General features: G+C 44.5%; 2 protein-coding genes across 2 annotated transcripts; both read right to left on the bottom strand.

Moving 5' to 3' along the window:
• Window positions 1–2,705: 2,705 nt before the first annotated feature.
• Window positions 2,706–90,297, bottom strand: KCNK3 (potassium two pore domain channel subfamily K member 3). Its single transcript, XM_066589142.1, has 2 exons — window positions 89,663–90,297; window positions 2,706–3,734 (listed from the first exon to the last, which is right to left on the bottom strand). Exons 1-2 carry the CDS (start codon window positions 89,943–89,945, stop codon window positions 2,881–2,883), a joined length of 1,137 nt encoding a protein of 378 aa, XP_066445239.1. The 5' UTR covers window positions 89,946–90,297; the 3' UTR covers window positions 2,706–2,880.
• An 18,676-nt stretch (window positions 90,298–108,973) lies between these two features.
• On the bottom strand, window positions 108,974–109,612 carry LOC136596229 (uncharacterized). Its single transcript, XM_066588713.1, has one exon. The coding sequence runs from the start codon at window positions 109,610–109,612 to the stop codon at window positions 108,974–108,976; it is 639 nt and encodes a 212-aa protein (XP_066444810.1).
• Window positions 109,613–144,179: the final 34,567 nt, after the last annotated feature.

Below are 144,179 nucleotides of genomic sequence, written 5' to 3' on the forward strand. Positions count from 1 at the left end.
TTGCCGGAGTCAATGACAATACAAAGGAATTTCAAAGGGTATTGAGATGGCAAACCTACCATCGGTGATAGTGATGCTTCTCAGCATGGCCATCGTTTTGAGATTAGTACCCTTGAAGTTTAAATCTGTCTCATGAGTGCAGTTACACCAGATCCCCCTCCATAGAATTCCACAAAATGTTTTTGAAAACGATTACTTTTGGGGTTTTGTTTGCCTCGGCTTTTCTTGCACATTCTGTCATTTCTCCCTGAGCATCTCTTCCTATTCCTTAAGATTGACAAGTTTCAGTTTTTGGGTTAATAACGTTGTGCGTACGGTTCGACCTTTGGGTTAACATTTAGATTCAAAAATGTACAAATTTGTATTGTGTACAACGATACAGCATTTGGTATGAAGACTTCATAGGTGTGAGACTTGGAGGACAAGTAAAAATAAATTAGCCCCTGGATTCTGATGATCATTCTAGAAAAATATACATGCTGCCTCTAGGGTGGACTTACCTACCACCAACAAAAAGACACATGAGATGCATTGCTCAGTCAAAGGGTTGGAATATTTTGTTTTTGTACCATGAAAGTTGAGTGACGTGGCTCAAATTAGACATAAAGGCAATTAAAATGTGCATTCATACCACCTATACTTGACCCAAAATGGCCATCTTAAAGGGGTTTTCGAAAAAATACTATTAATGATAGTCATCAATAATTGATCACCAGGGACCGGTCATGAAGATCCCCAGGGCTGGATGTTTTCAGGGTCGGGGGCGGAACGGTCACTTCCACTGAAATCAATGTAAGGGCTTCCCTCTATTGTACGTCCGTGTCTGACCCCGATGTCGGAAGTGTCAGTAGGGTAATAGGATACAATTGCCTTTGAGCCCAATGACAACACTCGGCCCTGTGCACTGATAGTGGGCTGAGCGATCAGCCTCGGGTCCCCCATGCTCAACCACGGAAGACCTATCCTGGTGATAGGTCAATAGTACTTTCCTGGAAACCCTTTTTAATGCTAACAGACAAAAATGCTGGTCAGCTCAAGGATCTTCTTTCCACATGCACATGGATGGACCAGCCCACTACATTCATCAAGGAGAAAAAAGTTCAATTTCTTGGTCCAACGTTCCAATAAAATATCTTGTCTTCATTAGAAATGGATACAACTATCAGTGCAAGTAACATCAACCCCAGTGGCTACATGTTACGGTGGTTTCTCTTATAGCCAATAGCCTTACTAAACTAAAATACCAAAACGCGTACGCCGCCGGAGTTCATTTTTCAGTTTTTATCCATTTCTAATATAGATTAGACATTTTATTGAGTCTCTGCTGTAACGATGGTCGTTTTTCTCATTGATGAAAATGGCCATCTTGGTTTAATTCATGGTTGACCTTGAACCTTTGAAATGTTAACTCTCGGGTCTGAATTATGAAAAGTGGTATAGCGGGCCTAAAATTGCATAATCAATGTACAGGGTGTCTCAAAAGTGGAGAAACACCCATATAGAATGAAAATATTTTAATTTTTCATACAAGTTGCAGGGAAAGAGGACACTTGTTGGACCATGTCACCAACATGACGGCCATTTTGAACGCTGCCACCTTGGATTCAATTCTGTTTTTTCCAATTGGAAGCCAGGTATGCGATATATCAAATTGGCAGAGAATTTCACTAGAAAGACAATAGCGTGCTACACTTCAACGTAACTTTATTTGTTCTTATATTAACAGTGATTTTTCTTCATTACAAGCAAAGTGAATGATGGCGTTATCTCTAGCAGAAGGGGGGGAGATTGTCCTCTGTAATTTGGAAAGATGCTATTAATGCGCAGACAAATTTGCCATATGGAGGCTAACCCCACATTCTTGAGACAGACGATTAGGGCTACATTGTGGCTCTTGCTGAATGAGGCTAGAACATTGGTAGCTGGTGCTTCATTAGTAACAGTTTTTGGTCAGCCAGATTTTGTTAATCAATGACAGGATCTATTTCTCAGAATTTCGATATACGTTTTGCCACGGCACCCATGTGCTTCATTCACATGAAAAAAGGACGATCCCAACATGTTCTGCTTGAGTTAACACCATCATTCATATTGCTTACAATAGAGAAAAATCACTGTGTTAACATGAAAACGAATAAAGTTATGTTAAAATGAAGCAGACGGTTGTTTTCCAGGTGAAATTCTCTGCCATTTTGATATATTACACACCTACCTGCCCAATGGAAAAAAATTGTGTTGAATCTAAGATGACGGCATTCAAAATGGCCGTCATGTTGGAGACATAGTCTAAGAGGTTCTCCCCTTAAAATTGGATCACCAACATTCTATATGGGTGTTTCCACACTTTTGAGACATCCTGCATTTAAACGGGCAGAGAAGGGCATGGATCCTGGGTGAGCAGACTCGTCAACAACACTTAGTTTGTGACTAAACATTCCCCAACCTGTTGGCATCAACCTGATGTCGGGATGCTGGAGGGGAAAGTCATGTATCAATAGTATTTTTGGACATTTTATGTGTCTTCTTTTAAGACGTTTTGCTTCTTTTTTTAAAGAGATTTTGCTACAATTTGAACAGACGTGAAAAATTATCCAACCTTGAGGATTGTGATGCCATTTTTAAAAGTTTTGGCACACAGAATTGGCACGAGGAGATGATCTATATGTAGAAATATGCCATGAAACCATAACATGCTAAACTTTTTGATTTTTTTCTCAAGCACTTTTTGATACATGATTACCCCCCCAATGCCATAACTTTCCATTCACCTATAGAATCTACACGTCATGGGTCCGGTTTTACGAAAATAAAGAGCGCTGTACGATGGTGTGAGTATTCTGATTTCAGTAGGCAATTTGTAATAAAAGTCTAGATTGTGGACTATACAGAACTTCTCCGCTTCATGAGTCCTCGAAATGCGGAGAGACTGTGCAGTCCTGTAGATACAGAGCTGATAGCTGAATGTTGGGTGTTACACATACATCCATTGGATGACGAGCCCATGCATCGACCAGGGGAGTGGTGGTTCTGTTCTACACAAGTGTCCGAAGTGGACAGGTCCCGAGGGATGATCATGGGAATGGAATATTGTAGTTTTTCCCTACTTTTGTACCACAAACAAGAACACATGGACTGGAAGTGAAGAACTTCAGCATACACGTTTCGAAAGCCACCTGTCGAAGAACTTGTATCGGTGGTATGAATGCTGGAGGGGCCGTTTCTGTTCAGTAAGGCCCGGTGTTCGGCATCCCGTTTTTCATCCTCCGCGTTCATGGTCATGAATCGAAGAACCACCAAATTGAGGAAAGCTCCTATGACGGTCAGTCCCATCAAGATGTACACAAAGCTAAAGGCAACATACTGGGGCTTGTTTTGGAGAGCAGCGTCTTTCTGTAGGGCCACATAGTCACCAAATCCAATAGTAGTAAGGGTTATGAAGCAGTAATAATAGGCATGGAAAAAGCTCCACTGCTCATAGTATGAGAAAGCTGCGGCTCCGATGCACAGGGTACTTAAGCAGGAGAAGAAGCCGATGATGACCATGTTGGCCATAGATACGTCGGGCCGTCTCATTCCAAGGCACTTCTTGATACGGTAGAGTAGATACCTGACGAAGGTGTTAATCCTCTCACCCAGGCTCTGGAACATGACCAAAGTGAGCGGGATTCCCAGAAGAGCGTAGAACATACAGAAGACTTTACCTCCATCTGTGCTGGGAGCAGCATGTCCGTAACCTACAAGAAATCAAAAACATCCAGTTATAGATTGCAGCTTCCAAGATCTTAAGGGCATTTTACATGAACTGAGAATTGGAGAAGAACATCCCTAGGAAAGTTCACTTGTCTGATCATTGGGTTGTGAAGGTGCAGCTGAACACCCAGCAAATGATCAAACACCTACTTATTGGGTGGTCACATTTTTCATGGAGCACAAAAAATGTATTGTTCTTGGTGGCCCAGATACCCCTGTAAATGGGATGCTGCCAACAGGGATCAAACTCTATGGGGGGTGAAAGATTGCAGGAATGATCATTCGTTCCCCGAGGAGTCTGAATCAGCTGTGTAGTGGTCTAGTAGATGAATACTGAACTTGTCATTTGGAGTGAAATTATGAGGAAGAGCAGTAAGAGAAAGAGGTGGAAGAACAGGAGGAAGAAGAAGAGGAGGTAGAAGAGCAAGAGGAAGAAGAGAAAGGAAGAAGAGGAGGAGGAGGAGGTGGAAGAACAGGAGGAAGAAGAAGAGGAGGAGGTGGAAGAGCAAGAGGAAGAAGAGAAAGATGAAGAAGAGGAGGAGAACTTTAATAGAAGTGACCCAGTTGTTAGCACTGTTGCCTTGCAGTCCTGGCGTCCTAGGTTCAAATCTCATCAAGGCTAACGTCTGCAAGGACTTTGAAAAGCTCCTTACAGATGTTGTCCGCTGACAGATTTGTACCTAGAACCCCAGCACTGCAAATTAACAGTTCTAACAACTAAGCCACCATGCTGGGTCTTTCTTCACCAGAGGAGAAGAAACACAATGAGAACATAAAAATTCCATGCAGAAGTCCTTAATCAGATGTGAACCTAGAACCCTGGTGCTACAAGGTAACAGTGCTGGCCACTCAACCACCACTCTCTTCCCTCTTCCACCCTCTGCTTCTTCTGGAGGAAGAAGGGAAGAAGATCTTCTCAATCTCATTCTTCTTTTCCTCCTCCTATTTCTTTTTCCTTTCCTTCCTTCTACCTTGGAGTAGGGAGGAGGAAGAGAAGTAAGAACTAAGGAATGCTTCCAGTCACCGGGACCACAGCTGTGGTCAGGATGAAGCTAACTTAGCACTACTTTGGGGTTCTTTTAAAGCCACGCAGGTTGTCAGAGTAAATCCTAACGGCCGCCATAACCCTGGTCAGGTTGGAAGCATCTGCACGAGGTTAACATCTCTGCCACCGATAGATACTGGCCAAGGTTCTTCCCCTGTTCTTAGTCCGGCAGGCACCGTTACATCCTGAGATGGAATACCGCGGCACTTATCCCAGCTTTACGGAGGAGGGGGTCTGCACCCCAAAATGTGTTTTCTTGCTGATTGTGTTAAATAAAGAGAAGTTGGGATTCCTTCTTCTTATTTGGGAAAGTTGCGCCATCTTACCAGTTTTTTACTTTCTTGCTTTGCATCCCATTACACCGGCTTCGGTGAGCGTCTAACCGGTCGGCAGCACTTCTAGCCCATCTAGCAAGCATTTGTTCTTATCACTCACAGCCTTCAGAATATTTCAGGCCCCGTCTTACCATAAGATTGCTCAACCATTCTTCTCTCCCCCATCTACACACTGCAATCATGTACTGTACACTGCAATCATATACTGTACACTGCAATCATATACTGTACACTACCGCAGACTATAAATATTTTTGTCTGTGGTGTTACATAGGACTGCAGGTCACATCCTCACTGACGGACATGGAGGTCCTGTGATTTCTTTTACCCCCGCTCTGCTCTGGTGTGGTTATACTTTGGATTGTGTCATGGAACGTAGCAGTAGCCCAGGGTGCAGCGGCGCTCCCAGCTGGCCACGCTCCTGTCTTATCTCGTCTTTGCTCTCGTTTTCTACACTCGGCATTCATCTACGGGAAAATGTCAGTAAGACGTTTACAGCGCAGTCTGTGTCCGTGAGGTGGTCTGCGGGCGCAAGATGTAGCAGAGCTGGGAAAGTCAGATGCGGAAGGGCTGAGATCGTCAGATACGGGAGAACAAAAATTGTTGAATGGAGCTGAACTAAAATTGTCAGGTACAGCAGAGCTGAGAAAGTCAGGTACAGCAGAGCTGAGATTGTCAGATACAGCAGAGCTGAGATTGTCAGGTACAGCAGAGCTGAGATTGTCAGATACAGCAGAGCTGAGATTGTCAGGTACAGCAGAGCTGAGAAAGTCAGGTACAGCAGAGCTGAGATTGTCAGATACAGCAGAGCTGAGATTGTCAGGTACAGCAGAGCTGAGATTGTCAGATACAGCACAGCTGAGATTGTCAGATACAGCAGAGCTGAGATTGTCAGGTGCAGCAGAGCTGAGAATGTCAGATACAGCAGAGCTGAGATTGTCAGGTGCAGCGGAACTAAAATTATTGAATGGAGTTGAGCTGAAATTGTCAGGTACAGCAGAGCTGAGACTGTCAGGTGCAGCAGAGCTGCAATTGTCAGGTGCAGCAGCGCTGGGATTGTCAGATGCAGCAGAGCTGAGATTGTCAGATACAGCAAAGCTGAGATTGTCAGGTACAGCAGAGCTGAGATTGTCAGGTACAGCAGAGCTGAGATTGTCAGGTGCAGCAGAGCTGCAATTGTCAGGTGCAGCAGCACTGGGATTGTCAGATGCAGCAGAGCTGAGATTGTCAGATACAGTAAAGCTGAGATTGTCAGGTACAGCAGAGCTGAGATTGTCAGGTACAGCAGAGCTGAGATTGTCAGATACAGCAGAGCTGAGATTGTCAGATACAGCAGAGCTGAGATTGTCAGGTACAGCAGAGCTGAGATTGTCAGGTACAGCAGAGCTGAGATTGTCAGGTACAGCAGAGCTGAGATTGTCAGATACAGCAGAGCTGAGATTGTCAGGTGCAGCGGAACTAAAATTATTGAATGGAGTTGAGCTGAAATTGTCAGGTACAGCAGAGCTGAGACTGTCAGGTGCAGCAGAGCTGCAATTGTCAGGTGCAGCAGCGCTGGGATTGTCAGATGCAGCAGAGCTGAGATTGTCAGATACAGCAAAGCTGAGATTGTCAGGTACAGCAGAGCTGAGATTGTCAGGTACAGCAGAGCTGAGATTGTCAGGTACAGCAGAGCTGAGATTGTCAGGTGCAGCAGAGCTGCAATTGTCAGGTGCAGCAGCGCTGGGATTGTCAGATGCAGCAGAGCTGAGATTGTCAGATACAGCAAAGCTGAGATTGTCAGGTACAGCAGAGCTGAGATTGTCAGGTACAGCAGAGCTGAGATTGTCAGATACAGCAGAGCTGAGATTGTCAGATACAGCAGAGCTGAGATTGTCAGGTACAGCAGAGCTGAGATTGTCAGATACAGCAGAGCTGAGATTGTCAGGTACAGCAGAGCTGAGATTGTCAGGTACAGCAGAGCTGAGATTGTCAGGTGCAGCGGAACTAAAATTATTGAATGGAGCTGAGCTGAGAAAGTCAGATGCAGCAGAGCTGAGACTGTCCAATACAGCAGAGCTGAGAAAGTCAGATACAGCAGAGCTGAGATTGTCAGGTACAGCAGAGCTGAGATTGTCAGGTGCAGCAGAGCTGAGATTGTCAGGTGCAGCAGCGCTGGGATTGTCAGATGCAGCAGAGCTGAGATTGTCAGGTGCAGCAGAGCTGAGATTGTCAGGTGCAGCAGTGCTGGGATTGTCAGATGCAACAGAGCTGAGAAAGTCAGATACAGCAGAGCCGAGATTGTCAGGTACAGCAGAGCTGAGATTGTCAGGTGCAGCAGAGCTGCGATTGTCAGGTGCAGCAGCGCTGGGATTGTCAGGTGCAGCAGAGCTGGGATTGTCAGGTGCAGCAGAGCTGGGATTGTCAGATGCAGCAGAGCTGGGATTGTCAGGTGCAGCAGAGCTGAGATTGTCAGATGCAGCAGAGCTGAGATTGTCAGGTGCAGCAGCGCTGAGATTGTCAGATGCAGCAGCGCTGAGATTGTCAGATGCAGCAGAGCTGGGATTGTCAGATGCAGCAGAGCTGGGATTGTCAGATGCAGCACAGCTGAGATTCTCAGGTGCAGCAGAGCTAAGATTCTCAGGTGCAGCAGAGCTGAGATTGTCAGATGCAGCAGAGCTGAGATTGTCAGATGCAGCAGAGCTGAGATTGTCAGATGCAGCAGAGCTGGGATTGTCAGATGCAGCAGAGCTGGGATTGTCAGATGCAGCAGACCTGAGATCATAGAATCATAGAATGGTAGAGTTGGAAGGGACCTCCAGGGTCATCGGGTACAACCCCCCGCTCAGTGCAGGATCACTAAATCATCCCAGACAGATGTCTGTCCAGCCTTTGTTTGAAGATACAGCATAGCTGAGATTGTCAGATGCAGCAGAGCTGAAATTATCAGATGCAGCAGAGCTGAGATTGTCAGATACAGCAGAGCTGAGATCATAGGATGGCAGAGTTAGAAGGGACCTCCCGGGTCATCGGGTCCGACCCCCTGCTCAGTGCAGGATCACTAAATCATCCCAGACAGATATTTGTCCAGCCTCTGTTTGAAGGTACAGCAGAGCTGAGATTGTCAGATGCAGCAGAGCTGACATGAAACAACTCAGCTCTGAATGCAATAACTGTACCAAGCCATGTGCCATGTATACTGGCGTCTTCTCTTGGGTCCTCCATACACCAGTGGGTGTGCCACTATCTGTGTGCCCTGGATCTAACAAATGAAACGACAAACTCAGCTCTGCTACTTCCCTTTGGATTTCATTATAAGGCTGAAATAAGTAGAGTGAGACGAGGCAGTGGCGCTCCGCGTATCAGGCCCCATCTAGCATGCCACCTGGCCGTCCTGGGTCTAGAGGGGCAGTCCTGGATTTGGGGGCAGGAGACAACGTGCCCCAATTTGTAATAGTGAAGCATGGAGTTGTCAGCCTCCTGCCCCTACTTACAATAAGCTGCACACAGAGGCCATAAGAGACTGTTGGGGCATCATATTAGGGCTTCACTTGCAGTACTAAAGAGGCATCACTAGGGGCGCTAATGAGTATTAGAGGCAGGGGCGCCCCTACTATTAGGTGCCTTAAAACTGCTGCCTCAGGCGGTTGCCTGCAGGGCTTCAGGGGACGGCAACGGGTTGGTAAAAAGTAATTGCCACCTGTGAGCCAGTCGGGCAGCAACCCAACAAGCATTAAACTGACTTGCCTTGTAGCTCCGGTTCGGCGGGGGAGTCCGTCACCGCTGTAATCAGACGCCAGTCCAGTTCTTGGCAGAGAAGTCACCGGTCAGAGAGCAGCGGTGACTACAGCTGGCGGTCCGGGGCTACGGGGCAACTAAGTCAAATTACTATTAGGGCCACTAACATGGTCAGTATTACTACTGGGGCCACTAATAGGATCACTATTACTACTGGGGCCACTAATAGGATCACTCTTACTACTGGGGCCACTAATAGGATCACTATTACTACTAGGGGCCACTAATAGGACCACTATTACTACGGGGCCACTAATAGGACCACTGTTACCACTGGGGCCACTAATAGGACCACTGTTATGACTGGGGCCACTAATAGGATCACTGTTACCACTGGGGCTACTAATAGGATCACTATTACTACTGGGGCCACTAATATGACCACTATTACCACTGGGGCCACTAATAGGATCACTATTACCACTGGGGCCACTAATAGGATCACTATTACCACTGGGGCCACTAATAGGATCACTATCACCACTGGGGCCACTAAAAGGAACACTATTACCACTGGGGCCACTAATAGGATCACTATTACCACTGGGGCCACTAAAAGGAACACTATTACCACTGGGACCACTAAAAGGAACACTATTACCACTGGGACCACTAAAAGGAACACTATTACCACTGGGGCCACTAATAGGATCACTATCACCACTGGGGCCACTAAAAGGAACACTATTACCACTGGGGCCACTAATAGGATCACTATCACCACTGGGACCACTAAAAGGAACACTATTACCACTGGGACCACTAAAAGAATCACTATTACTGCTGGGGCCACTAATTGGATCACTATTATTACCGGGACCACTAATAGGATCACTATTACCACTGGGGCCACTAATAGGACCACTATTACTACTGTGGACGGTGTTACTTTTGGAGCCACTAAGGGGGACACTTACTATTGGGGCCACTACTAGGGTCACTATTACTACTGTGGCCACTACTAGGATCACTATTACTACTGGGGCCACTAATAGGGTCACTATTACTACTGTGGCCACTACTAGGATCACTATTACTACTGGGGCCACTAATAGGGTCACTATTACTACTGTGGCCACTAATAGGATCACTATTACTACTGGAGCCACTAATAGGGTCACTATTACTACTGGGGCCACTACTAGGATCACTATTACTACTGGGGCAACTAATAGGATCACTATTACTACCAGGGCCACTATTATGACCCCTATTACCACTGGGGCCACTAATAGGATCACTGTTACCACTGGGGCCACTAATAGGATCAATATTACCACTAGGGCCACTAATAGGATCACTATTACCACTGGGGCCACTAATAGGATCACTATTACCACTGGGGCCACTAATAGGATCACTATTACCACTGGGACCACTAAAAGGGTCACTATTGCTACTGGGACCACTAATAGGACCACTATTACTACTGGGGCCGGTGTTACTTTTGGAGCCACCAAGGGGGATACTTACTATTCGGGCACTATTACTCTTTGCCTTAGGCAGCATAAAAGCTTGTGGCACCCCTAATTGTAGGGGGCATCTCTGGGGATGTTAAGGAGGCATTTGTGCATGGGGCACCCCTTTAAGAACCGTTGATGTGTTAGGGCACTTAGAAGTGATCTTTGGTATGTGGGGGCAGTGCCAGGGGCACTAAGGGGTAATCTGTACTGCATGGGGGAATCACTATCGTGGACGGGCATTGAGGGGGTATACTTTGTATGGTGAGGACACAAGATGCATCCTTACTGTGAAAAGGCGACTAAGGGGACATTATTACTGTGAGGGGCTCTAGTACTGTCTGCTAAAGAGGGCATTATGAAAGTGTGTGTGGCACAAAGGGGCACTATTACTATGTAGGGTGCTACAAGGGCGCTATTACAATATGGCGACAAAAAGGCAACTTGGGGGATCGGGCTGGAAGCAATACTATGCATCTAGTTATATGTTCAGGGAATGAAAAGTTCTGGAACTTTGTAATCTATTTTGTGTTTCAAGATCTCTGCTTGCTGCCATTAAAGAGAACGGGATGAAAATCAAATAAAATAGAGCCTTAACAGTCAGCTGAAGGTTTGCTGCAGTGTGTCAGCGCAGTGTCTCCTCTGTGAGCTAAAATCAATAGAAGTAAAACTCTCCTGCCCTGGGCTTCAAGCTCATACATGATGGGGATGCTGGGGGTTGTAGTCCTGTGGCTGCCGGAGAGTCGCAGGTCAGTAACTGGCACAGGTGACATCACTGATGAGCGGTCAGATATATCAGCGTGACGCTCTGTTATCCGGTTATTATATTACCGAGCTGCACAATTACCCCAAACAGTAATGTCCCTCAATGTCGTCGTCCGGGCGATCCTACATCACCGGGAGATATCCGCATGTCTGCGCCATACTTGTGAATATCCGCTCTGAGTCGTCCAGCAAGGACTTCTAATATTCCTGCCTAGATGAGAGCTTCCCCTCCGTTCCGGGCAGACGCTCCACTACAGACGTCGGCCCTAATAACGTAACATAGCCATGTAGTGCTGAATATTCACCGGACGCCACAGATATCATTGTATCATCAAATAATAAAGCAGAAGCGCCACCATGTGCCCATATAATACAAGTATACAGTGCCCACATAATACAACCATATGGTGCCCACATAATACAACTATATGGTACCCACATAATACAAGTATATGGTGCCCACATAATACAACTATATGGTGCCCACATAATACAACTATATGGTGCCCACATAATACAAGTGTATGGTGCCCACATAATACATCTATACGGTACCCACATAATACAAGTATACAGTGCCCACATAATACAACTATATGGTGCCCACATAATACAACCATACGGTACCCACATAATACAAGTATATGGTACAAACATAATACAAGTATATGGTACCCACATAATACAACTATATGGTACCCACATAATACAACCATATGGTGCCCACATAGTACAACCATATGGTGCCCACATAATACAACTATACAGTGCCCACATAATACAACCATATGGTACCCACATAATACAACTGTATGATGCCCACATAATACAACTATATGATACCCACATAATACAACTATATGGTTCCCACATAATACAACTATATGATACCCACATAATACAAGTATACAGTGCCCACATAATACAACCATATGGTGTCCACATAATACAACTATATGGTTCCCACATAATACAACTATATGGTGCCCATATAATACAACTATACGGTACCCACATAATACAACTATATGGTGCCCACATAATACAACTATATGGTACCCACAGAATACAACTATATGGTACCCACAGAATACAACTATATGGTACCCATATAATACAACTATATGGTGTCCACATAATACAACTATATGGTACCCACATAATACAACTATATGGTACCCATATAATACAACTATATGGTGCCCATATAATACAAGTATATGGTGCCTCCATAATACAACTATATGGTGCTCATATAATACAAGTATATGGTGCGCACATAATACAACTATATGGTACCCACATAATACAACTATATGGTACCCATATACTACAAATAAATGGCACCCACATAATACAACTATATGGTACCCGTATAATACAACTATATGGTACCCATATAATACAACTATATGGTGCCAACATAATACAACTATATGGTACCCACATACTACTAGTATACAGTGCCCACATAATACAACCATATGGTGCTCACGTAATACATGTATATAATACAAACAAAATATAACTATGCGGTGCCCAAATAATAAAAACATATAGTACCCACACAGAACAACTATATAGTGCACACATAATGCAAGCATATAGTGCCACCAAAAGACAAGTATAATGTGCCCAAATAATATGACCACATAACACAACTATACAGTGCCTACATATAATAACTATATAGTGTCAATATAAAATAAGGATATAATACTGACATAATAGAGCCATACAGTGTCTAAATAATACAACTATACAGTGTTTACATAATGCAACGTACAGTATTCATATAATAGGACCACACAGTGCTTACATAATACTACTATATAGTGCTTACATCATACATGTATAACCATGTACTGCCTACATAATACAGCTATATAGTGCTTACATCATACATGTATAACCATGTACTGCTTACATAATACAGCTATATAGTGCTTACATCATACATGTATAACCATGTACTGCCTACATAATACTACTATATAGTGCTTACACCATATATGTATAACCATGTACTGCCTACATAATACTACTATATAGTGCTTACATCATACATGTATAACCATGTACTGCCTACATAATACTACTATATAGTGCTTACATCATACATGTATAACCATGTACTGCCTACATAATACTACTATATAGTGCTTATATAATACATGTATAACCATGTACTGCTAACATAATACTACTATATAGTGCTTATATAATACATGTATAACCATGTACTGCCTACATAATACTACTATATAGTGCTTACATCATACATGTATAACCATGTACTGCCTACATAACACTACCATATAGTACTTATATAATACATGTATAACCATGTACTGCTTACATAATACAACTATATAGTGCTTACATCATACATGTATAACCATGTACTGCCTACATAATACTACTATATAGTGCTTACATCATACATGTATAACCATGTACTGCCTACATAATACTACTATATAGTGCTTACATCATACATGTATAACCATGTACTGCCTACATAATACTACCATATAGTGCTTACATCATACATGTATAACCATGTACTGCCTACATAATACTACTATATAGTGCTTACATCATACATGTATAACCATGTACTGCCTACATAATACTACTATATAGTGCTTACATCATACATGTATAACCATGTACTGCCTACATAATACAACTATATAGTGCTTACATCATACATGTATAACCATGTACTGCCTACATAATACAACTATATAGTGCTTACATCATACATGTATAACCATGTACTGCCTACATAATACAGCAGTATAGTGCTTACATCATACATGTATAACCGTGTACTGCCTACATAATACTACTATATAGTGCTTATATCATACATGTATAACCATGTACTGCTTACATAATACTACTATATGGTGCTTACATCATACATGTATAACCATGTACTGCTTACATAATACAACTATATAGTGCTTACATCATACATGTATAACCATGTACTGCTTACATAATACTACTATATAGTGCTTACATCATACATGTATAGCCATGTACTGCTTACATAATACAGCTATATAGTGCTTACATCATACATGTATAACCATGTACTGCTTACATAATACTACTATATAGTGCTTACATCATACATGTATAACCATGTACTGCTTACATAATACTACTATATAGTGCTTATATCATACATGTATAACCATGTACTGCCTACATAATACAGCTATATAGTGCTTACATCATACATGTATAACCATGTACTGCTTACATAATACAACTATATAGTGCTTACATCATACATGTATAACCATGTACTGCTTACATAATACAACTATATAGTGCTTACATCATACATGTATAACCGTGTACTGCTTACATAATACTACTATATGGTGCTTATATCATACATGTATAACCATGTACTGCTTACATAATACTACTATATGGTGCTTACATCATACATGTATAACCATGTACTGCCTACATAATACTACTATATAGTGCTTACATCATACATGTAAAACCATGTACTGCTTACATAATACTACTATATAGTGCTTATATCATACATGTATAACCATGTACTGCCTACATAATACAGCTATATAGTGCTTACATCATACATGTATAACCATGTACTGCTTACATAACACTACTATATAGTGCTTACATCATACATGTATAACCGTGTACTGCTTACATAATACTACTATATGGTGCTTATATCATACATGTATAACCATGTACTGCTTACATAATACTACTATATGGTGCTTACATCATACATGTATAACCATGTACTGCCTACATAATACTACTATATAGTGCTTACATCATACATGTATAACCATGTACTGCCTACATAATACAGCTACATAGTGCTTACATCATACATGTATAACCATGTACTGCCTACATAATACAGCTATATAGTGCTTACATCATACATGTATAACCGTGTACTGCTTACATAATACTACTATATAGTGCTTACATCATACATGTATAACCATGTACTGCTTACATAATACTACTATATGGTGCTTACATCATACATGTATAACCATGTACTGCCTACATAATACTACTATATAGTGCTTACATCATAGATGTATAACCATGTACTGCTTACATAATACAACTATATAGTGCTTACATCATACATGTATAACCATGTACTGCCTACATAATACAACTATATAGTGCTTATATCATACATGTATAACCATGTACTGCTTACATAATTCTACTATATAGTGCTTACATCATACATGTATAACCATGTACTGCCTACATAATACTACTATATAGTGCTTACATCATACATGTATAACCGTGTACTGCCTACATAATACTACTATATAGTGCTTACATCATACATGTATAACCATGTACTGCCTACATAATACTACCATATAGTGCTTACATCATACATGTATAACCATGTACTGCCTACATAATACTACTATATAGTGCTTACATCATACATGTATAACCATGTACTGCTTACATAATACAACTATATAGTGCTTACATCATACATGTATAACCATGTACTGCTTACATAATACTACTATATAGTGCTTACATCATACATGTATAACCATGTACTGCCTACATAATACAGCTATATAGTACTTATATCATACATGTATAACCATGTACTGCTTACATAATACTACGATATGGTGCTTACATCATACATGTATAACCATGTACTGCTTACATAATACTACTATATAGTGCTTACATCATACATGTATAACCATGTACTGCCTACATAATACTACTATATAGTGCTTACATCATACATGTATAACCATGTACTGCCTACATAATACTACTGTATAGTGCTAACATCATACATGTATAACCATGTACTGCTTACATAATACTACTATATAGTGCTTACATTATACATGTATAACCATGTACTGCTTACAAAATACTACTATATATTGCTTACATCATACATGTATAACCATGTACTGCCTACATAATACTACTATATAGTGCTTACATCATACATGTATAACCATGTACTGCCTACGTAATACTACTATATAGTGCTTACATCATACATGTATAACCATATACTGCCTACATAATACTACTATATAGTGCTTACATCATACATGTATAACCATGTACTGCCTACATAATACTACTATATAGTGCTTACATCATACATGTATAACCATGTACTGCCTACATAATACAACTATATAGTGCTTACATCATACATGTATAACCATGTACTGCCTACATAATACTACTATATAGTGCTTACATCATACATGTATAACCATGTACTGCTTACATAATACAACTATATAGTGCTTACATCATACATGTATAACCATGTACTGCCTACGTAATACTACTATATAGTGCTTACATCATACATGTATAACCATATACTGCCTACATAATACTACTATATAGTGCTTACATCATACATGTATAACCATGTACTGCCTACATAATACTACTATATGGTGCTTATATCATACATGTATAACCGTGTACTGCTTACATAATACTTCTATATAGTGCTTACATCATACATGTATAACCATGTACTGCTTACATAATACAGCTATATAGTGCTTATATCATACATGTATAACCATGTACTGCCTACATAATACTACTATATAGTGCTTACATCATACATGTATAACCATGTACTGCCTACATAATACTACTATATAGTGCTTACATCATACATGTATAACCATGTACTGCCTACATAATACAGCTATATAGTGCTTACATCATACATGTATAACCATGTACTGCCTACATAATACAGCTATATAGTGCTTACATCATACATGTATAACCGTGTACTGCCTACATAATTCTACTATATAGTGCTTACATCATACATGTATAACCATGTACTGCTTACATAATACAGCTATATAGTGCTTACATCATACATGTATAACCATGTACTGCTTACATAATACAGCTATATAGTGCTTACATCATACATGTATAACCATGTACTGCTTACATAATACAGCTATATAGTGCTTACATCATACATGTATAACCGTGTACTGCCTACATAATACTACTATATAGTGCTTACATCATACATGTATAACCATGTACTGCCTACATAATACAACTATATAGTGCTTACATCATACATGTATAACCATGTACTGCCTATATAATACTACTATATAGTGCTTACATCATACATGTATAACCATGTACTGCCTACATAATACTACTATATAGTGCTTACATCATACATGTATAACCATGTACTGCTTACATAATACTACTATATGGTGCTTACACCATATATGTATAACCATGTACTGCCTACATAATACTACTATATAGTGCTTACATCATACATATATAACCATGTACTGCCTACATAATACAGCTATATAGTACTTATATAATACATGTATAACCATGTACTGCTTACATAATACAACTATATAGTGCTTACATCATACATGTATAACCATGTACTGCTTACATAATACAACTATATAGTGCTTACATCATACATGTATAACCATGTACTGCTTACATAATACTACTATATAGTGCTTACATCATACATGTATAACCGTGTACTGCTTACATAATACAGCTATATAGTGCTTATATAATACATGTATAACCATGTACTGCTTACATAATACTACTATATAGTGCTTACATCATACATGTATAACCATGTACTGCCTACATAATACTACTATATAGTGCTTACATCATACATGTATAACCATGTACTGCCTACATAATACAGCTATATAGTACTTATATCATACATGTATAACCATGTACTGCTTACATAATACTACTATATGGTGCTTACATCATACATGTATAACCATGTACTGCTTACATAATACTACTATATAGTGCTTACATCATACATGTATAACCATGTACTGCCTACATAATACTACTATATAGTGCTTACATCATACATGTATAACCATGTACTGCCTACATAATACTACTGTATAGTGCTTACATCATACATGTATAACCATGTACTGCTTACATAATACTACTATATAGTGCTTACATCATACATGTATAACCATGTACTGCTTATATAATACTACTATATAGTGCTTACATCATACATGTATAACCATGTACTGCTTACATAATACTACTATATAGTGCTTACATTATACATGTATAACCATGTACTGCTTACATAATACTACTATATATTGCTTACATCATACATGTATAACCATGTACTGCCTACATAATACTACTATATAGTGCTTACATCATACATGTATAACCATGTACTGCCTACGTAATACTACTATATAGTGCTTACATCATACATGTATAACCATATACTGCCTACATAATACTACTATATAGTGCTTACATCATACATGTATAACCATGTACTGGCTACGTAATACTACTATATAGTGCTTACATCATACATGTATAACCATGTACTGCCTACATAATACAACTATATAGTGCTTACATCATACATGTATAACCATGTACTGCCTACATAATACTACTATATAGTGCTTACATCATACATGTATAACCATGTACTGCTTACATAATACAACTATATAGTGCTTACATCATACATGTATAACCATGTACTGCCTACGTAATACTACTATATAGTGCTTACATCATACATGTATAACCATGTACTGCTTACATAACACTACTATATAGTGCTTACATCATACATGTATAACCGTGTACTGCCTACATAATACTACTATATGGTGCTTATATCATACATGTATAACCGTGTACTGCTTACATAATACTTCTATATAGTGCTTACATCATACATGTATAACCATGTACTGCTTACATAATACAGCTATATAGTGCTTATATCATACATGTATAACCATGTACTGCCTACATAATACTACTATATAGTGCTTACATCATACATGTATAACCATGTACTGCCTACATAATACTACTATATAGTGCTTACATCATACATGTATAACCATGTACTGCCTACATAATACAGCTATATAGTGCTTACATCATACATGTATAACCATGTACTGCCTACATAATACAGCTATATAGTGCTTACATCATACATGTATAACCGTGTACTGCCTACATAATTCTACTATATAGTGCTTACATCATACATGTATAACCATGTACTGCTTACATAATACAGCTATATAGTGCTTACATCATACATGTATAACCATGTACTGCTTACATAATACAGCTATATAGTGCTTACATCATACATGTATAACCATGTACTGCTTACATAATACAGCTATATAGTGCTTACATCATACATGTATAACCGTGTACTGCCTACATAATACTACTATATAGTGCTTACATCATACATGTATAACCATGTACTGCCTACATAATACAACTATATAGTGCTTACATCATACATGTATAACCATGTACTGCCTATATAATACTACTATATAGTGCTTACATCATACATGTATAACCATGTACTGCCTACATAATACTACTATATAGTGCTTACATCATACATGTATAACCATGTACTGCTTACATAATACTACTATATGGTGCTTACACCATATATGTATAACCATGTACTGCCTACATAATACTACTATATAGTGCTTACATCATACATGTATAACCATGTACTGCCTACATAATACAGCTATATAGTACTTATATAATACATGTATAACCATGTACTGCTTACATAATACAACTATATAGTGCTTACATCATACATGTATAACCATGTACTGCTTACATAATACTACTATATAGTGCTTACATCATACATGTATAACCATGTACTGCCTACATAATACAGCTATATAGTGCTTATATAATACATGTATAACCATGTACTGCTTACATAATACAACTATATAGTGCTTACATCATACATGTATAACCATGTACTGCCTACATAATACTACTATATAGTGCTTACATCATACATGTATAACCATGTACTGCTTACATAATACTACTATATAGTGCTTACATCATACATGTATAACCATGTACTGCCTACATAATACAGCTATATAGTGCTTATATAATACATGTATAACCATGTACTGCTTACATAATACAGCTATATAGTACTTATATAATACATGTATAACCATGTACTGCTTACATAATACAGCTATATAGTGCTTACATCATACATGTATAACCATGTACTGCTTACATAATACAACTATATAGTGCTTACATCATACATGTATAACCATGTACTGCCTACATAATACTACTATATAGTGCTTACACCATATATGTATAACCATGTACTGCCTACATAATACAGCAGTATAGTGCTTACATCATACATGTATAACCATGTACTGCCTACATAATACTACTATATAGTGCTTACATCATACATGTATAACCGTGTACTGCTTACATAATACTACTATATAGTGCTTACATCATACATGTATAACCATGTACTGCTTACATAATACTACTATATAGTGCTTACATCATACATGTATAACCATGTACTGCCTACATAATACAGCTATATAGTGCTTACATCATACATGTATAACCATGTACTGCTTACATAATACAGCTATATAGTGCTTACATCATACATGTATAACCATGTACTGCCTACATAATACTACTATATAGTGCTTACATCATACATGTATAACCATGTACTGCCTACATAATACTACTATATAGTGCTTACATCATACATGTATAACCATGTACTGCTTACATAATACAACTATATAGTGCTTACATCATACATGTATAACCATGTACTGCTTACATAATACTACTATATAGTGCTTACATCATACATGTATAACCATGTACTGCCTACATAATACTACTATATAGTGCTTACATCATACATGTATAACCGTGTACTGCCTACATAATACAGCTATATAGTGCTTACATCATACATGTATAACCATGTACTGCTTACATAATACTACTATATAGTGCTTACATCATACATGTATAACCATGTACTGCCTACATAATACAGCAGTATAGTGCTTACATCATACATGTATAACTGTGTACTGCTTACATAATACTACTATATTGTGCTTACATCATACATGTATAACCATGTACTGCCTACATAATACTACTATATAGTGCTTACATCATACATGTATAACCATGTACTGCTTACATAATACAACTATATAGTGCTTACATCATACATGTATAACCATGTACTGCCTACATAATACTACTATATAGTGCTTACATCATACATGTATAACCATGTACTGCCTACATAATACTACCATATAGTGCTTACATCATACATGTATAACCATGTACTGCCTACATAATACTACTATATGGTGCTTATATCATACATGTATAACCGTGTACTGCTTACATAATACTTCTATATAGTGCTTACATCATACATGTATAACCATGTACTGCTTACATAATACAGCTATATAGTGCTTATATCATACATGTATAACCATGTACTGCCTACATAATACTACTATATAGTGCTTACATCATACATGTATAACCATGTACTGCCTACATAATACTACTATATAGTGCTTACATCATACATGTATAACCATGTACTACCTACATAATACAGCTATATAGTGCTTACATCATACATGTATAACCATGTACTGCCTACATAATACAGCTATATAGTGCTTACATCATACATGTATAACCGTGTACTGCCTACATAATTCTACTATATAGTGCTTACATCATACATGTATAACCATGTACTGCTTACATAATACAGCTATATAGTGCTTACATCATACATGTATAACCATGTACTGCCTACATAATACAGCTATATAGTGCTTACATCATACATGTATAACCATGTACTGCTTACATAATACAGCTATATAGTGCTTACATCATACATGTATAACCATGTACTGCTTACATAATACTACTATATAGTGCTTACATCATACATGTATAACCATGTACTGCCTACATAATACAGCTATATAGTGCTTATATAATACATGTATAACCATGTACTGCTTACATAATACAGCTATATAGTACTTATATAATACATGTATAACCATGTACTGCTTACATAATACAGCTATATAGTGCTTACATCATACATGTATAACCATGTACTGCCTACATAATACTACTATATAGTGCTTACATCATACATGTATAACCATGTACTGCCTACATAATACTACTATATAGTGCTTACATCATACATGTATAACCATGTACTGCTTACATAATACAACTATATAGTGCTTACATCATACATGTATAACCATGTACTGCTTACATAATACTACTATATAGTGCTTACATCATACATGTATAACCATGTACTGCCTACATAATACTACTATATAGTGCTTACATCATACATGTATAACCGTGTACTGCCTACATAATACAGCTATATAGTGCTTACATCATACATGTATAACCATGTACTGCTTACATAATACTACTATATAGTGCTTACATCATACATGTATAACCATGTACTGCCTACATAATACTACTATATTGTGCTTACATCATACATGTATAACCATGTACTGCCTACATAATACAGCAGTATAGTGCTTACATCATACATGTATAACCATGTACTGCCTACATAATACAACTATATTGTGCTTACATCATACATGTATAACCATGTACTGCCTACATAATACTACTATATGGTGCTTACATCATACATGTATAACCATTAGAGATGAGCGAACGCGTTCGTCCGAGCTTGATATTCGTGCGAATATTAGGGTGTTCGGGATGTTCGTTATTCGTGACGAACACCATGCGGTGTTCGGGTTACTTTCACTTCCTTCCCTGAGACGTTAGCGCGCTTTTCTGGCCAATTGAAAGACAGGGAAGGCATTACAACTTCCCCCTGCAACGTTTAAGCCCTATACCACCCCCCTGCTGTGAGTGGCTGGCGAGATCAGGTGTTCGCCTAATATAAAAGTCGGCCCCTCCCGCGGCTCGCCTCAGATGCGGTGTGAGTTAGATGAGGGACAGTGCTGTTTATACCGGAGCTGCTGTAGGGAAAGAATTGGTAGTTAGTGTAGGCTTCAAGACCCCCCAAAGGTCCTTATTAGGGCCACTGATAGCTGTGTGTTGGCTGCTGTTAGCAGTGGGATTTTTTTTTTTTTCTCAAAATCGCCTCTGCAGACCGTTGCACCTGGCATTAGGGACAGAAGTGCTGCATAGGCAGGGAGAGTGTTAGGAGTGAGTGTAGCCTTCAAGAACCTCAACGGTCCTTTCTAGGGCCATATTTATCCGTGTGCAGTACTGTCCAGGCTGCTGTTGGCTGTGCTGCATTTTTTTTGGGCTTCTCAAAATCGCCTCTGCAGAGCATTGCACCCTCCATTGATACTGCAGGGAAAGAATTGTATAGGCAGGGCCACAACACAGTTATTATTCATAGAATATACGCAGTGCTGCCTGTTGGTGGGAAAAAACTGAAAACAAATCTATTTGTCCAGCCTGTGTCCGTCCTAAGGGCTGTGGACACGTGTGAGCTGCGTGAAAAACATTGCTAAATCAGACGCACCCAGCTACGCTTTACTGCTGGCTTCGCCATTTGCTTTCCTTAATTGGGAAAAAAAAATACCTGCTCTCCAAGAGTTATAATAACTCTGCTACCCTCACGTTCTGTGACACATAAGCAGGGACACAGCGCAGTTATTAAACTTCGCAGGTTCATTGAATATACGCAGTGCTGCCTGTTGGTGGGAAAAAACTGAAAACAAATCTATTTGTCCAGCCTGTGTCCGTCCTTACGCCTGTGTAGACGTGTGAGCTGCGTGAAAAACATTGCTAAATCATACGCACCCAGCTACGCTTTACTGCTGGGTTCGCCATTTGCTTTCCTTAATTGGGAAAAAAAATACCTGCTCTCCAAGAGTTATAATAACTCTGCTACCCTCACGTTCTGTGACACATAAGCAGGGACACAGCGCAGTTATTAAACTTCGCAGGTTCATTGAATATACGCAGTGCTGCCTGTTGGTGGGAAAAAACTGAAAACAAATCTATTTGTCCAGCCTGTGTCCGTCCTTACGCCTGTGTAGACGTGTGAGCTGCGTGAAAAACATTGCTAAATCATACGCAGCCAGCTACGCTTTACTGCTGGGTTCGCCATTTGCTTTCCTTAATTGGGAAAAAAAAATACCTGCTCTCCAAGAGTTATAATAACTCTGCTACCCTCACGTTCTGTGACACATAAGCAGGGACACAGCGCAGTTATTAAACTTCGCAGGTTCATTGAATATACGCAGTGCTGCCTGTTGGTGGGAAAAAACTGAAAACAAATCTATTTGTCCAGCCTGTGTCCGTCCTTACGCCTGTGTAGACGTGTGAGCTGCGTGAAAAACATTGCTAAATCATACGCACCCAGCTACGCTTTACTGCTGGGTTCGCCATTTGCTTTCCTTAATTGGGAAAAAAAATACCTGCTCTCCAAGAGTTATAATAACTCTGCTACCCTCACGTTCTGTGACACATAAGCAGGGACACAGCACAGTTATTAAACTTAGATAATTCATTCACTAGAGGCAGTGGGGCCTTTCGTTTTCCAAAAAGGGCAAAAATTATATTTGGCCTGCAGTCTTGCGCCAATTTATTTCCTGCCTGGGAAATCTAATCACTGGTAATACAGCATGCTGAGGGGTAGGGGTAAGCCTAGAGGACGTGGACGTGGACGTGGCCGAGGACGCGGAGGGCCAAGTGAGGGTGTGGGCACAGGCCAAGCTCCTGATCCAGGTGTGTCGCAGCTGTCTGCTGCGCGATTAGGAGAGAGGCACGTTTCTGGCGTCCCCACATTCATCGCCCAATTAATGGGTCCACGCGGGAGACGGTTATTAGAAAATGAGCAGTGTGAGCAGGTCCTGTCCTGGATGGCAGAAAGTGCTTCGAGCAACCTATCGTCTACCCGCAGTTCTGCGCCGTCCACTGCTGCCAATCCGAATCCTCTGTCTGCTGCTCCTCCTTCCTCCCAGCCTCCTCAGTCCACTACAATGACACCTGCTCAGGAGCGGGAACACTCCCAGGAACTGTTCTCGGGCCCCTGCTTAGATTGGGCAGCAGCGGTTCCTCTCCCACCAGAGGAGTTTATCGTCACTGATGCCCAACCATTCGAAAGTTCCCGGGGTCCGGGGGAAGAGGCTGGGGACTTCCGCCAACTGTCTCAACAACTTTCTGTGGGTGAGGAGGACGATGACGATCAGACACAGTTGTCTTGCAGTGAGGTAGTAGTAAGGGCAGTAAGTCCGAGGGAGCAGCGCACAGAGGATTCGGAGGAAGAGCAGCAGGACGATGAGGTGACTGACCCCACCTGGTGTGCAACGCTTACTCAGGAGGACAGGTCTTCAGAGGGGGAGTCAAGGGCATCAGCAGGGCAGGTTGCAAGAGGCAGTGCGGTGGCCAGGGGTAGAGGCAGGGCCAGACCGAATAATCCACCAAGTGTTTCCCAAAGCGCCCCCTCGCGCCATGCCACCCTGCGTAGGCCGAGGTGCTCTAAGGTCTGGCAGTTTTTCACAGAGACGCCTGACGACCGACGAACAGTGGTGTGCAACCTTTGTCGCGCAAAGCTCAGCCGGGGAGCCAACACCAACAGCCTCACCACCACCACCATGCGCAGACATATGATGGCCAAGCACCCCGCAAGGTGGGACAAAGGCCGTTCACCGTCTCCGGTTTGCACCCCTGCCTCTCCCCCTGTGCCCCAACCTGCCACTGAGATGCAACCCCCCTCTCAGGACACAGGCACTACCGCCTCATGGCCTGCACCCACACCCTCATCTCCGCTGTCCTCGGCCCCATCCAGCAGTGTAGTTCAGCGCACCGTTCAGCCGTCGCTTGCGCAAGTGTTCGAGCGCAAGCGCAAGTACGCCGCCACGCACCCGCACGCTCAAACGTTAACCGTCCGCATCGCAAAATTCATCAGCCTTGAGATGCTGCCGTATAGGGTTGTGGAAACGGAGTCCTTCAAAAGTATCATGGAGGCGGCGGCCCCGCGCTACTCAGTTCCCAGTCGCCACTACTTTTCCCGATGTGCCGTCCCAGCCCTGCACGACCACGTCTCCCGCAACATTGTGCGCGCCCTCACCAACGCGGTTACTGCCACGGTCCACTTAACTACGGACACGTGGACAAGCACAGGCGGGCAGGGCCACTACATCTCCCTGACGGCACATTGGGTGAATTTAGTGGAGGCTGGGACAGAGTCAGAGCCTGGGACCGCTCACGTCCTACCCACCCCCAGAATTGCGGGCCCCAGCTCGGTGCTGGTATCTGCGGAGGTGTATGCTTCCTCCACTAAAGCACCCTCCTCCTCCTCCTCCTCCTCTGTCTCACAATCAAGATGTGTTAGCAGCAGCATGTCGCCAGCAGTCGGTGTCGCGCGGTGTGGCAGCACAGCGGTGGGCAAGCGTCAGCAGGCCGTGCTGAAACTACTCAGCTTAGGCGATAAGAGGCACACGGCCCACGAACTGCTGCAGGGTCTGACACAGCAGACCGACCGCTGGCTTGCGCCGCTGAGCCTCCAACCGGGCATGGTCGTGTGTGACAACGGCCGTAACCTGGTGGCGGCTCTGCAGCTCGGCAGCCTCACGCACGTGCCATGCCTGGCCCACGTCTTTAATTTGGTGGCTCAGCGCTTTCTGAAAAGCTACCCACGCTTGTCAGACCTGCTCGTAAAGGCGCGCCGGCTCTGCGCACATTTCCGCAAGTCCCACACGGACGCTGCCACCCTGCGCACCCTGCAACATCACTTTAAGCTGCCAGTGCACCGACTGCTGTGCGACGTGCCCACACGGTGGAACTCTACGCTCCACATGTTGGCCAGGCTCTATGAACAACGGAGAGCTATAGTCGAATACCAACTCCAACATGGGCGGCGCAGTGGGAGTCAGCCTCCTCAATTCCTTTCAGAAGAGTGGGCCTGGTTGGCAGACATCTGCCATGTCCTTGGTAATTTTGAGGAGTCTACCCAGGTGGTGAGCGGCGATGCTACAATCATTAGCGTCACCATTCCTCTGCTATGCATCTTGAGAAATTCCCTGCAAACCATAAAGGCAGCTGCTTTGCGCTCGGAAACGGGGGCGGGGGAAGACAGTATGCCGCTGGATAGTCAGGGCACCCTCCTGTCTATTTCTCAGTGCGTACAGGAGGAGGAGGAGGAGCATGAGGAGGATGAGGAGGAGGGGGAAGAGACAGCTTGGCCCGCTGCTGACGGTACACCGGCTGATTGCCTGTCATCCTTTCAGCGTGTATGGCCTGAGGAGGAGGAGGAGGAGGAGGAGGATCCTGAAAGTGATCTTCCTAGTGAAGACAGCCATGTGTTGCGTACAGGTACCCTGGCACACATGGCTGACTTCATGTTAGGATGCCTTTCTCGTGACCCTCGCGTTGCACGCATTCTGGCCACGACGGATTACTGGGTGTACACACTGCTCGATCCACGGTATAAGGAGAACCTGCCCACTCTGATTCCCGAAGAGGAAAGGGGTTCGAGAGTGTTGCTATACCACAGGACCCTTGCGGACAAGCTGATGGTAAAATTCCCAGCCGACAGCGCTAGTGGCAGAAGGCGCAGTTCCGAGGGCCATGTTGCAGGGGATGTGCGTAGATCGAGCAGCATGTACATCCCAGGCAGTGCAACAGTCTTTAAGGGCCTGGCCAGCTTTATGGCTCCCCACCAAGACTGTGTCACCGCTCCCCAGTCACGGCTGAGTCGGCGGGAGCACTGCAAAAGGATGGTGAGGGAGTACGTAGCGGATCGCACGACCATCCTTGGTGACGCCTCTGCCCCCTACAACTACTGGGTGTCGAAGCTGGACACGTGGCCTGAACTAGCCCTGTATGCCCTTGAGGTGCTTGCTTGTCCTGCGGCTAGCGTGTTGTCGGAGAGGGTGTTTAGTGCGGCTGGGGGAATCATCACAGATAAGCGTAGCCGCTTGTCAACCGACAGTGCCGACAGGCTAACACTCATCAAGATGAACAAAGGCTGGATTTCCCCAGACTTCTGTTCTCCACCAGCGGACAGCAGCGATACGTAAGCAATACGTAGGCTGCACCCGCGGATGGAAGCTACGTTCTCTCTCACCATCCAAAACGGGGACATTTCTGCTTCATCAATCTGTGTCTAATATTCCTCCTCCTCCTCCTCCTGCTCCACCTCCTGAAACCTCACGTAATCACGCTGAACGGGCAATTTTTCTTAGGGCCACAAGGCTCACTCAAATAATTTTTCAGAACAATTTTTATAAGTTTCAATGCGCTTAAAAGCATTGGAACTTTAACTTGAACCAATTTTTCGTTACACTGGGCTGCCTCCAGGCCTAGTTACCACTTAAGCCACATTAACCAAAGCGATTAATGGGTTTCACCTGCCCTCTTGGCTGGCCATGGCCAATTTTTGGGATGTACATTAGTACTGTTGATACAGCAATTTGTGTGGGCCCTCGCCTACAGTGTAATCAAATTAATTTTTAGCCCACCTGCATTACAGCTGACGTTACCTCAGCTGTGTTGGGCAATGCAATGGGATATTTTTGTGTACCGCCGGTGGGTTCCAGGGAGCCACCCATGCTGTAGGTGCACACTGAGTTTTTAATACATCTGTACACTTCTAAAGAACCCGTCTGACCGGGGCATGCAGTGTGGGCCGAAGCCCACCTGTATTACGCACGACATTACTACCTCAGCTGTGTTGGGCAATGCAATGGGATATTTCTATGTACCGCCGGTGGCTTCCTGGCACCCACCCAGGCAGTGGGTCCACAGGGAGTTAAACCTACATGTGTCCACTTGTAAAGAATCCCAGTCTGACTGGGGCATGCAGTGTGGGCCGAAGCACACCTGTATTACGCACGACATTACTACCTCAGCTGTGTTGGGCAATGCAATGGGATATTTCTATGTACCGCCGGTGGCTTCCTGGCACCCACCCAGGCAGTGGGTCCACAGGGAGTTAAACCTACATGTGTCCACTTGTAAAGAATCCCAGTCTGACTGGGGCATGCAGTGTGGGCCGAAGCCCACCTGTATTACGCACGACATTACTACCTCAGCTGTGTTGGGCAATGCAATGGGATATTTTTGTGTACCGCCGGTGGGTTCCAGGGAGCCACCCATGCTGTGGGTCGACAGGGACTTCACAATAGGGAGTTGTACCTGCCTGTGTCTATGAATTAAAAAGCCCGGTCTGACTGGGGCATGCAGACACCTTGACAGAATGAATAGTGTGTGGCACATAGGTTCCCCATTGCTATGCCCACGTGTGCAGCTCCAGATGGCGGTGGCACAGGATTCTATTTCTCATTGCTTCTGTACAGCATTGTGGGCTATCGCTCCGCCACTTTTAAAGAGGGTCGCTGCCTAGCCGTGCCAACCTCTGCAGTGTATGCCTGCGGTCCCTCGTCATGGCAGACGCAATTCTAAATAGACATGAGCGTGGTGTGGCATGAGGGCAGCTGAAGGCTGCGCAGGGACACTTTGGTGTGCGCTGTGGGGGGGAGGGGGTGCGGTTGGGCAGCATGTAACTCAGGAGAAGTGGCAGTGGAGTGTCATGCAGGCAGTGATTGTGCTTTGTTGGAGGTAGTGTGGTGCTTAGCAAAGGTATGCCATGCTAATGAGCGCTTTTCAGAAGTAAAAGTTGTTGGGAGGGGGGGGGGGCCCACTCTTGCCGCTATTGTGGCTTAATAGTGGGACCTGTGAACTTAGGATGCAGCCCAACATGTAGCCCCTCGCCTGCCCTATCCGTCACTGTGTCATTCCCATCACTTTCCTGAATTGCCCAGATTTTCACACATGAAAACCTTAGCGAGCATCGGCAAAATACAAAAATGTTCTGGTCGCCCATTGACTTCAATGGGGTTCGTTGTTCGAAACGAACCCTCGAGCATCACGGGAAGTTCGTTACGAATAACGAACACCCGAACATTTTGGTGTTCGCTCATCTCTAATAACCATGTACTGCTTACATAATACAACTATATAGTGCTTACATCATACATGTATAACCATGTACTGCCTACATAATACTACTATATAGTGCTTACATCATACATGTATAACCATGTACTGCTTACATAATACTACTATATAGTGCTTACATCATACATGTATAACCATGTACTGCCTACATAATACTACTATATAGTGCTTACATCATACATGTATAACCATGTACTGCCTACATAATACTACTATATAGTGCTTACATCATACATGTATAACCATGTACTGCCTACATAATACAGCTATATAGTACTTATATAATACATGTATAACCATGTACTGCCTACATAATACAGCTATATAGTGCTTACATCATACATGTATAACCATGTACTGCCTACATAATACAACTAAATTGTACCTATGTAATACAACCAAATGCTTCCCACATAATACCGCCATGCAGTGCCCACATAGTGCAGCCTTACAGTGCACCACTAATGCATTGTCCACGCAGTGCTATTTTTCCCATCAAGATGACAGACCACGTGGTGTAACTGACGGACCCCGTTATAGGTCAGTAGAGAGCGCCGTCGTGCCGGCGGAGTCCATGAAGCGCTGCCACAAAAGAGTCGAAGCTCCCCAGGTCAGTCCTGAGCCGAGCCCCGCTACCCACGTCCACACGAGGTGCCGAAAGCTGCAAACACTAAATATAACAACTAAAGGCGCAGCCAAAACTATTTTCCATTGTTAATGATTAATGCCGAGAAGCGTTGGAAGTAAATACCGCCATGTAGTGCCATGAAAGTCCCACCAGACTCATTAATGACGCTTTTTATTATGACTGTGACCTGACAAATACAAGGCGGCGAGCAGCGGGGCCCGCGGCGTGCCGAACGCCCAGCACTTTATAAATGTTTGCTTTGGTCCGGCTTTTAAAGAGCATTAATGCTGCTCTAAGTGATAACGTGACAATGGCGGCTGATAAATCGCTCGATCCCGGCAGACAGAATGAGATGTTGTTTGCTTTAATGACGCCCTCCTCCCCGTCTAACGCTGATTCATTGGGCTGATAATAACTCTGAGTACATTAAACATCAACACCGCCGATTCCGTATATCTATCAGTGTCACGGCGGGGAACGCTCTCGCTTTTACTTCGCCAGCACTAATTCTTCTCGTGCGTCAAGGAGTTTGCAATTGTTACATCTTGGGTCTTTTCTCTGAGCTTTTTGAAATTTTTGTGTCACATTGAAATATCTCCGAAAAAAACGATTTGGATTATGCAAATATGTGAATGGGACTCCGCCTCCCGCCTCCAGGTGCAGGCTGAATAGATCTGCTCCCATCGGGCTTATACAATGTGAGTTCCGGGCTACATTTGTTGGGAATCTCTCTGAGGTAACAGCTTTATCTTCCAAAAGGTAGAAGAGAAGACAAGCGGATCTGCTGTCTTGGACCTAATTCTTACTAACAGCAACCAATGGTTGAGGAAGTGAGGGTGGCTGGGACCTTAGGAGGCAGTGATCATGATATCCTTGGATGTTGGATAACAAGGGGAGGAAGACCTAAGAAGACTCAGACCTCAAGGTTGGATTTCAGAAAGAGGGTAGGAAGAATCCAATGGCTGGATGTTCTTAAGGACAGAAATGTCCAAGAAGGTTGGGAAATATTGTGAAATGAGATTCTCAAAGCACAATCGTTACCAATCCCTAAAAGAAGGAAGAGTGGGAAGCATTTAAAGAGACCCGGAGGGATGAACTCAGAACTTGTACACATGTTAAATATGTTTATCAAATGGAAAGTGGGGGGAAATATCTAAAGAAGAATATAATGCGGTCTGCAGGAACTGTAGGGCAAGTGTCAGAAAAGCTAAAGCTGATAATGGATTGAGGCTTGCAACAGAGGCCAAAAGCAATAAAAAAGGATTTGGGGATATGTCAAAAGCAAAGAAAAAAAAAAATCACAGATGCTATTGGATACTACAAGATGAACATGGTGAATTGGTTAAACAGGTTATTAAGGCCGAACTTTTAAATTCCTATTTTGTATCTGTTTTCTCTCAGAAAGTAGATGGGACATTAACTGATCTTCCCTGTGCTATTGGGGGAATAAAAGAATGCAGGCTATCTATAAGACGAGAGATGGTGAGGGAACACTTAGCTAACTTAAATTAATTCAAGTCTCAAGGTCCAGATGAAATACATCCTAGGATACGAAAGGAAGCAGCGGAGGTTATTGCTGAACCACTTGCTATAATATGTGAAAATTCCTATCGAAAATGAGAAGTCCCAACGGGCAAATGGTGTCCCCATCTTCAAAAAAGGGAAGAAGGTGGATCCAGGAAACTACAGACCTGTGAGCCTGACTTCTATACCAGGAAAGATCTTTGAACAAATTATTAAACAGCATGTACACATCCAAGTGGAAGAATGTATCAAGTGGGGACCACAAGGCTCTGTCCTAGGCCCAGTGTTGGTCAACATTGTTATAAATGATCTGGAGGAGGGAATTCATGGGAAACTGATCAAATTTGCAGATGACACAAAGCTAGGAGGGATAGCTAACACTAGGGAAGAGAGAGAAAGTATTCAAAAAGATCTAGAAAAGCTTGCACAGTGGGCAGCGACTAACAGAATGGTATTTAACAAGGAGAAATGCAAAGTCCTATATCGGGGCAAGAAAAATGAAGAAAGCACATACAGAATGGGAGGAATTGGGCTAAGCAGCAGCACATGTGAAAAAGACTTGGGTATACTAATAGATCATAGACTGAACATGAGTCAACAATGTGATGCAGCAGCCAAAAATGCAAACACAATTCTGAGATGTATTAAGAGAAGCATTATCTCTTAAATGATCATGCTTCTCTTAATACATGATCTCGCGGAGGGAATTGAGGGGAAACTGATCATTTTTGCCGATGACACAAAGCTAGGAGGGATAGCTAACACTAGGAGGGGGATCAATCAGTGGAACAGGTTGCCACAGAAGGTGGTGAGTTCTACTTCAATGGAAGTCTTCAGAGGCCGGACAGACATCTGTCTGGAATGATTTAGTGAATCCTGCACTGAGCAGGGGGTCGGACCCGATGCCCCCAGAGATCCTGATGACCCTGGAGGACTCTTCTAACTCCACCAGTCTATGATTCTAAGTGTGAATTCTGGTTAACCCCTTAGTGACTAGCTTATTATATGCCTGACAATTACTTTGCAAAGGTGAGCACGATATTGCTGCAAGAAAATCGGGTCAATATTGCATATTTGATCATGTGACGTTTCAGCGTAGGCGATGCTTTTTCCTGTAAAATAATCTCGCATCCCATCGCTGCGGTCTGTGATTTTTCTGGTGCGATAGACGACAAGAGGAGTTTGTGCGCTGCGATAAATCAGAGGCTCTATTGGGAATTCTGCATTTCCTCACACTCTCACATCCCGTGTGAAGGCAGCCTGAAGGACCAAGCCATTTTCATTGTTGCATTGCCAGAGCCATAACTTGCGGACAGAGCCATATGAGGGCTGCATATATGAAAATAGTCGCACTGTAATGTGTAGTAGAGCTTTCATTACTTTTTTGGGGGTGAGGAAGGGGGATAGAAAAATCCTCCAGAAATTCCGTCATTGCCTTTGGCTTTTGTCTTCTCGGTGTCCACTATTCGGTAAACGTTACCTGATAATTTTCTTATCTGTATTTTTTTTAATTTTTACTACTTTTGCATCGCTGCATTCTAAGGCCGGATTCACACGGCCGAGTGTAATATTGGGCCGAGAAACCCGTCCTGATATCGCGCCGGCCAACGCCTCCCATCATTTCCGTGAAATTGCGATCCTCAGCATCTGCCGCACGCGCTTTGAGGGATGGCAAGTGTTTGACATCTACAAAGCCGTGGGGAATATAATATGGCATGTTAATGGGCGTGGCTTACCAGCAACATGTGGGCGTGGCCTCATGTCATTGGGCGTGGCTTTCCTTTATCAAGGAATATGACTTGGTTTTAGCAGGGCATGTTTGTGTGATAGCATGTGGATGGCACACACGCAACATGGGTCCGCAGCACGAGTGTGCAGTAAGCAGCATTTGTCCAGTATGGGAGCAGCGCATGCCCAGCACGTGTCCTACGCATCCCCTCACTGTCGGGCTGCAGGAGTTATACGCCTGAGGTCCAGGATAAAGATATTAGCATATGCAGTGCCTAGACTGCAAACCGTTGTAAACCCTCTCCTGGTTTATAGCTGCTGGATGTGAACACAGAATGGTCCGATTCAACAACAGTAAACGGATGTCTTGAAAAAAGTGAGGCCTTTAAATTAAAAGTACTTATTTGCACTATTAGAGTGTTGTGACCCTCGTGCATAAACCCCTCTGGCATTAAATGGAGAGGCATTTAGTTTAAATGAGAACTGTGTAATACTTCAACTCTCCTGTGGGAGTGCTGCAGGGAAACATAGCACCTGCTCACAGGTTCCACCCCACATTATAGCTGATTGCTGTGATATCTGTCAGTCTGATATCCGGTCATAGGCGGAGAACTTCATTCTTTATATACAGAAGATTGGGCGGTTGTTTTTAAGGGCTCCACAGAGTAGATATAGAAAGGCCGGATGCGGCGGGGGGTGTAGATCTGTGGAGTCCACAACATTTTTCTTATTAAATCCACATAAGAAAAGCCTTTCTAACGTGGCGTTAGCCGCTTACCTTCTGCTCAATTCAATAAGTGGTTGTGCTTTATATAAGCAGATTGGCTCCGCAGCGGCCGTGTACAGAGCGGCTCATCCAAGTTGTTCATTTTGATTAAATTCCAGATTAAGGTCACATAACTTGTGGCACCTAATGGAGTTCTACTGCCTGATAAAGTCCTTAATCAACCGAAGATAGATAGATATCTATGAGATAGATGAGAGATACTACAGATGTATACACATATATATGCACTATTATACAGCGGCGCAGTCCAGCAGAGAGCGCTGCAGCAGCAGTGTGCACCACTGGCCCAGCGGCAGGCTGAAGAGGACTACAGAGACGTGGCAGTGGCCATATGAAGCAGTGACCAGGGAGGCAGCGCAGGCGGAGGTCACCAGTGAAACTGAGTAAACTGCTGGAGCCCTGATGACCCGGGGGCCGACATTGACAAGCCGCATGAAATGAGAGGGTGACTCCCTTCCCACAGGGGTCTTGGTCCTAGAATATGCTGACAGCACCCTGGATCTGCATCAAAGCCGCCGGGCATACATTACAGACTATGACGGATGGAATTCACCATTCATTTCAGGATAGATGGCACGCACTGATATGTTGTACTGGTTATGCGGGGGTTAAGTGGTGTATAAAATGTATTTACCAGGGTGGCAAGGAAGATTATAGAGATGCTACGCGCCAAGGAGAAGTCATGGTGGATGGAGTTCATGTACCACATTCAGCGCCCTTTTAAAAAAATCCCACCTCTGTTATTTCCCCATCGGCGTCGCGGTCGGGGGGCTCGCTGTTCTCGCGGGACGAGTCGTAGTTTTCACTGGTTTTATTTAATGTTCCGAAAAACCTTTAAAGATTTCTAAGTGAAGAGAAATGGAAGGCCTCCTTCACACGACCGTCTGCGTTTTTACGTTCGCCCCATATAATCGCATGAATGCCATTCACACTGACCGCTGCTGCGCATACGTAAGAAAACACGCAGGAGCGCTGACAAGCAAAGATTGCTATAAAATGCTCGGAATGACCAATAATGCCTGATTACGGCGAGCGGTCTTCTGTTCCCAGCGTCGTGCGCCGGGTAACTCCTTCCCCTCCCTTTTTCGCAGCTGCCAAGGACATCTATGGGAGCTTGCTGTGTGTCACGACAAAAGATAGGGCAAGAACTATCTTTTTACGCGTTGTGAAAAAAGATGACAAAAACGGTTGCGCGTCCTATTTTTTCTCGCGCGATAAATTTATGAGGCAAAAAGATCGTTCGTCTGGATGATGCGATTCAAGCCCAGTGCTTCGCGCGGTTGCGTATTATGTATGATGAAATGCCTGCGTAAATACGGTTGTCTGAAGGAGCCCCACATGGGAGATTCAAGTAGAAGCAATGAGATTTTTAATTTTTCCTTTTGGAAATACATGCCCAGGACCAAGCTTATAATATAAATACAGCACCAGAACTAAGCAGCAGATAAATACAACAGCAGGACCAAGCTTATAATATAAATACAGCACCAGAACCAAGCAGCAGATAAATACAACAGCAGGACCAAGCTTATAATATAAATACAGCACCAGAACCAAGTTCATAACATAAATACAACACCAGAACTAAGCTGATTAAATAGATGACTTGAATGTGCGACATCAGGCCGCATAAAGCATGTACACCTGAAAACACCCATGTAATTCAATGGCTTAGTGTGCTTTCAGTATGCTTCAGTGTGCTTAGTGTGAATGGGCACTGAGTAATAGGATGTGTGACCGTATGGGAATGTAGGAGGGCACCAGGTAATATAACCACCACCCCTCTAGAAAAATGTTTTCTAGGGACCATCGGGTCATTTTAAGGAAGGTATAATGGACTAGTAGGATATAAGTATACAGCAACCCCCTTTTTTTGGCCAAGGAAGGCATTGCAAGGAGGACACATCTGGAATAGCTTAGCCCCAGAGTTTCGGGCATGAATGGGAATCTCTGGCCAGATGGTGGGGCCAGTTGACCAGTCTGCAACTAAAGGAGCCCATTTTCTTTAGCCCCTCCCGAGGCATCCTGGTGTTTCGGTTCTTCAATCCATGTGCTGGACTTTAGACTTGGTGTGTGGCTGTTCCCATACACAGTAGACAGAGGACCTTAAATAACACACTGACCCCTGGCAGCTGCTGGCGAAGGGCCAAAATTCTGCCCACAAAAGTCATTTTGTAGAAAGGAGTCAGACGTATTTGCTTTGTGCGGTTTTACGTCGTCGTAAGATTACAGCTTAACACGTAGTAAAAGTTGCAAGTAAAACAAACAACATTCTTGAGAGCCTCGAATGCCAAAAAAAGGCCCCAGCGAGGGAAAGTTGGGTGATAGGACTTAAAGGGCTGACCATACTATTGTAGGACCATCGGAGAAGACAGCAGGCAAATAAGCAGGCACTGTGCTGTTCAATAAGGGACCACCAGGGTAAGGGCCAACCAAGAAGAATCAACTAGGGCACCACACAGAGCCTGGAGAAGGTGATTCAGGGCCCTAGATAGTTTAGGAAAATGAACCCCCTGCCCCATAGTCCAAAGAATCGATTGAAAGACAACTTACTCTCAAAAGAAAGATATTTAAATGGAACAGATACAGACAGACTCAATATCTAATCTGGTGACTCACTTTAGTTTTCTTCTCCATGTGGCCCACATCATACTGACGATTTTTCCCTAAGACTGCAAGGTTCTCTTGGTCCTCCCCTGTATAGGTGCTGCACTACGTCTTGACCCCAGTGCATACTATGTCCTGATGTGGGCAGCTCTGGAGTTCAGTGGAGCAGACAAGGACCAGCCAGGAGAGAGGATTGGTGAGCAATACAAAAGATGCCCACTGCTCTTAGGGATGCCTATAACAAAGAGCATTTTCATCACTGATTGAAGTGCCCACTATATAGACAGTTACATGTCACAAAGAAAATCAATAAAATTACTCTCCCATACATGGGAAAGGTAGTGCCCTAGGCAGTCACCTACCCTTGCCTACCTCTTGTCCCAGCCCTGGCACCACGATACAGTAGCAAGGTAGGCCCTGGACCTTATGCTTCTCCACTTCCTTCATCGACCTCTTGACTCATGGATATTGTGTTGTAGGAGATGCCCTACAACACAATACATCTGCCAATATCCAATGAGGGAGACTGGCACAGGTAGAAGAAGTTATGTGGAACAGCCGCTGATAGGCTGCACACTTCTAACTTCCTGGATGTTGATGACATCACAGGAGCAGCAGAAGACCATGGACTACAAGGCTTGTCAAGGCTTGTAGTTGGCACCTCGCTAATATTGGTTGATGCTATTGCAATCTGCTTGTTGGGCACAGGATGCAACGATGAGGAGACGACAGCACAGTAGGAGGTGGAATCTAAGGGGTGGTATTGTTACTTTGAGGGGGCACGGAGAAGGCATCATATCTGTGAGGGGGAACTAAGGGGCACTATCAGTATGTGGGGCCATAAGGAAGAAGGCACGTGAGGCACTAAGGGGGTACTATCAGCATGTGAAGAATTAATTGGCACTTAGTCGGCATTATCAGCATGTGGAGCACTGAAGTGGAACTATCAGCATGGTTGGCACTAAGAGGGCATTATCACTGTGTGGGGCACTAATTGGACAATATCAGCATGTAAAACACCAAGTAGGCACTATCAGCGAATGGGGTGCTAAGGAGGCACTATCAGCATGTGGAGCACTCTGTGGCACGTTTGCGGTAAGTGAACACTATCAGTGTGTGTGTGCAGGCTTATGCTGCACTCATGTTTGGAGGTGTCCGTGTGGGGATATGGATAGGACAACACTTCTGGGCAAGTCTCACTTGGTTACCCCTCATCTGTTTCCCCGAAGTCGGAGGATTAAGGGGGTTAACGTGGAATTGCCTTCGAAAGAGTCAACATTCTTTCTACTTTGCTGAACACAAAGACAGGCAGCTTAGCGAGGCCGCGGCCATTTTTCATCTCCCGTACGGCTAATTACCCCGAATTCACGGCGCGGCCTCTGAGTTACATTACAGAGAGACAGTTTAATATTGGATCTTCCAGGTCATCAAAGCTCTATAAATGGCGGCCTCCCTCGCTCATTACCACAGCCGCTTTGTAGCTAGAAAAACAAATTGCATGATTAAACTTGGAAGAAAAGTGAGCAGTATAAATTATTGACATCCCCTCATGTACTCTCCACGGCTCGCCATCGGGAAGAATTACGCTCTCCGCATAGACTGCACAGCCATGTATAAAGTACAGATGGAACTTCAGCCAAGTGGAAAATAAAATCTCTGCCAAACAGATAATGAGATCCTCAGAGTGGAGTGTGTAAACCTCTGCAAGGAAAAAAAATAGGGCCCACTGGCTTAGGGCCCCATACTCCATACGGTCTAAAAGCTATTGTCAGGATGTCCTACTGCTGGGACCATCTGTAATCAGTGCTAATCTACTGGGCAAACTAGTAGCAAGTGTTTAATTTCTCTGCAGTGCCCCCGCAGGGAAAATGAAGCATTACACATTTCATATTGAAACCAATGGAGTGTCTTGGTAATGAATGGGCGTGTCGGGTCCTCCATGCTGGGAGGTCTTTTTTGGGCAGATCTGCTCTCTGGCTAATAGAGGTGGGCCCTGTGGTGGGGGGCTTTATCTGTAAACAGAATTCTCTAATGTAGTTTTAATAAAGCGATTTCTAGAGCAGACCACTCCTTTAACTCCTTCCTGCCGCAGCCATATTTAGTTTTTTCATCTCCACTATTAAAAAACACAACTGTAGTGTAGCATTTTTTGGGGGGAGGTGTGTTCGCAGTGCAGTACAAATTACACTTTGACTCTATTCTTTGGGTTACTGGAATTATGGAGATACCAAGTTTCTACCATTTTTTCTAATTTGACTACTTTTATGAATGAAATGCATGGGATTTTAATCATTAGCACTGAGCTGCCCTTTTCGTACCGAGCTGCCCTGCTTGCTGAGAGCTTTCTCCAAAATTTGTGTTGACTTCACCTCTTGCCCTGCTCTGGGTGCTTGTGGGAGCCAGCTGGTAACAGCAGGTAAGTGGCTCAAACCTCAACCAATAGAACCTTGTTGCTCGGACAGATGTTCACTTCTACCCGGCAGCATGTGTGTCATATTACCTCCACATAATCAGTCTCTAAATGTCTTATTGACATCTGATTTATGATCCCACGGAGCGTAAGGCATGCATTTCAGATGGTGTTTCCATTTTTTGTATATATACTCTGTCAGTAACCTCCCTCCCCTAGAAGTTATCGGAGGGAATGAACATTTCTGTGTGATTGTAACGTCGTAAGTAAGTGATTACAATATCAGGGCAAAAGGATCATTTATTGTGGAGAACCGACCCCTTGTAGGGAGGCTCTAGTACCCTATTGTACCGCCTCTAGCTTGGATACAAGATGTGATACAGGCGGGAATGGAGGCTCTAGTACCTTGTTGTACTGCCTCTAGCTTGCATACAAGATGTGATACGGGTGAGCATGGAGGCTCTAGTACCCTGTTGTACCGCCTCTAGCTTGGACACAAGATGCGATACGGGGGCATGGAGGCTCTAGTACCCTGTTGTACCGCTTCTAGCTTGGATACAAGATGTGATACGGGTGGGCACGGAGGCTCTAGTACCCTGCTGTACCGGCTCTAGCTTGGATACAAAATGTGATACAGGTGGGCATGGAGGCTCTAGTACCGTGTTGTACCATCTCTAGCTTGGATACAAGATGTGATACGGGTGGGCATTGAGGCTCTAGTACCCAGTTGTACCACCTCTAGTTTGGATACAAGATGTGATACGGGTGGGCACGGAGGCTCTAGTACCCTGTTGTACTGGCTCTAGCTTGGATACAAAATGTGGTACAGGTGGGCATGGAGGCTCTAGTACCGTGTTGTACCGTCTCTAGCTTGGATACAAGATGTGATACGGGGGGTGGGGGGGCATGGAGGCTCTAGTACCGTGTTGTACCGGCTCTAGCTTGGATACAAGATGTGATACAGGTGGGCATGGAGGCACTAGTACCCTGTTTTACCACCTATAGCTTGGATACAAGATGTGATACGGGCAGGCATGGAGGCTCTAGTACCCTGTTTTACAGCATCTAGCTTGGATGCAAGACGCGATACGGGCGGGCATGGAGGCTCTAGTACCTTGTTGGACCACCTCTAGCTTGGATACAAGATGTGATCCGGGTGGGCATGGAGACTCTAGTACCCTGTTGTACCACCTCTAGCTTGGATACAAGATGTGATACGGGTGGGCATAGAGACACTTGTACCCTGTTGTACCACCTATAGCTTGGATACAAGATGTGATACGGGTGGCCATGGAGGCACTAGTACCCTGTTGTACCACCTCTAGTTTGGATACAAGATGTGATACGGGCAGGCATGGAGACACTAATACCCTGTTGTACTGCCTCTAGCTTGGATATAAGATGTGATATGGGCAGGCATGGGGACACTAGTACCCTGTTGTACCGCCTCTAGCTTGGATACAAGATGTGATATGGGCGGGCATGGAGGCTATAGTACCCTGTTGTACCACCTCTAGCTTGCATACAAGATGTGATATGGGCAGGCATGGAGGCTCTAGTACCCTGTTGTACTGCCTCTAGCTTGGATACAAGATGTGATACAGGCAGTCATGGAGGCTCTAGTACCCTGTTGTACCACCTCTAGCTTAGATATGAGATGTGATACAGGCAGTCATGGAGGCTCTAGTACCCTGTTGTACCACCTCTAGCTTGGATACAAGATGTGATAAAGGGGGAGGCATGGAGGCTCTAGTATCCTATTGTACCGACTCTAGCTTGGATACAAGATGTGATAAGGGTGGGCATAGAGGTTCTAGTACCCTGTTGCATTGCTTCTAGCTTGGATACAAGATGTGATACAGGCAGGCATGGAGGCTCTAGTACCCTGTTGTACCGACTCTAGATTGGATCCAAGATGTGATACAGACGGGCATGGAGGCTCAAGTACCCTATTGTATAACCTGTAGCTTGGATACAAGATGTGATACGGGGGGCATGGAGGCTCTAGTGTCATGTTGTACCACCTCTATCTTAGATCCGAGATGTGATATGGGGAGGGGGGGGCATGGAGACTTTATTACCCGGTTGTACCACCTCTAGCTTGGATACAAGATGTGATACGGTTGAGCATGGAGGCTCTAGTACCCTATTGTGCTGCCTCTAGATTGGATACAAGATGTGATATGGGCGGGCATGGAGACTTTAGTACCCTGTTCTACTGCCTCTTACCTGGATACAAGATGTGATATGGACATGGAAACTCTAGTACCCTGTTGTACCACCTCTAGCTTGGAAATAAAATGTGATATGGATGGGCATGGAGGATCTAGTACCCTGTTGTACCACCTCTAGCTTGGACAGTCTCAACACCTCGTAACAGTCTTGTCAGATGCTCCTCTCTACTAGTGGTCTGTCGGTGGTCCTGAGCCCGGTCACCTTGTGTGCCCTCACATATCCATTGGTCCCAACACCTCCTAACAGTCTGGTCAGACGCTCCTATCTACTGCTGGTTTGTAGGGGGCATCCTGAGCCCAGTCACCTTGTGTGCCCCCATCCACTGGTTCCAACACCCCCTAACAGTCTGGTCAGAACGGCCCAGTGGGGGGACAATTTATTGATACGACCATCTAGCTTCACACACCCCAATAATTTTCCCTTCTCAGACTCTGGTAACGGGGTGACATCTCTTCTCTGTGTCGTAGAGGCGTCTAGTGGCCAACAAGCTCTACAAGTGGGAGAAGAGGTCACCACACACAAGGAGCCTCCGAGGGCCTCTTATTGGCCAAGGGGGAACCACTTTTAGGGCCTCCGGTGACAAGACCGTCCATCTAATCACCACATTCATCAGCATTATCTACCTGAGATGGAACTGCATGCAAAGCATCACCTCCTTCTAGGGGCCGGATTGTTTTTGACAATGAGTGTATATACATTTGTATTGTGGCCATTAAGGGGTTATTCACTGTATAACTGAAACATTCTAGAAGTTTCTAATACATTTTAGGGCATATCAATCATCTAGTTGCATGCAAATTTTCTGGTATATGAAAGTTGCAGCATCGGCACATGCACCAAAACCGTGACTTTTTTCAGGCTTACATCTGGCCCAGTGGGTGGGGTCTAATATTAGGGGGCTTGGCCATGCATTTCGCAGCACATTCTTGTACCTGATGCAGGTTTCCATCTGGTGATTGGAGGGGCCACCAGGTGCAACAAATGTATTAAGAGGTGTGTAACCCCTAAAACATTTGTCACAGGAATGATGTCACTCCAAGTAAATGTGTCCCTTTGTATTTCAGTTTTTCACCTTGTACAAGATCTGTGCTTGCAGTACATGAGAACAGTCCTGTTTATATTCAGAATCAGTAAACATGCAGGAATTGTAGCAAGTCCAGCTCTCAGCTGAGAAATGGATACAACTGTAGACAATGCTCTGTGAGCTAAACAGCCCAGACTCTAGATTGATACATTGTACATAAGTAGTCCTGCTCTCAGCAGAGAAGTAGATACTATTGTAACTAGTCTAGACAATGCTCTGTGAGCTTACAGCCTGGACACCAGACTAATACATAATACTGTATATAACTAGTGCTGGTCTTAGCTGAGAAGTGGATACAATTGCATCAAGTATAGACAATGCTCTGTGAGCTAAATAGCGGGGATGCCAGACTGATACATTGTACATAGCAAGCCCTGCTCTCAGCTGAGAAGTGGATACATTGTATCTGGTATAGACAATGCTCTGTGAGCTAAACAACCCAGATTCCAGACTAAAGGCCCATTTACACCAGCCGATGATCTCTTAAAAAAAGTGTTATCATTTTAGCGATAATCGGTGGGTCTAAATGTGCGCCCATCATCCGCTTTTCAGGCACTGCTAGCTGGTCGTTAAGTTTAAGCTGACCTAAGGCCTCCTGCACACAGGCGGAAATTTCGGGGCAGGATTTCCCGCAGAATTTCCGCCCGTGCCCACCTGCATAGGATTACATTACAAATCCTAAGCAGACGGCCGCGATTTGTCCGATTTGAAAATACACGCGGAAAACCAATCATGGCATCTTGTATTTCTGTGCGGGTCTCGCAGACGTCTGCACAGAAATGTCAGTAGAGACCCGCCGGCTACGCTCTACGCATGCGCCGGCTGGGCGGCAGCTGGCACATCACAGAGCCGGAGCCGCGGGAGCAGGTGAGACCCACACTGGTCCCTGCAGGGATCCGGGTTGGATCCTGCTGCGAGAATTCTCGCCGGGGATCCGACCCAGCCGTCTGCAGGCGGCCTAAAAAGTCGTCATTCACTTTTATCAGCAGTTCTTCAGTAGTGCTGATTGTTTCTCCCCGGAGAACAAAGGATCTGAGCGCAGATAATAGGCCTCCGGCTTTAAACTGCTTTCAGCTAAGGCTTAACTTGCACAATAAATTGCTATTAAGTAGCTAAGTAGCTACTTAATACTTTATGCAAAATGATCGCTCAAAGCTGTCAGTCCGACTGTCGTTTGAGTGTTCTTTGAGCGATCATCGGCCCGTGTAAACCAGCCTTAATACATTGTACATAGCTAGCCCTGCTCTCAGCTGAGAAGTGGATACATTGTATCTGGTGTAGACAATGCTCTGTGAGCTAAGTAACCCGGGCTCCAGACTAATACATTGTACATAGCTAGCCTGCTCTCAGCTGAGAAGTGGATACATTGTATCTGGTGTAGACAATGCTCTGTGAGCTAAGTAACCCGGGCTCCAGACTAATACAATGTACATAGCTAGCCCTGCTCTCAGCTGAGAAGTGGATACATTGTATCTGGTGTAGACAATGCTCTGTGAGCTAAGTAACCCGGGCTCCAGACTAATACATTGTATATAGCTAGCCTGCTCTCAGCTGAGAAGTGGATGCATTGTATCTGGTGTAGACAATGCTCTGTGAGCTAAGTAACCCGGGCTCCAGACTAATACATTGTACATAGCTAGCCTGCTCTCAGCTGAGAAGTGGATACATTGTATCTGGTGTAGACAATGCTCTGTGAGCTAAGTAACCGGGGCTCCAGACTAATACATTGTACATAGCTAGCCTGCTCTCAGCTGAGAAGTGGATACATTGTATCTGGTGTAGACAATGCTCTGTGAGCTAAGTAACCCGGGCTCCAGACTAATACATTGTACATAGCTAGCCCTGCTCTCAGCTGAGAAGTGGATACATTGTATCTGGTGTAGACAATGCTCTGTGAGCTAAGTAACCCGGGCTCCAGACTAATACATTGTACATAGCTAGCCCTGCTCTCAGCTGAGAAGTGGATACATTGTATCTGGTGTAGACAATGCTCTGTGAGCTAAGTAACCCGGGCTCCAGACTAATACATTGTACATAGCTAGCCCTGCTCTCAGCTGAGAAGTGGATACATTGTATCTGGTGTAGACAATGCTCTGTGAGCTAAGTAACCCGGGCTCCAGACTAATACATTGTATATGGCTAGTCCTGCTCTCAGCTGAAAAGTAGATACAATTGCAGTCAATCAATGTAGACAATACTCTGTGAGCTAAACAGCCTGGACTGCAGACTGATACACTGTAGCAAAACAGGAGAGAGTTGCAGCTGCTGATGTAATTAGCTCAGCATAAATAAGAGGCTCCTGATTCTTTCTGCTGCCAGTCGCTGTGCTTTAATTTATAATGAATGCACCCAGCAGCGCACGGTACGTGCGGCACGGACACAGCAGCGTTATACTCTGGCTCAACTGCTTAGTCAGCCATTAACAACACAGTACAGTATGTGCATTTTCAGCAGTGCCTAATTACATGAACCGTGTTGGAATCTCGATGAACCTTAAAAATGAGACCAAGGAGTATTATGGAGGGCGGAAAACAGCAGAAGAAGCCAACAAGAATGGGAAATATAAAGTGAAACGCATCAGTGTGGTTCTGATCTAAGCATAGCTAACATGGAAGCATTGGTTAGATGTGGTCAGCAGTTTGGGCACAGACAGACTTGGTACTCTGCTCCACACCCTGGGCTATCATCTGCAGGACCAATCTAGGTTGCCCACAGGTGCCAGAGGAGTTTGTGCAGCAGGAGCTGGGCCCAGTTTAATTGTGCTATAAGTCACTCCTCAGTCCATTACAGATCTGGGAGAGCATGAATAACCATTGACATATGTAGGCAGTTAATTGACTTCCACTCCATCACTGCAGCCTGATGACATCATCGGTGGTTCTCCTGCTTATCACAGCCATCCTGTGTCAATTATTACCCTGAATTTAGCTTTCCTCTACAGTTCTCGCAGCTCTTCCTCTACAATTCTCTGCTTGGACTACAGTACTCTACTACTTGCATCAGATTTGCCAACAGTCGTGTCTCACCCTCAACTAAAGTTGGATCGGCCATTGATAGGAGTTCCTTTAGAACATCACAACCTCCACCAAACTCTACAGCTCTGTGCAAGCCATTAGATGAATGCCGGGGCTCCCTGAGACTTCACACCCGAGTGGAGGCTGCACCAATCCAACTGTCATATGGAAGAGGTGCTACTACATCCATTAAACAGAACATTTCTGGTATCTGTTGAAGTTTTTTAGTTTATCTGATGCTGACCTTTTCGGGTCCTTTCTTTCCCGCTACATCTTGTTCTTGTGTTGAAAATGGACCCATCAATGAATCTTCCGATAGGCCAATCCAGATAGAAATGGTGTGAGGGTCGCCATATATATAATGTAAAAGTTAGCTAAACCCACCATACATATATTGGATGAAAGTGACCAATCCTGTCAGGTAATGTGGGATCGGCTGACTAGATGATGTTCATTGGGGACTTTCGCCTCTTCCCTGATGGCACACGTTGGAAGGAAGAAGGATTAGCAATGTTGGATTTCACTATACATGATCATTCATTTCCCCCGGAGATAAGCTGCTTGAAGAGGACTCTGTCAGCTTATCCCCCTCGCCTCATCGATTAGAGCATGTGTGTTTGGGGGTATCACTGTCAGCTGAAGGTGCGTCTGGCAGAACCTCTAAGGCACGCAGGGTGAGAGTTACGGGGAAGAGTAGAAGATGCGGACAATGTTGGCTGCAATGACCCATCCGTAAACTCAGATGATCTTCATTCGCTCCATTCTGGCCTCCGGCGCTGCTGATGCGGACATAATGAATGAATAATTAATTAGGCGTCGCTGTCTGATATTTCTTACAATAAGGTCCATTTTTTTAATATAACGCAAACATCATCATTTTCCGTATTTGATATCATTGGGAACGCAATGAGCGGTTGCATCACTTATCTCTGCCAGTATCCTAGCAATGCCAGCCATACTCTGCCGGACAGCCTGCAAACGATGACATCGCAGCGCGGGCAGACCAACAGCTGGAGCTTTATCGCTGCTTCCGTTCACGTGAACCTTTAACCCCTTAGTGACATGGCCTGCTGTGGACCCAAGGACACGCAAGATTTGGGGGATTTTCATCTCCGCTATTCGAAAGCCATGACCTATTTCATTTTTCTGCTGACGTGGCGGTATGAGGGTGGTGTTTGGGGTAAAGAGCTGGAGTTTTTATTAGTCCATATCATGTATTGCAGAGTGTTTAGTCATTTTTCGGGAGGGCAGGGAGAAGAAAAATCTATTTGGCCATTGTTTTGTTTTTTTGTAATGTTAGCAATGCAGAATGACAATTTTTTTGCAGGTTGGTACGATTATGAGAACACTGAAATAACACACACATATATATATATATATATATATATATATATATATATATACACACACTTTAGGTATTTCCACTTTTGTACAGTAAAACTGCCCTTTTTTGAAGTATTTTTCTGTAACACTGAATTCAAAGTTTCAGCTTTTTTTTTAACTTTTCCACCGATGGAGCTGTGAGGGCTTATTTTTTGTGTGAGCTGTAGTTTTTATTGACACCATTTTGGGCTATTTTGATCACTTTTTTGTGTTTTTTTTTGCCAGGCGAAATTAACGAAAAAAAGGATTTGGGCTCAATTTTTTTAGCTTTTGTTTTCCACAGCTGTGGAGGCTAAAAAGTGTGTTTGATTTATTGTATGTGTCGTTACGGATGCAACAAAATCAAATGTGGCTTTTTAAATGAAAAAAAAAATTTAAAATTAAAATAAAGAAAAGTTTTTCTTTTTATTATTTTTTACCATTATTTTTGTATGTTTTTTTTACATTTTTTATGTCTCTATAGGGGATTTGAATCTACAATCCTATGATCACACTGATAATGCATTATCACTTCTCATCATGATCACAGTCCATGGCAGACCTGAATACCATTCTCTGGCATCCGGTTGCCATGGCAACCAATGGCCCTTCACAGATACATGGTTGAGGTCCAATGACATCACAGAGGAAGCACCCTACCTCTGTGAGCACTTCACATAATCTACATTGATCGTGACATGCAAGGAGTTACCAGCGGGGATCGTTGTTCTCATCAATCCCCGCTGTTGCAGCAGGAGGCCGTCTGTCAGTCCCAGCCAGCACCCACTGCAGATAGCATGCACTTAGCTTCTGAGCTCACAACATCCATAAGATGTGAGTTCATGTCCATTTGTGGGAACACCTTCCTAACCAGGACGTACATTTACATCCTAGGGTGGGTTGAAGTTAAAGATGACCCCTCATGGGACGCTGGACTTGACTGACAGCTCAATGTTGCCCGTTGAGAGTGAGCAGTAGGGAACATCCACTTGACCCATTGAGAGAACTGGGAGCCAATCTAAGAAGAGCCCGTGAAAGAAGAGGAAGATAAGCATGAAAAGAAATGGGATAGGTCTGTGGTGCAGCTGCTGCAGAACATCGCAACCAGTTCCGCTGATTCTATCCCACGACACTTCCTCTTTAACTCTATTGCAGGTCAATGTTAGCTTAGTGATCTGGACTCCAGACTAACAGCTAAGTGACTACAGTGCTTGGAAGATGTCAGGGCCCCCTTATTCTTGAGATTAGAGGGGTCCCAAGTTAAAGACTACCACTGATGCAATATCTGACATACGAGCAGATGCAGGAAAAAGTAAGTGAACCCTTTGGAACTTCCTAGATTTCTGCACTGATACAATGGGCATACAGTGAGGTCTGATTGTATGTAAAGGCCCATTTACACAGAGCGATGATCGCTCAAAAATCGCTCAAATGCAATTTTTTGAGCAATAATCGTTGTCTAAACGCGCGGCCATCGTGCACTGCTAGTTGATCGTTAAATTCAAGCCAACCTAAAAATCATTGTGTGGTCTTATCAGGACTGCATGCTGAGTTCTCCACGGGGAGTGTTGATAGCATTGTTTCCCATCAGAGAACAAAGGAGCTGAAAGCAGATAAGAGCCCTCAGGCTATTAACTGCATTCAGCTAAAGGCGTCATTAGCACGCTAATAAGTTATTAAGTAGCCAAATAGCTACCTAATTGTTTATGCAAAATGATCGCTCAAAGCTGTCACTCGGACTATCGTTTGAGCAATTTTTTGAACCTCTGTTAATGACATCTCCAAGAGCCAGTTGGTAAAAGATGTATCAATAAAGGAGATGAGATTGTTAGTGCAGGTTTCGCATGTGTTTTGCCCATTAAATAAAGACCCACAAAGCCTGGTTACTATCTGATCTGTTCTTTGCAAGAAAGATTGGTTAGTGTGAACCTCGCCTTGATGTAAGAAACTTTCAAAAGACCTCAGAAGACATGTTATAGAGACATATAAAGCTGGAAAAGGCTACTGGAGATGAAGGCCGAGGTGTACATCAATTCATGGTTATTATCTACAGATGGAGCATACTATTATATCACTCCAATAGCACAACAGGCAACCTTAAAAGAGGGGAGAAAGAACCCAAGAGGAACAACAGAGGACCTAAAGAAAACTCTACAGGCTGCAGAAACAAGATTGGTGTTTGTTGATGGAGACCACAAGGTAAGCCCTGCTTGCCAAAAAAGAACTGGAGCCCATTTCTAGTTTGTCTGAGACCACCTGGATGTTCCACAATACTTCTGGGAAATCTATGGATGGATGAGACAAAAGTGGAAGTTTTAAGCACACATACACTAAGCTATGTTTGGAGGAAGAAGGACACTGCACAACAACACCACAACCACATCCAACTGTGAAGTCTGGTGTAGGGGGCATCATTGTCTGGGGCTGTGATGGAAGGGGCATCATGCTTTGGGTCTATGGAGGGTTGGCATCATGGTTTGCTCTTAAGGTAGAGAGAGTATCATGGATTGGGGCTATGATGGAGGAAGAATCATGGTTTGTGGTTATGGTGGAGGAGGCATCATGGATTGGGGCTTCTTTGTTCCTCAGTGCCTGGTGATCATGGAGGGAACAATGATTTCTAAAGTGAATCGGAACATCTTGTTGCAGCTGTCCAGGAACTCAGGCTGAAGATTCATTGGGTGATCCAACAAGATGATCACCCAAAGTTTAGAAAATAAGCAACTAAAGATGGTGGGAAAAAATGACTTGAGTTCTGGAATAGCCAAGTATGGGGGTGCTGTGGCAAAACCTGAAGAAGTTCGTGCACACAAGTCATCCCAGTAATTAATAGCATAGAGGTAGACTGTGGGGCTGCTTGTTTAGCAAATAAAGGGGTGAGAGAATTGGACCAAGCATCATGGAGAAAGTATGGTAGGGAAAACCCTTCTCTCCTTGTTGGCAAAATCCAGCACTTTAATGGGGGCCCTTTAATGTTTGCTTTTGGGGCCCCCTCTTTTGCACATATTGAACCTCCCAAGATATAACTAAGAAAAGCCTGATGAGAACATTTAAGACCCTTGCAGACGAGGATGAGTCAAGGCTCTTTAAGGATGCAGGAGGTCCTAGGTCATATGCAAAGGAGCCACAGACAGCGCTGAGAAATGGAAGTGTTCATTTACGATGAATAGTTACCCCTTATGCATCCTTTATGTAATGAAGTAAGAGCCCGCACATCGCTCAGAGAGATCGCTATCTGCAGAACGAACCAGGCTGAGATATCTATGCAGAATACCAATAAGTAAGGCGATCAGATATTTACAAGGACTGAATATACAATACCATGTCCATGTTCCAGTGTAATCTATATGTTATAGTAAGTAGAGCTATAACTCCCATCATGTCTACAGTACAAGCCTGACAACAGTAATAAAATCAGTTCTTGCATCTTCCCTTGTTGCACCATCTGCACAATACAGCTCCAGTCCTACAGAAATGGGCATGGGAGGAGATGATGCTCTACGCTCCACCCCCAAGGGTCCCATGATACGCAGGGGAAGAGTTTGATATCTTAGGTCAATGAGCGAAAGGGCTAGTGTGATATCATCAGTTATTTACTCAGGGCCAGTGTTAGGTTGAATCGGGTCCTCTGGGGTTTCTTCTGTTGCTGACCCCCTGTATAGTGCCAGGTTCTGTACAATACACAGAATGGTACCCAATTAACACTTTCACACAATGCTATACAGAGATGCCACCACCATAGACAGTAGAAATGGTCAAAGTAACAATCATCAGAATGGAATGAATCTCTCTGTGTGATTGTAACATTGATATGAGTAAGAGCTTATAATATCAGAGCAAAAGGGTCATTTACTGTGGAGAGCCGAACCCCTGTGTGGAGGCTCTAGTACCCTGCTGTACCGCCTCTAGCGTGGATACAAGATGTGATACGGACAGCATGGAGGCTCTAGTACCCTGTTGTACCGCCTCTAGCTTGGATACAAGATGTGATACGGGGGGCATGGAGGCTCTAGTACCCTGCTGTATCGCCTCTAGCTTGGATACAAGATGTGTAAGGGGCAGGTATGGAGGCTCTGGCACCCTGTTGTACCACCTCTAGCTTGGATACAAGATGTGATACGGGCGGCCATGGAGGCTCTAGTACCCTGCTGTACCACCTCCAGCTTGGATACAAGAGGTGATACGGGGGGCATGGAAGCTCTAGTACCCTGCTGTACCGCCTCTAGCTTGGATACAAGATGTGTAAGGGGCAGGTATGGAGGCTCTGGCACCCTGTTGTACCGCCTCTAGCTTGGATACAAGATGTGATACAGGCAGGCATGGTGGCTCTAGCACCCTGTTGTACCACCTCTAGCTTGGATACAAAAGTGATACAGGTGGGTATGGAGGCTCTAGTACCCTGTTGTACCACCTCTAGCTTGGATACAAGATGTTATATGGGCAGGCATGGAGGCTCTGGCACCCTGTTGTACCGCTTCTAGCTTGGATACAAGATGTGATACAGGCAGGCATGGAGGCTGTAGTACCCTGTTGTACCGTCTCTAGCTTGGATACAAAAGTGATACAGGTGGGCATGGAGGCTCTAGTACCCTGTTGTACCGCCTCGCGCTTCGATACAAGATGTGATACGGGGGGCATGGAGGCTCTAGTACCCTGTTGTACTGCCTCTAGCTTGGGTACAATATGTGATATGGGCGGGCATGGAGGCTCTAGTACCCTGTTGTACTGCCTCTAGCTTGGGTACAATATGTGATATGGGCAGGCATGGAGGCTCTAGTACCCTGTTATACCGCCTATAGCTTGGATACAAGATGTGATACGGGCGGGCATGGAGGCTCTAGTACCCTGTTGTACTACCTCTAGCTTGGATACAAGATGTGATATGGGGGCATGGAGGCTCTAGTGCCCTGTTGTACCAGCTTTAGCTTTGATACAAGATGTGATATGGGTGGGCATGTAGGCTCTAGTACCCTGTTATACCGCCTATAGCTTGGATACAAGATGTGATACAGGTGGGCATGTAGGCTCTAGTACCCTGTTATACCGCCTATAGCTTGGATACAAGATGTAATACGGGCGGGCATGGAGGCTCTAGTACCCTGTTGTACTGCCTCTAGCTTGGATACAAGATGTAATATGGGTGGGCATGGAGGCTCTAGTACCCTGTTGTACTACCTCTAGCTTGGATACAAGATGTGATATGGGTGGGCATGGAGGCTCTAGTACCCTGTTGTACCACCTCTAGCTTGGATACAAGATGTAATATGGGTGGGCATGGAGGCTCTAGTACCCTGTTGTACTACCTCTAGCTTGGATACAAGATGTGATATGGGTGGGCATGGAGGCTCTAGTACCCTGTTGTACCGCCTATAGCTTTGATACAAGATGTGATATGGGTGGACATGTAGGCTCTAGTACCCTGTTATACCGCGTATAGCTTGGATACAAGATGTGATACGGGCGGCATGGAGGCTCTAGTACCCTGTTATACCTCCTATAGCTTGGATACAAGATGTGATGCGGGGGCATGGAGGCTCTAGTACCCTGTTATACCGCCTATAGCTTGGATACAAGATGTGATATGGGGGCATGGAGGCTCTAGTACCCTGTTGTACGGCCTCTAGCTTGGATACAAGATGTGATACGGGCGGGCATGGAGGCTCTAGTACCCTGCTGTACCACCTCTAGCTTGGATACAAGATGTGATACAGGTGGGCATGTAGGCTCTAGTACCCTGTTATACCGCCTATAGCTTGGATACAAGATGTAATACGGGCAGGCATGGAGGCTCTAGTACCCTGTTGTACTGCCTCTAGCTTGGATACAAGATGTAATATGGGTGGGCATGGAGGCTCTAGTACCCTGTTGTACTACCTCTAGCTTGGATACAAGATGTGATATGGGTGGGCATGGAGGCTCTAGTACCCTGTTGTACCACCTCTAGCTTGGATACAAGATGTAATATGGGTGGGCATGGAGGCTCTAGTACCCTGTTGTACCGCCTCTAGCTTGGATACAAGATGTGATATGGGTGGGCATGGAGGCTCTAGTACCCTGTTGTACCGCCTATAGCTTTGATACAAGATGTAATATGGGTGGGCATGGAGGCTCTAGTACCCTGTTGTACTACCTCTAGCTTGGATACAAGATGTGATATGGGTGGGCATGGAGGCTCTAGTACCCTGTTGTACCGCCTATAGCTTTGATACAAGATGTGATATGGGTGGACATGTAGGCTCTAGTACCCTGTTATACCGCGTATAGCTTGGATACAAGATGTGATACGGGCAGCATGGAGGCTCTAGTACCCTGTTATACCTCCTATAGCTTGGATACAAGATGTGATGCGGGGGCATGGAGGCTTTAGTACCCTGTTATACCGCCTATAGCTTGGATACAAGATGTGATACAGGTGGGCATGGAGGCTCTAGTACCCTGTTGTACGGCCTCTAGCTTGGATACAAGATGTGATACGGGCGGGCATGGAGGCTCTACGGTCCAAGGTAGATAGGCGAATGCGCAAAAACACACCGTTTAGCATGACATATGTGTGCTGTGAATGTTGCACGTTTTTGCGCATTCTACTGTACTTTTTGTGCTGACAGGGACATTTCACTTCAGCGCACACACACCCATGCCGTGATTTAAAAGACCATGTAGCCGAGTTAGTTCTAGATGTGTTCTCTTTCCCACAAAATTGTGCAGCACAATATGCAATCATGCGGGTATTGGCAGTGCATTTACCAAGCCTCCCAAATGCGCACTAATTTAGAGCATGTGGTGTTTTTTTTGTTTGCAGGTGTGCAGAGCGTGCGCAAAAACGAAAATAGGAATAAACCTGTTAAAATCAATGGCTTGTATTCTCTGCATATTGCGCACACAAATACGACTGTGAGAAGCCGCCCTTATTTTATGTGGTCCTCATAGTAATCTACGTTGAAAACGCATGGCATCCGCGTGCAATTCAAATACAAATTGCGTGGCATGAAATCATGATGCGTTTTTTTTCACGCTCCCATAAAAAAAAATAATAGATTCTTGAAAAAGAATCACACAAAAACAGGACGTGCAGTAGAACTTCCACTGAAGCGCTGCCCGTATGAGTACAGCTGAACACAACAATTTTAGTGGGAGTAGCTGACCATACAGAATGTGTATAGGGGTGTCCCCACTGACCCCTAAGCTGAGCGTGTATGGAAAAGTTGGATGAGTCGGACGGAACAGCTGGCGGCCAATCTTTAACTTAGTGTATGATCAGCTTTAGTGGCTTGAAGCCCCCCACATCAGTATCCATGTCATTAGTGACCCCCTCACAGTAATAGTGCCCTTCAATGACTTCTCACAGGAATAGTGCCCCTCAGTGACCCCCTCATAGTAATAGTGCCCCTCAGTGATCCCCGCAGAGTAATAGTGCCGCTCAGTGACCTCCTCACAGTAATAGTGCCCCTCAGTGACCCCCTCACAGTAATAGTGCCGCTCAGTGACCTCCTCACAGTAATAGTGCCCCTCAGTGACCCCTAACAGTAATAGTGTCTTTCAGTGACCTCCTCACAGTAATAGTGCCCCTCAGTGACCCCCTCATAGTAATAGTGTCCCTCAGTGACCTCCTCACAGTAATAGTGCCCCTCAGTGACCTCCTCACAGTAATAGTGTCCCTCAGTAACCTCCTCACAGTAATAGTGCCCCTCAGTGACCTCCTCACAGTAATAGTGCCCTTCAATGACTTCTCACAGTAATAGTGTCCTCAGTGACTCCCTCACAGTAACAGTGCCCCTCAGTGACCCCTAACAGTAATAGTGTCTTTCAGTGACCCTCTCACAGTAATAGTGCCCCTCAGTGACCCCCTCATAGTAATAGTGTCCCTCAGTGACCTCCTCACAGTAATAGTGCCCCTCAGTGACCTCCTCACAGTAATAGTGTCCCTCAGTAACCTCCTCACAGTAATAGTGCCCCTCAGTGACCTCCTCACAGTAATAGTGCCCTTCAATGACTTCTCACAGTAATAGTGTCCTCAGTGACTCCCTCACAGTAACAGTGCCCCTCAGTGACCCCTAACAGTAATAGTGTCTTTCAGTGACCCTCTCACAGTAATAGTGCCCCTCAGTGACCCCCTCACAGTAACAGTGCCCCTCAGTGACCCCTAACAGTAATAGTGTCTTTCAGTGACCCTCTCACAGTAATAGTGTCCCTCAGTGACCCCTCACAGTAATAGTGCCCCTCAGTGACCCCTAACAGTAATAGTGTCTTTCAGTGACCTCCTCACAGTAATAGTGCCCCTCAGTGACCACCTCACAGTAATAATGCCCCTCAGTGAGCTCCTCACAGTAATAGTGCCCCTCAGTGACCTCCTCACAGTAATAGTGCCCTTCAGTGACTTCTCACAGCAATACTGCCCCTCAGTGACCGCTCACAGTGATAGTGTCCTTTAAAGACCCTCTCACAGTAATAGTGTCCTCAATGTACCCCTCACAGTAATAGTGTCCTCAGTGATCCCCTCACAGTAATAGTGTCCTCAGTGATCCCCGCACAGTAATAGTGTCTTCAGTGATTCCCGCACAGTAATAGTGCCCCTCAGTGACCTCCTCACTGTAATAGTACCCCTCAGCAACCTCCTCACAGTAATAGTGTCCTTCAGTGACCCTCTCACAGTAATAGTGCCCCTCAGTGACCTCCTCACAGTAACAGTGCCCCTCAGTGACCCCTTACAGTAATAGTGCCCCTCAGTGACCCTCTCACAGTAATAGTGCCACTCAGTGACCCTCTCACAGTAATAGTGCCCCTCAGTGACCTCCTCACAGTAATTGTGCTCCTCAATGTACCCCTCACAGTAATGGTGTCCATCAGTGACCATCTCACATTAATGGTGTCCATCAGTGACCCTCCCACAGTAATAGTGTCCATCAGTGACTCTCTCACAGTAATGGTGTCCCTCAGTGACCCTCTCACAGTAATGGTGTCCCTCAGTGATCCTCTCACAGTAATAGTGTCCAACAGTGACCCTTTTACAGTAATGGTGTTCATCAGTGACCCTTTCACAGTAATGCTGTTCATCAGTGACCCTCTCACAGTAATGGTGTCCCTCAGTGACCCTCTCACAGTAATAGTGTCCAACAGTGACCCTCTTACAGTAATGGTGTTCATCAGTGACCCTTTCACAGTAATGCTGTTCATCAGTGACCCTTTCACAGTAATGGTGTCCATCAGTGATCCTCACACAGTAATGGTGTCCCTCAGTGACCCTCCCACAGTAATAGCGTCCATCAGTGATCCTCCTACAGTAATGGTGTCCAACAGTGACCTTCTCACAGTAATAGTGCCCATCAGTGACCCCCTCACAGTAACAGTGTCCTCAGTGACCTCCTCACAGTAACAGTGTCCTCAGTGACTCCCTCACAGTAACAGTGCCCCTCAGTGACTCCCTCACAGTAACAGTGCCCCTCGGTGACCCCCCCACAGTAATAGTGCCCCTCAGTGACTCCCTCACAGTAATAGTGTCCTCAGTGACCCCCTGACAGTAATAGTGTCCCTCAGTGACTCCTTCACAGTATAAGTACCCCTCAGTGACTCCCTCACAGTAATAGTGTCCCTCAGTGACTCACTCACAGTATAAGTACCCCTCAGTGACCCCCTCACAGTAATAGTGTCCCTCAGTGACCCTCTAACAGTAATCGTGCCCCTCAGTGACCCTCTCACACTAATAGTGCCCCTCAGTGACCCTCTCATAGTAATAGTGCCCCTCAGTGACCCCCTCACAGTAATAGTGCCCCTCAGTGACTCCCTCACAGTAACAGTGCCCCTCGGTGACCCCCCCACAGTAATAGTGCCCCTCAGTGACTCCCTCACAGTAACAGTGCCCCTCAGTGACCTCCTCACAGTAATGGTGTCCCTCAGTGACCTCCTCACAGTAATAGTGCCCCTCATTGATCTCCTCACAGTAATAGTGCCCCTCAGTGACTCCCTCACAGTAAGAGTGCCCCTCAGTGACCTCCTCACAGTAACAGTGCCCCTCAGTGACCCCCTCACAGTAACAGTGCCCCTCAGTGACCTCCGCACAGTAATAGTGCCCCTCAGTGACCCAGTCACAGTACTAATGCTCTGATACCTCGCATATATGGTACCTTTCTGGACACCCCATCCAGCTTCCTGATCAGGTCAAGCAGAAGAGTACGCAGCTAAGGTTGAGTGACCCTTCACCCTCCGTCATAGTCTGGGTTCCAGCTTACCTCTAAAAGCTGGGGGTGGCAGTGAGTGTATGCAGAGAGTCAGAGGCGTTAGACCGGTTCAGTGGGTGATTTGAGTTTTCGTTCTGCATGCGTGCGAGAGCCTGGGAAAGCTGGGTACAAATCCGCCTGTATTCTAATGGCTCGGCGCTTACAACCCTTCTAGAGTGATTGATCAAGGCTCTGCCATGACAACTGACAGCGGCGAGTGAGCTCAGATTAGTTGATCCGTGACAATTCGGTGATCGAAGCGAGATTGATTGGGGTCCCCCTCTCTCTTCCTTACACAGTTGAAATCCGGTCATGTGGCATGCATCCAGGGATACTGGGACAACCCCCCAAATCCATGACCGTCCCGCTGAGTCTTGGACAGTTGGGAGGCATTGTTCAATGTTAGCTCAGTAACTAGCACATCCGATGTGTATCGGACAGAGCATTACTGGACCTATGACTCTCCTGCTGAAGCAAAACTGCAACTCTCAACATGAATTGAGAGCCTGCGGCTGTCAGACATGCTGGAAATTGTAATTTTGCAACAGTTGTAGAGCCATAGGATAAGAATCACTGCTGTACAGATAAGCAGTGGCACAACAGCAGAGGGTGCGGCTGCACCCGGAACTATAATGGGAGCCTAGGGTGTGATTGTACTCGGGCCCTTGAGCCATGGGGCTCATAAAGTGTCTCCCATATGAGGAGACCAGTACTATAGTTGGGGTCCCTATTACAGATTTTCCATTCTGGGCTCAAGAGCTTCAGGTTATGTCTCTGTCTATACTCATAGATAATGGCGGTCATTGGGCACACAGATCATTCACACAACTTTGCCATTGACCCTTGACCAAATCTTGGTCCAAAACCATGATCTAAAGAAAGTGCACTCTGCTCAAATATAATGGGATCACCGCAATGCCTGTGAGGATGGTGAGAAGCCCCCGACCCTTTTTCGCATGACCACCCAGTCCTTTCCTATTATTTTGGATCTCTGCCTCCACTTATCCTTTCCGTAGGTTGAATCCCACCCCCTTTCTTCCTCCTGGACGCTATTTTTGCATGTTTATTTTTACTTCATCTATATGGAGACCCTTCCGATAGAGTTCATGGGAGTGTAACCTGCAAAGGTCAAAGAAAGTCAAAGAAAGAGGCTCAGAGGGTGGAAACGGCAGCTGTTGTGACGTAGTCGCAGCTCTTGCTGTCTGTCTTGATGGCTGTAAGCCTTTGGGGGGGACCGGGCCGTACTAACCTATCTGTCCCTTGGGTGGTAATGACATAATGCTTCCATCAAGATGAGACGTGTCATCTAACATCTGGACATCTCCTGCCTTGTGTACAAAGGACTCATGGAGGAGGCGGTGGACCCAGCCATGGCCCTATCCTTCTTGCCTATGGGCATTGTCAACCTATATAGGGTACCCTCTGTCCATTGACCATTGACCATTGACACATATTTGAATCATTGAGACTCTGAAGTGACAGAGTAATTGTGCCCCAAGTAATGGCCCTAATACTAAGTGTCCCCCTTAGAAACCCTAGTAATAGTGACCCTCTTAGTGGCCCCATGTAGTAATAGTGACCGTTATAGTGGCCCCAATACTAATAACACTACTATAAGTGGCCCCAATAGAAATAGTGACCTACTCAGAGTGGCCCCAGTAGTAATAGTGACCCCTATATTGTCCTCAGTAATAATAGTGACCCAGCCCCATAGTGGCCCCAATAGTAATAGTGGCCCCAGTAATAATAGTGACCTTCATAATGGCCCTAGAAATAATGCTTACCCTATTAGTGGCCCTGGTATTAATAGTGACCCTCCCACAGTGGCCCCAGTAATAATAGTGACACCCTATGGTGGCCCAATAGTAATAGTGACCTTGTTTATTGACCCAGTAGTAATAGTGACCCCTATATTAGCCCAAGTAGACATAGTGACCAACCATATTGGCCCAATAGTAATAGTAACCCCCATAGTGGCCCAATTCATAGTAGTAACCCACCCATAGTAGTAATAGTGATCTTGTTAATGGCCCTAGCACTGATACTGACCCTGTTAGTGGCCCCAGTAGTAATGGTGGCCCCAGTAATGACAGTGTCCCCCATAATAGCCCCAAAATATCATAGTGCTGTACAAACAGTTAACTCACTTAGCCCGCTTCTTTGGTGGGGCAGCCACGCTGCTGTAAGCACTCTGGCTGCCGGCTGTCAATTATCTTTTACCATCCGTTCATTTGGCCGGTGGCAGCCCGTCAGCCGGCTGCAGTCCTCTGGATCCCCACACATTGCTAGTGATGAAAATCCTCAGGCATGTTGTATATGATAATTGGCTTTTTACTATATCCTCCCACAACCCCCTGCAGCAGCACTCCTCTCTCTATAGTGGAGCTCATCCTGCGCTGCCTGACTCATGAAGAGAATGCCAGAGTTACAGTGAATACTGACACTGGCCTAAGCCCGGCACTCAGTGGCAGTACAGATGCATGTGCCAATGTGGGTGAGTGCAGTCATAAAAGCCTTCACACGTGAGGACAAAGGCGTCTCGGAAGTGATTCTGGCCACAAATAGTCCTCAGAATGTTTAATGATGTTTTTGTTTCCAGTAACAATTAGCGGCAGCGGAAATAATAGACACATTTATCTGAGTGAGCGATCAGTCAGCGAGCTGATTACCGGGCGGAGCAGCTGGCACCGCAGCCGGGCAGGTAATTAGTCCAATAACCAGAAGGTGCCCGGGGCAGTGAGCGGCGCAGGGATGATGAGGATGAGAACGGAGAGACGGGCTGGTGTGACCCCTGCAGTCACCCTGAGAGCACCCCGACCCCCCGACTTCATATACTACGTAACTAACACAAGAGACGACAGTATATAGTTACGTAAAGGGCAGTATACATTTATATAGAGGATAGTACGCCGTTATATAGAGGACAGTATATAGTTATGTAGAGGACAGTATACATTAGAGGATAGTACGCCGTTATATAGAGGACAGTATATAGTTATGTAGAGGACAGTATACATTAGAGGATAGTACGCCGTTATATAGAGGACAGTATACAATTAGGTAGAGGACAGTATACATTTATATAGAGGATAGTACACAGTTATATAGAGGACAGTATATAGTTATGTAGAGGACAGTATACATTAGAGGATAGTACGCCGTTATATAGAGGACAGTATACAATTAGGTAGAGGACAGTATACATTTATATAGAGGATAGTACACAGTTATATAGAGGACAGTATATAATTAGGTAGAGGACAGTGCACAGTTATATAGAGGCCTGTATTCAGTTATATAGAAGTCAGTATACCGTTATATTAAGGTGAACGGATTTTCTCAGGGTCAGAGCGGGGCAGAGGGGTGTGGTCAGGGGCGGGGCTTATCACAAGATATAATTTATAAAAAGTACAGGACCATTTCAGAAAAGTCAGGGAGCAAAGCGCAGCATTCCTGCATCTAAACCAGTCACAATCTGTACCATAACAGTCTGTATCATCAGTGCAAAGTTTTATGGATAATCCGCCTGGTATCCGCAGCTGATTGCATATGATGTGGCGCTCCCCGTGGGGCCCGGTATGGTTCTTTTTGGTGTTCTCATTAATGTTTCACAATTAGTGTCATTCTCTGCACTGTCTGCATCTTATCCCACATTTCCCATTTCCTGATGCATTTGGTACTCATTTATTTCTATACCTCTTTTTCTTTTATTTCCACTCATTTTTATTCACTTTTTCCCAATTCTTTATGAATGTTACTCTTTTGTACATATTACCTAGTTTGTATGTTGTGATCCAGTCGAGCTGACGAAGGGGTCTGACCCCGAGATGTCTTTACACTTGATGGCACGACATATGATTTTTACCTCCATCTTTATAAAAAGGACAGGGCTGCTTAAAAAAAAAAACAGGGAGGAGCGGTGGAGCGCTGGGTGGGCTATGGATATACAGAATATTTAAAGTAACATGCTGCGGAATTAAACCCCTCTTGTCAATATCCTCACAGGTGCTGTGCAGATTTTTCCCATAGAGTGTGAATGATTTTCAAAATCTCATCCACTTTGCAGCTACAACTACTGTGCAGTAATAGTGACCCCTGTATTGGCTCTGTGTATTAATAGCGACCCTATTGTGGCCCTAGTAGTAATAGTGACCCCCTATATTGGCCCCAGTAGTAATAGGTGACCCCCCCCCCCACAGTGGCCCAGTAGTAATAGGTGACCCCCACAGTGGCCCCAGTAGTGATAGGTGACCCCTATTGCAGCCCTAGTTGTATTAAGCTTCTCAGTAGCAATATTGGCCCCAGTAGTATTAACCCCCTCAGTAATAATATTAACCCCAGTAATATTAACTCCACAGTAGCCACAGTAATAATATTAAAGGGGTTGTCCCGCGGCAGCAAGTGGGGTTATACACTTCTGTATGGCCATATTAATGCACTTTGTAATGTACATTGTGCATTAATTATGAGCCATACAGAAGTTATAAAAAGTTTTTCACTTACCTGCTCCGTTGCTGGCGTCCTCGTCTCCATGGTTGCCGTCTAATTTTCGCCGTCTAATGGCCAAATTAGACGCGCTTGCGCAGTCCGGGTCTTCTTATCTTCTCAATGGGGCTCCGTGTAGCTCCGCCCTGTCACGTGCCGATTCCAGCCAATCAGGAGGCTGGAATCGGCAATGGACCGCACAGAAGCCCTGCGGTCCACGGAGGGAGAAGATGCCGGCGGCCATCTTCACCAGGTAAGTAAGAAGTCACCGGAGTGCGGGGATTCAGGTAAGCGCTGTCCGGTGATCTTTTTTAACCCCTGCATCGGGGTTGTCTCGCGCCGAACGGGGGGGGGGGGGGGGGGGGTTGAAAAAAAAAAAACCGTTTCGGCGCGGGACAACCCCTTTAACCCCCTCAGTAATAACCTATCAGTAATAACCCCTCAGTAATATTAACCCCCTAATGGAGATTATGTGACCAGGGACCGCTCAACGAAGCCTCCTGTCACTGCTCCAGGCTCTCGGCTAGGAAATTTTTATCTTTCCTCACCAATTGCATTGGGGAGATGAAACTTCAACTTTTTTTTAACTGTGGATTATCTATTGGATAACGGTGATCACATGACCGGAGACCACTCAACTGGGCCTCTGGTCACTGCTCCAGGCTCAGAGGCCGGGGAAAAGTCCATGGATAAATGTCCTGTCAGTGGACATTGTCAGAGGCCTTAGGTAAGTAGTTTCATCTCCCCTCATCTTCGCTCATGGATTGCGTCCATGAGGGGAGAGGAAACTTTAGCTATTTTATCTTTCTTTTTTACTTTTAGCTAATTGCCCTTATCCATTAGGGATCACATGACCGAGGCCCCCACACTGCTGCCCCGGTGACATCTCCAGGCTCTCTAGTACCTTTGGTAGCCAGGAGCAGGAGATTTTAAATTTCCCGGGCAATCCCCGGCTTCTGTGCATGTGACCCCCATCTTGCCGACGGTCGCATGGGCAGAAGTCAGGAAAGGTCTGTGAATAAAGATCCCATCGTGGGACAAATAGGTAAGTCATTTTATCTCGCCTCACGGATCCGTCCATGTGGGAAGATGAAACTTTACATTTTTTTACTTTTTTGTTTGACTTTTGCATGACCGCCGTATAGCCGTAAGCAGGAAGATTTAAAATTTGCCAGGCAAGCTCCGGCTTCTGCACATATGTTCGACATTGTGCCGCCGGCGCTTGTGAAGAAGTCAGGGACAGGTCCTTGCAAGATCAGATCGTCGAGGGACATTGCGGAGGCCTGGGATAAATAGTTTCATCTCCCCACAGGGATCGGATCCGTGAGGGTAGATGAAAGTTTAAATGTTTTAAAACTTTTTGTGATTGCTGTTATTCATTGGATAACGGCAATGGCATGACTGGGGCCGCACACCGTGCAATAGCCGAGAGCTGTCACACTCCCAGGCCCTGGGGCTTTAGTCTACAGGACCAGCATGCCCAGGACATGAAATTGATTTGTGCCAAAGAAGGTGTTTCTTACGCCAGAATTCTGGTGCAAAGACATTAGTAGTTGTGCCTCATTTTGTGCATTAGGATGACAGAAAAACAAAAATATCCACACCCTCTCCAAACCGAGTGACAACCTGCTGAGATACTGCAGGATTGGAATCTGCATCAGCCGTATCTGTACAAATACACAGGACGAGGATGAAGGTTTCTGTTCCTCTCATTAAAAATGAAATCTACAAACAGAAAGATCCGAATAACTCATCAAAAATTAACAACCCGGAGACTGTGAGTAATTTTCTCCATGACAAGTGAGTCAGCCGTCTGGAGGCCCCTTCAAGACAAAGAAGACGCGCAAGACTTGACTCTCCGACCCTATACACATGCTTACAGTTCCTGTCATCTCAACCTTCTACCATCTATCTCCACCCTAGCCTTCTATGATTTACAACATCTTCACCCCAACCTTCTATGACTTACAGCATCTTCATCCCAGTGTCAGGACAGGGTCCGGGATATTGGAAGTCCCTCAGAAAACCCGCAACCCCTGTCCCTGCCTACTTGCCCCCCTGGGCTAACCCCCAGGGCGACAACTGGGCGGCGGTCCCTACACTCACTAGGGAAGCCGGACACGGGAAAGACAAACAGACACTGAAGACAAACAAACGGTAGAATGGTCAGACAATCCGGGTCAGCAACAGGAGGGTACGCAGTACAGAGGGGTAAGGCAAAAAAGTCCAAAAGCAGAAGTCAGAAAGCCGGGGTCACAACAGGAATCAAAACAATACGCGGGTGCAGCTGGAAGACCAAACTAACACTGGCAATGCTGGAAGGAAACAGAGACATTTAAATGCTGTCAGAACTCCCGCCCCAGCAGCTGATTGGGGCGGGGAGGCTGACAGCAGCAGGACCCAATCAAGGATACACTCAACCTCCTATCATCTATTTCCACCCCAACATTCTAACATCTATCTCCACCTCAACCTCTTATGATCTATCCTCACCCTACCGGCTATCATTTATCTACACCATAACCTCCCATCATCTATGTCCACCTCAAACCTTCTATCATCTATCTCCATCCCATTGTTCTGTGATTTATCTCCATACCCAAGATTTTATCATTTACAGTATCTTCACCTCAACCTTTTATCATCTATCATTTATTTCCATCCAAACCTTCTATCATCTATATCCACCCCAATCACCTATAATCGTTCAGTCGTTCAATTTCTGCATGCAGAAAACGGTGTAAACAGCAATCGTTCGCTTTTGAATGACTGTCTGCCTATTGTGAATGGAGACGGGTGGGGGAAAACGTTCCCCGGGCCAATCCGCCACCATTCTGGCAGCCCTGTGAGCTATACCAACAATACACAGTGTTACACAGGAGCAAGCATCATTGGGACGAGCTTAATCATTTGCCCGACAGCTCATCCATGTAAAAGAACCATAACTGTCTATCCTATATGTCAAACATCATCTTCTATTATCTATCATCACCTCAACTTTCAATTATCCATCTTCACAATTAGACAATATTTTTGGAGGGTGGGAATTTGGCCCAAGAGTCATGGAAGGCTCCATGTAGAGGGAACGAACCCCAAGCTTTTCTGTTCTGGGTGGCAGCACCCACCTCTATAGGAAGACTAATAATTATTAAGAAATTATATTACCAGTGTTTCTGGTGCAGCAGTGCGCCACACAGCTGTTCTACATGGTGCATCCATTATGATCCCACAAATCACACACAGCTCTACTACATCCATCCTGATTCCCAAACATTACACACACCACACATTATACACACAGCTCTACTACATGCCACACACAGTTCTACTACATTCATCTTGATTCCCACATGTTACACACAGCACATTACACACACAGCTCTGCTACTTCCTGATTCACACACATCACACACACAGCTCTACTACATCCATCCTGATCTCACACATGACACACACAGCACATGACACAAACAGCTCTGCTGCATCCTGATTCACACACACACAGCTCTGCTACATGCATTATGATCCCCACACAGCTCTACTACATTCATCTTGATTCCCACAAATTACACACACAGCACGTTACACACACAGCTGTGCTACATGGTACATCCATTATGATCCCCACACATCCCACACACAGCTCTACTACATCCATCCTGACCGCACACCATACACACAGCACATGACACACACAGCTTTGCTACATCCTGATTCACACACATCACACACACACAGCTCTACTACATCCTGATTCACATATCGCACACACAGCTCTGCTACATCCAGATCCATTCTGATTTCCACACATCACCAGACTCCTGGATACAGTGATGAGCCCCTGGTCATGTGATTCCTGACTCCATTCACACAGGTGATCACACGACAATGATGTCATCACAGGTCCTGGTGGCTGCTGTCGGCTTATCCGGTATACAGTACTTTCTTCCAAACTACACAATGGCTCCTCCCACAGTAGTGACATCACCGCAGGTCCATCAGCCCACTGGATCTTTTTTACCAAACTGCAGAATGACTCCTCTCACAGTAGTGATGTCACCGCGGGTCGTTCAGGCCCACCGTATCACTGAGGTGATGGTAGGTTGGTGTCTCCTGTCAGGACTGCTGAGTTGTGTCTGAGATAATAACGGCTTAGTTTTATTCTCATTTTGCTATTTTTGTCTTCCCCCTTTTTCAAGAGCCCTAACTTTGTTGTTCTTCTGTCAGTCAGGCTCTGTGTTTTATATATGTTGTAGGACCTTCGGTGAAGTTACCAAGGGCGGAGCGATGACGTCACCAGGGGCGGAGCATGAGAAGCACTCACATACTCACTGACAAGTGATCGTTAGTAGTTTGATTAATTTGGTTTTTGCTAGCTCTTTGATGTATATAATGATCTACTTATATTTATATCAAACTGGTAAATGCCTTGGTACAGAGCCTTCAGAGCCTAAAACCAGCCTGGCCGACACCACTCCACTACAACTGCATCTAGTTGAGGTCATGTGACCAATCCATTTTAGCAATCAGTAGGAAATATAATTTATATAGTAATAAATGTTTTAGAGTGGAAGACCTCTTTAGTGAAGGATCAGGCTGTTTTATAGACCTACAGTATATATCTCTAGGACTCAACCTTCTCGATGCTGAACTTATCTTCTTGATGGTTTTGAACAACAGATGAGATTTTCCTATATAAAACTTTATTAGTGTACACATAATGCGGGCAGGCTGGCCCGTTGCTCGACCTCTTGGGTGGCATATCTACGGGGACCAGCTCTTGTATTGTAAATGTGATGTATGACTCCAGTTTACATTTCATAAAGCAACAGATGGGGAGAAAATGTGTAAACATTTATTATGGTCTAACCGACGCATGAAGCCTCAGTGCGAGGCATAGTAAATATTCAGCTGCACCCGATGGTCACAGTTACTTCATTACAGAGAAGACTTCTGGACCAGGAAAGCAATAACTGTAGGAAAGCATAGAAGAAGAATGATGGGCTGCAGAGGAGAGGGTAGCTCACTAATCAATAAAAAAGACACCCACACCCACTAATGATTGTAGAAGTCGCCCACCCATTAGAAGCTGCATTGTGCATCATGAGCCTCCTGGTTCATGCATACAAGAACTATAGCAAGAAAGAAAAATTACATAGGCAGAGCCTTTGGAAAGATGGGTGGCAAGCAGTATCATGGCCCCTTAGTAGCTGTGACAGCTTTGGTTTGAGAGGAGCCTAGCAGAAAGGGGGTACACTTCTTGGGTTTCTCTTTATGTAACAAGTGGGGTTCCATACTACTGAAATATTGTTCCAACTTTGAATGTTGTACATTATTGACTATCCAAAATCGTGATCTCTTGGTTGGACACATTTGGAGTACAAAAAATACTCTCCAAAAAAGCAACTCTGTGAGGATACCACCACTTGAAGACCAACCTTGGTCTTTCCAACATTTTCATTGATATTGGCCTCCAAAGAGCAGTTGTTTCCTCAGATTTTGGATGATCATTGATCTAGACCAAAATTTTTCTTTGATATTGGCCTCTTCTTTGAGAAGACCACCCGTCTAGAAGACTATCCTGACAGTTGGCATGGCCATAGCATATTATTCATTGATATTGACCTCTACTTTGATGAAGATTACCTCTCTGGCAGAGCAGATGTCTCTGAATTTTTTGGTGCTCTTTGATGTAGACAAAATTTTTCAGTTATACTGATCTCTACTTTGAAGTGACGACTTCTCTAGAAAAGTGTTTTTTTTTTTTTTTAGATTTTGGATGGCTGCTGATCTAGATCAAAATTTTTATTGAGATTAGCCTCTACTTTCAGAAGACTTCCCATCTATAGAATCAGTTATCACTCAGATTTTGAGTGGCTATCGATCTAGCCCAGATTTTTCATTGATATCAATTTGTACTCTGAGAAGACCACCCCTCTAGAATACTAGTTTTGCCTCAGTTTTAGTGGTCATGGATTTAGATACATTTTTTGATGGATATCGGCCCTTACTTTGAGAAGACATTTTGTTAAGAAGATCAGTCTTTTCTGAGATCTAGTGTGGCATTTGATTTATACTTTGATTTTTCATTGATATTGCTCTCTATTATGAGAGAAACCCCTCTAGCAGAGCAATTTTCTCCTCTTTTTTGGGCAATCATTGATCTACACCAAATTTGTAATTGATGAATAGGCTACTACTACTAGAGGACTACCACTCTAGAAGATCAGTTTTCCCAGAGAATTTCAGAAACCTGCTCCAAAAGACCAACGCTTCAAGAAGACCACGACCAATGATCTTTCCAATTTTTTTATTGATATTGGCTTTTATTTTGAGAAGGCCACCCCTCTAGAAAATCAGTTTTCTCCTCAGATTTTGGGTGTTTTTTGATCTAGACCAAATTTTTCTGTGATATTGGCCTCTACTTTGAGAAGATTATCCATTTAGAAGACCAGTATTTCCCTAAGATTTCGGGTGGTCATTGATGTAGACCAAATTTGTCATGGATATTGCCCTCTAATTTGAGAAGGTCAGTCCTCTATAAAAGTAGTTTTCCATGAGATTTTGGGTGGTCATTCAACTCAACCAAATTTTTCTTTATATTGGCTTTAAGTTTAAGAAGACCATTCTTCTAGAAGACAAGTTTTCCTGAGATTTTGGATGGTCATTAATCTAGGCCACATTTTATATTGATTTTGGCTTCAGCTTTGAGAAGACCACCCTTTTAGAAGGCCAGTTCCCCTGAGACTTTGGGTGAGCAATCTAAAAGAGATTTCTTCATGGATATTAGCCTCTATTGTGAGGCTAATATCCATGTTTAGTGTCTAGAAGTTTAGTGTTCCCTCAGATTCTTGGTGGTCATTGATCAAGATCCCAATTTACATTGATGTTGGCTTTTATTCTGAGAAGACCACCCCTCTAAAAGAACAGTTTTCCCAAAGATTATGGATTTCGGTCGAACAGAAGCCTCATAGCATTATCTTACAGAGAAGGGATCATGCTGACAGATACATTGTAGCATCACCGTTCTAAGTGCTCCATCTGGACAAACAATGGAACAAATACTGTAAACTTGGACTAATTAAAAAAACACCATCTGTCCCTACATGAAAGTGACCAATAAACCCAAGACAAGGCTCTCTCAGTGGTTATATAAGAGCCATTAGGATGCCTCGGCTGCATTGTGTCTTTGACACATTGGCTAATCTTCATTATCACACCATTCATCAAACCCAACTGGAGATTTTAAGAAGCAATTACATGAGTGCAATTCACTTCTCATAACCATGTCACAGAGAACAAATCTGATAAAATAGGAACAGTCAGATTAGATTTAGACGCAGCGAACTGTGATCCACCCCCAGCCCGCAGGATCAGGACCTCATCAAGACGTTGATGTGTTATCACACAAGGACTCACAGGGTTTGCTGACTGGTTCTTCATCTTTAGGATCCTATCTTAGTTGCACATTTAAAGGGGAAACTGATTTCAGTTGTCAGCTATTGTGTAGACGAGGAAAAAAGTGGGCCGCGGTTCGATTTGACCCCTTCCCCCTAGCCTGTGGGCCGTTTCATGTCTTCTTAAAGGGGTTCTACAGTAGCTGGGATGATATTGTGCTGACAAAGGGGATATTAAGCTGATTATTCATGAATCCACCTACTTTTCTTTAAAAACGGATTAAGCACATTAGTGTTGGTTTTATTACATGTAGGTATTTGCTGTTACACTATTGTTGCCCATATTTATGTAAGCAGCCAGGATGGCACTGTTATGTGCATATTTTCGCCAGCTGTGTAGTAGGGGCACTATGGTTGGCACAATTAATGAAGACTTTTATCGTGGGCACCATTAATGGGGTATTCTAAATGGAAAAATGATTGGGGCAGTTTGGCTGGCAGTATTCATGTGAACGCATTGTTGGCACTGTTATGTGGGAAATGCTTGGGAGAACTTGGTTGGGGGGCTCTGTTGTAAGGCTCCTGCAGCTAGCTGTGTGTTATGGGGGCACTGTGATTGGCTTTTTATGGGTAGGAATCTGGCTGTTTTTTTTTATAAGAGCACTATGGTTGGCTGTGTTAAGGGGCATGCTTGCTGTCTCTGTTATAAGGACACTGTAGCTGGCTGTGTATTATGGGGTGCTGTGGCTCAATATCCTTTTGTTTTGATTATGGCTTTATTATGGGGACACTCTAATAGGCTCTATTCTAGAGCTACTGTATCAGGCTCTGTTATGGGGGCCCTATGGCTGGCTCTGTTATGGGGGCATTGTAGCAGGTTCTGTTATTGAGGCACTGTAGCAAGCTCTGTTATGGGGGCACTGTGGCTGGTTCTGTTGTGGGGGCATTGTAGTAGGCTCTATTATGGAGACTCTGTGACTGGCTGTGTTTAATAGGGCACTGTGGTAGGCTATTTTATGGGTGGGACTCTTGCTCACTATGTTATGAGGACACTGATGGGCTCTGTTATGGGGGCATTGCAGTTGGCTTAGTTATGTGGGCACTGTGGTAGGCTATTTTATGGGTGGGACTCTTGCTCACTATGTTATGAGGACACTGATTGGCTCTGTTATGGGGGCATTGCAGTTGGCTTTGTTATGAGGGCACTGTGGTAGGCTATTTTATAGGTGGGACTCTTGCTCGCTATGTTATGAGGACACTCTGATTGGCTCTTTTATGGGAACACTGTAGCTGTCTGTGTTTTATGGGAACATTGAGGCTGGCTCTGTTATGGGGGAACTGTGGCTGGTTCTATTATGGGGGCATTGCAGCTGGCTGCAGTTTGTGGGGGCACTGTGGCTGGATGGCTTATGGGTGGGACTCTGGCCGTCATTGGCATGAGGGTAATTTGGCAGGCTGTGTCCTATGGAATGATAGTTGTCGGTTATTAATGGTGGAGGCTCTAGAGGGCTTTATAAAGGGGGCGCTCTGTCTGCCTCTGTTGTAACAGTGCTGTACGCCTGCATCTTTTATGAGGGTCTGGATTTGATGCAGGATCATGTTGGATGTCATTATGGGACATGCTCCATGCAAATTATGTACAACAATGGCCCCACCACATGCATCTAAGGCTGCTTTCACATCAGCGTTAGGGTCAATTCAGGGCTTCTGTCTCTCTGCTCCATTTTTCGAAGCGAGAAACTGAAATAAAATGGAAAAAATACGCCGCAGACTGCGCTATTCTGCCATCCAAAAAAACCCAGAAACCTAACTGAACTCCATAGAAATCAGTGGGTAAAAAACTGGATCCAAACATGGTCATTAAAGCCGACATCCAAAGAACGTGACACAGGAAATAAGGAAAGTCTTCTTCAGCCCCGTCCAGGACACTAGACCCTCGTTACAGACACGTAATGGCGAATTTGTGTGATTTATGGACATCTGCTCCCTTCTCACCATCATCCTGAGTATTGTGAGGCTCTGATGAGGGTCCGGCCGTCCCACCACCCGCACCTTCTGACGTCTCCGACGGACTGAGACAGATCATCCCCGTCCTGTTCTATGTGTGCGGATTAACTGTACCACTCGGCTAATTATCTCCGCACGTCGTGTGATCAGGACACAATAACCAGCCGGAACATCTAACCCAGAACATTCCAAGGTGTCTCCAGGTTCAGCAGATCTTCCAAGGGGTCCTAATTACCTTGTACCACGGCGCAGGCATGGAAATCAGGACCGCTTCACAGGAAATCTAATTGTTCATCTTGTTTAACCCTTTCCAATCCAATTTGTATCCTGGTTTTCCTAGGGGGCCTACTCTTTTTCTGCCGTTATACAACGGCGCTATCTGCTGGCTAAAGCCAGTACTGCATGAGGTGACATGTTGGATAGGCTCCGACAGCAGACAGGCTGGCAATATATAGTAAGAGAACCCTGACGAACGTCTTCCAACATCGGAGCTGTACAGCCTTAAATCATAATGTCTTCAGGAGGTCAGACAGTGGATTGGAAAGGGTTAATAGTTGGCAGAATTGGATGACATTTTCATTTGTTTTATGAGATATTTAAGTGCTAATTACACGTTCAGCGCGTTCAACCGAGGCTGGAGAGCAAAAGACCCTCTAGAACGCAGGGGGAAGGAGGAGGGCATTTGTACTCTTAAGACAGATTCTATATTATGCGGGCCTTATGGCTCATTCACATCAGCATTCTGGAATTCCATTTTTCTGTTCTGTTTGGGGAGCAGGAAAACGGCCCCTCTGGCCAAACGGATCCGTCTTATGATAGAACTGAGCGGCGCAGAACGAATCCCCATTGACTATATAGGGCTCTGTCCAATTTCCAGCCAGCAGTACAGCATTTTGCTATAATTTACAGAATGAAATAGAGCAGCTTGTCACTGTAAGGGGTCAGAGGAGGATGTCAGGAATCCATTGAACATAACTCTGGTGCCCCAGCTCATCTCTCATTAGCACAGAGGGGCTATTCCAGCGCCATTATGTCTAAATAAGGAGAGACTCCAGTGCTTAACGAGCACAAAAATAGTATCACAGAGCAGCGAAAACACGTCCCCTGGTCCAGATTTATTTTGCCCTGTGCTGATGGGAGGTCAGAATTTGGTGCAAGCAGCATGAATCGATGACCCCTCACTGTCAGCCGGTCTAAACATCTCAGCACCTCCATCTAATCTGCGTCAGCTACAAAAAGCTTCCTGTCCGAAGGGGCCGATATTCCTGCAGGACTATTTCATCACTTTGTGGAATCTATGTCATGTTGAATTTCTATTGTTCTGAAGGCCAAAGGAGGTCCAGTGTGCTACATGATGGTATTTATGCTATGTGCTTGGTCCTGGTGCTGTATTTATGTGCTGTGGTTGGTCCTGGTATTGTATATATGTTATAGGCTTGGTTCTGGTACATTAAAGGCTTATCGCCTTCTCAGAAAATGATGACTGAGTTGGGAACACCCCCCTGAATCCAGCAGACCGCTCGGCTGCTTCTGTATCTCTGTACACTACATAATACAGATGCTTTCTTTTCCATCTTAGCCATAGTTGTCACAGATGGAAATAACCTCATGAACCTGACTTAAGGGGGAGAAAAAGCTATTTTATCCATCCCCCACCCCCCAAAAATGCAACACAAGGCACTCAATAAATTCTATGTAGCCTAGAATGCTATTCACAACTACAATGTGTCCCCCATAAACAAGACCCCAATTCAGCTACATCAACAGAAAAGTAAAACGTTGTGGCTCCTGGAATGCAGCGACACAAAAATATATTTTTTTTCAGAAAACGCTGCTTTTTTGTGCAAAAATTAAAACATCTGAAATAAAGTAGATATATTTGGCATTGCTGCAATCAGAATGTCCTAAAGAATAAAATTATGTCACTTATACCGCACGGTACATACTTTAAAAAAGAACCATAATGGATTTTTTCCTAAAAAATTCTGTGTATATGTAGACCTCAAAACCAGCCATTATCATGGTGATTCTCATTAAAGTGAATGTCCTGTAATACCAAGCCTGGCCACTGCAGTGAGAATTGAGCTGTCTGCTTCCTGTATAAAGCAGATCAGTGCACAAGTGTACCAGCCCAGTAAAGAACCGATTGGTGGGGGTTCCAGGTGGCGGACCTCTGCTGATTTACTATTGATGGCCTATCCTACGAAGGGAAGTAAAGCTGTAGCTTTAGGCATTTGGTAGCAGCATATTCCCAAGTGTGTGTAAGTAAAGCCGACGGGAGGAATGGCTCTTGCTTCATTTAACAGGATGGGGAGGTCACAAAGAGGGAGCCCTATTACTATTGCAGCATTATGGGGGGCACCATTAATGCTGGGGCCACTATCGCGGGCACTATAACTATTAGGGTCATTATGGGGTACATTATTACTATTGGGGCCACTACTGGAGCATTATAACTATTGAGGCCACTATGGGGGACAATATTACTATTAGGGCCACCACAGGGCGCACAGTTACTATTGAGGTCAATAACAGGGGCACTATTACTGCTGGAGGTACTATTATTATTGAGGACACTATTACTAATGGGTCCATCATTACTATTAGGGGCATTACTGGATACACTATTACTATAGGGACCTCTACTAAGGTCACTTTTACTATTGGAGCCATTAATAGGGGCACTATTACTACTGGGGGTACTAATACTCCTGGAACCACTACTGGAGGTATTATTACTACTGGGGCCATTACTGAGGGCATTATTACTACTGAGGCCGCTACTGAGGGCATTATTACTACTGAGGCCGCTACTGAGGACACTATTACTACTGTGGGCACTATTACTGCTGGGCCACTACTGGGGGCACTATTATTACTGGGGCCACTAGTGTGGTACTATTAATACTGAGGCTATTACTGGGGGCACTATTACTATCGGGCTGCTACTGAGAGCAGTATTACTACTGGGGCCGCTACTGAGGACACTATTACTACTTGGGTAGATACCTGGGTCACTATTATTACTGGGGGCACTATTTCTACTGGGTCCATCATTACTATTGGGGGTATTACTGGGGACACTATTACTATAGGGACCACTACTGAGGTCACTTTTACTATTGGGGCCAATAATAGGTGCACTATTATTATTACTATTGGGGCTATTACTGGGGGTACTATTACTCCTGGAAACACTACTGGGGGTATTATTGATACTGGGGCCATTACTGGGGACACTATTACTACTGTGGGCACTATTACTACTGGGGCCACTCCTGCGGGCACTATTACTACTGGGGCTGCTACTCAGGGCATTATTACTACTGTTTGCACAATTATTAATGGTGCCATTATTACAATTCTGACCATTACTGGGGACACTATTACTACTGGGGTAGCTACCTACGTCACTATTATTACTGTGGGCACTATTACTACTGGGGTAGCTACCTGGGTCACTATTATTACTGTGGGCACTATTATTACTGGGGTAGCTACCTGGGTCACTATTATTACTGTGGGCACTATCACCACTGGGGTAGATACCTGGGTCACTATTATTACTGTGGGCACTATTACCACTGGGGTAGATACCTGGGTCACTATTATTACTGTGGGCACTATGACTACTGGGGTAGCTACTTGGGTCACTATTATTACTGTGGGCACTATTACCACTGGGGTACATACCTGGGTCACTATTATTACTGTGGGCACTATTACCACTGGGGTAGATACCTGGGTCACTATTATTACTGTGGGCACTATGACTACTGGGGTAGCTACCTGGGTCACTATTATTACTGTGGGCACTATTACCACTGGGGTAGATACCTGGGTCACTATTATTACTGTGGGCACTATTTTTACTGGGGACACTATTTCTACTATGGCTACTACTGGGGGCATTATTACTATTGGGGCCATTCCTGGGGGCACTATTACTACTGGGGTAGCTACCTACGTCACTATTATTACTGTGGGCACTATTACTACTGGGGTAGCTACCTGGGTCACTATTATTACTGTGGGCACTATTATTACTGGGGTAGCTACCTGGGTCACTATTATTACTGTGGGCACTATCACCACTGGGGTAGATACCTGGGTCACTATTATTACTGTGGGCACTATTACCACTGGGGTAGATACCTGGGTCACTATTATTACTGTGGGCACTATGACTACTGGGGTAGCTACCTGGGTCACTATTATTACTGTGGGCACTATTACCACTGGGGTACATACCTGGGTCACTATTATTACTGTGGGCACTATTACCACTGGGGTAGATACCTGGGTCACTATTATTACTGTGGGCACTATGACTACTGGGGTAGCTACCTGGGTCACTATTATTACTGTGGGCACTATTACCACTGGGGTAGATACCTGGGTCACTATTATTACTGTGGGCACTATTTTTACTGGGGACACTAATTTCTACTATGGCTACTACTGGGGACATTATTACTATTGGGGCCATTACTGAGGGCACTATTACTACTGGGAGTACTATTACTACTGCAGACACTATCACTATTGGGGCCCCTATTAGGGGCACTATTAATATTAGTCACTACTGTGGGAGATTTTACTATTGGGCCACTACTTAGGCAATATTACTACTAGGAGTGCTATTACTACTGGGGCCACTGCTACTATTTGGGCCACTGAGGGGGCATAATTACTAGTTGCAGCTACTAGAATAATGGAGGTAAAAACCTACCTAGTGATAAGCCACACCCCTAACCACACCCCCTTCTATCTTGGCTGTGACATCACTATTGGCACCTTTACAGGGCCGGATGATCAGGCATTCTTACAAATGTCCATGCCTGATTATCGGACAGTGTTAAAGGCCCCTAGGTGTATGACCACCCCTACTGCTGTGCTCCGCCACCCTCTTCCGGCCCCCATGGGTCTTTTCAGGACAGTGCCTGCCATTGCCCCGGTTTCCCCCTGACTTTGCATACGCTGCACCCACCAGATTCTGATTTCTGTGGGCAGATTTCATCCCTTGTAGTTTGTTCCCATAGACTTGTCATCGCCGATCTAAATCAAGTTTTGCAAATGTTGTCCTGAACTCCCATCCAGCCCCGTTCCGGCAGCCATGCGAACAGCTTATTAAAAAAGCTGCGCCGATACATTTACTGATGCGCAAAATCATCCACAAATTATTCTATTCAAGCACAATCTCTCCGGAAGGATCCTTACGTAACATCAGCCGCGAGATCTGAGGGCTTATTTTATCCTTCGTAGGTTCTGCGGTGTGAGCGCCGATCGATGCACGCGGTTATAGGAAAATAGGCCATTTACCGCCGACGTAGTAAGGACTGAAGACGCACATCGCTAGGCAACATTTACAGAAGCCGTGAGTCAAACAATGGGAAAAAGCAAAAAGAAATAATGAGAAACCCTAAAAACATCCCCTGTGTGAGTCAAGGCCGAGGGGATCCGGCAAACCTTCACACCGGACAGAATTCTTGGCTCCTGTGAGGCATGTCTGGCCTACTAGACCGGGATCGGGCCAAGCCAGCGGCAATTAACTACTGATAGCCGACCCTGAGGATACTTTTTGCCTGGATAACCCCTTTAACCCCTTCCTGCTGCGCCCCCTTTTTTCATTTTTTCTTCCTTACTTTCCAAAAACCCATAACTTTTTTGTTTTTCCAGTGACACAACTTCATGAGGGCTTGTTTTGGGGACAAATTGTATTTTTCAGTAGTACCATTTAACATACCAAATAATGAAATGCAAAAGTTTTAAAAATTTCAAATTGGGCCAAAAGGTAAAAAAAACAAAACGAAAACGGAAATACACCATTTTCGGGGCCGGACTTTGTTTTTATGGCATTCGTGGGGCAGTAATTGACATGTTGTTCTGTATTTTGTGGGTTTGTATGATTATGGCAATACCAAATATATATAATTTTTTTTACATAGTACTACTTTAAAAAACAAACAAACATGTTTTAAAAAAAAATACTACCTTTTGACTCCAAAAGCTTTTTCTGTTGATGCAGTTGTGCGGGGGCTCATTTTTATGAGGTGACCTGTAGTTTTACATTTTAAGGATTAACCCCCATTTACGTCCTGGAGCGTTGGGGTATGTATGAAGAGAGGTCACGGGGCGACCTCTCTTCATACAGAGTGGATGTCAGCTGTTTATTACAGCTGACACCCGCGGGCAATAGCTGCAATCGGCCGCATGGCTGATCGCGGCTATTAACCCTTTTATTGCCCCAAACGATGTTCGGGTCTCCCCCCCCCCCCCCCCCCACAGTGAGATCGGGGGAGCCGTGCAGGTGTTATGGCAGCCGGAGGTCTTCTGAAAGGCCCCAGGGCTGCGTTAGCAGACTGCCTATCAAGCCATCCCCTTGGGTGGCCTGATAGACTGCCTGTCAAATCGCAGTATGACGAAATGCTATGGCATTACGTCATACTGCAGGAGCGATCAAAGCATCGCATGTTGTAGTCCCCCAGGGGGGCTTTAAAAAAAGTGAAACCAAGAGCAACAAAGTTTTATTAATTGTAAAAAAAAAGTAATGAAAGTTTAAATCACCCCCCTTTTGCCATATCTATAATAAAAAAATCTAAATCCTAAAAGAAAAATACATATTTGGTATCGCCGCGTCCATAAATGTCCGATCTATCAAAGTAGCGCATTATTTTTCCCGCACGCTGAACGTCGTCCAAAAAACAAAAATAATAAAGAGCGCCAGAAATGCACTTTTTCAGTCACCCTCTCTCCCAGAAAACGTGCAATAAAAAGCAATCAAAAAGTCGTATGTATTCTGAAATGGTACCATCGGAAACTACAGGGCACCCCGCAAAAAATGAGTCCTCGTGCGTAAACGGAAAAATAAAAATGTTATTGCGCAGAAGATGGCGGCAGAAAATAATTTAAAAAAATTAAATGTCTTTGAAAAAAAAAAAAAGTAGTACAGTAAAAAAAAACAAAACTACAAGTTTGGTTTCGTAGCAATCGTACTGACCCATAGAATAAAGTTATCGGGTCATTTTTGTTGCAGTCCAAGATGGCGGAATTTCGGGTTTTTTTCATTCTACTCCACTGTGAAGTTTTAAAAAGTTTTTCAGTACATTATATGGTACATTAAATGGCACAATTGAAAACTACAAGTCGTTCTGCAAAAAACAAGCCCTCATACAGCGATGTTGATGCATAAATAAAGGAGTTACGAATTTTTTAAAGGGGGGAGGAAAAAAAAACAAAAATGGAAAAAAAAAGGGGTCCGCGTCATGAAGGGGTTAATAGCTGCAATCAGAGTTACTCCTCCTTTCAGCTATTGTAGGTGGATGTCGGCTGTGAATGGCCGCCCACACCTGACGTCTATGGAGCGGGCTCAGCTCTCGAGGCTGCTCCATACAATAACACCCGTCCATGTACGGCGCCCATCAGGAAGGGGTCGGGTTACCTAGAACTTACTAATGCAGTTTTATCTTTTCCATTGTTCAACTTTGTCCTCGGGGCTGAACAACAGAAAAACCGTCAGCGCGGCATCTGGCGTATCCCAGACCTGAGTGCTGCCAGATGGACCCCTTTGAATGTAATGTGGTCTGACCGGCTTTCCTGGATGAGCATGCAGCAGATTGAAGTGTTGTACTTTTTTGAAAGTTTACACCAGGCGTCGCCCTTTTTTTTTCTTCACAGTGAGCGGATCTCAGCAGGGGCGTGGCCACCGGTGGGCCATCAGATTCACTATAATTTACACCATAAACCAAAGTGTAAGGGGTTCTCTGAAAGAGTTAAAATATTGCCGCAGTGATGGACTGCGAGATCGACAGTGCGACAGAACGATGCATGCTCAGTGGGAACGAGCTGATTGGCTGAAACTGTCATATCAAAGGGCAATGTCTGCCACAGAGGAGAAATCACGGGAAAATAGAGACTGTGACAGACCAGGGGCTGAGGAAACGGAGAGTGCCTGCTGCCACGAAAGAGAGAGACGTCAACAATCCGGTGGGGTATCCAAACTGTGACAAGGATCCAAGGGTGTTGTGGTAGGGTTGAGCTCCTGACCCCAGACAACCCTAGGCCAGTAGTAGCAATGAATTGTAAGTGAGGCCTACCTCATATCCAACATGCACCATTAGGGTTACTGTTAGGTAAACAATCGGCTTGTTGTAGACTCTATGAACTGCACAGAGGAAATTGTGCTTTTGAGAAAACTGCGAATATTAGTGCTGGCGCCTCGGACTGAGACAGTGTTACAGAGGGCAGTGAGCGAGTCGGTGAGCATAGAGACAAGTCTAGTTGGATCGGAACACTGTGTTTCCAGAAAGTCACATTAATCAGAGAGAACTGTTAACCCTAAAAGGGGACTGAAGCGCTACCGTACCAGATCTGTGTCTCTGCTTCTGCTACATAGTATGCTGCATCTGTATTGTAGTCCCACCAACCGTGACATTAGCTATAGCTGAAGCCTATGCCATGCTTGTAGCCAGCGTAGAAAGATGCACCAGATCTATTAAAGAGGTATTCCCATCTCAGCCTGTTGCTGATCGTCGGTGGTCCAACCATTGGGACCCCCACTAATCCAGAGATATCACCACTGCTGCATCTGTGAATTTTTTCAGTGGCGGTCACTAATGTGCACCACTCCGCCATTGACTTCAGGAATACCGCTATAGGAGACGTGTGCCACGTAGTACATTTGGAGCACTGCACAGTAGCGCCACCTTTACTCAGTCCAGCAACTAAATCACGGGTCTAAGTAAATGCACCCCAGTGGCCTAAAATGGAAAAACTGACTCCGTGTATAGTGCTTGATACGCTCCTCATCTTCCTACCGCCAATGTTCACATTATATCATTGACTCTTAACATATAGGAATAATGTGGACAAGAAGTAGGTGACTTCACATGCTCCTCACCCTGCTGACTGAGGTGGATCCTATGTTGGATGCAAGTAAAGGGGAGTAACGAGGCTCATGGGCCAAGCATCTTTTCATATGAAAGAGGTGCCATTGGTCCCCTTTAGGCACTAGGCCCATGAGTGACTGCCAATTCTGCACCCCCTATAGCTACACTTCTGGATATGTACAGTTTATAGAGGAAGTAGAAGATGTGGATGGATCTGGTGGCGTGATTGCCTGGACTGCTTTCAGAGCATTTCCACCTCCTTCTTACATGCCCACCGTCTTGGTCCGTTGCTGTCCTGACAACACACAGTAGTCCTCAGGGCTTGATTACTGCTGCCCTCTGCCTGCAACGGGTACATTTGGATGGTATGTGATGGCATGGTTAGTGGGCATGGCCTAGGCTTCTTTTGTTCCCCTAACATAGAGCCACATCTCCTGGCGGCTGTAATACCCATCATTACGCCCTTCCATGCCAACAATGCAGCTTGACTTTTTGAACATTCCAACCACAAATATGTTATCTCTCGTCTACAGATAGCTGGGTCCGCTCGCTCGTTGTCTGTTGCTCTGGCACACAGAACACAGTTGGGCAAGCCCTTGACATGATGTGTTTATGTTGGCATCAGTTTAAATTGTTGCTCAACAACTTTCTACCTTTTTGTGGCCCCGGCAGACAACATCTCAGCATCGACAGGAGCGTGATAATGGATTACGGGCAGATGTAAGTGATGAGACAAGGGTCAGCCGATGCCCGATATATAATATCACCTTGATGTATCCTGGACACAGAGTTATAGCGCCCAAATACTCTTAAAACTTGACTCGAAGTTTGGGTTGTCTCAGGCGTTGCCCAGGCAGAAGGAACAGGGTGGCACCTCACATACACAACAGATCCTTTAGAGGAATGTAATGTGCATTAGTGGGTATAGGTGTAAGAGGTTGGCGCATAGCCCCTGGATATTATGTGTACATCGTATTACTGTTACTTTAAATTATGCTTAATGCAAACATTCTGTTTTAAGGCTGTACCGTCTAGGTGCTGGGTGGGCAACCCATGTCGGGTGGAATGCACCAAATGTCCCGGTTATCCTGGAAACCAGATTGTGGTATAAATGGTAGGCCGATGCCCACCCGCTGGCACAGCGAGAGACAGTTCTCAGTGTGAGTAAACAGAGTGTACAAAGTAGTGAGGTGGGGACTATTTCCTGAGGACCACCGAGTGTGCCACCCCAGCGTCCAGAGATGAATCAAGTACCTCAATAAATTCTGTTAAAGATAACGATGGACATCTGAGTTTTGGTGCTCCTCATGGGGAAGAGAACGGGTTACTAGAGATGGAGATAGGACGGTGGCTGAGAACATGTTTGTGAGCTGCATTGATGACGTGGATGCCAGGTTGCCCATGGAGGACACCGTATCCCGAGATCCAGGTAGTCCCGACAACCTAGAGATCAGAACAGCTGTCAGCTGATCATGGGGCGAAGGACTCTGTAATAGTGCCCCTATAGGAGTGAGGTACCGTGGTGACAAAGACCAAGTAAGTGGCATCTTCTATGACGAGTGGAGCGCCAGATAATCAATGTACATACAACCAAATGACCAGATCACCTCCTCTTTACCCCCCGAAAACTGAGACATCGAAAAAAAGAAACCAAAACAAAGAGAAAGTGCAGAAAACTTCAGTCTTAGAGCGCCTTCGCACAGGCGGATTTGTATTTACGCTGTGTATAAGGCCTTATTTGCACGTGTATCTGCGGATGAGGCCTTATTTGCACGTGTATCTGCGGATTTTACTGTATTTTTGGTCACACAGCACATGTTCATATGCCTGGCTATATAGCCTGATGAGTTCTAGATGCGTTGCGCATCCCGCTACACATTGTGCGCGCATTGGCTCATCTCCCACAGAATTCTATGGAGAACTTTGGCGCACCAAAAGAGATCGGGCGCACAGAACCCGAAATGAGAATGAACACATTGAAATAATGGCTTCTACTCTCTGTGTACTGCGGGCCTAAATTTTACACATGCAAAAACGCACACAAATACGCCCGCGGCTACAGAGGACATGATTGTTCAAAAAACGGGTTGGGTCATGCGAATTTGAACAAAGAATGGTCGGTGTAAACGCGGCCAACGTTTGCGTGATAATAAATGATACATCGTTCGTCATTCGATTTATGCAGGCATGAGAAACATAATTAGCTCATTAAGTGTAACTGGTGATTTAGGACTTAACGATCAGCGAACAGAATGTCAGCGATTTATCTGCCTGCATGAACCGTCTAGTAAGTAATCGGAGATTGTTGCCTCGTCCAAATGATTTATCGCTCCGTGTAAAAGGAGGCGTCCGCAGAAGTATCTATACATAATCCCTGCTCAGGTTACATACAAGCTTCTACTACTGTGTGCGCCCCCAGTGATATCTACAGCACCCTCATAACAGAGCCAGCCATGGTGCCTCCCAACAGTGACATCTACCTATCTCATATCTATCTATCTCATATCTATATATCTATCTACCTACCTACCTATGTCATATCTATCTATCTCATATCTATCTATCTCATATCTATCCCATATCTATTTATCTATCTATCTATCTCATATCTATCCCATATCTATCTCATATCTATCCCATATCTATCTATCTATCTATCTATCTATCTATCTATCTATCTCATAGCTATCCCATATCTATCTATTTATCTATCTATCTCATAGCTATCCCATATCTATCTATCTATCTATCTATCTATCTATCTATCTATCTCATATCTATCCCATATCTATCTATCTCTATCTCATATCTATCTATCTCTATCTCATATCTATCTAACACATATCTATCTATCTAATATCTATCTATCTCACATCTATCCCATATCTATCTATCCCATATCTATCGATTCCTTATCTATCTATCTATCTAACACATATCTATCTATCTCATATCTATCTATCTCATATCTATCTATCTCATATCTATCTATCTCATATCTATCTATCCCATATCTATCGATTCCATATCTATCGATTCCATATCTATCCATCTATCTCTATCTCATATCTATCTATCTCATATCTATCCCATATCTATCTATCTATCTATCTATCTCATATTATCTATCTCATATCTATCTATCTATCTATCTATCTCATATATATCCCATATCTATTTATCTATCTATCTGTCTCATATCTATCCCATATCTATCTCATATCTATCCCATATCTATCTCATATCTATCTATCTATCTATCTATCTATCTATCTATCCCATATCTATCTATCTATCTATCTATCTATCTATCTCATATCTATCCCATATCTATCTATCTCATATCTATCCCATATCTATCTATCTCATATCTATCCCATATCTATCTATCTCATATCTATCCCATATCTATCTATCTATCTATCTATCTAGCTCATATCTATCTAGCTCATATCTATCTATCTATCTATCTCATATCTATCTATCTCATATCGATCTATCTCATATCTATCTATCTTATATCTATCTATCGATTCCATATCTATCTATCTCTATCTCATATCTATCCATCTAATATCTATCTCATATCTATCCCAAATCTATTCCATATCTATCCCATATCTATCCATCCCATATCTATCTATCTCATATCTATCCCATATCTATCTATCTCATATCTATTCCGTATCTATCTATCTATCTATCTCATATATATCCCATATCTATTTATCTATCTCATATCTATCTATCTATCTATCGCATATCTATCACATATCTATCTCATATCTATCTATCTATCTCATATCTATCACATATCTATCTCATATCTATCTAATATCTATCTCATATCTATCCCAAATCTATTCCATATCTATCCCATATCTATCCATCCCATATCTATCTATCTCATATCTATCCCATATCTATCTATCTCATATCTATTCCGTATCTATCTATCTCATATATATCCCATATCTATTTATCTATCTCATATCTATCTATCTATCGCATATCTATCGCATATCTATCACATATCTATCTCATATCTATCTCATATCTATCCCATATCTATCTATCTATCTATCTATCTCATATCTATCTATCCCATATCTATCGATTCCATATCTATCTATCTCTATCTCATATCTATCTAACACATCTATCTATCTAATATCTATCTATCTCATATCTATCCCATATCTATCTATCCCATATCTATCGATTCCATATCTATCTATCTAACACATATTTATCTATCTCATATCTATCTATCTCATATCTATCTATCCCATATCTATCGATTCCATATCTATCCATCTATCTCTATCTCATATCTATCTATCCCATATCTATCTCATATCTATCTATCTATCTATCTATCTCATATCTATCTATCTCATATATATCCCATGTCTATCTCATATCTATCTCATATCTATCTCATATCTATCCCATATCTATCTCATATCTATCTATCTATCTATCTATCCCATATCTATCCATCTCATATCTATCCCATATCTATCCATCTATCTATCTATCTCATATCTATCCCATATCTATCTATCTATCTAGCTCATATCTATCTATCTCACATCTATCTATCTCTTTTCTATCTATCTATCTATCTCATATCTATCTATCTATCTTATATCTATCTATCCCATATCTATCGATTCCATATCTATCTATCTCTATATCATATCTATCTATCTAATATCTATCTCATATCTATCCCAAATCTATCCCATTTCTATCCCATATCTATCCATCCCATATCTATCCATCTCATATCTATCCATCTCATATCTATCCATCTCATATCTATCCCATATCTATCTATCTCATATCTATCCCATATCTATCTATCTATCTATCTCATATATATCCCATATCTATTTATCTGATATCTATCTATCTCATATCTATCTATCCCATATCTATCGATTCCATATCTATCCATCTATCTCTATCTCATATCTATCTATCTCATATCTATCCCATATCTATCTATCTATCTCATATCTATCTATCTATCTTTCTATCTCATATCTATCTATCTATCTATCTCATATCTATCTGTCTATCTATCTCATATATATCCCATATCTATTTATCTATCTATCTATCTCATATCTATCTCATATCTATCTATCTATCTATCTATCTCATATCACATATCTATCTATCTATCTCATATCTAACTATCTATCTCATATCTATCGATTCCATATCTATCTATCTATCTCTATCTCATATCTATCGATTCCATATCTATCTATCTCTATCTCATATCTATCTGACACATATCTATCTATCCCATATCTATCTATCGATCCCATATCTATCTATCGATCCCATATCTATCTATCTCATATCTATCTATCCCATATCTATCGATTCCATATCTATCTATCTCTATCTCATATCTATATATCCCATATCTATCTATCTATCCCATATCTCTCATATCTATCTATGTCTCCTATCTCTCTATCTGTTTCTCTCCTATCTCTCTATCTGTTTCTCTCCTATCTATCTATCTATCTATCTATCTATCTATCTATCTATCTATTTCTCTCCTATCTATCTATCTATCTATCTATCTATCAGAGCTTTTCATCAGCAATCTTTAACCTTTTCTTTGCCTGTGCTGACTTTTCAGCACTCTATTCGAAATCTCGTGTCACTGACCCCTCATAGACATAAGACACGATATCACAGTAGAGGTCTCCCTGAGAGTCCCCTACCTATAGACATAAGACATCTCATATCTATCTATCTTTCTGCTATCTATCTCATTATCTCATATCTATCTATGGCATATCTGTCTATCTATCTCATATTTATCTCACATCTCATATCTATCTCACATCTCATATCTATCTATCTCATATCTATCTATCTATCTATCTATCTCATTATCTCCTATCTATGTCATATCTCTCTATCTATCTCATATCTATCTCTCATATCCATCTATCTATCCATCTATCTCATATTTATCTATCTCATTATCTATCTATCTATCTATCTCATGTCTATCTATCTCATGTCTATCTATCTCATGTCTATCAATCTCATGTCTATCTATCTATCTCCTATCTATCCATCTATCTTCTATCTATCCATCTATTACATATCTATCTATCTATCTTATATCTATCTATCTCCTATCTATCTCCTATCTCTCTCCTATCTCTCTATCTATCTCTCTCTCTCTCTATCTCTCTATCTATCTATCTTTCTATCTATCCATGTATCTATCTATCCATCTACTTGCCAGATGACATAAAAGCTGAAGTGTCTGATATACTGTGATGTTATCTGCTTGCTCTGTGCTGTTCTAATGAAGAAAAATATTTGATATTTCTGTGTAATTTGTCTTTAACCCTTTCTCAGAACTGCACAAGTCATCAACAGACTGATTTAAATGCCCAGGATCATTACTGGACACTGACTGACAGCACCCCTAGAACAGATGACTAAGAGGCTGTCGGTCTTTCCTTGAGTTCCCGTCTTTCAGAGAGTGCTGGTATGCACCATCTGAAGGTGGAGTTTCTGGTAAATTAGCTGAGGGTCTTACATTAAGTGACATCATCAGATATTGTGATGTCACCAGCAGGAGGCAGAGCTCTAGAGGCTGCAGAAGTAGCAGTCACTGGGCTCTGGTGCCTGAGGGGCGCAAAGAAGACACCAGTATTATAAGTGGCACATTTTAAATTGGGACCCTGTTCTAGTGACTGGTGCCAGCTCAGGGGCCCCGGTAGCATCCCACGCACTTTTTTAGTCTTCTGCACCAGTGTCTTCTAGTTTCTGTGCACCGCTTGTCTCCCAGAATAGATCCCACACATGGTGTGTAACAGTCGCCCTGGGGTGTAACAATTGCATGTTTCTCTATTTTTCGCCCTCTGTTCACACTCGGCCTCACAGCTCCTCCTTGAGACCCCCTGAGACTTTTAAAGTGTGAAATAGTACAGAGAGGTGATAGAAAGCACAACTAAATATAGAAGTCCTAGTATTCCCGCATCACCGGAGACCATTCCTGAATGTGTAATCCTTACTGCACCCCACTTCTTATGTAAGAACCGTAATATGTGACAAAGCATATCTATTTATCTCATCTAATATCTATCTCATATTTATCTAATATGTATATCATAATTTATCTATTTATCTCATATATATCCATTTCTTTATCTCAAATCTATCTATCTCTAATATCTATCTATCCATCCATCCATCTGATATCTCTCTCTCTCTCTCTCTCTCTCATATCTATCTATCTATCTATCTATCTATCTATCTATCTATCTCTAATATCTATCTATCCATCCATCTATCTAATATATATCTCTCTCTCATATCTATCTATCTATGTCATATCTATCTATCTATGTCATATCTATCTATCTCATATCTATCTATCGCTCTCATATCTATCGCTCTCATATCTATCTATCTCATATTTATCTCTCTCATATTTATCTCTCTCATATCCATCTCTCGATCTATGTCATATCTATCTATCTCCTATCTATCTATCAGAGCCTTTCCTCAGCAATCTTTAACCTTTTCTTTGCCTGTGCTGACTTTTCAGCACTGTATTTAGAAATCTCGTGCCACTGACCCCTCATAGACATAAGACACGATATCACAGTAGAGGTCTCCCTGAGAGTCCCCTACCTATAGACATAAGACATGATATCACAGTAGAGGTCCTCCTGAAGGTCTACTACTTATAGATGTAAGGCATGGTATTACAGCAGAGATCTTTATGAGGGTCTCCTACTTATAGACATAAGACATGATATCACAGTAGAGTTAGCCCCGGGGGTTTCCTACTTATAGATGTAAGGCATGGTATCACAGTAGAGGTCCCCTGAGGGTCTACTACCTATAGGCACAAGTCATTACAGCAGAAGTACCCCTGAGGGTTTCCTACTTATGGACATAAGTCATAACAGCAGAGGTAGGTACCCCTGAGGGTCTCCTACCTATAGGCATAAGTCATCACAGCAGAGAAAAGTATCCCTGAGGGTCTCCTGCTGAAAGCCATAAGACATTACAGTAGAGGTCCACCTTAGGGTCTCCTACCTATAGGCATAAGTCATCACAGCAAAGGTACGTAACCCTGAGGCTCTTGTACTTATAAACACAAGACAGCACAGTACAGTTAAATACCCCTAAAGGTCTCCTACCTACAGGGCATAAGCAATCACAGCCAAGATGGAGATCCTTAGGGGTACCTACCTCTGCTGTGATATCCATAAGTAGGAGACCCTCGGGGTTACCTTACTTATGGATATCACAGCAGAGTTAAGTCCCCCTGACGGTCTCCTATCTATAGGCATAAGTCATCACAGCAAAGGTAGGTCCCCCCGAGGGTCTCCTACTTGCATATATATGACAGCAGAGGTAGGTCCCCCTGAGGGTCTTCTGCTTATAGACATCACAGCTGAGGTACCTATAAGTGACTCCTGCCTATAGATATAAGACATCACAGTAGAGGTAGGTACCCAAGAGGGTCTCCTATGTATAGACATCACAGCAGATGTCCCCCTGACAGTCTCCTACCTATAGACCTATGACATCACAGTAGAGGTAGATACCCCTGAGGGTCTCCTACCTATAGGCATAAGTCATCACAGTAAGGGTAGGTCCCCTAAGGGTCTCCTACTTAAAGACATCACAGCAGAGGTCCCCATGAGGGTTTCCTACCTATAGACATAAGACATCACAGTAGAGGCAGGTCCCCCTGAAGGTCTCCTAATTATAGACATCATAGCAGAGATACCTATGAGGGACTCCTACCTATAGACATTAGACATCACAGTAGAGTTAGGTCCCCCTGAGGGTCTCCTACTTATAGACATCACAGTAGAGTTAGGTCCCCCTGAGGGTCTCCTACTTATAGACATCACAGTAGAGTTAGGTCCCCCTGAGGGTCTCCTACTTATAGACATCACAGTAGAGTTAGGTCCCCCTGAGGGTCTCCTACTTATAGACATCACAGTAGAGTTAGGTCCCCCTGAGGGTCTCCTACTTATAGACATCACAGTAGAGGTAGGTACCCGTGAAGGTCTCCTAATTATAGATATCACAGCAGAGGTCCCCTGAGGGTATCCTACCTATAGTGGTGATCACAGTGATGGCGAAGTAGAAGGACCCAGCGAAGGTCCACTGCACCCCCGCCTTGTGGGGCTTCAGCTTGATGACCACCCACTCCAGCTCCTTGTAGTTCTCCTCGGTCAGGTTGTACTTGCTCCTCAGCTCCTTCCTCTTGTCCTCCAGCTTCTTCTTCTCGGTGGTCTCCTCCTCTGACTCCAGGACATCAAAGACTGCGGCGCCCACCAGTAGGTAGGTGAAGGTGCAGATGATGAGGGCCAAGGTCCGGACGTTCTGCCTCTTCATGGTGCGGCTCTGGGGGTCTCAGGGGCTGCGCTCCCCCAGCTCATGGCTGCAGCCCATGCTGGAGGTGGCAGGAGTGCCGCTCTGGAGCTGTCCCTTCAGCACCACCCTCAGGAGCTCAGTCACAGCCCCGGCCATATAAGGCTGTCTGCTCTGAAGGGGAGGGAGGCTCAGAGGGACTCTCACCCACCGCCAGCAGCCTGGGACCCTGCACATGGAGGAGGGACCTCACAGCACTCCAGAGCGGAACTCCCGCACCTGTCCAGCTGCTGCACCACTCAGGATAGACCGGGGCTGAGAACTCCCCAGCAATGGGAAGACGGAGCAGAAATACACCGAGGGGCTGAGCAGACTCACAGGATGCTCGCTGCGAAGAGCTGCAAGTCTACGGAATGACAAGACCCCACATGAGACCTCGTGCACCTATAGGGGACGTGGGCTGGGGGCTACACATGAGTCCTTAAAGGTGCAGTGACCAGAAATGACAGAGGAGGTTAGAGTGGGGGAGGGGAAATCTGTGCTGAACCAATCCCCTGATAATAATCAGCTGGTGGTTACTGACGAGTCCCCCTGTCCTGCCACATCCTGGGGGGGCAGTATGTACCAATGAGCTGTATGGATGGCATCCTGCTCCTTTAAGGGACATGCTCCACGAATGGCTGGTGTCAGGTCATTGTAGGGGAGAGAAGGGGGAGGGGTGGCAGATGAGCTGATAGATCCTGACTGCTGGGACACTGGACTCACAGGGAGCTCACACTGACCTTCCAGGGACGTCTCCTCTCATCACTGCATGTAGTTGGTGGTGGAGGATAAATAGAGATGTAATCCAAGCCTGCGGACACAGCAGGTGTGACCCCCAGCCCCCAATACAGGACAGGTGGCAGAAGATTGCACCCAGCAGGTGTGACCCCCCAATACAGGGCAGGTGGCAGAAGATTGCACCCAGCAGGTGTGACCCCCCCAATACAGGACAGGTGGCAGAAGATTGCACCCAGCAGGTGTGACCCCCCCAATACAGGACAGGTGGCAGAAGATTGCACCCAGCAGGTGTGACCCCCCCAATACAGGACAGGTGGCAGAAGATTGCACCCACCAGATGTGACCCCCCCCCCCCCCAATACAGGACAGGTGGCAGAAGATTGCACCCAGCAGGTGTGACCCCCCCAATACAGGACAGGTGGCAGAAGATTGCACCCAGCAGGTGTGACCCCCCCAATACAGGACAGGTGGCAGAAGATTTCACCCACCAGATGTGACCCCCCCAATACAGGACAGGTAGCAGAATATTTCACCCACCAGGTATGACCCCCACAATACAGGACAAGTAGCAGATGATTACATGCAGCAGGTGTGCCCCCCCCCCCCATCCCCAATACAGGACAAGAAGCAGATGATTACATGCAGTAGGTGTGACCCCCCCCCCCCCCCCCAACCCCCAAAACAGAACAGGTGGAAGAAGATTGCACCCAGCACATGTAACCCCCTCCCCCCAATACAGGACAGGTGGCAGAAGATTGCACCAAGCAGGTGTGACCTACCCAATACAGGACAACTAACAGAGGATTACATGCAGCAGCTGTGACCCCCCCCCCCCCCAATGCAGGACAGGTAGCAGAAGATTGCACCAAGCAGGTGTGACCCCCCAACGCAAGAGAGATAGCAGAAGATTGCACCCAGCAGGTGTGACCCCCCCCCCCCCCCCCAATGCAACACAGGTAGCAGAAGATGGCACCAAGCAGGTGTGACCCCCCAACGCAAGAGAGATAGCAGAAGATTGCACCCAGCAGGTGTGACGTCCTCCCCCCCCATGCAAGACAGGGAGCAGAAGATTGCACCCAGCAGGTGTGACCCCCTCCCCCCCCCCCCCAATGCAAGACAGGTAGCAGAAGATTGCACGCAGCAGCTGTGACCCTTCCGAATACAGGACAGGCAGCAGAAGATTGCATGCAGCAGCCATACCCCCCTTCCTGAACACAGGACAGGTAGCAGAAGTTTGTGGTAGCCACCTGTGCCCTGCATTCTGCTCTGAAGCCTATGTTTGCTATATGACACCTTATATAGAGGCAATGCAATATAATATCTAGTAACTAGAAGCAGCGTACAAGCTGCAGTATTATATGTGTAGCACAAACAGTCCCAGCAGGTCTTACTAGTAGCTTGGGAGAACATGCAACAACGTGCACTTCTGCTGCAGTAATCAGTGATTCTTAAGGTCACACACACCATCCTTTTCAACTCAGCACAGAGATCCGACCTTTGTCTGTTTCTAAGGAGTCTCCCCCTGGTGGTAATAAAGGGTTATAACCAGTTAGTAATGGAAGTCTGTCGGTTGATGTTTGGAGCTGATTAATTACATGATGTAACAGAGGTGGATGCTGACATAACCGCTGTCCGTGCTTCCCACACAGTGTGCCGATGTGTGGATCATCTCCTGCAGTAGTCTGGGCCCCTCTGAGATGCTGTGTGTTTCAAGACCCTCCGCCTGTGATGCACTAGGGTCTATCGCATTTATTGGCCATCCACGTCATAAATGAAACCACACGCTTGCGAAGAGTGAGACGTCAATTGGGATCCAACATTGTTGCAGAGGAAAGACACAGGACATCCCCATCTTCTCCATAAACTCGAAGTGTTGGGTTGATCTTGCACTTCCTGAAGAAGGGAACAGACTGAAACAAAAACGTGGCATATTTTCATGTAAACCTTATGAGAGGGTGCTGATTAGGCTACAAAAAAGTGACATAGAAGAATGAAATGTCAGTCACTCTACATAGGTCACCACGATATCAGCGAGCTTCTGACTGTGGTGTTGCACCCTCTTCAACCTGTCAAGATAGAATTCTTTGGTTGGGTGGTAAACCAGGTGTCAGCTGCTGTAATTGAACCCAAAATGGAGGCAAACTTGGTTCCCTTTAAGTGTTTCATCAACTTAAACAGATGATAGTCCGAGAGTGCCAGATCAGGTTAATAAGCACCGAAACTCAGGTAAGCCAGTTTGCTCTGGGTGATAACCCTTGTGTAGGACGAGGTATTGTTGTACAAGAACATGACATCTTGGGTCAACGTTTCACACATTTTAGACTTCAATGCCTCCTTCAATTTATCCAGAAGTGCTGTGTAATACACAGCCATGATAGATCCCTTTGGAAGGTCATCCACAGCAGTATCCCATCTTTATCTCAGAAGGTAGACGCCATCACCTTGGATAGCTTCTGTTCTCTGAATTGCTTTGGACGTGGGAAACTACTGTGTCTCCATTGTTTTGACTGCTTTTTTGACTCCGGATCATTCATAAAAGTCCAAGTCTCATCCATTGTCACAGGTAGAGACAGTAAAGTATCACCATTCTGTGGAAAATACTGCGGAAATCCCTAGAAGGTTTGTACTCAAGAACGCCTTTGATCTGTTGACATTTTGGGACCAACTTGGCAGACACCTTCCTCATGTCCAGATGATCATGAATTATGGACCCAAAACTTTCTTTGGAAATGTTCAGAGCCTTGGCCATCATCTTAGCAGCAATTCATCAATACAACCATCCAGCTCCTCACATCCCAGTAATGCGCTCCTCTTAGACTCTGGTAACGGGGTGAAGTCTCTTCTCTGCATCGTAGAGGCGTCTAGTGGTCAACAAGCTATACAAGTGGAAGAAGAGGTCACTGCACACAAGGAGCCGCCGAGAGCCTCTTATAGGCCATGGGGGGAACCACTTTAGGGTCTCCGGTGACAAGACCGTTCATCTAATCACCACAACTCTCATCATTTACAGATCTGCCTGAGATGGAACTGCATGCCGAGCACTACAGCGAATTGACAACTTCTTCTAGGGGCCGGAGTGGTTTTGACAAAGAGTGTATTTGAAAGATTGAGCTTTCAAGTGATAGAACTTTCATTGATGATAAACAAATGAAGATCACAAAGCCAAGGACTTATCAGCACCCCCTCGTAAGAAAGCTGAAGAACTCTTTGGGCACCCAAGAAGATGGGGAATTTCCTTCATGATTCCGCACATCAAGGCTCCTCAGGTTTCCAGCTCCTGTTCATGTTTGTCAGTGGTTTCTAACCTGTGGTTTTCCAGATATCACAAAGCTGCCACCCCCAGTTCACTGTGAGCAGTTCATGCCACTGGCATAACTATAGGGGATGCGGTTGCTCCCGGGCACAGGAGCCTTAGGGGCCCATGAGGCCTCTCTTCTCCATATAGGGAACCCAGTACTATAAATAAAGCATTATAGTTTGGGGCTCTGTTTTTCATTGGGGCCCAGGAGCTTTAGGTTATGCCTCTGCGTTAAGGGGTTAAGAGAAGTTGGCGGGCCCCAAGCCTTTAGCTGGGCCCATGAGTCTTTAGCTATGCCCATGGTTCATACCTTACAGGAATGAAAGACTTAGTAAAAGGAGAAACCAATGGGGCTCAATGAAGATGTAAAGGGGGCAATAAACAGCAAAAATAAAGAGTTTAAAGTACTAAAACAAGAAGGCAGCAAAGAAGCACTAAAAACCTATAGGGTAAAAAATAAATGATCTAAAAATCAGATAAAAGCAGCAAAGATGGAGACACACAGACTTATTGTCAAAAATAGTAAAACTAGCCCTAAAGCGATGTTCAACTATATAAATTGTAAAAAGATGAATAATGAAAGTGCTGGCCCTTTAATAAATAATATAGGAGAAATTGCAGAGGGGGAGGAGGCAAAAACAAATGTATTAAATAGTTTTTTTCTCCAGTGTATTCACAGAGGAAAATGAAATGTCAGATGAAATGCAGAGTAATAAAGTAAACTCTCCAGTAAATGTCACCAGTCTAACCCAGGAAGAAGCGCAGATTCAAACAGACAAATCGCTGGATCCCGATGGCATACATCCCCGAGTTTTGAGGGAACTAAGTAATGTGATAGACAGACCCTTGTTCCTTATATCTAAGGACTCTATAGTGACGGGTCTGTTCCACTGGATTTGCGAATAGCCATTGTGGTGCCAATATTCAAAAAGGGGTCAAAATGTAAACCTGGAATCTACAGGCCGATAAGTCTGACTTGTACTGTGGGTAAAATGTTTGAAGGGTTTCTAAGAGATTCTATCCTGGAGGACCTCACGGAAAATAGCTGTATAACTCCATATCAGCATGGGTTTATGAGGGATCGCTCCTGTCAGACCAACCTGTACAGCTTCTACAAGGAAATAAGTTCTAGAATGGACCAGAAGAGTCACTGGATCTTGTGTAGCTGTACTTTTCCAAAGCATTGTGCCGCTCCAGGGGGTTTAAACACCAGATAAACAACCAAAGTCCGTTCGTGTTGGTTTATTCACATGATAGGTTAAAACATAAACAGCTGGTATCCCAGTAAAAGTGGAAGAAATCAAAAGTCCTTCAAATTTAATGCAGTAAGTACTAGTCCATAGCAATAAACCATATAACGGGGGTAGTTCTGTTTCAGGCTGCTTTTACCAGCTTGAAGTGGAGCCTCCTTGGTAGCAACCTCTTAGCAGACAAGTGAGTAGCTTCCTCTAGTCAGTAGTAGCAGGAACTGGGATCTCATCAGCCTCCTGGGAAGACAAACTCCTGTTTTAGTCTTCCACAGTGCACATGTCTGAAGCTCTCAGACAGACAGGCACAGGGACACAGACAGACAGACACAGAGACACAGAGACACAGACAGAGACACACTCACACAGACAGACAGACAGACAGACACACACACAGAGACAGACACACAGACAGAGACACACTCACACAGACAGAAAGACACACACACACACAGACACACACACAAACACAGACACACACACACAGACAGACACACACAGAGACACACTCACACAGACAGAAAGACACACACAGACAGAGACATAGACAGACACACAGACACACAGACACAGACAGACACACACACCCTGCTCTGCAGACAGACTCCTTTTATATCTAGCAGGTGCCTGAGCTCAACCTGGTTCCCTGGCTCAGATGAAAACCTCTACTGGAGAGAGGATGCGAGGCCTACATCACCGAGTTGAGCAGCCTCTGCGACACATATCTTCCATCCCTGACTTCTCCTCCAACCCTGCTACGGTGTTTAGGTAACTGCAAGCTTAACTGGAGAAACTAGTGTCAGGCAGCTGCTGCCAAGGCAAATAGGATCATGGGGAACATTAAAAGAGGTCTAGAGGCACAGGGCGAGTACATTGTTCTTTCTATTTACAAGTCACTGGTCAGACCACACATGGAATATTATGGACAGAACGTGGGCAAGTAAAGTGGGCATCTAAAGTAATAAATGGAATGGATGGACTGCAATACCCATAGAGGTTATCAATATTAGGATTATTTAGTTGAGAAAAAAAGATAGCTGAGGCGCGAACTAATAACTATGTATACATATACCAGGGATCAGTACAGATATCTCTCTCATCATCTATTTATACCCAGGACTGTAACAAGTGGGCGCTCTAATAACTATGTGTAATATATCAGGGGGCAGTACAGAGATCTCTCTCATCATCTATTTATACCCAGGAGTGTAACAAGTGGGCGCTCTAAAAACTATGTATATATATAACAGGGGACAATACAGAGATCTCTCCCATCATCTATTATACCCAGGACTGTAACAAGGGGGTGACCTAATAACTATGTATAGATATATCAGGGGTCAGTACAAAGATCTCTCCCATCATCTATTATTCCCAGAACTGTAGCAAGGGGGCGCTCTAATAACTATGTATAATATATCAGGGGTCAGTACAGGGATCTCTCCCATCATTTATTATACCCAGGGCTGTAACAAGGGGGCGCTCTAATACCTATGTATAATATATTAAGGCCAGTACAGAGATTTCTCCATCATCTATTATACCCAGGACTGTAACAAAGGGGCACCCTAATAATTATATATAGATATATCAGGGGTCAGTACAGAGATCTCTCCCATCATCTATTATAACCAGGACTGTAACAAGTGGGTGCTCTAATAAATATGTATAGATATATCAGGGGACAATACAGAGATCTCTACCATTATCTATTATACCCACGAGTGTAACAAGGGGGCACTCTAACAATAATTATGTATAGCCTTATTAGGGGACAATACAGAGACCTCTTCCATGATCTATTTATACCTAGTACTGTAACAAGAGGGTGCTCTAATAAATATGTATAAATATGAGGGGACAATAAAGAGATCTCTACTATCATCTATTATACTGAGGACTGTAACAAGGGGGCGCTCTAATAACTATGTATAGATATATCAGGGGAGAATACAGAGATCTCTCCCATTACCTATTATACCCAGGACTGTAACAAGGGGGCGATCTAATAACTATGTATAAATATATCGGGGACAGTACAAAGATCTCTCCCATCATCTATTATACCCAGGGCTGTAACAAAGGGGCGCTCTAATAACTATGTATAGATATATCAGGGGATAATACAGAGATCTATCCCATCATCTATTATATCCAGGACTGTAACAAGGGGGTGCTCTAATAACTATGTATAAATATAGGAGTGGACAATACAGAGATCTCTCCCATTATCTATTACACCCAGGACTATATCAAGGCGGCGCTCTAATATTTATGTATAGATGTATCAGGGGACAATACAGAGATCTCTTCCATCATCTATTTATACCGAGGACTGTAGCAATAGGGCGCTCTAATAACTATGTGTAATATATCAGGGGGCAGTACAGAGATCTCTCCCATCATCTATTATACCTAGGACTGTAACAAGGGGGGCTCCAATAACTATGTATAATATATCAGGGTCAGTACAGAGATCTCTCCCATCATCTATTTATACTGAGGACTGTAACAAGGGGGCACTCTAATAACTATGCACAAATATGTCAGGGGTCAGTACAGAGATCTCTCCCATCATCTATTATACCCACGACTGTAACAAGGGGGCGCTCTAATAGCTATGTATAATATATCAGGGGTCAATACAGAGCTCTCTTTATCATCTATTATACCCAGGACTGTAACAAGGGGGCGCTCTAATAACTATGTATAGATATATCAGGGGTCAATACAGAGATCTCTCCCATCATCTATTATACCCAGGACTGTAACAAGAGGGCGCTCTAATACCTATGTATAATATATCAGGGGTCAGTACAGAGATCTATCCCATCATCTATTATATCCAGGACTGTAACATCCTGTGCTCTAATAACTATGTATAATATATCAGGGATCGGTACAGAGATCTCTCCATCATCTATTATACCCAGGACTGTAACAAGGGGGCGCTCTAATAACTATGTATAGATATATCAGGGGTCAATACAGAGATCTCTCCCATCATCTATTATACCCAGGACTGTAACAAGAGGGCGCTCTAATACCTATGTATAATATATCAGGGGTCAGTACAGAGATCTATCCCATCATCTATTATATCCAGGACTGTAACATCCTGTGCTCTAATAACTATGTATAATATATCAGGGATCGGTACAGAGATCTCTCCATCATCTATTATACCCAGGACTGTAACAATGGGGGTGCTCTAATAACTATGTATAATATATCAAGGCCAGTACAGAGATCTCTCCATTATCTATTATACCCAGGACTGTAACAATGAGGCACTCTAATAACTATGTATACATATATCGGGGGTCAGTACAGACATCTCTCACATCATCTATTTATACCCAGGAGTGTAACAAGGGGGCGCTCTAATAACTATGTATAGATATATCAGGGGTCAGTACAGAGATCTCTCCCACCATCTGTTTTGCCCAAGACTGTAACAAGGGGGCGTTCTATTAACTATGTAGAGATATATAGGAGGACAATACAGGGATCTCTCCTATCATCTGTTATACCTAGGACTGTAACAAGGGGGCGCTCTAATAACTATGTATACATATATCGGGGGTCGGTACATAGATCTCTCCCATCATCTATTTATACCCAGGACTGTGACATGGGGGCGCTGTAATAACTATGTATAGTTATATCAGGGGTCAGTACAGAGATCTCTCCCATCATCTATTATACCCAGGACTGTAACAAGGTGGCGCTCTAATAACTATGTATGGATGTATCAGGGGTCAGTATAGAGATTTCTTCCATCATCTATTTATACCCAGGACTGTAACAAGGGGGCGCTCTAATAACTATGTATACATATATCGGGGGTCGGTACATAGATCTCTCCCATCATCTATTTATACCCAGGACTGTGACTGTAACAAGGTGGCACCTTCTAGAGGTTAGAAGGTTTCAACACAACATAGAAGGGAGTTCTTTACTGTAAGAACAGCGAGACTATAGTTGGTACCACAATTGACTCAGCTATCCATGAGATGGTTAATAAGCGTCTAATCAGTGGTGTTCAAACCTCTAAGATGGATGGAACTGCCCTGTGCCCCATGTCACTGCAGGGGTACAGTGAACCCACTCCCACTGTGATGAGAAAATGGGGACATGGGACCCCTGTTCTTGGCATTGTTGGAGGTTGTAACCATAAGACCCCCACTGGATGCCCCATGTCCTGCTCTTCTCGTCACTGCGGGCTTGCTACACCCACCAGCAGTGAGTTGGAGATCGAATGGAGCATCAGCCGTGCATGTGTTGCATAGTTCCATTGATTTAAATGAAGCAATGGGAATAGCTGAGTACAGGTTCTTGGAGTAGACTTAGAAGCCAAGCCCACTGCCTTCGAGGCAGGTGTCAGCAATTGGAAACAGCTGAAACCTGCCAGCAATGGATGTAATTGGTGCCATTTGACCACTGAGAGGCCATGGTCAATGTTGACTACCATTAGTAGGGTGGTAAACTCCGATTACTCTATTGACACCCCTGCAATAGTTGCCATAACAGTCTGGGCTGCTTTTTATGGGTGCCTATTAAGCCCTTCCTGCAGCCCATGGCAGGGCTTAATAGGCTAACATTAAAATGACTATATACTGCAATACTGAAGCTCAGGACCCCAAGCAATCAGCTGTTATCTGGACGGCTATCAGTTAGTACAGTGCCAAAAGCTGACAGCTCTGTATACATTGTAGCAGCCTGGTTACTTGGCTGTGCCTGCCATACCAACCCCGCCACTGCCAAGTGTACACAGCTGTCAGCTTTTGGCTCCAACACATTGATAACGGGTTAGATTACAGCTGATTGCTGGGGATCCCAAACGTCAGACCCCAGCTGATTAACTATTGAGCTACACTGAGAATAGAATAGATCATCAATAGTTTTAGTTCCGGACGAGCCTTGTAACCCTTCTTTCACCGCAGGCACCCTTTATATTCAGTGCCTGCTTGGTTGTGCTGCAAAGCCTCTAGCAGGACGCGCTTCGTGAACGGACCTCAGTTTTTCTAACACGCTCTGATTCATTACTATTATTACTCTGCCATTATCAGGTAATTGCTGCGGCCATCTGCTGGCGGCGCCGCGCTCTCCTGGACGGTATTAATGTAATTGCTGTTCAGCTTTTGATGTTGTACCTCATTTGGAGCTACTATAACGATTAAGAAATCAGAAGGCGATATCTCCGGAGTCCTGAGAAAGATCCAACAGTACAGCACATCCTGCAACCTGCTCGTATTGTGCAGAGCAGAACTCGCATATACTGAATGGTCCCTTTATCAGAGCTCTCGGTCCTTTATCAGAGCTCCCGGTCCTTTATCAGAGCTCCCGGTCCTTTATCAGAGCTCCCGGTCCTTTATCAGAGCCCTCGGTCCTTTATCAGAGCCCTCGGTCCTTTATCAGAGTCTTCAACCTTTTATTAGAACCCTGACCCTCTCGTGATTGGCGCTTCCCTATACGGAAATTCTCCCTGTGACCCCGAAGTGCAGCATAAAATCACGTGACAAGTTTTCCGTGGATCAGCTTCAGTGTGAATCCACATTAGATGGGAAAATCCAGCAATTGGAGTGACTTCTAACGAGGCTGGTCATCAGTGCTAGACTAGCTGGAAGCTCACTGACATCCACAGATGGCTTTCTCGTGTGGAGAGTATACCCAAAGGGCGTGATCAAGGAAAAACAACCAGGGAAAGGAAATCCTGTGGATGGAAGCAACTCATCACTGAAAGGGGTCACCGGAGGATGTCAGGAATAATTCTGACCAGCAGGTTGCACAATCAGCTGAATACAACACTAGTGCTCCAGTAAACATGTCTGAATGCACAACTCGCTGTTCCTTAGCACGGATGGTGAAACAGCAGACGACCAGTTCTAACACCATTGTGTCTAAGAGAAACAGAAAGGCGAGACTCCGGGGGCAAAAGAGCGCAAAACTTGTATCACTGAGCAGTGGATGGATGCAGATTTCTGTTGCACAGTGCTGATGGGAGGTCAGAATTTTGTACAAGCAGCATGAATCGATGACCCCTTCCTGTCAGCTGGCCAGAATATGTTGGACCTCCAACTAATCTGTGGCAACTACAAGAAGCTTCCTGTCCTCAGGGGCCAACATTTCTGCAGAACCATTTCATCACTCAGTGGAATCTATACCGCGACGAATTGCTGCAGTTCTGAAGGCTAAAGAAGTCCAACGTGCTACTAGATGGGGTCTCTAATAAAGGGGCTGTTCAGTACAGAGACCACCACATACTGCACTGCTGCCAGGAGGACGTCTCATCCTGCAGGTAACACTGTATTATTGGATGAAGCCAATATTCACTTGGTGGACTACGCCAGCCTATCAGAGCGCCGGCGCTTGCAGTTGTCTGTGTACGGATTAAGTGTCTTCTCGAGAACATATTAAGTTTTGTTATCCGAGCCGAGTTTATTATTCCAGAATATCATTCTCTAAATTGGAAAACCTTGGAAACGGCGCGCGACAGGAGTCGCCATTAGCTGATATAGTGGAGTAATTGGATTCCTCTCCTTATGAGACGGCACTCGGGGGAGCCGCGATGATCGGTGTTTAGAACTTGTGTATCTTGTGACTTTCTCAGAAGGCGCTCGTACTGCGAGGACGAAGAATATAAATAAAAGATTGGGTTTCGCCGCTCCGGCTGATGATTTGCATTTTTCTGCTCTCTACATCATTCTGTTTAGTAAATGTTTCAGCACATTCTGTAAAGCAATAATAGCGGGACTCAGAATGTAATATACACTCATTGGGAAGACCAATCCGCAAACTGTGTGATTGCAGCGCTGTTATAAGTCAGTCATTACAAGATCAGAACAAGGCATCGTATATTGTGGAGAACCGACCCCCCTGTAGGGAGGCTCTAGGACCATGTTGTACTGCCTCTAGCTTGGATACAAGATGTGATACAGGCGGGCATGGAGGCTCTAGAACCCTGTTGTACCGCCTCTAGCTTGGATATAGCATGTGGTACAGGCAGGCATGGAGGCTCAAGTACCCTGTTGTACCGCCTCTAGCTTGGATACAAGATGTGATACGGGGGGCATAGAGGCTCTAGTACCCTGTTGTATCCAAGCTAGATGTCATACAAGAGGAGATACGGGCGGCCATGGAGGCTCTAGTACCCTGTTGTACCGCCTCTAGCTTCAATACAAGATGTCTTGAACATATTGCTGAGCTGTCATTGTCCCTCATACCACTACCCTAGGGGTGACCGACTGTCGTATGTGATAGTCCTTCAGATCATCACACCAGCAGGGGGCAGTGTGCCGCTCCACAGCAAAGCCAGGATTGAGGCGCTCACCCCGAGGTCTCTAGACATAAACATGGCCTTTGTCAGTGCCCAAACTAAATATGGATTTGTCTCTGAGGACACCCTTGTTCCACTCCATAGTGTCCGGTTTCGTCATTCACAACAACACTGCAAATGGAGGTGATGGTGGGTGTCAGAGACCGTACATGTAATGGGGGCCATGAGACCAAATGTCCTTCAGCCAAGTGCCTGGAAATGGCTCCAATAGACACCAGGGTATAACAATAGCGCCACCTGTCTCTGGATGGCAGACAGCGAAACAGTTGGATGTGCTTATGCTTGTTGGATGATCAGATGATCCAGTTATGGATTACAGGATTGTGGATCCACTGGACCAACCAATGAAACCTAGCCCATGCCTGGAGTGGTTGGCAGCTGACTTCTCAAATAGATGGACTGATGCCAGGAAAAGGGAGACTGACCCTTGGCTGCAGAGGGAATGACAGACCCCTATCTACAAGCAAGGTAATCGCCCCGATAAGGGCGGCCCTGCGCTGGAACTTTGTGTCTAACTATCCCTGACGGGGTAGCAAATGTAGGAACTATTAGTAGACAGAGGAGCACACAGATGTGGGACAGAACAGGGGCAAACCATAAACATGAATGGGAACTGACAGAAAACTGACAGACAAAAATGTACAGACAGATCAGATATGCAAGAGACCTCAGACAGAACAGAAGACCTGAAACAGACCCAACGCAAGGAGGCTAACAAGACACAGATCAGAGTGACCAAAGAAAGCTGATTATTATTCTCATTTGCACAAGGCAAGGCTAGAAGCAATGGGATGAAACTGAAAGGGAGGAGACACAGATTAGACATTAGACAGTTAGGGGGATCAATGAGTGGAACAGGTTACCACGGGAGGTGGGGAGTTCTCCTTCAATGGAAGTGTTCAAACAAAGGCTGGACAAATATCTGTCTGGGATGATTTAGTGAATCCTGCACTGAGCAGGGGGTTGGACCCGATGACCCTGGAGGTCCCTTCCAACTCTACCATTCTATGATTCTATGATTGTCAGAAACTAACAAACACCAATTCTGAGGCAACCAGGAAGTGCATCAGCTCAGCTTAACGAGGGGGAAGATTGCCTATTAAACCAACAGCTGAGCTGAGACAGATTACTGGTTAACCCTCTCAGTGCTGGATGAAAACAGACAGAGGATCCATATGCACAGGAATAGCAGAATGATGCTTGTGGCAAACCGCATGAGGGCAGCAGACATGACTAGCCTGTCGAGGGTGCCCTAAGCCCAATCGCCTTGTGTGTGAGCCCTCATTTATCCACTGGTCCCAACACCCCCTAACAGTCTGGTCACAATGGCCCGGTGGGTGACAATTCATCAATGCAACCTCCAGCTTCTCACATCCCAATAACGTGCCCATCTCAGACTCTGGTAGCGGGGTGACATCTCTTCTCTGCGTCGTAGAGGCGTCTAGTGGTCAACAAGCAATACACAAGCGGAAGAAGAGGTCACAGCACACAAGGAGCCTCCGAGAGCCTTTTGTAGGCCAATGGGGAAACCAGTTTTAGGGCCTCCGGTGACAAGACCTTTCATCTAATTACTCCAAAACTCTAAGAACTTACATATCTGCCTGAGATGGAACTACATGCCCAGTTTTGCAGGAAAATGACAACTCGTTTGAGGGGCTAGAGTTCTTTTTTGACAATGAGTGCACATCTAAGGACTGAATGTGTTAAGAGATGACACCGGAGCATCCTGCTTCCTGTTTTCTTCTTCCTCTTCCTCCATTCTCTTTTTCTTCCACTTCTTTCTCTTCTTCCTCTTCAACCTCTTTCTCTTCTTACTGTTCTTTTTTCTTCTTCCTTTCTCTCCTCCTTTTCCTTTTCCTTTTCCTCTTCCTCCTCTTTTTACTCTTTTTCTCTTCTCCTTATTCCTTTTCTTCCTTCCTCTTTTTTTTCTTTCTGTTCCTCTTTCCGCCTCTTTCTCTCGATCTTCTTCCTCTTTGTCCTTTTTTTATTCCTCTTTCTTATTATTTTTATTTCTCTTCCTCTTCTTCCCTTTTCTTATTTTTCCTCCTCATTTTTCCTTTTTCTCCATCTTCTTCCTTTCTCTACAGCTCCATTATTTTTCCTCCTTCTTCTCCTTCTCTCATACAGTGTTATACACCAGTTTAGGGGTATTGCTGAAGTTCACCAATCAGGTTCAATTTGAACTACTTCAGATCAAACCAAACTTTTTGCTGAAATTCAGTAAACCAGCTGAACTGAACTTCCCAAAAGTTTGGTCACCAATAGTTTTGAGTGAACTTTACTGCATGTTACCACTGCAGCCATATAAACAAAACCTGGGGCGGAGGAATGGAGTTGCAGCACTGGACCGGCCGCGAATCGAATGAGTGAGTACTGCTTCTTTTTTATTTTATCATTTTTCCTTCATTTTTTAATATATATCAGACAACTCCCTTAATGTTAACCACTAGAGATGAGCGAGCACCAAAATGCTCGAGTGCTCATTACTCGAGTCGAACTTTCAGTGATGCTCGAGAGTTCGTTTCGAGTAACGAACCCCATTGAAGTCAATGGGCGACTCGAGCATTTTGGTATATGACTGGTGCTCCGCTAAGGTTTTTATTTGTGAAAATCTTAGCAAATCACCAAAGTCATGTAAAAAACACAGAAATGGATAGGGCAGGCGAGGAGCAACATGCAGGGCTGCATTTTGGGCTCCGAGGTCCCACTATTAAGCCACAATAGTGGCAAGAGTGAGACCCCCCCCCCCCCGCACTGTCAGCATAAAGATCGTTCTCCTCTGCCACAGCTGTAACAGCTGTGGCAGAGAAGAACGATGTTAGCCCATTGAATTCAATGGAGCCGGCAATACAGCCGGCTCCATTGAAAGCAATGGGCTGCCGGCAAGCGCTGGATGAATTTTCGGGAAGGGCTTAAAAATATAAGCCCTTCCCTGAAATTCATCCAGAAATGTGTAAAAACAAAGAAAATATATATACTCACCCGGTCCCGGCAGACGGAGTTCAGCCGCGGCCGGCAGCAGTTCTCCTGAATTGTCATTCAGCTGAGAGCTGCCCCTGATTGGTCCCTGCGCTGAGCCAATCAGAGGCTGCACTCACTCACCCATTCAGCTCATTCAGCAGGCGGGGATTTTAAATCCCCGGCTGCTGAATACTACTCAGAGCAGTTCAGGAGAACTGCCACCGGCCGCGGACCGGGTGAGTATATATTTTTTTTTTTGTTTTTACACATTTCTGGATGAATTTCAGGGAAGGGCTTATATTTTTAAGCCCTTCCCGAAAATTCATCCCGCGCTCGCCGGCAGCCCATTGCTTTCAATGGACAGTGCTTGTTTAATCGAGACGAGTACCGTGTGGTGCTAGTCTCGAGTAATGAGCATCTCGAGCACCCTAATACTCGAACGAGCATCAAGCTCGGACGAGTATGCCCGCTCATCTCTATTAACCACCCATGGCTATCTGCAGTGGAGAAAGGGTAATGTTTTGGCATTCTACAGTAGGGAAGGGGTAAATGGTTACATCCTTGGTGGTCAAGGATGGTAAAGGTGCAAATGGAAACATCTCTGTTGCTCTAGGATGATGGAGAGTTTAATGGTAATATCTCCATTGAGTGCTGAAGACATTGTAAGTAACATCTATGGCGGTCTGGGGTTGTATAATGGTTAATGTTAATATTCCTGGTGGACTAAAATGATGAAGAGATTAATTGTAACATCCCTAGTGGTCTGAGTTGTATACGAGTGATGATAATATCCCTGGCATTCTAGAAGTTACTGTTAACATCCCTAGGGGACAAGTATGGTGAATGGGTAATGGTAAGAGGGGTGGTAAATGCCGAAGAGATTAATTGTAACATACTTGGTGATTTGGGTTGTATAAGGTTAATCATAATATCCTAGGTGGTCTAGAAGTAAATCTTAACACTCATAGTGGTATGGGAGTTAATCTTATAATCCCTGGTGGACTAGTATGGTCAAGGGGTAATGGTAAATAGGTTAAAATGATGAAGAGATTATTTGGGACATCCCTGGTTGTTTAGGGTTGTATAAGGGTAATGATAACATCCCTGGTGGTGCAGAGCATAATGTTAACATCACTGGTGGACTTGTATGGTGAAGGGGTAATGATAACAGGGATAAAGTGATGAAGAAATTAATTTTAACATCCCTGGTGGTCTAGGATGGTGTAAGAGAAATTGTAGTATCCCTGGTGGCAAGGGTGGTGAAAGGGTTGGTCTGAAACGGACTGATGGTATTCAATCTTCCTCTTTGGCACTGATCATATTGATAGAGATTGGTGCAGGGCAGGATATAGAGTGGACCGTGTGACTGTGGTATATTATAGCCCCTCAGTATTCAGTAGCTTCTGTGATCAGGCAGAATGTTCCATGCACTGTCTCTAAGGAAGAGGTCTCAGGATGCCACTCCAACTAATCCCATAATGGGACTTCTATGTCCACAAAACATTATACTAATGAGATGAGCAAATGCGGATGTTCCACTTGCTTAGCAATGATCTCTTACTTTCCATCAAGGGGGCATTTACCTACTCTCATAGGTTATATGGGATCTGTGCCTTTAGAGGCACAAGTTTCACTTTACATGCAACTACCACATAGAAACATGTAAAAGTTGCATGCTGATGCACATTTGATGCGACTTTTGTAAAAATAAACAGGAGCCATGGTGGTTGGGCCATGGTGCTTCCAATTGTCCCCTAATGGAGTGACACTCAATAGTAAAAAGTTGCATCACTCACGAGATTGCATGTTCACAACCTACGTCCGGCTGGTGGAAGTCATAGTCCACCTGCGGTCTAATAAAAATGTACATGAAGGTAATTTCATAAGTACTTTATCAGCATTGGACTGGGGTTCCTTGGGTGCCCCAAGAGGCTGATGATGACTGCATAGTCACCTAGGAATGGAGTATTCTAATGTATCATTGTGCTAGAACCTTGGCCCACCAGAGGATCCTCTAGCACCCAACCCAGGGACATATCCATGGCCACAGTAGCATAGCTATAGGGGTCGCAATTACAATGTAGCTCCTAAGCTAGGGATGCCAAGAGGCCCCTCCACTACTAACATTGTCACCCCCTGCTCTCCGCCAGACTGAATAGTAAGATAAGAAGTGTGCGAGTAATATTTTGTGAGGCACATGAGGGAACACTTTTACTGTGGGAGACACTGAGAGGGGCATTTGGGGTAGCGAAAGGATGGGAAGAGTGTGCAGAGTTGAGTTGTAGCTTTAAGAAATCTTCATGGTGGTCTGGGCTGGATGGAGAAGAACAGAGAAAGTAGACAACACCAGTCAGAGAAGATGTCACTTGTAATCACTGGAGGTAATTGCACTGCAATTACAGAATTGGTATATATATAAAATGTATTTTTGTGGCAGACCAGCTGTAGTAGTCATGCAAAGTAGTAATGGGGTTGGGGTGGGGGGAGTTATTGCAATAGGGGAGCCCAAGCTGAACCTTTGCACCCAGGCCCATGAACCTTTAGCTATGCCCTTGTATGGCGGCCTTTGTAACATAAGATGACACCAGTATTATAAATGGCACATGGTAGGTTGGCCCCCATAGTTACCTCTTGATGGACTCCTTCTGCCATATTTTGTCAGCTGCCGTTCCTCCGTGCTTCGAGTTCATCCTCGTCACGCCTCGTGAATAATTTATAAAAGATATTATTAAAGCTTAAACAAAATTGTACTTTTTAAAGTCAGGACATTTTACTCACGGTTGAGCGACTGCATTTCGGAGAACGCATGCCTGAAATCATATTACTTCTGAACAAGAAGGAGGCGACTGGCTCTCTGATACACACTGTTCTCATGAACGCCACCGCCGCCACCGCCGCCGCGCATTTGTTTTAACACTTCAGCTGGCAGCACTTAAATTTATTTAAAATGTGTATTAATGATTTAGGAGGATGGAAGGTGCAGGTTATAAAGAACCCTGAAGACGTCTTCTATGTTGTAAGGATATAATTAAAGTCTATTAAAACACATAACTGGGAGCCAAGCAGCAGGATGCATCATGGGAATTCTGGAAGAAAGTTTCCCTAATGAAAGTGAAGGCGCAGCTCATACAGTCGTGGCCAAAAGTTGAGACTGAAACAAATTTTGGTTTTCACAAAGGTTTCTTCAGTGTCTTTTGATCTTTTAGTCAGATGTTTCTATGGTTACTGCAGTACAGTTAGAAGTATCTCAGAAGTTTTTACGCTTTTATTGACAAATACATGAAGTTCGGGCAAAGTATTTGCAGTGATGACCCTTATTTTTCAAGACTTTTGTAATTCGCCCTGGCATGCTGGATATCAGCTTCTGGGCCAAATCCTTACAGATGACAACAAATGTCAATGTTTTGTTCATCAAGTCACTTAGTTCTCACTTTTGCTTTCTGACATGGTAAGCCACCATGCTGGAGAAAGCCTTGTTCACCATCAGATTGCTCCTGGATGGTTTGGAGAAGTTGCTCCCGGGTGGTTTGGAGAAGTCGCTCCCGGATGGTTGGGAGAAGTCGCTCCCGGATGGTTGGGAGAAGTCTCTCCCGGATGGTTGGGAGAAGTCTCTCCCGGATGGTTGGGAGAAGTCGCTCCCGGATGCTTGGGAGAAGTCGCTCCCGGATGCTTGGGAGAAGTCGCTCCCGGATGGTTGGGAGAAGTCGCTCCCAGATGCTTGGGAGTAGTCGCTCCCAGATGCTTGGGAGAAGTCGCTCCCAGATGCTTGGGAGAAGTCGCTCCCAGATGCTTGGGAGAAGTCGCTCCCAGATGGTTGGGAGAAGTCGCTCCCAGATGCTTGGGAGAAGTCGCTCCCGGATGGTTGGGAGAAGTCGCTCCCAGATGCTTGGGAGAAGTCGCTCCCAGATGCTTGGGAGAAGTCGCTCCCAGATGCTTGGGAGAAGTCGCTCCCAGATGCTTGGGAGAAGTCGCTCCTGGATGGTTGGGAGAAGTCGCTCCCGGATGGCTGGGAGAAGTCGCTCCTGGATGGCAGTGTTCTTAGGCTGTGAGTGAGCATCCACACCATGAATGGTCTCAGGATGGTTTAGGCCCAATGTTAACGGGTGGATGTGATTTGCGGATCTGATTTGACCCAAGCGGAAGATCCACAAATCAAGCCACCCATAGGAAAACTTGGGCATCTGCAAGTGAAATAGAGCATGCAGATTTGATTGGTAGTCCAGAAAAAAAAATCGCAGCATGCTCCATTTCACTGCGGGTACCGCACGCACAGCTTCCATTGAAGTCAATGGAAGCAGTCTGATCTGTGGCACTCCGCAATTGAATAGTGGAAGGGCCGTGGATTACGCGGGAAAGCAAGAGCTAAAAAAAAAAAAAACTCCACTGCATGTGTACGGCAGCACGCCGACTGGCACGTCCGCACACATCCGCAGTGATGAAAAGAGAAGATCCGGATGGGTAAGTAGAAGTCCCGCAGTGTCCTCAACCACGGGCTGGTGTGGATTCTGCCACGGGCTCACGAATGCGGAGTCCGATCCGCTCATTGGACATTAGGCCTTACTGTTGACATCACACAGGACTCATAGTAGCTCACCTTTTCTCCCCCAGGAAATCATTCTTCCAGATGTCCTAAACAGCCTGAATGGGCCTTAATCAGAGGAATAGTGTACAGGGATTGGACACCAGACGGCTTAGGGAAGCTATCTTCTCTGATAAAGCCCTTTCACACTGTTTGGGACATCTTCTATCTATCTATCTATCTATCTATCTATCTCATATCTATCTATCTCATATCTATCGATCTCATATCTATCGATCTCATATCTATCGATCTCATATCTATCGATCTCATATCTATATCTATCTCATATCTATCTAATATCTATCTATCTCTACCTATCTATCTCTCTCCTATCTACCTATATATCTATCTATCTCCTATCTATCTATCTATCCATCCATCTCCTATCTATCTATCTATCTATCTATCTATCTATCTATCTATCTATCTATCTATCTATCTATCTATCTATCTATCTCCTATCTATCTATCTCCTATCTATCTCCTATCTAAGCTATGTCTTATCTATCTATCTCCTATCAGTCTATCTGTCTATCTAATATCTATCTATTAGAGATGAGCGAACGTGTTCTTCCGAGCTTGATATTCGTGCGAATATTAGGGTGTTCGGGATGTTCGTTATTCGTAACGAACACCATGCGGTGTTCTGGTTACTTTCACTTCCTTCCCTGAGACGTTAGCGCGCTTTTTTTGGCCAATTGAAAGACAGGGAAGGCATTACAACTTCCCCCTGTGACGTTCAAGCCCTATACCACCCCCCTGCTGTGAGTGGCTGGGAAGATCAGGTGTCACCCGAACATAAAAGTCGGCCCCTCCCGCGGTTCGGCTCAGATGCCGTGTGAGTTAGATGAGGGACAGTGCTGTTTGTACCGGAGCTGCTGTAGGGAAAGAATTGGTAGTTAGTGTAGGCTTCAAGACCCCCCAAAGGTCCTTATTAGGGCCACTGATAGCTGTGTGTTGGCTGCTGTTAGCAGTGGCAATTTTTTTCTTCTCAAAATCGCCTCTGCAGAGCGTTGCACCTGGCATTAGGGACAGAAGTGCTGCATAGGCAGGGAGAGTGTTAGGAGTGAGTGTAGCCTTCAAGAACCTCAACGGTCCTTTCTAGGGCCATATTTATCCGTGTGCAGTACTGTCCAGGCTGCTGTTAGCTGTGCTGCATTTTTTTTTGCTTCTCAAAATCGCCTCTGCAGAGCATTGCACCCTCCATTGATACTGCAGGGAAAGAATTGTATAGGCAGGGCCACAACACAGTTATTATTCATAGAATATACGCAGTGCTGCCTTTTGCTTGCAAAACAAGTGAAAATATTTCTATTTGTCCTGCCTCTGTCCGTCCTAAGGGCGGTGGACACGTGTCGGCTGCGTGTGCAACCTGTAAAAATCAGACGCACCCAGCTACGTTTTACTCCTGGCTTCGCCATTTGCTTTCCTTAATTGGGAAAAAAAATACCTGCTCTGCCACAGTTAATAACTCTGCTACCCTCACGTTCTGTGACACATTAGCAGGAAAACAGCACAGTTATTAAACTTCTCATGTTCATAGAATATACGCAGTGCTGCCTTTTGGTGCAAAAAAACGGAAAATAATTCTATTTGTCCTGCCTCTGTCCGTCCTAACGCCGGTGGACACGTGTCGGCTGCGTCTGCAACCTGTAAAAATCATACGCACCCAGCTACGTTTTACTCCTGGCTTCGCCATTTGCTTTCCTTAATTGGGAAAAAAAATACCTGCTCTGCCACAGTTAATAACTCTGCTACCCTCACGTTCTGTGACACATTAGCAGGAAAACAGCACAGTTATTAAACTTCTCATGTTCATAGAATATACGCAGTGCTGCCTTTTGCTTGTAAAACAAGTGAAAATAATTCTATTTGTCCTGCCTCTGTCCGTCCTAACGCCGGTGGACACGTGTCGGCTGCGTCTGCAACCTGTAAAAATCATACGCACCCAGCTACGTTTTACTCCTGGCTTCGCCATTTGCTTTCCTTAATTGGGAAAAAAAATACCTGCTCTGCCACAGTTAATAACTCTGCTACCCTCACGTTCTGTGACACATTAGCAGGAAAACAGCACAGTTATTAAACTTAGATTATTCATTCACTAGAGGCAGTGGGGCCTTTCGTTTTCAAAAAAGGGAAAAAATGATATTTGGCTGCAGTCTTGCGCCAATTTATTTCCTGCCTGTGAAATCAAATCACTGGTAATACAGCATGCTGAGGGGTAGGGGTAGGCCTAGAGGACGTGGACGCGGCCGAGGACGCGGAGGGCCAAGTCAGGGTGTGGGCACAGGCCAAGCTCCTGATCCAGGTGTGTCGCAGCCGACTGCTGCGGGATTAGGAGAGAGGCACGTTTCTGGCGTCCCCACATTCATCGCCCAATTAATGGGTCCACGCGGGAGACGGTTATTAGAAAATGAGCAGTGTGAGCAGGTCCTGTCCTGGATGGCAGAAAGTGCTTCGAGCAACCTATCGTCTACCCGCAGTTCTGCGCCGTTCACTGCTGCCAATCCGAATCCTCTGTCTGCTGCTCCTCCTTCCTCCCAGCCTCCTCACTCCACTACAATAACACCTGCTCAGGAGCGGGAACACTCCCAGGAACTGTTCTCGGGCCCCTGCTTAGATTGGGCAGCAGCGGTTCCTCTCCCACCAGAGGAGTTTATCGTCACTGATGCCCAACCATTCGAAAGTTCCCAGGGTCCGGGGGAAGAGGCTGGGGACTTCCGCCAACTGTCTCAACAACTTTCTGTGGGTGAGGAGGACGATGACGATCAGACACAGTTGTCTTGCAGTGAGGTAGTAGTAAGGGCAGTAAGTCCGAGGGAGCAGCGCACAGAGGATTCGGAGGAAGAGCAGCAGGACGATGAGGTGACTGACCCCACCTGGTGTGCAACGCTTACTCAGGAGGACAGGTCTTCAGAGGGGGAGTCAAGGGCATCAGCAGGGCAGGTTGCAAGAGGCAGTGCGGTGGCCAGGGGTAGAGGCAGGGCCAGAACGAATAATCCACCAAGTGTTTCCCAAAGCGCCCCCTCGCGCCATGCCACCCTGCAGAGGCCGAGGTGCTCTAAGGTCTGGCAGTTTTTCACAGAGACGCCTGACGACCGACGAACAGTGGTGTGCAACCTTTGTCGCTCCAAGATCAGCCGGGGAGCCAACACCAACAGCCTCACCACCACCACCATGCGCAGACATATGATGGCCAAGCACCCCGCAAGGTGGGACGAAGGCCGTTCAGCGCCTCCGGTTTGCACCCCTGCCTCTCCCCCTGTGCCCCAACCTGCCACTGAGATGCAACCCCCCTCTCAGGACACAGGCACTACCGTCTCCTGGCCTGCACCCACACCCTCACCTCCGCTGTCCTCGGCCCCATCCAGCAGTGTAGTTCAGCGCACCGTCCAGCCGTCGCTTGCGCAACTGTTGGAGCGCAAGCGCAAGTACGCCGCCACGCACCCGCACGCTCAAACGTTAACCGTCCGCATAGCAAAATTCATCAGCCTTGAGATGCTGCCGTATAGGGTTGTGGAAACGGAGTCCTTCAAAAGTATCATGGAGGCGGCGGCCCCGCGCTACTCAGCTCCCAGTCGCCACTACTTTTCCCGATGTGCCGTCCCAGCCCTGCACGACCACGTCTCCCGCAACATTGTACGCGCCCTCACCAACGCGGTTACTGCCACGGTCCACTTAACAACGGACACGTGGACAAGCACAGGCGGGCAGGGCCACTACATCTCCCTGACGGCACATTGGGTGAATTTAGTGGAGGCTGGGACAGAGTCAGAGCCTGGGACCGCTCACGTCCTACCCACCCCCAGAATTGCGGGCCCCAGCTCGGTGGTGGTATCTGCGGAGGTGTATGCTTCCTCCACTAAAGCACCCTCCTCCTCCTCCTCCTCCTCCTCTGTCTCGCAATCAAGATGTGTTAGCAGCAGCATGTCGCCAGCAGTCGGTGTCGCGCGGTGTGGCAGCACAGCGGTGGGCAAGCGTCAGCAGGCCGTGCTGAAACTACTCAGCTTAGGCGATAAGAGGCACATGGCCCACGAACTGCTGCAGGGTCTGACACAGCAGACCGACCGCTGGCTTGCGCCGCTGAGCCTCCAACCGGGCATGGTCGTGTGTGACAACGGCCGTAACCTGGTGGCGGCTCTGCAGCTCGGCAGCCTCACGCACGTGCCATGCCTGGCCCACGTCTTTAATTTGGTGGTTCAGCGGTTTCTGAAAAGCTACCCACGCTTGTCAGACCTGCTCGTAAAGGCGCGCCGGCTCTGCGCACATTTCCGCAAGTCCCACACGGACGCTGCCACCCTGCGCACCCTGCAACATCACTTTAAGCTGCCAGTGCACCGACTGCTGTGCGACGTGCCCACACGGTGGAACTCTACGCTCCACATGTTGGCCAGGCTCTATGAACAACGTAGAGCTATAGTCGAATACCAACTCCAACATGGGCGGCGCAGTGGGAGTCAGCCTCCTCAATTCCTTTCAGAAGAGTGGGCCTGGTTGGCAGACATCTGCCATGTCCTTGGTAATTTTGAGGAGTCTACCCAGGTGGTGAGCGGCGATGCTACAATCATTAGCGTCACCATTCCTCTGCTATGCATCTTGAGAAATTCCCTGCAAACCATAAAGGCAGCTGCTTTGCGCTCGGAAACGGGGGCGGGGGAAGACAGTATGCCGCTGGATAGTCCGGGCACCCTCCTGTCTATTTCTCAGCGCGTACAGGAGGAGGAGGAGGAGCATGAGGAGGATGAGGAGGAGGGGGAAGAGACAGCTTGGGCCGCTGCTGACGGTACACCGGCTGATTGCCTGTCATCCTTTCAGCGTGTATGGCCTGAGGAGGAGGAGGAGGAGGAGGATCCTGAAAGTGATCTTCCTAGTGAAGACAGCCATGTGTTGCGTACAGGTACCCTGGCACACATGGCTGACTTCATGTTAGGATGCCTTTCTCGTGACCCTCGCGTTGCACGCATTCTGGCCACTACGGATTACTGGGTGTACACACTGCTCGATCCACGGTATAAGGAGAACCTGCCCACTCTGATTCCCGAAGAGGAAAGGGGTTCGAGAGTGTTGCTATACCACAGGACCCTTGCGGACAAGCTGATGGTAAAATTCCCAACCGACAGCGCTAGTGGTAGAAGGCGCAGTACCGAGGGCAAGGTAGCAGGGGATGTGCGTAGATCGAGCAGCATGTACATCCCAGGCAGTGCAACAGTCTTTAAGGGCCTGGCCAGCTTTATGGCTCCCCACCAAGACTGTGTCACCGCTCCCCAGTCACGGCTGAGTCGGCGGGAGCACTGTAAAAGGATGGTGAGGGAGTACGTAGCGGATCGCACGACCATCCTTGGTGACGCCTCTGCCCCCTACAACTACTGGGTGTCGAAGCTGGACACGTGGCCTGAACTAGCGCTGTATGCCCTGGAGGTGCTTGCTTGTCCTGCGGCTAGCGTCTTGTCGGAGAGGGTGTTTAGTGCGGCTGGGGGAATTATCACAGATAAGCGTAGCCGCTTGTCAACCGACAGTGCCGACAGGCTTACACTCATAAAGATGAACAAAGGCTGGATTTCCCCAGACTTCTCTTCTCCACCAGCGGACAGCAGCGATACCTAAGCAATACGTAGGCTGCACCCGCGGATGGAAGCTACGTTCTCTCTCACCATCCAAAACGGGGACATTTCTGCTTCATCAATCTGTGTCTAATATTCCTCCTCCTCCTCCTCCTGCTCCTCCTCCTGAAACCTCACGTAATCACGCTGAACGGGCAATTTTTCTTAGGGCCACAAGGCTCACTCAAATAATTTTTCTGAACAATTTTTATAAGTTTCAATGCGCTTAAAAGCGTTGGAACTTTAACTTGAACCAATTTTTCGTTACACTGGGCTGCCTCCAGGTCTAGTTACCACTTAAGCCACATTAACCAAAGCGATTAATGGGTTTCACCTGCCCTCTTGGCTGGCCATGGCCAATTTTTGGGATGTACATTAGTACTGTTGATACAGCAATTTTTGTGGGCCCTCGCCTACAGTGTAATCAAATTAATTTTTAGCCCACCTGCATTACAGCTGACGTTACCTCAGCTGTGTTGGGCAATGCAATGGGATATTTTTATGTACCGCCGGTGGGTTCCAGGGAGCCACCCATGCTGTAGGTGCACACGGAGTTTTTAATACATCTGTACACTTCTAAAGAACCCCAGTCTGACTGGGGCATGCAGTGTGGGCCGAAGCCCACCTGTATTACGCACGACATTACTACCTCAGCTGTGTTGGGCAATACAATGGGATATTTCTATGTACCGCCGGTGGCTTCCTGGCACCCACCCAGGCAGTGGGTCCACAGGGAGTTTAACCTACATGTGTCCACTTGTAAAGAACCCCAGTCTGACTGGGGCATGCAGTGTGGGCCGAAGCCCACCTGCATTAAGCACGACATTACTACCTCAGCTGTGTTGGGCAATGCAATGGGATATTTTTATGTACCGCCGGTGGGTTCCAGGGAGCCACCCATGCTGTAGGTGCACACGGAGTTTTTAATACATCTGTACACTTCTAAAGAACCCCAGTCTGACTGGGGCATGCAGTGTGGGCCGAAGCCCACCTGTATTACGCACGACATTACTACCTCAGCTGTGTTGGGCAATGCAATGGGATATTTCTATGTACCGCCGGTGGCTTCCTGGCACCCACCCATGCTGTGGGTCCACAGGGAATTATAAATGCATCTGTTTCCACTTATAAAGAACCCCAGTCTGACTGGGGCATGCAGTGTGGGCCGAAACCCACCTGCATTAACCCTTTCCAGTCCACTGTGTGACCTGTGAAGACATTAGGGTTTAAGGCTGTACAGCTCCGTTGTTGGTAGACGTCCGTCGGGGTTCTCTTACTGTATATTGCCAGCCTCTCTGCTGTCGGAGCCTATCCTACGTGTCAGCTCATGCAGTACTGGCTTTAGCCAGCATATAGCGCCGTTGTATAACGGCAGAAAAAGAGTAAGCCCCCTAGGAAAACCATATACAAATTGGATTGGAAAGGGTTAAGCACAACATTACTACCTCAGCTGTGTTGGGCAATGCAATGGGATATTTCTATGTACCGCCGGTGGCTTCCTGGCACCCACCCATGCTGTAGGTGCACACGGAGTTTTTACTACATCTGTACACTTATAAAGAACCCCAGTCAGACTGGGGCATGCAGTGTGGGCCGAAGCCCACCTGCATTAAGCACGACATTACTACCTCAGCTGTGTTGGGCAATGCAATGGGATATTTCTGTGTACCGCCGGTGGGTTCCAGGGAGCCACCCATGCTGTGGGTCCACAGGGACTTCACAATAGGGAGTTGTACCTGCCTGTGTCTATGAATTAAAAAGCCCGGTCTAACTGGGGCATGCAGACACCTTGACAGAATGAATAGTGTGTGGCACATAGGTTCCCCATTGCTATGCCCACGTGTGCAGCTCCTGATGGCGGTGGCACAGGATTCTATTTCTCATTGCTTCTGTACAGCATTGTGGGCTATCGCTCCGCCACTTTTAAAGAGGGTCGCTGCCTAGCCGTGCCAACCTCTGCAGTGTGTGCCTGCGGTCCCTCGTCATGGCAGACGCAATTCTAAATAGACATGAGCGTGGTGTGGCATGAGGGCAGCTGAAGGCTGCCCAGGAACACTTTGGTGTGCGCTGTGGGGGGGAGGGGGGGCGGTTGGGCAGCATGTAACCCAGGAGAAGTGTCAGTGGAGTGTCATGCAGGCAGTGATTGTGCTTTGTTGGAGGTAGTGTGGTGCTTAGCAAAGGTATGCCATGCTAATGAGGGCTTTTCAGAAGTAAAAGTTGTTGGGAGGGGGGGGGGCCCACTCTTGCCGCTATTGTGGCTTAATAGTGGGACCTGTGAACTTGAGATGCAGCCCAACATGTAGCCCCTCGCCTGCCCTATCCGTTGCTGTGTCGTTCCCATCACTTTCTTGAATTGCCCAGATTTTCACACATGAAAACCTTAGCGAGCATCGGCGAAATACAAAAATGCTCTGGTCGCCCATTGACTTCAATGGGGTTCGTTGTTCGAAACGAACCCTCGAGCATCGCGGGAAGTTCGTTCCAAATAACGAGCACCCGAACATTTTGGTGTTCGCTCATCTCTACTATCTATCTATCTAATATCTATCTGTCTATCTATCTATCTATCTATCTCCTATCTATCTATCCCATATCTATCTATCTATCTAATATCTATCTGTCTATCTATCTATCTCATATCTATCTCATATCTATCTATCTCATATCTATCTATCTCATATCTATCTATCTCATATCTATCTATCTATCTCATCTCATATCTATCTGTCTATCTCATATCTATCTATCTGTCTCCTATCTGTCTATCTATCTATCTATCTATCTATCTATCTATCTCCTATCTATCTATCTCCTATCTATCTATCTCCTATCTATCTATCTATCTATCTCCTATCTATCTATCTCTCTCCTATCTACCTATATATCTATATATCTCCTATCTATCTATCCATCCATCTCCGATCTATCTATCTATCTCTCTCTCTCATATCTATCTATCTATCTATCTATCTATCTCATATCTATCTAAGCTATGTCTTATCTATCTATCTATCCCATATCTATCTCATATCTATCTATCTATCTATCTATCTATCTCATATCTATCTATCTATCTATCTCCTATCTGTCTATCTATCTCCTATCTATCTATCTCATATCTATCTATCTCCCATCTATCTATCTATCTCCTATCTATCTCATATCTATCTATCTATCTCCTATCTATCTATCTCTCTCCTATCTACCTATATATCTATCTATCTCATATCTATCTATCTATCCTCATATCTATCTAAGCTATGTCTTATCTATCTATCTCCAATCTATCTGTCTATCTATCTATCTATCCCATATATATCTATCTCATATCTATCTATCTATCTATCTCTCATATCTATCTATCTATCTATCCCATATCTATCTCATATCTATCTATCTATCTCATATCTATCTATCTATCTCATATCTATCTTTCTATCTATCTATCTCATAACTATCTATCAATCTCATATCTATCTATCAATCTCCTATCTGTCTATCTATCTATCTCCTATCTGTCTATCTATCTATCTATCTATCTCCTATCTATCTATCTATCTATCTATCTATCTCATATCTATCTATCTATCTCATATCTATCTATCTATCTATCTATCTATCTATCTATCTATCTATCTATCTATCTCATATCTATCTATCTATCTATCTCATATCTATCTATCTATCTATCTATCTATCTCTCTCATATCTATCTATCTATCTATCTCTCTCATATCTATCTATCTATCTCATATCTATCTATCTCATATCTATCTATCTATCTTTCTCATATCTATCTCATATCTATCTATCTCCTATCTATCTATCTCCCTATCTATCTATCTATCTATCTACCTCCTATCTATCTATCTATCTATCTATCTATCTATCTATCTATCTATCTCCTATCTATCTCATATCTATCTATCTATCTATCTCCTATCTATCTATCTATCTATCTATCTATCTCCTATCTCCTATCTATCTCTCTATCTATCTACCTCCTATCTACCTCCTATCTATCTATCTATCTACCTCACATCTATCTATCATCTATCTTAAAGTATACTAAAGTGTGGCAGCATAAATGGTGCAAAAACAGTCTCTTTATTGAAAGAGCCTTTATTGTTTCCTAGTTAGACATGTAGGCAACGTTTCGAGCGTATAGGTCTTTTTCAAGCCTAAAGACAATACCAGACAATACACAAGAAATAAATCTATATGCACACACATCATAAAAACATGTGACAAACAAGAATAGTTAACATACATCTAACAGAAGGTGTTGTACATACTGCTATCTGATGAAACAGAGCAGTAGGTCCATGCACCGGATGCCCACCATGATCACATATCCCCAAATAAATAGTAATTGCATAGCAGCGTCACAGCCATAGAACCTCCCCTAATTAGCACTGCTTCCGGCGCCTAAACGTCACTACCGCTATCCTGTTTCGACGACTGCCTAGCAACCTGACGGTATAGACGCTAAGCGTCTCTGGCAGCAATGCGCATGCGCAATATGACGTCACTACATCAATGACGTGTGACGTAAAAATAGCAGCGCGCATGCGCCATGGAACATATTCGCCGTACGTAACGGCTGCGAAGCAGCCCAAAGATACATGTGATCGGTGTCATCAACACCAGCCCATACGTGTTGCCTGACGTCACCCCATGCAAAACGAGTGACTTGAATGCCAGAAATCATGCTTACCGGCGCACATGCGCCGCAAAGTGTGTGTACCGAAAGGCATGAACATGTATCATAAAGTGTCATATGTGCCACTGCCCAAGTGCCATTCATATGTATCCACATATGTAATACCAGATTGGCATATATACTACCATAATGTAGTGTCAGCCACCATGACAACGCTCCCCAAACGGTAGTTCTGATATAAATGCATAACTCAAGCACCCCCAAATGTTTCTCATTAAATATCCAGTTAACGTCACAAAGAACGTAAACTTATATCAAGTACATAACATTCATGCATGAATATAGTGTTTACATATAATGACAAACCCCGACTCATCCATAGAGCATGGTGTGCCCATTATTTAGCTAATAACCAGTAGACCAATAGTCTCATATCACGCATTGTTAAAGGGGTTGTCCCGCGCCGAAACAGGTTTTTTTTTTTTCAATAGCCCCCCCCCCCCCCCCCGTTCGGCGCGAGACAAACCCAATGCATGTGTTAAAAAAAACAAAACGTTTAGTACTTACCCGAATCCCCGCACTGCGGCGACTTCTTCCTTACCTTAGCAAGATGGCCGCCGGGAGCTTCACCCACGATGCACCGCGGGTCTTCTCCCATGGTGCACCGTGGGCTCTGTGCGGTCCATTGCCGATTCCAGCCTCCTGATTGGCTGGAATCGGCACACGTGACGGGGGCGGAGCTACGAGGACCAGCTCTCAGGCACGAGCGGCCCCATTCACCAGGGAGAAGACCGGACTGCGCAAGCGCGTCTAATCGGACGATTAGACGCTGAAATTAGACGGCACCATGGAGACGGGGACGCTAGCAATGGAGCAGGTAAGTGAATAACTTCTGTATGGCTCATATTTAATGCACGATGTATATTACAAAGTGCATTAATATGACCATACAGAAGTGTATACCCCCACTTTCTTTCGCGGGACAACCCCTTTAAATATATCCATAAGAGCAAATAGAAGAGAGGAGTCATATATTGCTTCAGATAACCATTCTATATTCATGTGTATTACATATTAGGGAGTGAAGGAAAAGAAACGAATACAAAAATTAAATAAGCCATTAGGGAAAAGAAAAAGAAAAGAAAAAAAGGGGGAGAGAAAAGGGTCAAATGGACCAAAGGTGGGCAATACGGGAACATGGAACAAAACACCATCTGGAAAAACAAAAGAAGTTCATTAAAACCAACTGGTATCGATATGTCTAGCAGCAAAATATCCTACATAGCAAGACGAAGTGGAGATAGATTCTAGATGAACGGCCTATAATGATAGTCTACATTCAGACCTTTGGGAGATCAAGTATCTAAGTTATAAATCCATCTAAGTTCTTCCTTTTTTAATAGTGACTGACGATCCCCACCCCTCACAGAGGGGGAACGTGGTCAATGACCTGATAGCGTAACCGACTGATTGTGTTTTTTGTCAAAATGTTTTGGTACCAGAAGATCTACTTTCTTATTGCGCATTGTGCTTTTGTGTTGGGTAATACGTGTCCTTACTTCTAAGGTTGTTTCACCCACATAGCCGAGGCCACATGGGCAAGTGATAAGGTACACGACAAAGGTAGAGGTGCACGAGTACATATGCTTAATTTTAAACCTATGTCCCGTATAGGGATGGCAAAAGCTATCACCCCGTACCATATTACCACAGCATGAGCAATTATGGCACAGGTGATTACCTTTTTTCAGAGGGGCCAGGATCCTCTGCGAAGCAGTGATCTCAGGATTAAACAATGGCTTCACAAGTCGGTCTTTCAGAGTGGATGCCCTTCTGTAGGCCATGATATGTCTTTCTTTGAATCCTACAACATTATCGCCACCATTACGCAGTAGTGGCCAATTCTTGTTGATGGTACCTGAAATTTTCTTGCTCACGACCCCATAAGTGGAAACAAATAGGATTCTACTATCAGTAGGTCCTTTCATTTTAGGGGTCAGTAGGGTATCACGATCGATTCTGCGTACCCTATCGACAGTCTCATCAACTAAACATGTGGGATATCCTCTTGTTTTAACCCTAAGACTCATCTGCTCCAGCCTAGTATCAACACGGGACTCATCTGCAATTCTGCGAACCCGTAGCATTTGACTAAAGGGTAATGACTCCACCGTCCTAGTCGACTGAAAGCTATTATAATGTAAAATGCTATTTCTGTCAGTTTTTTTTACAAAGAGATCAGTAGATAGTATATCACGATTCTTATATACAAGTACGTCAAGAAATTGAACACTCTCCATTGAGGAGACTAACGTGAACTGCAACTTAGGGTATACTGAATTTAATTCCATCTGGAAATCCAATAATCCTGATGATGAATCCACCCAGATTAAAAAAATATCGTCAATGTAGCGCAGCCAAGTTTGACTTTTGGCCAATATCGGAAAGATTGTATATGTTGTTCCTCAAAACGTCGCATAAAGATATTAGCATACGTTGGGGTGGTGTTAGAACCCATCGCGGTGCCCTGTCGCTGCCCGTAGTACACACCTGCAAAGATAAAATAATTACTCGTAAGTATGAATTCGAGCAGCAACAGGGCAAAATCGACAACCATTGGAGAGACCAGAATCTCACATAGATTTCTACTGCCTCAAGGCCCAAATGATGCTCAATTGATGTATATGATGTTACATCTAAAGATGCCAATACAGTGTTAGGACCAATTTTAAAGCCTCTGATTTTTGTCAAGAAGTCACTTGTGTCACGTACATGGGAAGCCGCTCCATCAGCGAATGGACGTAATATTTTGTCCAAAAATTTGGCTGTTACTAAACATGGAATCACAGCCGGAGACAATGGGTCTATCGGGTGGGTTTCTCAGGTCTTTATGGATTTTTGGTAAAGTATAGGTTGGTACCCTAGGCTGCAAAACGTCAATAAACCTGACTAGATCTGAATCAATCACCCCTTGTAAGAGGGCAACATTTAACAAAAGCCTCAATTGTATCTGTAACCTTGACGTTGGATCAAACCTCAAGGCTTCATATACATCCCTGTAACCTAATCGGTTCAAGATCTCTCTCTGATATTGTGAGGTGTCCATCACTATGATGGCTCCACCCTTGTCCGCAGGTTTTATGGTAAGGGTTTTGTAGTTTGTAAGGGTTTTAAGAGCATGAAATTCCTGTTTACTCATATTACTCTTACTTTTATTCTGTATTCTCACTTGACACCTCAATTTTGACACTTCTTTTTGTACCAAAGTAATGTATGTCTCAAGGCAATGATTTGAACTTGGTGGCTGGTATTGACTCTTATCACACAGTCCGACACCCACCAGGGAAAACCCTCCACAGGGGTTGGACTGCGCAATCCTCCCACTAACATCACCGGCAAAAGTACTCTTCAGACGCAAGTTTCTAAAGAATTGTTTAAGGTCCAAGTCCAGTTGGAACTGATCAGTATGGGTAGTTTTAGGGCAAACAGAAAGGCCCCTAGAAATAACCTGTTTTTTCGGTCATGGTTAAGTCCTTGGGAGATATATTTACCACCAAACTCATTTCTGGCTCATATGTACCCTCCTATCTATCTATTCATCTATCTATCTATCTATCTATCTATCTATCTATCTATCTATCTATCTATCTATCTATCTATCTATCTCATATCTATCTATCTAATTTCTATCTATCCCATATCTATCTATCCCATATCTATCTATCCCATATCTATCTATCCCATATCTATCTATCTCATTTCTATCTATCTCATTTCTATCTATATCATATCTATCTATCCCATATCTATCTATCTATCCGAAATCTTTCTCTCTCATATCTATCTATCTCTCTCATATCTATCTATCTCTCTCATATCTATCTATCTCTCTCATATCTATCTATCTCTCTCATATCTATCTATCTCATATCTATCTATCTCATTTCTATCTATCTCATTTCTATCTATCTCATTTCTATCTATCCCATTTCTATCTATCCCATATCTATCTATCCCATATCTATCTATCTATCTATCTATCTATCTATCTATCCCATATCTATCTATCCCATATCTATCTATCCCATATCTATCTATCTATCTATCTATCCCATATCTATCTATCTATCTATCTATCTATCTATCTATCTATCTATCTATCTATCTATCTATCCCATATCTATCTATCTATCCATCTATCTATCCCATATCTATCTATCTATCCATCTATCTATCCCATATCTATCTATCTATCCATCTATCTATCCCATATCTATCCATCTATCCATCTATCTATCCCATATCTATCCATCTATCCATCTATCTATCCCATATCTATCCATCTAATCTATCTATCTATCTATCTATCTATCTCAATAATAGTCCAGCACTTTCTCATAGATCTTCCACATTTCTCCTGGAGAATTCTAAGCTTTTACAAGAGATTCTTGGTTACGTGTAGTAATAGAACATTAGAAGTTATATTCTAGAAGGCTCTGAAGATTCTTGATGAGTCGGGCTCCTGAGCAGCACCTGAACTCGTCACATAAGGATGGGGATTTCTGAAGTCTATATTTATCTTGGCCCCATCCATTATTCATGGTGCGGCACCGCGCTGCTTTGATGGCGGTCCCTCCTCTTTATACCCTATTGACTTATTATTTCAAAAGAATTAAAAATAGTGAGATTAAAAAAAAAGCCGAATCAAACGATTCTGAGTATAATTAACGGCCAACTGTGGGGAGGCAGAGAGAGAGGCGTCCCACGTGGGAATTCCAGCCTTCCGTTCGTGTAATTCATCATCCTGCAGAGAAGTGGAGCAGTAGTCTCAGAAGGTCTGTACGATGAGAGGCTACAGCCTGGACAGTAGAACCCATCGCTGTGGAGAACAATGCAACAATATAACGTAGTAGCGTAGTATGTCAGGCTGAAAAGATACTAATCCATCCACTTCAGCCTACTCTCCTGCTGTTGATCCAGAGGAAGGCAAAAAAAATACCTCATGAGCTGTGCTGGCCTTAGTTTAGATGGCACCCTGTGCAGAAGTTTTTTGGGGCTCCATCATAGGAAGAAAACAATATATAATAGGCAGTCTGCCTGTATTCTGCTTGCTCAGATAGCAGTAGGCTAGCAACAAACCCACACGAGAACAGCTCAGCGAGTAAATACAGTACCAGAACCAATCTCAGTGCATTCATATTATACTAAAACCAGGCTCATGACATAAATACAGCACCAGAACCAAAGTCAGTAGATAAATACAGTAGGACAGTAAATGGCAGTAAGGCAGACGGAGGCAGGTATGTACACACAAAGACTCTGTGAGAGAGCACACAAAAATCAACCATACTCAACAGTCTCCATAAACAAGACTTTGGGCCAGAAAGGATAGTAGTCTCTGACATAGTCTCTTACTCTGTGCTGAGGGGGGACCTCCCTGAGATGGGAGCAATAGCATGGGTGGCTGGCTTGGCCCTTGGTTTCTCTTCACATGCAGCGGTATCGATCACCTGGTTTACTGTCCCTCCTGCAGTTCTATGGCTATAGGGTCTGAATAATAACTCCCATTGACCCGATGGCACTTATACTGGGTGGCATTATACAATTCTCCACAACTTTTGCAATGGCTGCCTTAGAGTAAAAATTTCTAGTCCCAGAGGGATGAGCAGGAACATTCATGAACCCACAGCCCACCTTAAAGGGATACTCTTTGGCCTATTGTATGTATTAATGTTTGATTAGTTGGACCTCTGCTGATTAGCATAAAAAGGGGATGTGGCTATCTTTTGAATGTCATATCCCCTTATTATTTTTCCAGGCACAGTGGTTGCCCCGTTCTCTTAAGATCAGACCCTCACTGATCCTACTGATATTTTAGTCTGGGACAGCTCTTTAAGAGTAGCGGTCCGCTCCCAGTACGCTGCAATGTAAGCTCTGCAGACCTCTTTCTGCTGGACATGCTGTAATAACTCGGCTGCATGGAGTTTGCTGCACCCACTTACAGCTCTGTACTCGGAGTTTAATAAAATATTGCTCATAAAGTCCACAGAGCGCACTCGTCCCTCGCTCCTCGTGCTTATTTCGGAATTTTGTTATGCGATGAATAAAATATGTTCTCTTCTTCTTTTTTTAATCAGAGAGTCATTTAAATCCTTCATCCCTGGGGGGAGCAGGAAAACAATGAATTAAAGGGAATCTTCCCTTACATCACCACGATGTAAAGAGCTGATGTCATCAGATGTTTTCGAGTTTCCTCTCTTGATGTTGTTTTCTATAGAACTGCAGGTAAAACTCATCTCAGCAGGTTATCATAGCACACAACAGTGAAATGACAAGTCCAGCTCCATATAACACCATATGACCTTGGTGGTATATGGTGGTACAGTAGAGACCTCATGAACCATTCTAGAATTCATTTTTCCTTAGTTGATCACCAAGAGTCCAAGCCCTGAGGAGAAAATCTTCCCCACGCCATGATGCCCCCTTTACCATAGCCACAAACCATGATGTCCTTACATCATAGCCCCAATGCATGATGTCCCTTCCACCATAGACCCAAACAATGATCTCCCTCCACCATAGTCTCAAACTATGATGTCACCTCCACCATAACCCCAAATGATGATCTCCCTACACCATAGCCCCAAAACCATATTTTCTCCACCATAAACTCAAATCATGATGCTCCTTCCACCATAGCCAGAACCATGATGTCCCCTCTACTGTACCACTAAAACATAATTCCTCCTCCACCAGAGCCCCAAATCATGATGCTTCCTCCAACATAACCCCAAATCATGATACCCCCTCCACCATAGTCAAAAAACATGAATACCCCCCCACTATAGCCCCAAACCATGATGTTCTCTCCACCATACCCCCATACAATTATGCAATTTCACTGTAGCCCCAAACATAATATCCCCTCCCCTATAGCTTCAAACCATGATGTCCACCTCATCGTAGCCCCAAAGCATGATGTCCCTTCCATCATAACCCAAAATAATGCTGTCCATCTGCCACTACAGCTTCAAACTATTTTCCCCTCTGGCAGGCTTGGATACAGTTTTGGTGTTGGTCTGCAGTGTTCTACTTCCTTCAAACATAGTGTTGTGCATTTGTGTTAAAAACTTCCACTTTTGTCTTAGTTATGCCTTGAGAACTTCCCAGAAGTGTTGTTGGACATTCAGGTGATCTCAGCAAAACTTCAGACAGACTGCAATGTTGTTTTTGACCAGCATGGCTTCCTTCGTGGTATCCCTCCATGATCACCATTCTTGGTCCAATAGTGGAAACATGAACAGATGTTTCTGCAGTTTGCACAGTCTTCTGTAGGTCTTTTGCTATCCCTTTAGGATTCTCTCTCTCCTCTTTCAGGATTGTCCATTGTGTTCTTGGAGTGATATAACAGCGTTGCGCTGGGTGGTGGATGACACAGGCACCTGGATATGAGGCGGACACCAGACTTACAAAAATAGACATTTTTATTACAACCTTAATTGTAAAGAAATGAAATTAAACAAGGTTAATGAACATTTGCAAACATTACAAAACTGTAATGATTATTTTCCAAAGTGCTGTCACTAGCTAACTAGCCCTACAACTCCTAATGCAGAGGTTCAGCAAGCAGCAATGTGTAATTACAATAGACGTAACACCAAACAAATGCATTATACATCAATAATAAGAAAAATCAAAATTGGTCCCTACTAGTTCCTTTTGTTCATGCACACAAGTGTAGTTTTTTTTTTACCAAGGCTGACCTCACTTACAAGACTCTTGATGCGTCTGGCTGATGAGTAGCCAGACGCATTGGCTTGCTCTGTAGCAATAAAGAGAATGCCAGCGGCACCACCAAAATCCAAAACTGTTGGGGAAGCTGTAGATGTGCACGCTCATGAACAGGATTCTGACTTCACCAAATCCAGACTACTTAGACAAAAAGAGTTGAAGAGAGCAGCAAACAGGAAACTTCAGTTATCTTCCTTGCATCAAAGATGCATTTTCTATTAGATCCACAGGCAGAGCATACGTTTCGACCACTATTGTGGTCTTTGTCAAGCATTGGCTTGCTCTCTCACATGAAGCAGTCCTTCCCATGGGCTCTGACAGATAGTAGCTGTATTCAGTGGTGTAAACACAATTCCCACACCCAGCAATGAAGTCTCTGTGTTCTGGAAGCACCTCTAGCTGTACTCTCAACATGCAGCTCCTGCATTCTCACCTTCCAAGTGTTATGCCCGCTTGGCACACAAAGCGCCACACCTCTATACGAACGCAAGACTGTGTCTAAATGAAACGTCAAACACCTCTCATAGTATTTGCACTCACAATTTGCGACTCTTCAGGCAATGATGGAAGGCCCCCTGTCACTTACTATTCAGGCAAAGTGGAGAACCTCTGCCTAAAAGCGGGGTGATTTTCCCCAAAAAGGACAGCCCCATGGTCTTCATCTGGTGATCTCCTTCCAAAAGCTCATTTCTCTACATTGTCATCTGTGACACCATCTATGACAGTTGGTTCGCAGTCCAACACCCGTGGGGTATTTTCCCTGGTGGGTGTTGGACTGCGAAACAAAAGTCTTTTTTCACCACCCAGTAACAACCCTGGGGTGGAGGCTTATGCCAAGATTGTCAAGAATGAAATTAAACATTTTAGGGAGCAATCCAGCAGAAAAATTACGAATAGCTTAGTTAATCTGTCCAAAGATGACAAGTGCGCCCTTGACTCACTCTCTAAAGATGAGAGTGTGATAATTAAACCAGCTGACAAAGGTGGGGCGATTGTCATCATGGACAGAACTACATATGCTGCTGAGATATTGTGACAGGTTGAAGATACTGAAGTATATGAACTGTTGACTAATGATCCTACTGAGAAATATCAGACTGACCTAAGGATTATGGTTAATGAGGTTCTTACAGATGGTGTTATTGACAGTGGCTTGGCACAATACCTTGTCCTGGATTTTCCTAGGATACCTACCATTTATGTATTGCCTAAGATACATAAGAACCTTATCAACCCACCGGGGAGACCTATAGTCTCAAGGCGCGATTCCATCTTTAGTAGGTCTGCTATTTTTCTAGATAAAGTTCTTAGAAGATTTGCTGTCAACGCCTCTTCTTACATTAGCGATACGAGCCATTTCTTGATGATCCTCACTAATCTTGTTCTATCTGAATCTACCATACTTGTCACATTTGGCGTAGTGGCATTGTACACCTCCATCAAGCACCAACAGGGTCTTGATGCTGTTCAATCCTTCCTGGATGTCTCTGACATTTCCCCAGCTGGAAGATCCTTTACCCTGTCGCTGCTCTATTTTATTCTTCATAACTACTTTGTTTTTGATGGTCGTTTCTATAGGCAGCGACAGGGTACAGCTATGGGGTCAAATATGGCCCCCACATATGCCAACATAGTCATGAGACATTTTGAAGAGCATCATGTGTGTAAATCTAACTATGCTGAGAAAATAAAATGCTGGACATGATGCATCGATGATGTGTTTGTTGCCTGGGAGGGAAGGGAGTGTGAACTTTTGGCCTTTGGTGATTGGCTTAATCAGAATGTTCCAGGCTTACAGTTCACACTTAACTATTCAACACAATGCATACAATTCCTTGACATCAAGATTATAAAACAGGGTGATAAGATCTGACCTGTATACCAAACCTACAGATAGGAACAATTTACTGAGATCCTCCCAGACGTATGCTCGAGTCCCTCCCTCTCAGTCAATTCTTGCGAGTTAGGAGGAATACTGATGACGAATTCATTCATGAACGGATGAACGAGATGCGTCGCAAATTTGTAGCAAGGGGATATCTACCTTCCCTTGCACAAGAACAGATGAATAAGGCCCTATTGAGATCTAGAAATGACTTGCTCATTCCATGTCCAAATGTTGATAAACATAAGAGGATCCTTTTGGTGTCCATGAATGGTGTGAGCGGTGGCCAGATTAGGAATCTGCTTTGCAAACACTGGCCTATCTTGAGAAAGACCTGTGGTGACATCCCTGAGTTTACCAATGTTCCCATTATGGCCTATAGGAGGTCTCGCAATTTGCGGGATAAATTAGTAACACCTTTATTTAGGACTAAGGAAACACCTAGACAGAGACTGTTGGGACCCCTTAACCCCTTCACGACCAATGACGTACCGGTACGTCATGTGGTCGCGGGGTATGTATGAAGAGAGGTTGCGTAGCAACCTCTCTTCATACAGTGCGGGCGTCAGCTGTTTATAACAGCTGACACCCACGGGCAATAGCCGCGAGCGGCCGCGCGGTCTATTAACCATTTAAATGCCGCTGTCAATTCTGACAGCGGCATTTAAATCCCCTGAAAATCGTTCGGGGGTCCTGCACGGCCCCCCAGCGATGAGATCGGGGGAGCCGTGCAGATGTCATGGCAGCCGGGGGCCTAATAAAAGGCCCCAGGGCTGCCTTAGCAGACTGCCTATCAAGCCATCCCCGTGGGGTGGCTTGATAGAGTGCCTGTCAAAAAGCAGTATGACATAATGCTATAGCATTACCTCATACTGCAGGAGCGATCAAAGCATCGTATGTTAAAGTCCCCCAGGGGGACTTCAAAGCAAAGTAAAAAAAAAATCTATTAAGTTTTTTTTAATTGAAAAAAAAAAAAAGTTGCAAAGGTTTAAATCACCCCCCTTTTGCCATATCTATTATTAAAAAATCTAAATAATAAATTCAAAATATGTATTTGGTATCGCCGCGTCCGTAAAAGTCCGAACTATCAAAGTAGCGCATTATTTTTCCCGCATAGTGAACGTCGTCTGAAAAAAAAAAATAAAGAACGTCAGAAATGCACTTTTTTAGTTACCCTGTCTCCCAGAAAAAACGCAATAAAAAGCGATCAAAAAGTCGTATGTATTCCAAATCAGTACAGTCAGAAACTACAGGACATCCCGCAAAAAATGAGACCTTGCTCAACTACGTCGACTGAAAAATAAAAAAGTTATCGCGCGCACAAAATGAGTATAGTAAAAAAAAACCTATACTAGTTTGGTATCGTAGTAATCGTACCGACCCATAGAATAAAGTTATCATGTGGCTTTTGTTGCAGTTTGTGCGCCGTAGAAACAAGACGCACTAAAAGATGGCGAAATGTCGTTTTTTTTTTTCATTTTACTCCACTTAGAATTTTTTTTAAAGTTTTTCTGTACATTATATGGTACTTTAAATAGCACCATTGAAAAATACAACTCGTCCCGCAAAAAAACAAGCCCTCATACAGCGACGTCGATGGATAAATAAAGGAGTTAGGATTTTTTTTAAAGGGGGGAGGAAAAAAATGAAAATGGAAAAAGAAAAAGGGCCCCGTCATTAAGGGATTAAAGCTGGAAACTACCCCTGTTTGAATTGCTCAAGCTGTAGCAATTTGATTAAAGGGAATACGTTTCAGCACCCACACACTGGCCAGGTCTATAGGATTCGCGAGCTTCTTACATGTAGGTCTAAGTTCGTTATCTACCTAATAACCTGCCCCTGCGGGAAAGCCTATGTGGGCGAAACTACACAGGAAGTACGCATAAGAATAAATAGGCATAAGAGTACGATCCGTACGGAGGTCAAAGAGCTACCTGTAGTAAAGCACAAACATACTATTAGTCAATTGAGATATAAAATCATTGATTATGTTCCACCGCTCGAGAGGGGAGGTAACGGAACGATTATTAAAGAAAAGGGAATTAAAATGGATTCTCACCCTTGACACACTATACCCTGGGGGCGCAATATAGATTATCAGACAACACCACATCTGCTCACTTGGTAAATATAGATTCCAATCATATACTTGGATGGAGGGTTGGGACTATCTGGTATAGAATGATGAAGTTGTATATAATAAGATATATGTAATATATATGTTACGTGTTTCAATATGTTATCTTATAGAGTGTTTTTGTTTGTTGTAAATGTTATCTATTAATGTGGAATTTATGTCTTATGTAATCTTATGTTATATTAGGTTTTGTAGGTTTATCTTGGCTGTGATCGCTTCTGCTCTCCGCGGTGACATCTATATTGCCCCCCCCCCCCCCCTTCAAGATCATTCAGCTGTTTGTATTTGACAATAAACTATTTGTTATTTGCATCATTGTCTCCTGATCCCCTTTTTGACATCTGTGAACAATATGAGTTTTCTAGTATCCTGGTCAAGTTACTTGACCATTGAGGGCAAGGATATATGTTACACTTTGGAATAAGGATGATGCTGATGGGATCCAGTGTTACACTTGGTTTTAATCATAGAGACCTTGACTCAGAGGCGTAACTTGAAGCTCCCGGACCCCGATGCAAAACCTGTAACGGGGCCCCCAACTATAATGCTTTACTCATAGTACTGGGCTCCCTATATGGAGAAGAGAGGCCTTATGGGCCCCCTAAGGCTCCTGAGCCCGGGTGCAACCGCATCCTCTGCATCCTCTATAGTTACGCCCCTGCCTTGACTGCAGTTGACCAGTAGAGCATACACTTTTATTAAGAACGTGGACACTTAGATCTGACACTTGATTACAGACACTGGTTGTTAATATGGAGGATAACATACTTACCTCATACAGACATTCATGATTTTTGTATTCATTGTGATGGAGACCTTGATCTTATTTTGTGGACTTTGTCTTCTATGAGAAGTTCATTGTTTGACTGAGTGAGCTATTGCAACTTGGAGGTGACTATTTTGATAAATTGGTCATGTGACCAGCTTTTGCCCGCCCTGTGGGCGTGACATCGTGATGGTCAGGTGGGACCATTGTTATACTATCTATACTTGGCGCACCTGATGGGACATTAGTATTATCTTAGTCTGTTGATTATTGACCATATCCCATTATGATGATGTCATTTTTTAATTACTGGTAAATCAATTGGACCCCTTATGTGATGTTTCCTGCCCTGTTTTGATGCCGATGGACAGTGCCCTTACTGGGCAGATGGGGTCCTTTGGGACCAAGGTATGGATGTCCAGTTGGGATGCCCCTTGCGCGGTGACGTTGTGTGTTGCGGCGCCGATATGGGACAGTTGGCTACGCCCCTTGAGGATTGTTCATTCCCCAGATATGCTAGACGCAATGTGACTGACGCGATGACGTCATTGATAACACGGGCGGCGTTGGGGCTGTTAACCACGCCCCGTGAGGTCAATTGGACTTCCATACTGCGGCCTAGAAATTCAGTGGAACGTAATGACGTTACTAATGACGCTGACGACGTGTGACTGGTAACCACGCCTTGTGAGGTCAATCTGACTTCTGTATAGCGGCCTGGTAATTTAACGGAACGTGATGACGTCAGGAGGGCGCAGCGACGTGGACAGACGCACCGTGACGACCTATTGGGTAAGATCAAGCCCCTATGATAAGCAGCTGGTCTTTTAACCCTTCATTCCCTGGAGCCATTTGGATTTCACGGTGGATGCTTAGGTGATACCCAGCCTTTGGTATGTATTGGTACCTACTTAGTTAACTTTGTAATTGTTTTTGGTTACACCTGTAAATTATTTCCCATGTATACACCTACTATATATATATGTGTTACTATGTCTGAATAGACTAGGCTTGAAAAAGGCTTCAGTTGGAGGCCGAAACGTCGCCAGTCTATGCTGTATGGAGGAATAAAAGCTTGAAACTTTCTGGAATACATCAGATGTTGCCTGGTTTACTTTCTACTTCTTTAACCATTGTTTTAGTCTTGATCTGGACCACGCTGGGCTTTTGCTCGTATTTTATTCCTCACCGTTTTTCACAGTATCCGAGGGAATCTAACAGGACGGTTTATAACCCTATAGAGTGCTGCGGTTGCATTATACTTTACTTCATCTGGTGATCTGGCTATCCTGATTAGGAACCTGGAGAGATGCACCAAACATGGGACACGACACTGTTCACACACACTGAACACAGAACAGGACTGCACATAAAGCACGTCTGGCCACTTGCACAGACATACCACACATCACTGTTCACATCAACATACCAGGTTGGGCATACAAGACCGAACGAGAAACCCACCCAGAGCTCACGTGCATCAAGATGTAAAACCATAGCCAGTTCAAGTGTCCTCACTCCACAGGGAAAGAGAGTCAGCCACCATTATGAGATACAGGGATCAGTGTCAGGCATCACCCACCTGGCACAAACATGACATCAGATATCTGGAAGCTGCAGCTGCCAAGGGATAGGAAGAAAGCTGTGGGTTCATGCACTAAAGAAACCACAAGGGGAGGAGGGACAGCAGGTGTCCAGACCATCCTTAGGGAAGGAGAGACACTACAGACAAGCATGCAAAAAACAGCTCAGAATGGGACTAAACAGAGATAAACAGGGATGCATAAAATGACCACCAATCTGCTGGTGTTTATCTGCTGCAGATGAGTGGGATAAGCTGGTGGAAAATACCACACCCAGCCGGCTTAATTAACCCCTACCTGTGAAGGTGTGCACAAGAAAGGCTGTAGTACTACAAGTCCCAGGCGCACAACCTTAACACCAAGGTTCTTCTGCACCATTTCCTGTGATGCAGTAATAATTCTCTTTCTCAGTCTAGAGAGTGGCCAATCATACCCAGTCTTTCTGAGCATGCTCAGTTCATCTCGATTTTAGTCTAGTCCTTGATGCTGTATGGCAGCCTCTTACAACAGGGCACTCCTGGAGAGAGTAGAGTAGTCTCCATCCGGAAACAATAACTACAGATTGCTAGTCACTAAGATCTTTAGCTATTGTAGCCTTTTCCAGCTTCATGCATCTCTATAACATGTTTTCTAAGGCCTTCTGAAAGATGTTTACACGGAGGCACATCACAGACTGACCAATCACTGAGAAGAGTCACTCCGTCAGTTACTAGTGTTGTAGTCCGGAAGGTCCTACAGAATGGTCACACCAACATTGGTCCTGTTACACCTGTCTATGCGCTTCCTTTAGGCATAGCTCTCCTTCCTAAGCTCAGAGCTTAGTGCTGGCAATAATTGGTTGCCTATTGGCTATATGTCATGTCTCCACTGATTGGTGAGAAAGTCCAGAGCGGGAAAACACTAACACTGAGTCCCAATGCAGAGGAGGAGAAGAGTGAAAACGTGCGGGAAGAGAGAGGAAGTAAAGGAGGAGTTGTCAGTCGTTGTGAGGAGCATCTGCAGTGAGTCGTCGTCAGAGGTGTGTGTGTCAGAAGTGCAGCCAAGCACGCAGTGTTTTCAGCAAGCCTTTCAAGTGTAGCAAGGTTCTTTTCTGCTCCCTTGTCCATCCTGCAATGAGGAGTTCTGAGTTAGAGGCCAGCGTTACGCAAAACAGTGAGTTTGACTACCCAGAGAATTCAAAGCCAGGATTAGTTCAGCAGCCATTTTCAACCTTCATCCAACACCAGCATCATACACTTCCAGTAAGCCCATCAGCTAGTCAACACAGAGGGAAATCATTACTGAGTAACATCTATGAAAAGAGAGAGAGATAGCGCTGAAATAAAACGTTGTTGAAAGTGCAAATCTTCTGTTTTCAACGTGTTAAATTACTGCATCATTGCCGGTTCTGCTACATCCTTAAGGCTGCAAATTTTAACTGTACTTCATCTGTATTTACAAAAAGCTTCAGTAAACCTGCGTACTCCCAGGTTACTAATACAAGCTGCTGGACTTGTCTCAAGTTATTTCACCATCACTACACTTGGGAGTTCAGGTTGGAGTACTGGCGTCACCCGTGACAAAACAATTGTTCATTTCAAACGTATTCTTACACGTTATTCTTGCCACTATGTGACAGCTGAGCAAAGTCCCGTTATTGCCATTGTCGGGAGGGATTACAGAGCTACCTGTGACAACCATCTAGCGATCCTTGTGGTCTCACCCGCTCTGGCACGCTCAGCTGGGCTGTTGCATACCCGAAGCCTTAGCATCATCAACAGGATAAAGCCACCTCTGTACCGCAAACACATGGTTGCAGTAATGCAGAAATTTCAATAGCAACTACTATTTTTAAAAATCAGTCAAAATGTCAAATAATGGGGATAACCCCACTCGCATCCAGCCAGTTGTCGTAGATACTCCGGTAGTGCCCCCAGAGTTCAACGCCCGTCGCCGCATCAGTTGCTGCCCCGCCAGTTGTCATAGCGTCTGCAGATGCTGACCCTGTAGCTTCTAGTACCTCCAGTTTTGCGCCTCTAGCCATACAAAACTGCTTGGGAGTGCCATGGCTACCAAAATATAGTGGTGAGCCACATACTCTCAGGGAATTTACAGGTAAAATGGGAGCTGTATTCTGCTTATACCCGTTAGCAACAGAGCAGAAAATATAAATCCTTATGGGACAATTGGGGGGCGCGCTGCCCGAGAAGTAAAGACATGGCTGCGTGAACACAAAAAAAAACTGTAGATTATATTTTTGAATGTTTGCAAACTATATTAAACATGTATACTATGTCTGAAATAAAAAAAAAACACTTCTTTAATAAGAAACAGAAGTTTGGGGAAACATTAAGGGAGTATGCGTTATCTCTACAACAGGATTTGGAGGCCATAGTGCATGCCGACCCAAAGGAAGCCGTCAGTTCTGACCAGACCCTGAGAGAACAATTTATTGAGGGCTCATTAAATGAAACCCTTCGGGGCCAGCTAAAAATGCTATCGGTGCAGAGCCCTGACAGCCCATTCCTGGAATGCAAGGATTTGGCCATAACTATTCTGGGTACTGAGCCCCAGACCGCTGAGGGGGAGGAGCCTAAACATGGAATGATCCTCTTTAGTGACGATAAACTGTTCCGCCCTCGCAAGCGTGACATGTACAGACAGGCTGAGCAATCTAGCGACGAGACTCCTGAACCGTTGTTAGAGATGCAGGAACAGATGACTGAGCTGACTCGCAGTGTTGCAGCCTTGTGCAAAAAAGTTAGTGAGCTGGAAAGTCCACATACTACACCCCAGCCATTAGTGCCCAAGTGCAGACTACTGCCTGGACCGCCTCAGCCGACCGGAAGTTATCTGCGCCCCATTTTGTGAACATTGCCGCCAATATGGATATGAGATTACATGCTTCCGTTTAAACAGGTGACCCCAGGGAAGAAGGACCATACGCCGGGAGCACAAACAAGAGGTCCACACACCCTGAAAGGGATATCTAAATAGGTCGTCCCCCCCCCCCCCCCCCGGAAATCTATATATATAAAGCTGAAAGCCCTCACTGACTCACTGACTGACTGACTCGCCAAAAGTTCTCCAACTTCCCGATGTCGTAGAAACATGAATTTTGGCAGAAGCATAGATTATCTCCAAAATAGGAAAAGTAATTGGGTCCCAACTCGATTATTCAATTCTAGCGCAAAAGAATTAGCATTGAAATTTTAGGTACGTAATCTAAATCTCTCACTTCCCAATGCCCGTGCCAAACTTAAAATTTGGCACGGGCATTGAATATGTCATAAATAGGAAAAGTTAATGGGTCCCAACTCGATTATTCAATTCTATGCGCAAAAGAATTAGCGTCCAAATTTTACGTACGGAATATAATTCTCTCACTTCCCGGTATCATAGAAACTCGAAATTTGGCACGAGCATTGATTATGTCATAAATAGGAAAAGCTAACAGGTCCCAACTCCATTATTCAATTCTATGCGCAAAAGACTTAGCGTCCAAATTTTACGTACGGAATGTGTATTTTTCTCACTTTCCGGTGTCATAGAAACGTGAAATTTGGCAAGAGCATTGATTATGTCATAAATAGGGAAAGCTAATGGGTCCCAATTAGATTATTCAATTCTATGCGCAAAAGAATTAGCGTCCAAATTTTACGTACGGAATGTAATTTCTCACTTTCCGGTGTCATAGAACCGTGAAATTTGGCACGAGCATTGATTATGTCATAAATAGGAAAAGCTAATGGGTCCCAACTCGATTATTCAATTATATGCGCAAAAGAAGTAGCGTCCAAATTTTACGTACGGAATGTAATTTTCTCACTTTCCGGTGTCATAGAAACATGAAATTTGGCACGAGCATTGATTATGTCATAAATTGGAAAAGCTAATGGGACCCAACTCGATTATTCAATTCTAGCGCAAAAGAACTAGCGTCCAAATTTTACGTATGGAATCTAATTCTCTCACTTCTTGGTGTCATAGAAACATGAAATTTGGAACGGTCATTGATTATGTCATAAATAGGAAAAGTTAATGGGTCCCAACTGGATTGTTCAATTCTAAGCGCAAAAGAATTAGCGTCCACATTTTACGTACGAAATCTAATTCTCTCACTTCCCAATGTCATAGAAACTTGAAATTTGGCACGGGCATTGATTATGTCATAAATAGGAAAAGTTAATGGGTCCCACCTCGATTATTCAATTCTATGCGCAAAAGAATTAGCATCCAAATTTTACATACGGAATGTAATTTTCTCACTTTCCGGTGTCATAGAAATGTGAAATTTGGCACGGGCATTGATTATGTCATAAATAGGAAAAGTTAATGGGTCCCAACTCGATTATTCAATTCTAAGTGCAAAAGAATTAGCGTCCAAATTTTACGTATGAAATCTAATTCTCTCACTTCCTGATGTCATTTTATATAAAGGAAACGTCGCATGGTTACCTCCCCGTGATGTTTCCCGGGTAACGCAGAGAACTATGCAAAATCGTGAACAGATGTTTTTCCGGTATCTCTTAAGTAACCACGGCTTCAGAAGATTTTCCGTGTGAACACCAGATAAACACCAGTACCAAATTAACTCGGGCGAAGCCGGGTATATCAGCTAGTAATGATATATGTGGACGGTATGCCATTAACCGACTTGCTTGATAAAGGTTCACAGGTGACCACCATTAGGGAATGTGATTTTGAAAAATACTGGTCCCCCGAAGTCCTCAGCTGTCTGCCAAAACAGCTCATTAACGTTGTAGTGAGTAACAGTTCACCCATACCAATAGTTGGGTACTGGGAACCTACTCTCATAGCTGGCAGAGCGGAGCTACACTGTCAAGAAATTCGGGTAGTAGATATGCTAGATAAAAGTGTACCAATCATAACCCTGGGCATGAATATCCTCCAGAACTGCTATGCAGAATTGTTGGAGGCTCTCCAGGTCCATATACCTTCAGCACCCTAGGCTCAACGAGCTGTACTAAAAACAGCAATTAAAGCACTTACGGCTCAGCAACAGTTTACTAACCTGTAGGGTCACGTAGGCAGAGCCTGTGTAAAAGATATCAGACCGTTCTTAATGCCGCCGGAATTTGTTTGTTCTGTGGTGCAAAACACGTACGGGCCTACATGATCGCGAGTGCAAGGCCATCATTGAACCTATACCCATTGATGGTCTCCCATTCTTCAGTGACAGTTCAGTTGGTTCGGAGTTGGAGGAGTAGCTTGCTCACTGTTTTAACGGGCTATTGGAATTCGATTTGTTGTTTCTAGTCGCTCTAGAGTAGGGCAGCGAGTGTTGTATACCTCTTTTACTATTGATTGCAGCGAGGTTGGTAGTGAGAGCATCAGTATGATTTTTGTGAGCCCGATCTGGGAGACTTTTGTCGGCTTCAGGGGACCATCTGGTCAGGGTTTTTTAGGAGGTGATACGCGAGGAGAGTCCCGTGCATCTTTAGGAGCCTCCTCTTCATGGGCTGAGTTGTTTTTTTCTCCCCTATGGATGCCTGCTATCAAAGATTTATTGTTTGAGTAAAATGGGGATGAGCCTCCTGATTTTGTTGGGGCTCCAGTCCCTGACTTGGTGTGGGTAGTGGTGGATGCATCATAGGCTGCTTTTTGTAGCTCAGTCTGGGATGTATCACAGGAGGGGTTCCCCCTGTCTGCCTGCTCTACAAAGGCTAAGCAGGGATGACCATTGCTGTCTACAGTGGCAGCGGTCCCTGCAAGGGTATCCGTGGCTGTGGCAGCCAAGACACGCTCCCCTGTGTCTGCTGGCTTATCATGTGCCCAGTTCGGGTGGCCGGTGGAGCCTGCGGCAGGCAGTGAAAGCGGGAGTTCCACGGCAGGACCAGTAAGAGCAGTGGAGTCATGGTGAGTATAGGTGCAGCTGTTCCTACCTGTTCCCTCCAAACACGGCCGATGGTCCCGCAGGCGAGTCTGATGCGGCAGGGGGAATTTTCGTGTACGCAGTCCATGCCGCTCTTATTGTCTGTTGCAGGGAATCTCCTCGGAAAGGCGGCCGCAGCAGCGGTGAGGGGGGCTCCAGACTCCTGTCATCTCTTCTGCTCCAGCGGCCAGTGAGGTCAGATGTGGGGAGGCAGGGAAAGGAAGTCACCTACCCGAGGGTATTTCAAGGAAGGCTCCGTCCTCCGCTGCGGTTCACCTCTCCCCCAGCAGGTCTAGGCACGGCATCCAGGAGCTTCTCCCCTCTCACAGAGCGCGGGAGTTCAGGGCCATCTTTAGGCTCTTCTCCCCGACCTTTGCGTGGTATAAAAAAGTCAGTTAATTTCTTAGAAGACAGCTTCCTTACCCTTCTAGGCATTCTATATGGATGCTAGCAGCTTTCAGGAGTAAAGTGAGGTAGTTTAAGCTGATTTTCTAGTCGCTTTTTCCATCGATAGACAGGTTAGAAGGGGAGCTATGCTAATATGCGTCCATCCAGCTCTCCCTCCAGGCCACGCCCCGGTCTCCCATTCTTGATGGCTGCCCAGAGCCTGGACACTGTAAAAGAGGGGAAAGTGCTGATCAGCTTAATTAATATTGGAAATGTTCCGTTTAATTAAAGAAATACACTGCCATAGCCCAGATATCCCTACTCTCACCTGATAATGTACTTGAAAAAGAGACTGACAGCATCCACCAGGAGGCACCGTCCACACAGCCAGATCTTGCTAAGCTTTCTTTCTGGCTTACTGACCATCACATTGGGGATCCACAGAACTCTACTGACCAGATACAGGGGGTGAAAGACGAAGCTCTAGAAAAACAAGACACCTTCAGTCAGCATAATACGGACTTTGACAGGACCAGAGACATGTGCCACTCCATTCCCACTAACGGTCATGCTCCCATAAAGGTAAGACATAGGCCCATTCTGCCTTCCTCACATCAGCAAGCAAAACATATGATCCAGGAGATGATGGTTAATCAAATTATCAGAGAAAGTCATAGTTTCTCATTAAAAAGAAAGATGGAGACATCCGCTTCTGCATAGATAACTGCAAGCTTAATAGTGTCACTCATGAAGATGCGTACCCATTGCCCTGCATTGAAGAGTCTCTAACTGCACTAGGTACTGCCGCTTACTTTTCCACTTTAGATTTGAGCAGTGGTTATTGGCAGGTGCCCATGAGTGAGTTAGACCGAGAAAAGACTGCCTTCACCAATCCCATGGAGTGATTCAAATTCAATTGTATGCCCCTTGGGCTCTCCAAGGCCCCAGGCACATTTTAATGCTTTATAGAGAGGTATCTGGGTCACAGAAACTTTGAATCTGTTCTACTGTATTTAGACAACATCATAATCTACTCAAAAATTATGCAGAGCATCTCCAACACCTCAGAGAAGTACTTCAGATCCTTATAGATAATGGTCTAAAAATCAAACCTTCCAAATACTATTTGCTACAAACCGGAGTGCGCAACCTTGGACATATCATCGGTGCAGAGGGAGTATATGCAGATCCAGATAAAGTTGCTGCAGTACACAACTGACCTACCTCAAAAATGCTAAATGACATTAGAAGCTTCCTAGGATTTGTGGGGTACTACAGGAGATCTTTTTGCCCAAATTTGCACAGATAGCTGTCCCTACCCATGAAGTTTTGCAATGGGCACCCTAAGGAAATTCATAAAAGGCCACTTCCTATAAATTGGAAAAAAAGAATAAGAACAAGCGTTTCAGACATTAGAAGAAAAGTTAACTAGCCCTCTCATTCTTGCTTATCCAGACTATACTCTCCCGTTTAATTTGTACACAGATGCCAGCTTCAGAGGTTTAGGCACAGTGCTTAGCCAAATACAAGAAGCCAAGGAAAGAGTAGTTGCATACGCCAGCCATTCACTCACGGGTTCAGAAAGAAATGACCAAAATTACAGTTCTTTCAAATTGAAATTACTTCTACTCGTTTGGGCAGGCACTGAAAAATTCAAGGACTATCTAGCTTCCTCAACAATCACCACCTACACAGACAACAACCCAGTTGCCCACCTAAATTCTGCCAAGCCAGGAACATTAGAGCAAAGATGGCTCTCAAGATTAGCCAAAAGTAATACCAATGCTGATGATCTCTCTAGATTACCAAACTCAGTTGATCACTCCCCTGAAAATGACAGATGGGAAGACATTGAAATGCCTGACTTCACAGCTCACCAAGCCCAACGGAATTATCAAGCTGTATCTAATCCTCATTCCACTCAAGAAACTACAGACACTCTACAGAGATGGCTTGTGCTACAACAGAACATTTGGTGAGTTACAGGAATATTTGATGACAGGAGCAATTCCTAAGGGAATCCTACGTAAATCCAGAGATTCTGAATTATAACACTTGTGGGGACAAATGAAAAGACTGTTCTTAAAGAGAAATTTCATTTTCAGAAGTTCTATTGATCCAATCTTTGATAATCCCTCGAAGAGATGCTTATCAGGTTCTACTTGCATATTATGATCAATCTGGACACTTTAGAGTACATAAGACAGAAACAATCATCAGACAAGGCTGTAATTCGATGGGAATGAGTAATGATATTAAAAGATGCTGCCAAGAATGTGCAATTCGTGAAACTCGCAGGAGAGCTAAAAATGACCAGAAGGCCGCTTCACATCCTATTGTTTGCACTAAACCACTTGAACTTTTAGCCTTTGACCATTTGAAAATTGAAACCAGTAAGTCCGGGTTTAGTTATGTGCTCTCTCTCTCGTTGATCATTATACCAAGTTTACCATTGCCATTCTAGTAAAAGACTTGCCCGCAATAACTATAGCCGCCATTGTATGGAAACACTTTATCCTGAACTATGGATGCTCCGATCAAAAAGCATCCGCATTCGAATCTCAACTATTCCAGGAATTGTGCGACACCTATGACTGTTAGAAACTCAGAACCACTGCATAGCATCCACAAGGAAATGGACTATGAGAAAGTGAACCAAACATTTCTGGAATTATTAAGGACTAGTCCACCCAATCAAAAAGCTCGTTGGCCCACCTTATTGCCAGAACTCATCTACACCTATAATAACACTCCTCATTGTTCTACAGCAGTGGTCCCCAACCTTTTTGGCACCAGGGACCGGCTTCAAGCAAGAACATTTTTACAAGGCCCAGCAGGGTTGGGCGGGACATGGGAGGGGCTTTGGTTATATGGGGCGGGGTTGTGAAGGGGGTTGGAGTTTATCGCACACTTATTTAATTATGACATTTAGAATGTCCTGGCAGTACACACACAGGGCAGTATAATATATCCGCCCCCCCCCGCCTGGCAGCACACACATAGGGCAGTATAATATATCCCCCCCACCTGGCAGCACACACATAGGGCAGTATATAATCTATTCCCCCCCAGCACACATTGGGCAGCATATGATTTATCTCCCCCCCCCAGCACACACATAGGGCAGTATATAATCTATTCCCCCCCAGCACACACATAGGGCAGCATATAATTTATCTCCCCCCCAGCACACACATAGGGCAGCCTTCCCCAGTAATAAGCAGCCTCCCCCCCAGTAATAACCAGCCCCCCGCAGTAATTAGCAGCTCCCCGGTAATTAGCATAATTAGCAGCCCCTCCCCCTGTAATAAGTAGCCCCCACCCCAGTAGTAAGCAGCTCCCCGGTAATTAGCATAATTAGCAG

Source organism: Eleutherodactylus coqui, chromosome 1 (assembly GCF_035609145.1).
Source record: "Eleutherodactylus coqui strain aEleCoq1 chromosome 1, aEleCoq1.hap1, whole genome shotgun sequence".
Taxonomy (NCBI): domain Eukaryota; kingdom Metazoa; phylum Chordata; class Amphibia; order Anura; family Eleutherodactylidae; genus Eleutherodactylus; species Eleutherodactylus coqui.

Excerpts from the sequence above, each read along its gene's own strand:
- KCNK3 (XM_066589142.1), bottom strand. The coding sequence starts at position 89,945 with ATGAAGAGGCAGAACGTCCGGACCTTGGCCCTCATCATCTGCACCTTC. Across the intron at positions 3,735-89,662 it reads CACTGTGATCACCACTATAG|GTTACGGACATGCTGCTCCC; the intron begins GTAGGATACCCT and ends GATTTCTTGTAG.
- LOC136596229 (XM_066588713.1), bottom strand. The coding sequence starts at position 109,612 with ATGGTGTGGATGCTCACTCACAGCCTAAGAACACTGCCATCCAGGAGC.